This window comes from Embiotoca jacksoni, unplaced genomic scaffold (assembly GCF_022577435.1).
Source record: "Embiotoca jacksoni isolate LCO1_2020_lvr unplaced genomic scaffold, fEmbJac1.0.p SCAF_16, whole genome shotgun sequence".
In the NCBI taxonomy this organism is placed as follows: Eukaryota; Metazoa; Chordata; class Actinopteri; family Embiotocidae; genus Embiotoca; species Embiotoca jacksoni.
In genome coordinates this window covers 11,531,064-11,660,385 of record NW_027185296.1, presented here as the reverse complement: position 1 = coordinate 11,660,385, position 129,322 = coordinate 11,531,064, and the positions used below count along the sequence as shown (strand labels likewise).

Here is a 129,322-nt window from a genome sequence, read left to right as displayed (position 1 = left end):
TTGGGTAGGCAGCATGTAAAAAAAAGCCAGTTAAGATATTTTGGCAAAAATATATAGAAATGTATACAAATATAAGAAGAATGTAAAAGTCCCGTAAAACTGATTCCTCTGGTGTGAACGAGACATTGTCATGCTTTGCCCAAGTCTTCTATTCCCCAAATGGAAGTGCTGGCACAGCGCTAAAACCAGTTTATATAACAACTGGCAGATGAATACACACCTCGGTGAAACGACACATCAACATTTCTATTTGCATGTAATCACATGGGGAGGTTATGAATATGACACTAAAGAAAAATATTTGTTTTACAGAGGCGATGCAAGCTGCTGTGTCACTCAGCTCTGTTCTATATTTAACAGACCGTCCGCTGCTATTTCTGGTAAAAGCTTGAAGTGACTGTTCTGAGACAACACCGAACTCGCAGGGGGCATGAGGTTCTCTGCTGATAGCTTCAAACGCACCACTGTTATTATTAGGTATCTCAAGACAGGCTGGGGGAAATTTTTAAAGAGCAGCGTAGTCCAACAGCATTACACTTAATCAGTTTATTTATAAAATCAAAAGGTCTAGACCTGGCTCAGTGAATTTCAAAATGCAGTGTGTAGGAAGAGATACAAAATAGTACAATAGTCAACCACCACTGACATTTCTATACAGGAAGATCAACATAACAACATTCTCTACATTTGAGCAAATATCTTTGAGAAATAAATACAAAAAAAGAAAAACTCCTTTTGACAACACTACCTGATAAAGGGTTGTGGGAGAGTTTATGGCTCCCTATAAGAACTGTGCCCAAAGTAGAGTGGAGCGACCCAGTGAAAACATACAAGTATAGCACACAACGCCACATCCCAATCTCTCAAGACATCTTTACACTGTGACAACTCGAAAGTTAAAAGGCACCACACAATACAAGTCACAAGGAGATTTTGCCACACATTTGTAATGCTGTAACCAACAAACTTTAAGGCGGATGTCATGTGCAAAAAACATCTTGAATATGTGTCACGCGTATACTGCTCAGTGTCCTCTCCAGTGAAGTGTGCTTTGATTCTTTTCTTTTTCTGCTGAATTCTTTAAAAAATATCTGAAATGTGAAAGATTTAAAGAATGATTGCATTATCACTATGTTGCTTGGTTTCACAGGCATATTCCAGGCTTCCGGGAGTGGCAAGTGAGAGGGGACAGGGTGCTCGGGGAGGTCTTGCTGTAGATTTTAGTTCCTGTAGCCTTTACGTCCCTCTCCTTCCTTGAGGAAGGTCCATATGAGGGTGTTCACGATATCGGGCTGATCCTGCTGCAGCCAGTGGCTGGCTCCAGAGATGATGTTGAGACGGAAATGATTCCTGATGTAGAGGCGACAAGCCTCGGCCATTTCCTGCTCCAAGAATGCATCCCGCTCTCCCCACAGCAGCAGCACCGGAGACCTGACATGATTGTGGCTCAGGGGGAGGGAGCTGAGGAAGGAAAAAAGCAAAGTAAAAATTCTATTATGGGAGAGATTTGTAAGGGAAAAGACACAGTTCAGTATTAATGTAGCGTGTAGTCGATATCTACAAATAGAGAACAATGTGTCTCAGTTCTAAACTAAATTTGTGATCTCGTTATGTTTTCATGAAAAGACATATATCTCATATGTCTTGTCTTTTGCTGATTCCAACCAAAATGGCATCTTTGTTTTCTCTTAGTCTATGTCACAGTGAGTGCATGGCAGCATGAAAAGCAGAAAAAGCCAAATTATGACATCAAGGTCTATGTGAACACAAAGTTTTGGCCTGTATTGCATCTTCTCTTTTTGTTATTTGGCAACTTTTCTCCCTGAGCTGAGTATGGAAACAGATTTTTGGGACCCCAGATTTCTGATGTATCCACTTTGTGTTTTTCTACGACACAAAATGTTCTTTGTCTCTCTGCTGTTCAGCTGTTTCTTATTTGAAAAAACAACAACAACAAAAACTGTAATGTATGGATGGACGGACAGACGAATGGATGGATGGACGGATGGAGGGAAGGGCGGATGGATGGATGATGGACGGATGGAGGGACAGACGAATGGATGGATGGACGGACGGACGGACGGACGGATGGACAGATGGACGGGCGGAAGGATGGGCGGGCGGGCGGATGGATGGAAGGATGGATGGATGGATGTTGACTGTGTGTGTCCCCAGTGCTTTAAGGTACAGTCTGCGCTTGTGGAGAGACTAATTGGTCCTGGGTCAGTGAGATATCTTTTATGTAAGCACATAAAAGCTATCCTGAGATAACTCATTGCTTGTGCTGGGAGCAGATGGCGCGTTCAGCCATGCATGTACAGTTCACATGTCAGAAATGCATTCTCTGAGATTTTCTTTGATCTGATTTGTGCCATCACTGTCAGCCAGCTCAGCGGTCCTACATGTAAGAATGAAAATGGAAGTACATATAAATAATTTACATTGTGGTATTGACAGAGAGCTTTAGTTTTCTGTCCTTCACAGCTCTGACAGTAGGTGGCAGCACTAAATATGTGTAGAATTTTTACGACATTGTGTATATATGCATTATACTCAGTATATAACATTAAATTTGTGGAAAGCACACATCATAAAACATTAAAAGTGAATTTGTTATCACACTGTACATTTATCAACCATGAAATAAAAATTGAATTGAATTGAATTGAATTTGTTTATATCGTGCCAAACAACAACAAAGTTATTATTTTATTTCAGGGCACTAGATGTAGTAAAGTCATGACAACAGAATTTTACAGCTTTATACAAAAGAACCAAACAATTCAATAATTCTCACTAAGCAGTTGGAAAAACGTCCCTTTAACAGGAAGAAAAACCTCCAACAGTAGGAAGCAAAAACTCCCTTTTAACAGGGAGAAACCTCCGACAGAACCAAATTAATGTTGACTAAAAAGCATCTTAAAGTACTGCATTAACATTGAAGTTGTCTCCCAGGGCAACAGCAGGCCTCCTCGGATAGCTACTGTATGTTTTATACGACTGTTACTCTGTCGTGGACTGTACTGTTGGTCATACTTCTAGTTTTTATCAATATTTCCATTTCATGCAGCTTTATAGTACAGTACTATAATTCAAAGGGGAAACCTGAGTATGTTTTACTCCAATTCACAGAGGCTATTTTTCTCTACATTATGAGGTAGTCTACATACTTTTATTCAAGTCACATTTTTAATGCAGAACCTTTGGAGTTTTATCATAATGTAGAATCGAGTGCTTCTTCCGCTACTGCTATTTCTAAATCTCTATAAAATTCCTTAAAAATATTTTAGAAACATAATCTATGTTGGTGTGTGAATTTCCCACCTGAATATATTCCTGTAATAGTTGAGGGCTCCCGTTACAGCTCCCGGCTGCGATAGAGCGTACAGATAGGCCTCTAAGTCCTCTGCAGAGAGCCATCGGCCCTTCCTCCCAATCCCTGTGCTGCGGCTGATGAACAAATCCTTCAGAGCCTGCAGCAGAAAACAACAGCAAACACCGCGTGAGTTTGTGCGGCTGGTACCATTTGATCTAGAGAACATTTACAGAAGGACATGTCACTGTAAAGTGAGTCAGAAAAGGTACTTCAGTGGTGAAATCAGCTCTGATGACCTTCAGTCGCAGCTCTGGCACTCAGACTTACTGCTGGCTTGACAACATTACATTTGGTCCTTCTAATTCTGAAACTCCAACACAAGGCATTTGGCAATATTCTTATTTGCCAAAGCCTGAACTATTGGTCAACACTTCCAAGATGAAATAAACAAACAAACAAATAAACAAAAACAAAAAAATAAAAGAAGTAATTTTACAAGGACAGTTTGTGTCAAACAAATGAGATATTAGATAGTTAGTTGTTCAGACAAAGCCAGACTTCCTGGCTAGTCTGCTTCCAGTCTTCATGCTAAGAAAAAGCCAAACAGCTACAAGATGTTGCTTCATATTTAATAGAACAATAACTCTGAAAAATAAGCATATTCAGCTTTACCTTTAAAAATCAGTTATATTTATACCCAAAAGTTAAATAGCTATTAACTTAAACTGACCTCCTATTTCTAGATTTCTAAACTAAAACTTTGCATTTGTAAATCTGAACTGTGCATTTTTGACATGATTATAAAATAATATTAATGATCAACTTTCAGTATTGTTAATGATATTATCAAATTTAAATATAGATTAAGTATATCTATGTGTATATAATATATCTATGTATTATATATATGTTTAATATATGTATATATATATTGATATAGTTAAGAATATGGGGAGTTCAACATTATCATGTAATTATTGACAAAATAACCATGTCAGTACATGAGTTGGAAATAATCTACAATCTACACATTTCCCACAGGATTAATTGATCATTTTGTTTTCTGCAAAAATCTCTTTTTCCCAGCAGGCTATATTTAGAGTTTGTGCTGATGCAAACGCTAAAAATAGACTGACACTGTTATAACGTGCAATATACACCAATGCACATCCATATAAACCCCCATGCATGCTCACACAGTAAGACATGCTCACACAACCTTAACCTTAAAACCTCTTCAGGCACAAATAACAGACCACCTTGAAATCATTGATGGAGAGCATGAGCTCCGGGAAGCGGGGCAGCTGGAAGAAAAAGAAGTGACTGGATTTCAGCAGCTGGCTCGGGTGACGCAGAGCGTAGTCTGGAGGAGAAGAGAGGGGAGAGTCGTGATTAAAGGGCAGGTTTGAACACACTGCGAGATTGTGAATGTGATAACTCAGAGTGACTTGGCCTCTCCTGTCTGCACCAGTAAAACCAGCTGTTCCAGCTTCCCATTAGCCTTCTGTAATTAACCTCTCATCATCTTCCCTGGAAGGCAGAGGAGTATTTGCCAGATGGAGGCAAAACATACAATTGAGGAAATAATACTTCCTAATTAATGATAATAATTATGGTAAAAATCCAAGAGACAAACCAGAGCCTTAATTAGCATGAAGAAAATTGGTTTTCCTTCACAACATTAAGACGAATGTCTGAGTATCTGCTCATCTGCACGGAGGGAAATCATACCTGTGAACACAGAAGGATGGGGACAGTTTAGGACAATGAGTTTTGTCACCATCTCAGGGTAGTGAATAGCAAACAGCCACGCTATAGTCCCACCCCAGTCATGGCCAACAAGGCAACATCTGTTGTACCCTGGAAGAAAAGCAAATGCACATAAAACGGTTAATAGAAGACAGCACTTTCACAGCTCTAAGACAAGCTCGATGTCCATGCTGATGTTCTAAATCCTAAATAGTGGAATGAGCTCCCCAATGACATCAGCACAGCAGAAAGTCTATACGTCTTCCGCCGCAAACTAAAAACGCACCTCTTCCGACTTTACCTTGAATAAGAAAAAAAGTAGCACTTTAGTAGCACTTAAAATGGCACTTACTACTTTGTAGTTTGGCTTTCTTGAAGAAATTTGTACTTTTTTGATTCTTCTTGTTCTGGATTTGTACCCTCATGGTTGAAATGTACTTACTGTAAGTCGCTTTGGATAAAAGCGTCAGCTAAATGAAATGTAATGTAATGTTAAGACATGTCGCTGTCTGAAAATCAACACAGTTCTTGACTCTATATTGCTGGCTTTCTCCTTCAGAGGACATTTACAGTCATCAAATGGATGTATTCTATGACATACAGTCAAACACAGACCAAGGTCGGAGCATCAATCTAATCAGATTACTGTGCCAGTCACTCCAAACTAATCCCCTTACCTGTGGCCGCACCTTTTACATCAATTGATAAGAATTAACCCAAAACGCCTCATCTGAACTCTGACATCACATGACATCACAAGAGGAACAGTCATGAGTCTGGGAGACACTTTGAGAAAACGACAGAGAATCGAAGATGTTTCTGCCATCTGTCTTTTGGTTTGTTTGTTGTTTACTGAAATCACTGATATTCTTTTCTGGAATGGGAACTAGTTCAATTTGTTTAATATGTATGTGGACTGCAGTGGGGATCATGTGGGCTTCTGTAGTCCAGTCACAGATGAGAGTACATATGAGGCTGCATGAGAGGATCATGTGATCACTGCAAGCCTCCATCCATTTGTGCTGCCATGTCCATTATCAAGTGCTTACCTCCTAAAAGCTTGTGAAGTAATTAACAATGGCAGCTAGAACAATGAAGAAGTGACTATTATATATAATATATATATATATTATATTATATTATATTATATTATATTATATTATATTAACTATAGTTCTTTCTACAAAAAAGTAATTATTAAGAGAATGTAAATGTTTTGTGTTAAAAAAAAAAAAGGGAATGCATTAAAAAACATTTTTCAGAATATTAAGTATTTACAATGAAATCTTGTCTGGACTTTTACTGGTTAATTTTTGCACCTGTGCACATTTTTTAAATATCAATGGTGCTATTCACAATGTGCAACAAGAGAGAGGTCACTCATAGTGATAAACCCACAGAGAATAACTAACTGACTGCTTGCCTCACTTCCAACCTTTTCACCCAATGTTTTAGTGTTACAGTCTGCAACTTCACCGTTGTGGTTGAGTTTCAGTTCCTTCATTTACCTCATTAAACTCACTAACATCTGCAACTGAAAACTCTGATTAAACCCACTAACTGCCCAGAAAATATAACAAACCAGGTTTGAAACTAGAGCTGCTGAACATAGTGGAGAAATTGGCAGCTGAATATGCAGACATTTTATTCCCGATTATGAAAATATAACGTGCTTGTGTGCTAACATGTTCATTAAAACAAGTTTAAAAGGTTATAATATGTCAATATTGAACAAATCTGATCTGGATCTTGGAGATCGGGAAAAGTTGTCTAATCAACAAAAAAATGAATAGAAACACATGTGGTCTGATTTCAGACAGATTGACCAGATTGCATTAGCGCATTCAAAATGTTGATAACAATGCCTTTGTCTCAGTTTCTATCTTCTAAATAAATGAAGTTAACCTGGAGGTGTGCGATCATCTGACCACTCAGATTTCATGCCCACATGTGACTTTATTTCAACCGTGTGGCTGTGTTCCCAGATCTACACCCACAGTAAAATGTTATTATGAACAATCACAACTGAAAGATTAAGATCAGGGATGCAATAAGCCAATTATTTATACTGAACAAGTGAAGGCAGTGTGTTACAACTCCTCAGAGACAAAGTAGAAAAATCAAGACATGTCTATTCAAATTATTTCAGTTTTCTTAATTTTTAACACGTTTAAAAATGAGGTGATATGTTTGAAGAAAACAAATAAAGAGTTTGTACACATAGTCTACTGAGATTCATTTGAAAATCTTCACTGATGTTCCAACACTAATGCAGATTATCTCATAGAGCCTTTAAAGAGTGATGAAATGACAAGAAGAAACTGTGATATGATGACCACTGAAAGAGCAAAAAATGTCATCCTGGCCAGATAGTCATTAGAGGATGCTGGTATGTGCACACAGCCTCAGGTTATAGCTCTCTGCTAATGTTAGCAAGCAGTCAGCAGGTAGTGAGTTCTGTATCTGCACAATGTCCCGTGTTCACTAAGAATGACTCACAGGATGCTTGTCATGCTGTGTTGCAGGCCTGAGGGCTGTCTGCAGCTTAAGACTGATAAACAAGTTTATTTTTGACCCGAGACACTGTCAAAACACTGTCCACTCCTTGGACTTCATTTAAGATTACACAGACATGCAGTTCTCCTGCGTCCACTCACCCAGGTACTCCACGATATCTTTGACGTCGGTGACCAGATAATCAAAGCGGTAACTTTCAGTGGAGAGCGGCAGGTCAGACTCCCCGTAGCCCCGCATGTCGATGGCCACCACACGGAATTCACTTTTAAACTCACGCAGCTGGTAGCGCCAGGAGAACCTAAGGTACACAGACAAATGAACTGTAATTATTTCAGTGTTCCCATATAAAATTTAAGGAAATATTTTTAATACCACAGAATGTAATGTAATACCTGTTTCACAATCAAACCAGCAGGGACAGTTACTTGTTATCTAAATTATTTTGTTGGCATTTGTGTCACATTTTTATTTACACTTACAAGCTGTAAATAACAATAATTCATGGTTATGAAATAGATCAATTAACATTACCAGAATCATTGCGGGTTTTTGCTACAAATCAAACTTTTTTATTTTTATTTTTATTTTCCTTGCTACTGCAGCATCACAAGTGACATTGTTAAGCTGAAATGCAACAAAAAAGGAATGAACAGCCTCCTTCAAGCACAATCAAACTTTTGATTTAGAGTAGAACGTCTGCTGACAGCCACATTTAAGACTTATGCTCCTAAAAACAGCTCTTTATACTGTTCAACTGTTTGAATACTCCCCAAGATGATTAGGTTGAATTCAATGTGTACAATTGGCAGATTGCCCTTTTAAAAGTGCCTTTTAACATCCCTTTAAAGTCTGTAGAAATTTTAGATGGTTTCAGACTAACTTTAAAAACTTCTTTTAAAGCGAGCACACAGCTTTCTTTCCACCTCTAGGTAACACAAACTGTTTTAGATTCCAACCCGCCCACTGATCATGTGGACTGGGATGACTTCTGTCTTCTGAAGATCTTGTCTGCTGAGTACAGCCTGATCAAGCCTGAACCACACCCCTTTCCTGCTTCTCCTTCTCCTCAGCTAAGTGATTGGCAAAGCAAGATGTAGAGCCCTGCCTGGGATTCTGATGAGTCAGGATAAGATCCTGGTACTGAACCCTTAGATCTTAGAATATAAATGAGGTTTCAAGCACAGTAAGCCCCTTGGACCTTCTGACACATACATTATCTTTTTTTTTCTTTCTCATTTCTAAGAGGGAATTAGCACATTTTGAAATAGTATTAAGAGTTCTTTTGAACCACCTCGTTCTCAGCACGGTTCATCATTCCTGTGAAGAAAATACGGCAAGTGAAGCAGAAAGACCTCACGTCTACCGTTAATTAATCCCTGTCCTGTCCACAGCTTAGATAGTATGTTAGAGATATGGACAGGCTTACAGCTCTTGACAACCACTTTGGCCCCAATTCAGGCGCAATGCTACATCATTTTTCATTTCATATCGGGAGGCAGAGATCTTGAACGCTTTGGACCCATTTCCCCCGACGGCAGTTCATGTCTTTGAATGAGGACTCCTCTGCTGGCATGGATTTGTTTTTGCAGCCCTGGAGCCAGACCGCAGAGATTTAATAGTGCTGCTGAAACATTACAGTGGCGGAATTCTTATTGCCAAGAGAATCTTTACAGAGGTGACACATGCAACAAATAATAAACAACTGCATAGACACTAAATCTTATAGTCTGATTTATTTTTACCACAACCCTGATTTCCCCTTTGACTTACCAGAACTCAGGGAAGCCATGCAAAAACAGCATGAGCGGCTTTCCTCTCTCTCCAGCAGCAACATAGTGAAACCTAAGGCCAGACTCCTGGACAGAAAGAAGACACATAAACACATTTCTACACAAACACCAAGCTGTTTGTGTGAATCTGTTGCTGCCGCTTAAGTTCCAGCAAATTTAAAGACTTACAGAAATGTTTGCAGACATCTACGTTGTAAATATATTATCATTTTAACACACAAAAAAGTAAAAAAACAACAACAGTACATTTACATCTAATCCTTCTGAAGCAAAATTGATGAGGAGATTAATTGATAATTAAAAATAGTTAGTTGGTGCCCTAGAATAGCTGAAACAAAATATGATTTGAACACCTTCAAGGTAGTTAAACAAAAGATGTCTCCTACTTCACTGAAATGTTCATTATAGTGCATTTAAGGCTTCAATGCCCAACATTACACCTATGTTAAAGTTGCATATTGTACTGTGATTTACTTGCACAATGGTTGTGATCTCACAAAATCCAACTCATACCTACGAGTCTTTAACTGAGATTTAAGCGGTCTCAAGGTCAAAGTCTGCAGAGTAAAGGTCAGTCATGCAAGTAAATAGCAATAAAGAGCAAAATACATGTTTTGGGATGTTTGTGATTTGCAAAAAACAAAAGCATTCTGACAAGAAACATGCGTCGTCACTGATACTTTGATAATGCTTGTTCTGCTTTGTATATTTGGCTTCACAGCTAAATTTAACATTGCAGGTGTTAAAAAAAACCCCAATAATACCAGGAGTTACGAATACACTACATTCAAGATTTCAGAGGTGTGGGGAAGCTACCTGTATAAAGCTTAGCAAAAAAACAGCTGCATAATATGTAGAATATATATAATTTTCAGAGAACAGTGGCCCATGCTCCTGTTGTGGAATAACAGGTCTCTCATTCAATATAAAGCTGACAAAAACAAGAGGAACGTATCAGAAAAGAACATTTTTATGGATGAAGTCATTAGTTCTAACCTATAGTTTTGGTCTTGGGATTCTCTTGTTCAGTTTTTAAGCTAAATGTTTTTACTTCTCACTTTAACATGTTATCTTTCTGACCAGAATGCTTTGCAGATTCATATAAAAGAAGCACATTCTAGCATTATGAAGTGTATGCAAGTCTTTATTTAGAGAGGATTAAGTACTCCTGATCTGAAGCACGTTTTATTAAGATTTGGGATTCTATCAGAAAGCACCTCTGATCACTGGAGATAGCATAACTTATATGTGCAAACATTCATTGTATACTATATCAGTCTTTTTCTTTCCTTTTCCCTGTCTGGCTGCATGGTGGTGGGTGTGTTAGATTCAAAATTATTTTAACAAGGATATTCCTATTTACTTCACTTGCACCATCTTCAATCAAACATAAAGTCAACTTTGACCATTTCTTCATGCATCCTGTATGTTCAAGATCAGATTCACTTGGTTACACAAAACCTTTGATTTGAACTAATAAGCAACCAAATGACAACGTGCTGAATGTTCTGGCACTAAACCAATGTATTTAAACCAACACTGAGCAGCAGTCAGCTGTTACTGAGTCGGCTAGATATATTTGAAATGTTGTATTTTAGAGGCACTTGTACATTACTGGAGTATTTTCATTCTCAGCGATTATTTGACTGCCCCATATTTATCGAACAGCTGTGGTTTGTGGTTAATTTGTAGCTATTTGATCATCTTATTAAATATGATGCACTGCTGCAGATTAAACTGCCCAACAAATTATAAAGTGTCTCCACCTGTTTAGCATGCTTCTTATATATTAATGCATCAGTAATCATAGTCCAACAATATAAACGATCATATAATAACGAAGGGGACCGTCCGGCTGCACACTGAGTTCTCATACTTTAAGTGATACTTTTAATCAGATAGCTTTAAATGCATTGTAAGTATTGTAACTTATACTAAAGGGAAGGATGTGAATAATTCTCCCACTACTCACACTGGGGCTCTGGTTGAGGGAGGTTTTTTTTTTGACAGACCTGCCTCGGTATTTAATTACATAATCTTGAACACATACTGTAGGTTGGTAGTTCGAGGCTGGCAGCCCCGCTGCGTGCGGAGACGTGAGGCGGAGGAGCTGTTCTTTCAGCACCACCTGAGCTCAGCGCTCAGCGCCACCGACAACGTCTCATGAAGATGAATACAAATAAATAAATCAATGAACAAACAGACGCCTTCTGATTTTGCTCAAAGATCCGGCCCTGTTGGGCTTTTCACGACGCGACACGGCAGAAAGGTGTTGCAGCGTTTTACATGTTAACACCCTTAGCAAGCAAGAGATGCTCACACAATGCCCCCCCCCCCCCCCTCTCTCACAGGGACCAGACACCTTTCACGTCCAAGCGCATGTGTGTGTGCGTGTATGTGTCTTACCTTGATCCGAACATAACAGTGGGTTCCCAAGGACGTGTCATTCAGACAAGCGGGGGGAGTTTCACGAATCACCCATTGGAAGGTTGCTGTCGGCCTTAAGACGATGTTCCACCAAAGTTTCAGCAGGGCTACGATGGTGCAGAGAGCACAATAACCGTATATCAATGACCAATACCCCCAAACTCTGATTTTTAGCGCAAGTCTGATGAGAAATAACAGCAAGTTGTTGAGCACTCTCGCCATCTTTACATTGCCGCAGGAAATCAATCCAGATCACGTTACCTATTGATTGCTTTCTGTTAAGTGGTCGTTTCTGTTTAAATACTGCTCTGACGATGCCGTTGTTTCGTTACCAGCGTATACGCACGACTGTCTGAAGGGAGGATCCCACCAAACGGTTGAATGGGACGGTGGCGAGAGCATCACGTCAGATTTCACGCTTGCGTGTGACAGCGGTGGTTGTTCAGCTGGAGACGGTGTTGTTGACTATACAAGGCAAGTCCGAAATCGAGCAATAAGGAGCTCGGTGCAGAACATTCAGTTATTTCAGCGCAGTTAAGAGGCGCTGTGAGGTAGAGAGGACACCCCCCCCCCCCCCAAAAAAAAAAAAAAACAACAAAAAAAAACAACCACTGCAAAGCACCACGGCTGCACGCCGGCGTTATGGCAACAAGCACTGTGTGGGGGGGGGACAGCTTATATGTTGGATATTATTTCTGCTAACAGTAAAACAAGTATACTTATTTTGAATTATTTCACCACTTAATTAGCAGGTAAAACTGCGCACTGTAATGTTAATCAGCTGTAATGCGGTCACAGGTGACAGTCAGGTGCCGCAGAGAACACACAGCAGGAAAACATAACTAGAAGCAAGATGACACAAATAAACGTTTACTCATTTAAGATGATCTCAATTCCACACGTGACCGATGTAACGCAGCGTCGGGATAGTAACGCTTCTTCCCAGAATGCCTAGAGGTTGTTCAAATGTTCATAGTAGGCACCATAATTGACATGAGTTGGGCATTAATATAATTACCTGTGATTTGTGTGAGTTTGTGAGAGTTAACGGCATGTTCTTGAGCCAAATAAAGATCCAGTTCTGGAGTAGTACGATGTGCGGAACACAGGACCTGAGCAAAGAAAGAGTTCATCGATCTGCCTTTTCTCTCGGCTTCATAATCCCTGACTCGTCACAATATGTATTTTTTTTTTTTTTTTGTAAAAAGAAACAAATTAATCTAAACTTAAAACAGGTGTAACATTTGGTGATTGAAAAACAGTCAGGCTTAGTCTTCTTCTTTTTTTTCTTTTAAACTCAGTTATATAACCGACAACATTACTTAGTAATGTATTCAATAATCATTTTGACTTGTGTATGACCAGTCACAAAGGTTTGTCTGTTTTGGTGCTCCCACAGAAAGATCAGTCGGGTATTAGTAAATCCACTTGTAGTACAACAGAAGATACTCTGACTAGTGGGATGCTAGTTATGTAGTAGTTAAGCAGAGACGGAACAAACATTTCAAAATATAAAATAAAACACATTTTAAATAAAATATTTTTCATGTTTGTTGTTTATATGTGATGAATCAGGCAATTTTTTTTGCAAATGTATAATGTTAGTTAGATTACACTCATATCATCCATACATATTCTGAATATTGATCTATTATATTTGTATTATTATATTGTATTAGAGGGTGTGTTATTGCCTTGTATTATTTTATATTCATTTACTCCAGAATATGAGAAAAGTGAAAACCTGTTTATATTTTTTTTCAGGGATATTACAATAATGCACATAACAAAAAGCTTTAGATAGCTTTATATTTTCTATGTATTCATTATTCATATGCATTCATTTGTTTTTCTACTATCCTTTGTAATAAGCTCAGACAGAGAGGACAAAAATGCAGGAAACAGAAAGGGAAGAAGATACATGGTCATGTGTGGAGATGGAGGGTGAAGAAGAGGTGAGGGTTTGGCAGCCATGAGCAGAGGGCTGAGGGAGGCAGATGGCTGATGGTGCTGGTAGAGGCGGCAGTGGCAGGCAAAGAGCAGGTTCAGATTTAGGATTAGAGAGAGTGGATGCGCGGTAGGTAAGCAAGCAGACAGTCAGGTAGGCAGGCAAGAGGGTGAGGATCCTGGAAACAGAAGGACAAGGACAGGTAGATGTACAAAATGAGAATTAAACTCTAAGCAGCCAAGACCCAACACAAAAAACTGGCAGGGAATGGTTGCAGGACCAGTGTAGATTGGCAATCGGCTGATGAGTTGATGGGTTGGAGGAGATGAGTCTGTAAGCAACAGCCAGGCGGCCAGGAGAGCTGACAGGAGACAGGTGTGCTGGGGAGCAGGGAGCCAGGAGAGTGAGAGCCACGCCCATATCAACACACCGACACACACTCAGACACAGAGAGACATTGAGGGGATCACAGCAGACACAAGGAAAAGGACAACACAAGGAAATCACTGCGAACAACACAGGAGCCTGGCCACCTGGACTTGTTCTGTTTGCATATAGCTTTTAAAATGTGAATTAAACAGGACATCAGATGTTTTGCATCAGTTGTGATTATGTGTTTGCTCAATACTTGGAAAGAATAATTCAATTCTACTTCTTTTCACTCTCTCCTTTTCTATTTTTACTTTGCCATTTGCTGACTGATGCAGAGAATGTGATGTTCACACCAATTATGACAAAAAGGTTATCCAGCTGTATATAAAAATACCCATAACTCTACTGTAAATGTTGTATATATAAGGTTATTAATAGAATTGACTGATCTTGTCGATGAGGTGACATACAGAATGGGTCATATGGTTAAAATAGGCACACAAAAAAAAAAAAAAAAAAAAAAAAAAAAAAAAAAAAGTCCTAAAATCACTCCATATTCACAAACACAAGATCACTATCTCTGTGACATTGGACATCAGTTTTGCATTGGGGCAGGTTATGAATTTCAAATAGAATATTTTTGTGTAGAGGGAGCTGGTACCATTTCTGTGAATGTACAGCCTTATTAAGGGTATGGATTATCAATAATTGCATCATTACCAAAAAGACAATGAAAAATGGCAAAGGATATTTTTGGCAAGTTGGTAACACAAGGTTTCTTTTCTATTGTTTACAACTGATCTATGAAGATTTAGTAAGGGTTTATCATTTGTGAATGAAATCATTAATTAGAACGTATGAAGCCTAAATCAAGGGTGGCTTAACAGAAAGTGAAACCAACATTGGATATAATTTTACACTTATATTATGTATTTTAAATATGAACATTTTGCTTTTATTTTGTTCCCTATTTTTTTTTTTTTTTTTTTTTTAGGTATTGGGAATTTTCATCTAATTCCATCCTAACTTAAATCATTTTATATCTTTGTCATCTGTACAGAAGAACCTGCTTAGAGTTTTCAATTGTTTTAAGTAAATGACAACAGACCTACCAGTGGAAGTGTAAATTTCTGTCTGTCACAGTTTAACTTAAATGAACCATCACTGTCTGGACTGGTGACCCGTCCAGGTTGTTTCCTGCCTTCGCCCATAGTCAGCTGGAAAGGCTCCAACCGTCCTGTAACCCTATTCAGGATAAAGCGGGTATAGATAATGGGTGGATGATCATCATTGTACAGACAAATAATTAGCTTTAACAGTACAGAAAATAATACAAAAACTAAATCAACAGTTGAAACTGATGATATCACCACTATGAACATCATGAATGCAAGCCTGCCAATTGAATGTAATGTGTAGCTCTCGGCAGCTATATTTATTTTTATTTATTATTTAATATATAAAACACATTCCAAAAAGTATGTGACCTTTGCATATTCTGCTACTCCTGACCTGCCCTGGTTACATGTGCTTTTTTGTGACCAAGGGGGAAAACAAAAACTAGATTTTGTGATTCTGTAAAAACACGAACTGTACATTCTGTACATTTAGCTTAGCTAAATATCAAGCAGGATCTAAATTTGATAGTAATCAGTTTCGCTTAAACTGAAATTTTCTCCATAATACATTGCAATAAAGAACAATTTTGACTTTTAACAAAAGGTAAAAAAAAAAATACAAATAAAAGTGGCATGGTGTTCAACTACAGGATTAGTTTGAACACTCCACGCCCAGCATGTCCTCACCACCTGCGCAGGATTTATTATCATGTTCTGTTGCATGTTAATAGTCCTGCTAGATAAATACATGATCAGTGGAAATCTTTTGAACCGTTCAACGGATAAGAATCTATCGGCAGGGTGAAATGCAAAGTTACTCCATATCTTTAACATCTGTTATTAAAGCTTTTAAAATAAAACATGCAGGAGAAGAAAACGGTTTTGAATAGCCACTGGGAGTCAGTAGAGTGTGAGGTAAGAGTTGGAGCCAAGGGCAGTCAAGTAACACATATATAATGTAAATGGTCTGTACTTGTATAGCACTCTATCACCTTTTGGTCTCAAAGCGCTTTAACATAGTTTTTCCCATTCATGAGACAGATCACCGTGCAGGTGCTGCCATCAGGAGCACATTCACACAACAATGGTACAACATCAGGAGCAATTTAGGGTTCAGTGTCTTGCTCAAAGACACTTAGACATGTGGACAGGAGGAGCTGGGGATTGAACCACCAACCTTCCAATTAGTGTGCAACCCACTCTACCATCTGAGCCACAGCCTCCTGACTTCATGTGTCTGTTGAACAAGCTGCATTTTACATTGCACCCATCTGTTATGTGACGTACAGGGCAATTATCATTATAAAAGAATGTATAAGAAGAAACTTACCAACACTGTTTGTATATACTGCTACAATTCCTGCATCTGGGTGAGGAAACTGATAAGATCCACTGCAACTAGAACTTGATGTAATGACAAAGTGATGCAGATCCTTTGGTGAAAATAGGTTTATTATAGGTAAAAAAAAGAAAAGAAAAAAGAAAAACATTCATTTTCATTTTAACATATTCAAACTGTAACATACAGAATACGCTGATAATGCCCAAACACAACTTTGGAACAGCCAGAACTGTATGAACAACAAAGTGCAGTGCATGTACAGTTAACAAAGGTCCAGTATTTTCAAGTAGTCAAGCAAATAAGGAGCTGAGACGAAGTCAATCCCACACTGGAAAAAAAACTTGCATCTTTGTTCAAAATATTACATTTCTTTTATGCAAGAATGTTTTCCAAAGAAAAAACAAAAAGATGCACACGTGTAACTTTGACATATAAACCCGTGTTCTCTCTACATGTAGTGTAGCCTATTTCTGAGTTAGGATTAACTAAACTATGGTGGTAAGGATTCACTGAATGAGATAACTTAAACTCAAGGAACTGAACATTGCACATTTCAGAAAACAACACAACCAGGCGGTAATGTAACTGCAGTAGATGGATGCATTAATTAGCTCGTCATACATCACCATTTCACCCAAATGTGACAAGTACAGAAAAAAACATGCAGAAATGATTAGATTCAAGTTTGTTTTTATGACAGTGCTTCACCCCAATCATGCCAACTTCAAAAGTGCATTACTGCAGACATTCATCAAATGCTAATTAAAGGTTCGAACCATTTTGTGTTTTATTCATTGTTTTTTCTCCACAATTCAACATTCACTTTAGTTTTAAGTCTCAAGAACATACAGAAGGTTGACTTTTGTGCCCAGGAGAGAGCCAACAGCTCAGGTTGTTCACCGCAACGTCAAACAGAAGTCACTTTTGAGGGAAACCTCAGGCGACTCTTAGTCCAGGGTAAGCTCAAATGTAGTCATGATGTCCCGCTGCATAGTCATGTCAATGCCAGACATCTACATAAAGAGGAAAAAAAAGAAGACAAAACAGCCTCTAAAATAGCATTTACGCCAATATCTGAACAAATCATAATAATGTCTCACTAGGTACTCACAGCCTCTCGCCTGCGACGTTCTTGCTCTTTTTTGCGGGCCATCTCTCTTTGCCTATCCACAGACGACTGTGTGGTTACAGGTTGAGTTTCCTCGGGAGACTTTTGCTGCTCCGTGTGTTTGGGAGCATCCGAGGCCGTCTCCGTGCAAATGCTCTCTGACAAATCAGGATCCTCTTGAACAGGCTGCTGATTTTGTTCTGCTTTACATGGGCCCGGCAGGCTAGAGGGAGAATTGTTGTTGTTATTTGGAGGTTGCTCTCTTTAAATGAACAACTGGGCTTCAAGAAAGAGATTACTATTTTGCCGTAACAGCAGCCTCATATAACCAGATAAATCTCCACTGTACTAGAGAATGGTCTGGCTGCACCCAAAGATCATTCCGCTATAAGAGGGGAAAAAAATGCTCTGGTTTGTTTGGATTTATCTGAACTAATAACAATCGTGTTAAGTCCAGAGGGGTGTACTACGAAGCAAGTTCAACATACCCAGGCTTTCTTTGTCTGAGCTGACAATAATTACATTTGTATATCATTAAATAAATGTATTCTTATATCTGTTCTCATGACATGTATGACAGTTTGACTCTGGGGAGCAAATAAGAGACAAAATATAAAAACAATTAAAAGCGGTTGTTAGGTTTACTGTCATTTCTGAAAAGTACAACAAGTGCAATGCTTTTATGTTTCAGTTTTTCTCTGTTGTCGGATGATGTCAGTAAAAAAAAAACCACAATGAAATAGAATCTATATCTCATAAAAAGTGCTGGGGAGAGAGGACGGTCTCACGCCACAGAACACTATCTCACTCCCACTCCAAAGGAGACGGTCTCACTTCCACTTCATAAAGGACTATCTCACTCCACAGAGGACCGTCTCAGCCCTAAGAGGACCATTTCACTCAACAGAGGACCGTCTTACTCTGCAGAGGACCATCTCACTCCCACTTCACAGAGGACCGTCTCACTCCCCCTCTACAGAGGACCATCTCACTCCCACTTCACAGAGGACCGTCTCACTCCCCCTCTACAGAGGACCGTCTCACTCCCCCTCTACACAGGACCGTCTCACTCCACACAGGACCGTCTCACTCCCCCTCTACAGAGGACCGTCTCACTCCACAGAGGACCGTTTCACTCCGTGCATCGAGCTCCACCTGATCTTCAACATTTTTTCCGAGAGAACTTTGGATAGTAGGCGGTACTTTTGTACGTTTTGTTCCAATATCTCAAACATAACCTTAACAGGGTTAAGTTTGCAGCAAAGTTACCACGGTGATATACCCAGGTTAAAAGAGTCACCTTCGTGACACTGATTACCCTGGCTTTAGTCTCAACATACTTCGCCGACCAACAAATCTCGCTTCATAGTACACCGCTGTGGGTGCATTGATGGTGCTCTTGCAAAACAGTGTCAGGGGTAACTTCTTTTGGTGGAAGATGTGTACACGGGGAGGTGAGCCCCGTTATTAAAATGATCACTTTCCTGCAAAAGGCCGAATAGAACCAATCAGGCCTGCCTTTTTGCCAATTGATCCAAATCTCGGACAAAACTTGTAATTTTCAGTGTGCATCTTGCGAACTCTGAAGTTGCCATCATTTTTCTCATATTTAAGTAAATCAATGTATATTCAGAAACACATTTAGTGCATTTACTGTTTCTGTGTGAACACCTGCTCTTTTCAGGAGCCTCTCTCTCCTTGTTCTCATCCACTGGTTTCTTCTTCAGTGCTTTTTCACGTTCTTCCTTTTCTATGGCAACCTTACGGAAGTGCTGGAAGCTCTCTTTCGAAGACTTGATTGCAGCTGGGGTGACTGACTGTCTCACCAGTCTCGCCCAAGACTCAGCATTTTTCAGCACAACGTCCTAAGTGAACCAAATCACATTATTTATCTGCAATCTTTTAAAATCCATTTTAAAAGTAGGCAGTGTTCGTTTGCACCAACCACAATTCATTTTAAAGCTGCAATAAATGACTTCTGGCCACTACAGGGTAGAAATATATATAAATGAATATAATATATATAATTATATATATTTCAGGCAAGGTCTGGCAAGAAAGTGACAACAAATTTAACAGAAACTGACATAATCTTAGTCCTCAGTTCAAAATTATTTATTGTTGGTGCATTTCATCCTTTGCACCCTTATCATGTCAGGATGGAAATCAAATGGAAATCCAGTCACTTTTCTAAAATAGTAATTCAGTTAAACAACTCCAACCTTTTTAGAAATTTGGGTTTTTTCCTCTTCAGCAGATTTAATTGTAGTATTGGAGCAGGACACCTGACTGTCAGAACAATCCTCAGGATATCTGAAATCTGGAAAAATCAGTTTGAAAATAAGTGTTTTGTAAAATGATTCGTAGATTTTGAAGTGGTGATGTCAAAGTACATGTTTTTAATTGACTTACTGGACACCGTCTCCTCTTTGGACTGCAGAGGACTTGCTCTGAGAGGGGACAGCGCTGGGCCCTGCTGAAAGGTGAAGTTTAGTTTGAAAATCTTGAGGTTATTAATTCTTATCATATCCTGACACTTGTATATCATTTTATGGTGTAGTATAATATTGTATTGGGAACTGCTACTATTGGTCAGGTTGATTTTGGATTCTCTCAGTTCTGATGAACCTTGACTATAAATATGAGAAAGGTATTTAACAAAAAGGAAACAACTGTAAAATGAAAACATAACTAAACTGACAAGTCATGTTCTAATTTTATGCTGTTAGTTGGCATTTGGGCAATGAATACGTTCAGGCATTCATTTTGGTTCCGTTATGCTACTTAAGCAACCGGGTAAATGAACCAGAACAGTTCTGATTGAGACCATTTACAAAAATTTGTCAAAGAGTTGAAGTTGTCTTTAACGCAACTTAATTATGTTGTGCCTTATGCAGGCATTTTTGTTGCTGTTAGAGTATAGTCACAGGGGTCTGCCAAAAAAAAAGACTACTGAGAGGTCGGAGGATCCTATGTCTGTCGTTGCCAGAGACTTGTTTAGCTTTCTGATGGGCCAGAGGTGATAAATGAGAGACCTATGCTAGTTACTGGCAGCTAGGTATTTGCATTACTAAGAAACATGTAAATATAAAGTGTTTCGTGTAAATTTCAATGTTCCTGAATGTTTATTGGGAATGCAAATAATTAGCCTAGTGATGTTCATGACTAACCTAATAATGCTAGTCGCTAGCTGAAGGATGTTAGTGACTTGCAAAGTCAGTTACAGATTAAAGTAAGCTTGGTGAGTGGAGGCTTTGTCTCGTAGTTATAAAGAAGAGAACCTGCTGGCCTTTCATTTCCCACTCTCTCAAATACTGCAGCCAGCTTATTAGAAGATAAATCACTCTCCGGTTTTGACCTCCGGCCACTCAGTATTCATATCTTTGGCACACCCGAGCAAAATTGAGCCTCCTCTGTAAATGTAGCTCGACCTAAAGTGTGATAGAATGTACATGTGAATGTGTTCTCTTTTCTTTTAGGTTAATCAGATTGCAAAATGATACAGCAGTTCAGCAATGAGGCATTACTTACATATTCTTTAGAACCTTCACTGATAAATCTACTGTTTAATTTAAAACTTAGTGCTAGTACACATTTCAGAATAAGATTCTCAAGTGTGTGATAAAACAGCTTTCTTTGTAACAAGCTGACATTTATGGGGAGTACCTCAAATCTGGTGGCAGACCAGTCCAGCAAACCTCCAGGAGATACCATGGGGGACAAAAGGGCAGACAAATCTGTCAAAAAGTAAAAGGGAGAAATTGATCTTCAACAGCTCGCCACTATATGACATGTTAGGAGCGTCCATGCAATTATATAAACGTACAAGAATTACTGTAGAGCAAAACCAACAAAAGTCAAGACAAAGAAGCACAAGATAGGCGCAATGGGTCGTAATTGACTTGAACTTCTTTGTCAGTCCTATTAGGCTAACAGGTGGTGGTAAAGAAATGTCCATTTTGCACAATTTGTGGTGTGTGTGCTGAGGAGTTTGGAAAGTTGTGGAGAGATATTTGCCAAAGGGGCAAAACAAATCTGATCTGTAAGCATTTGTTAACATTTTTGGGAAGCGTTGCTGCTGTTCTGGAACTGGGTCTCAAAGGCTACTGGTTAGGTAAGGTCAGAAGAGAAGAGAAAATAATGCAGAGAATTACAAGGAAAATAAAAACATAAGCTTCCATTAAAACTGTTTCAAAGGTTTTCACTTTAGCATCATACGGAAAAACATACATTTGAGCTGTTATCAAGTTGAAGCACTGGGCTGCCAAGACTTACTGACCTCCAATTTCCAGTTCCTGTAAATTGCTGTTTGTGAAATTAATAGGCTTTTTTTTTGGACAGATCTCAATTCATTTGCGGATGCGAGACAACAAAGACAGATATAAGCATTACCTGGAGGTGGTAAAGTTGTCTCATCACAGGTCTGGTCGTTATTACAGCGTGTTGGGTAGACTTTACTTTGCTCTTCCAAGGGCTGGCCAGGAGGTAGAGGCTGACAAGTCTTGCCTGAGGCTTTTGTCAAATCTTTTATCTTCAATATCTGCTTGCTGTGGGTAGCATGTGTCACCTTTGACTTGAGGAGAATTTATATTGTTATTTTTTACGTTAGCCAGGTAACTTACAAGGATTTCTTGATTACAGAAATCAAATAATGAATGGACTTACCATTTTGTTAATCTTCTTGCCAGAGTCTTTAGATTTCTTCTTCTTTATTTTTGGCCCTGAAAAACATGAACATGAATAACTTACAGAGCACTACTGGAGTGAACCATAACACCTTCTATCCTGAAAACTGTTTACATCCAAAATAAAACATTTCACAAAGTTTCTCTTCAGTAATGTAGAGATACGTGACAGAAACATCCTATGCATTGCAGCATCCCTTAAAAAAGAGGAACCATGCAATTTTTAATGAACAGGTTTTTTACAGAAGTTCCAATAAGGCAACATAAGAATGTCCAAACAGGTAAATAAGCCAATAAAGCACCAATGCATGTTTAATTCAGATTTTTCCCCTAGACTTCTGGATTATTACATTTTCTATAAAATAATCATTATAATTATCATTCATGGTTCCTTCCCCGATGTGCAAGCTAGCCATACCATGTGCTAATCACCCCTGTACCATCACAGATGCTTGCATTTTAACGGAGCGCTGATAACAAGCTGCGTGGTCCCTCTCCTCTTTAGCCTGGAAGATGCAGTGTCCATGATTTCCAAAAAGAATCTCAAATTTGTATTTGTCAGACCACAGGACAGTTTTCCACTTCGCCTCAGTCCATTTTAAATGAGCTCCGGGCCCAGAGAAGGCGGCAGTGTTGCTGGATCATGTTTATTTATGGTTTCTTCTTTGCATGGTAGAGTTTTAACCAATTTGTGGATGCAGCAATGAACTGTGTTCATAGAAAATGTTTTTCAGAAGTGTTTCTTACCCCGGCCTATGTTTTCCATGACAAAATCATGTCCGTTTTTAATTCGTTGCCCACAGAAGACCCAAAGATCACAGCCATCCAATATTGATTTTCATCCTTATCCCTTGCGTACAGAGATTTCTCCAGATTCTCTGAATCTTTTAATGATATCGTAGATGATGAAATCCCCAAATTCTTTAAAATTTTTACATTGAGGAACATTATTCTTACATTGTTGCACTATTTTCCCACACAACTCTATCCACAGAGTGGTGAACCTCTCATCATCTTCACTGCTAACACATTTTCCCTCTCTGGAATGTTCTTTTTATACTCAATCATGTTACTGAATTTCTCCATTTCAACATTTGATATGTTATCTTTGGTCTATTTGCAATTAAATATGGGTTTATGGGATTTGCACATCGTAGCATTCGGTTTTTATTTACATTTTACAGTGTCCCAAATATTTTGGAAATGGGGTTGGACATTTTTTTGTCAATATAGACTATCTTTTGATCACATTTATTTTTTATTTTAGGAAAGTTTCTTGTTTTAACATCCTACCAATTTGTCATGATATAATGAGAAAAGTACGATTAAGTGATATGTTGGTATAAACAGAAAAGTTTCTTGTGAAAAGTAAAGAATCTGTTAACGAGTTATGATTTTTTTCTCATGATGGCAGAGATGCACTGTTGTCAGAGAGAGCATGCATCCAACCACACCAAACCACAACCATCAGTGATGCTGAGTAAAGCCAGATGTGCAACAAACTTTAAACCAGAGAGGGCAGGGAACTTTGGCTTTGACTGTACAGTAGTGTGCCACCACTGTTGTGCACTTCAGGAATACTTAAATGCCCAATACAATAAAACAACCACTCAGATTCTACTGCAGTAGTTCAAGATGTCATTGGCACACACCTCATCCATGTAGACAGAAGAGTGTGAAATAAAAACAAAGAGCAAACACCTCATGAATATGTGAAAATAGAAAACAATTTACTGTTTAGAGAGCAACCAAGAAAAACCAACCAGTGTGTGCAATGCAGCCAAAAGGCACCAAAGGGGGAAAAAAGCCAAAGGTAACAAAAAGGTGAGGGAGAGGAGGCTGAGGAGAGCAGCTAACCTGATTCAGAGTCACTGTTATCACAAGTGCTAGAATGACTACTAACACTGCTGCTGCCAGAGCTGGATGATGAGCTGCTGCTGCTGCTGCTGCTACTTTCGCTGAGGCCAGGAGAGGCCACAACTACAGCCATTAATACACAAAAAAAAGAAAATGGTGTCATTTTTTTTTTTTTTACCAGCAGTGCCTTGCATGTGGAGGCATAAGAGACAATTACACTGTTAATGAAATTCAGTTCTTACCTATTGGCTTTTTTTTCCTAATTAAGTGCTGCTCTTTGCTGACAACCTGAGTTTTCCATCCATCCTTGAATTTCCCAGCCTGCAATGCTCCTGTGGGCTTTGTCGTTTTTTTCCCTGAGGAATACACAATATAAGAAATGTGCTCTCTCATTGTAAAGAGAAGCTTATATTTTAGCTGATCTAATTTTTTTTTTTTTAAAAGCTGCATTTGCTGACAGAATAAAGCTGACTGAGCTGTACTTACTGCTTATGTTCTTGTTGCATTTCCGCAGACACTCTGCAACAAACCTCTGCAGGGCTCTCAGTGTGGAAGGCTGGAGCATTTCAATGTCAACTTCAATCTCCTCCAGCGGACAATCTCGCAGGCAAGACTCCCTGGTGTTAATGATGCTCACCAACTTGCCTAGTTTCTCACCAGGCAGCTTGTCGACGTCCGATTTTAACTGCTTCTTCTCCTGGTAAGTCATTGGTATTGATGATGCGTCTTCCTCACATTTTACGGGTACTCTGGGATTATCATCTCCACTGCCATACAGAGACATACATATCAAACATCTAATATTATGCTTAGCACAGATTGTAGCACACACAGTTCAACATTACAACTTGTTCCATGTATAAATGATATGACATATTAAACAATAAACTGGGGCTCACTTACAGAGAAGCGCTCTTGCTGTTTACAATCTTTTCGACAATAGGCTTGTATTTGAAGGATTTGTACTCCTTTTCTCTTGGTCTTTTTTCCTTTTTCAACTTCTCTTTCTTCTTTGACTTTATCCGGGGCTCTTCGGTAATTCTCTTCAGCTGATCACTGACAGCTTGTAACTGAAAAGCCAGCTATTAATAAGACAATCAAGTAAAATGCATTGAACCAATTAAATTCTCGCAAATATCTTGCATTGTCATTGTCATGTATAATACCAACCCGTTTCCCTAGACAGGCTAGCTGCATGGCCATCTCTTCTGGTGCACTCTCAGCCTCTGAGGAGCTTTCGCTTTCAGAACTTGCTGAGGTTGACAAACTTCCAACTCTTTTTCCTTTTCCCTTGTCAATTACCTGATGGGATGTGGAACAGTCCTCTGGTTCTTGGGGAACCTTCAGATAACGGGCCTCAAAAACTTCCTGCTGATACAAACACAAACGTTTTTGTAGTATTATTAGCAATTCAAATGTTAATTCTAATACTTCATTTTAGAAATGGCTTTGGTTAGTCTATATAATCAGAACAGGAGCCTGTTTATTAGTAATTGTTATGTAAAGCTCAATCCATTTGTTTGTCATAACCTTGTGTTTTCAGATATGTCCGCCATAAAAAAAAACTAATTTAAACATTGTAAACTATCACTATTGAACTGTGATCAATCAAACAAATAAACAGCAGTCATCACATTCACTTATTTATATCCATAATCATAGAATGTATAGAAAGGGAACATAGACTTTTCTCAAAAGAAGTATCACTATTTAGGCAACATTTTCCATGTGCTCCACACCTATACACATTTAAACTTCTATATTGTGCTCATGCTGGTGATACAGAGTCTGACCTTCCTATCTAACACTACCTGACAAAGGAAATCACAATTCAAATCCTCATACTGTAGTATGAATACAAATATCACAACGGAACTCTCCGTTAATGCTACAGCTGCTCATACAGAGGTGCATACAGTTTTCAACAGCAATAGTGAGAGAATTGCAGTTCTATTACATCACTCCAGCTAATTAACATAACCTAAGGTACAATGTGAAGTTTTAGAGCACTAGCAGCGCCGTGGAGCAAAGCTTTTAAACCCTATTTTCGTAAGCATCTTGTGCATGTGGGTGATGACGATACTGTCCTGGAGATGGTTTCACATTTTTGTACTAATAATAGGTATTGACTGTTGTGTTCCAAGACAAAGGAATGGAAGAAGTAGTTTTCAAACAAGCAAACATAGATGGAAACAATGTCGGCAAATTCTGTTTAAAAAAAAACAACAAAAAAAAAACATTTACCATGTTAACTGGGCCTTAACTGTAAGCACAATGCATTATGTTAAAAACATGGAATATGAACATAACTTTGTTCGCTAAAAACCTACACATTGCACCTTTAGGTAGTGCCATACTGACCTGACATAACAATGAATAACTAAAACTATACCTGAAGTTTTCTTGCCATGTAGACCACTTCATGTGAAGGTGGATTGTATTTGTAACAGTTGGAAAACATAAGTCGGACATCAGCGGCAAAGCCCTTTGCATTTGCATACTCTCGCTGATCCATTTTTTTCTGAGGAAAAAATAAATTGTGTCAGGAAAGCTGATCTTACATTAGAAATAATGTTTCTGCTCTGATTAATCAGCATCAACTCAAACATGTTACCCTGATGGTGCTCAAGTCCATAGGCTGTTTAATGATTTCATGGTAGTCGCGCAATCCCAAAGCGGCCGCATCAACTGGTGTATAAAAGGGCCATGCACACGTGGAGTGCCTCTTCGAGAGCATCTCCTTCAGGATATTGTTGCAGAACCCGAGCTGCTCAGACAGTCGAACCTTCTTTTCCTCAAAGACAGGCAATTCTTTATTAGGAGGTTTGATGGGCCTTGCACTGCCTCTCCGGGAGAACAACGGAGGTGCTGAATGCTCCTCAGCAGGGGATACCTCACTGCTGGGGATTGCTGAGGTGGAGGAGATTGTCGGGTCTGCTTTCCTTTTAAATCCCTTTTTAATCTGAACATGTGGAAAGCAGTGGGACACAGAATTAACGATTTGTTTTGCAATATGACTTTTAAAATTTGGGTACAGACATAGGCTAGGGAGTCGCTATTATGATTTGGCATTGCAATAAAGGATTTCAATTTCTTAGACAGAATCACTTTAATTTTGCGCAACTAAAAAAGTCTGTCTATCATGACGAAGCATTTTTTGTAGCATGATATGAAGGCACTGATTGATGACACCACCAGATGAGCTACTACTACAGCACCTGACTTTTTGCCCACTTCTTTTACCTTTTCATTCAACATAATCATTCATGACCAAACACATTTAAAACAAATAATATAGTCAAGTCATTTTCTTACTGAAATAATAGGCCAAGCAACAACCTGGACAAACAGCCAACCTCTTTTCTGTATGTTTGATTTCATCATTAATCCTCATCATGTACACAGGCTGCTTATAAACCATTTAAATGCTTACCGCTGCATCCGATTGTTCAGAGAGCTGTATAGGTGCGTTGAACTGAGGCACATCAGGAGGAATGACTGTCACTGTCTGTTGGAGAACAACTTCTGACATAAGGGACCTCTGCATTAATGCACCTGCAGCACAGGAGGGAAAGTGAATACATGCAGAAGACCTCGGTACCATTTTAAATGTTGGATAAATTAGTGCGAAGACAACCCTGATTCCAGAAAAAGTGGGGATGCTGTGTAAAATGTGAGTAAAAACAGAATGTGATGATTTGTAATCATGTGAACACATATCTAAAAGGAACTAGAACAGAGAAAACATATCAATTGTTGAAACTGAGAAATTGTATTGCATTATAAAAAATACATGCTCATTTTGAATTTGATGGCAGCAAAATGGTTTAAAAAAGTTGGGACAGGGAGCACGACGATTGGAAAATTGTGTAATGCTGAAATAAACACCTGGTTGAACATCTCACAACTAATTACAATAATTGGCAACAGGTCAGTAACATGATTGGGTGTAGAGCATTCCAGAGAGGCAGTCTCTCTCAGCAGTGAAGATGGGGGAAGGGTTCACCACTCAATGAAAGACTGTGTAGGCAAATACTACAACAGTTAAGAATAGTGTTAATCAACGTACAATTGCAAACAATTTGGGGATTTCATCATCTACGGTACAAAATTTCATTAAAGTCTGAGAATCTTGAGAAATCTCTGTATTCCAGGGACAAGGCAGAAAAACAATATTGTCTGGCCATGACCTTATGGCCCTCAGGTGGCACAGACCCAATTCTGTAGTGGAAATATTTGCATGGGCTGAGAAACACTTTCAAAAACCAATGTCATTAAACATAATTTGTCATTGCATCCACAAATGCAGGTTAAATTCTACCATGCCAAGAAGAAACCTGATTCAGAAACACCACCACCCTCTCTGGACCCAAGGACATTTAAGATGGACTAAAGCAAAGTGGAAAACTGTCCAGTGATCTGACGAATCATTTTTTAAATTATTTTTGGACATAATGGACGCTGCACCCTCCGTGTGAAAAGCAACCAAAAGTCCAGCAATTTATCTCCTCCGCTCCCAAACGGGTTGTTAAAGTAACTGGTAATGCAACACAGTAGTAAACATGCACCTGTCCCAACTTTTTTTTAAACATGTGACTTAAAATTAGTGTATATTTTTCATATAACGATAAGATTTCTCAGTTTCAACAGTTGATATGTTGTCTTTGTTGTATTGTCAATTACATTATTTTACATGATTTGCAAATCATCACATTCTGGTTTCATTTGCATTTTACAATGCGTCCAAACTTTTGGGAAATGGGGTTGTGATTTGCAATTTTTTTTTAAATATAGTTAATTTGTAAAAAAAAAAAAAAGGTTACTGAACTTCAAAAAATTAATATAGATAATTCACTACATCGAAAGGGACTATTGTGCAACATACCTGCATTTAACTGTATCCCTTTCACTGGTTCCTCTGTCGTGATTGTTGTAACCCACTCTTCCTTTGGCATTTGGGACAGTTTCTGCAAAAAAAGTTTTTCCAAGGTCTGTGCCATAAAAACAATGTCATCTCCAGGCTGTGGAAAGAAAATGAATACTTTTAAGAGCATTCAGTTTACACCAGAGATACAAGATTCTTTAGCACCCAAAACGATCTACCATTCTGGGGTGTGTGTGTGTGTGTGTGTGTGTGTGTGTGTGTGTGAATGTAAATGTCCATACTTACTGTACATGATGTCAGTTTACCAAACTACTTTTGCATTACAATACTTCCTCACAGTTTATTCCTGTGTGGGTGGTTTGAAATGCACTTTACAGTTGTATGTACATTTTGGTGTTGTACAGCACAATAAATCATATTGCCTTACCTTATTGTACACATAGCAGTTCTCAAACATAGAGTTGATGTCTTGTACACAATCAAGGGCTTGCCAGTAATATCTATTCTGAAGACGCTTCTTAATAGTGGTCAGATCCATAGGATTTGTAATAATTGCATAATAATCCTGAAAAAACAAGACACACTGGAATAAATACAAGTCGTTCCTTCACAAATTGCACAACAGAAACCAATTCACCCAAACAAAGTGCGTTGGATGCATTTGATTTTAAGTTCAATGTAAAATGCTTTGCTGTTGAGATGCCTCATGAGTTTTTAGCATTAGAGTCCAGCTGCGATGTTACAATTACAATTTTGTTACTTACTGGGAGACACAATGCCACAGCATCAACTGGCTGGCGAAAAGGCCACGAATATTGATGCCTCCACAAAGCTTTAATCACCACCTTCTCCAGATACTGCAGCTGATTGGTTACACGTCCAGGTTTCTTGGGATTTATGACCTCCGGTGGAGGGGGATTTCCACCCACAGTGGGACAGACTTTCACATTGGACATTGTCTTGTCCAAAGGCCGTGAAGGGTGAGACTTCCAGAGGTAGGCTTTGTTGCAACTTGGAGCTCATCACACGGTTTCCTAAATGAGGAATGAAGAGTGGTTTCCAGTGCTTCGGTAAACATGTTGACATTTTGAATAAACAATGGTGAAAGCTGTTTTGCCTGTTTTACATCCTTACAAATACAAGATATCATTTATGTTTAGCATGACTGCACTGGTATTGATATTGCTGCTGCAAAATTTTACCATAAACATAACATGCACTGACAATGTAAAGTTTTACAGGATAAGTCAGAAATTATATTCTTATTCTGAAAAAAAAAAAAAAAAAAAAAACCTCAAAGACCAAAACTCTTATCCTATCAAAAAGTATTCACTGATTAGCCCAAAATATGTACTGATCCACAGATAATGCTAGTCCTCAACAAATGCACCATTTACTCCTGTTCAAATAAAGTTTCCAAAATTTAAAAATTTAAAATTAACACACAACCACTTAAGGTAAATTTACTGACAACTTAAAAACGACACATTTCTTTTACAGATTTTCAGAAGAGGCCTAATGGTTAAGTACCAATAGGCGAGTCAGATGGTATTTTACTTCTGGTCTTTTCACAGGGTCTGTTGACAATAACAAAAATAACACCTGCTTTATCATTTAAACAATAGTTATGTGAGAGACTCTTTGTCGATTGCACTGAATGGAAACCATTTCGCAGCACAGGGAAGGATATAGTTTGACCCTCTTCAGGTTTATATTAAATATGACCTTGCAGGTGAGTTGTGATCACCTCTGCACATAACCTGTTGTAAGGCCTTTTATAACTGGGCCAGAACAACTAGTGGCATCTTTGTTCATCAAAATGACATGTTTAGAAGGCAAAAAAACAAAACCTTAATAACTTAAAGTTACTTAGATGAAACTCTAAACCTCTGCCTTCATTTTATAAATGTGGGTCTACGGATATGCAAACAGTAACCACCTCCACCTCCACTCACTTGCAGTAATGACAATGATCCAATTAAATCTAAAAAAAAATGTGTTGTGGGAAAGGCCTTAATTGTGTCTAGTTTTTAACCGCTATCTGTGTTAAACCATTGACAATGTGTGTTAAATGGATATCAACTCTTTTCGTGGATGGTCAAGAGAGGCTCTGTCCTACTACACAGAGGTAATACCGCCACCTATGGGATCTCAGAAATTGCACCAATGTACTCAGCACCTCAGCAAAAGTGTACAATGAGAGATTCATATTTCCAAACAACTTGCTGTCTTTTAAAGGGTTAAGTACAAAAACAGTAACAAATGAAATGTCATTCCTTACAAACTATGCATTCAAAACACTGCTGCATTACATAAAACCAGTATAGGCCATGAGGTATCCATGTAAGCTGGGTCATTGGAAACAGAGTTGCCATTCTTCCATCCAGTCATCCCAACCCAATAATTTACATTGCAAGTTCTGTTTATCCTTTTCGCATTTTATTTTTTTCTTAAATGACAAATGAAAACAGTATTTCCACACATGAATAGATCCAGTGAAGTCCAGCGCATCTCATTTTTGTCATTCTGTTGGACATATTGGTGTGAATGTCTGGTGACTTTGACGAAGTATTTGACCCACACTTGCAACAGAATGAAAAACTCATCATGAGGTCATTGTGATAGAAAGACACAGGAGACTGTTGCATTAAGTCCCTGAAGTTTGGGTAGTAAGTATTTTTTTTTTAGAAATATAGAGCACATATAGTATTAATGTTATTATGGGTATTAACAAAAGCATTCCATAACTAACACGAAACATACGAGTGTGATTTAAAGTTACATTTAGATGTTTTTTGCACACAAAAAAAAAATCATTCTACAGGAAAATCATAATGCATTTACAAGAAACAACTGGGGCTGCACGATTCTAAGATAAGCACAATTTTCTTGCTTTGAATTGAGAGATCAATTCTCTCTCGATTTTATTACAATTTAAATGTTTATTCTACTGATTACAGAAGGAAATGCAACAAAAATATCATTGTGCCTGATATAGCATCAGCACATCAACTTTGAATTTGTTTTTATGAATCTGACACGTAACATAAAAACAATCAACTTCACTCACTTGTCTTCTTTGACTAACACAAATATTTTCCAATGTTTTCTCTTTTCCGCAGCACGTCTCAAATGTTTTTTTTCCCTTACTGATGATTTCTGCTGCTCTGCATTTTGTCATTTAACATAGCACTGTCATTTGTTGAGAAAGAATGTAGAAGCACTTGTTTTGATGCAGTTGATGTCCCTGATAAAAATGCAGCAGAATTATTATTTAGAAACGAGATTGCATATGTACAAATCGAGATCGTTTTTGTTTTTTTATAAAATCGTGCAGCGCTAGAACCAGTTTGAACCAAAATCAGACTCTTACAGACTACAGAAATAAAAGTGAAATAAAAAGTGAACTGACAGACCATCAGTCAGGAAAGCTATTTGTCAAAAATGTGGGGTAATAACTGTAAAAGGCACAGACTAAATGATAAATAAGTTGCAAATAATGTTGTGTTGTAGGCCTTAAGAAGTATCAGACAAACATAGTTTGTCAAATCTATCCCTCCGGCCAGTCTGTAAAAGCATGGCATGCGTAGGAGATCACCAGTTGTTCTCTGTCTGACAAACACCTATACAGTGTTCAACTCCACTTTAAATCAAAGAATATTTTATACACACACACACACACATACATATATATATATATATACACACACACACACACACACACACGTGTATATAAATAAATACACTTTCTCAACCGTAATTAGATTGTATTTGCAAAAATACATTTTGACTGCTCAGGCAACCCAAAGAAAGACAGCCTGATGGAACAAGGTCACCACGCTAAGTACACATCAAGATGGATGCCACAAAATATTTGTTTTACACAAGAGTTTTATTAGATTTTGGAAAATGGAACATATCTCCGTTTACATTTTTTTGGTCATGACAAAGCAATTTTATTTAAAGAAAATCACAAAGTATACGACAGTCATATCAGATCAGTGATTTTAAAGATTGGAGAAAGGTAAATGAAAAACGCAAGTCTGATATTCATTGCAAACTTATGAACATTTTTGTGGCATCTGTCTTGAAGTGTACCAGGAGACAACCACTCCACTGAATTGATACTTAGTCATGGACAATTTAAAACCACAATCTACTTCTGTTGACTATTTAACACAAAAACAAAACATTAAAGTTGTGGTTTAAATGTTGATGTTTGTTATCACGAGCATAAACTGCTGACACAAACTGGTGTTCTACGTCAACACAAACCCAAATAGTCTGAGATTACACCTTCAAATCCCAAGATGGGATCAGATAGCCATTACGGCAAACTCACCGTTCCCTGACATTGTGTGACTGGTTGAGTGTCACGTCTATCCTGAAGAAATTTCAGTGAAATCATGTCAGTGCCTGGTAACGTTGCATGCCAGTTGAACCTGAACTTAATTTTCCCTGCTTTGATGGTTTGATTTTTAAACAGGCATTTCTTCAAAGAAAAACAAACAACCACAAAACGTTCATTTCTGATACCATTATCTGACGACTCTCTTCGTGTCACCCATTAATGCGTCACCTTTTAACGTTTCACCAGGTAATCAACACGTTAAAAAGCGGGGATGGCGGCTCGCTGTGTTGTTGACTGACGTCAGAGCACCACGTGACGCCTCCGTCACGCCCACCGGCAAGTATGGCAGCTAACGTTAAGCTAACTCCCACGCTGCTATTAGCACGACTGTATTATGAATAACAGGAGGTTTGGGATTTAAACAGCTTCACTGTCGCTCAATGAATTATGTAAATAGCGCCAAGGTAACCTCGGCTGTAGCTTTTTACGAGTACCAGTAGGTAACAATTCAGCATAATGCTAACGTTCCCCCAGAACTGTAGCCTGCATGCTCACTAAGCTAACTGGCTAAACCGCACTGCCACAACTCGTTTTAAATCCCCTCTTCCCCCCTTTGTGCGCGTTAATTTGATCAGTCACAGCACAAAACTTACACGTCTTTGAGTATCGATTTCTAATACGCGAGTCGCTTCACGCAAATCATCGAGCACAGCTAACCGACCAACGTCTAGCCGGCGTTATCGGAAGTTTGCTGTTGAAACGAAGCGGTTCGCAAATGGTCGACTCATTTACACAAACACACACCGAGTTACCTTAAAAGAAGATGACGTTTGTCAAACATGGCATTGGCTTCATCATTACCGTGCTAAATATTACCTTACGAGATATCCTGCGTTCAACTCTTCGGTGGCAGACGTCTCCACGGCAACCACCGCACATTTATACCCTTTGATCGAGGCCGCGGACTGATTGGTCGAAACACGTCCTACACGTGTTTCCCTCTGCGCTCCAAACATTTGCTTTCATGCAACAATAAGTCAAATGAAAATGACAGTCTTCAGAAAAATCTACGGCTAACTGGGTTTTTAAGCAGTACGTAAAGATTTATGTTTAGCATGTTTCCTCACAAAATGGCAACTCGCTGTCACAGGAGCAATTCTCACTTGATGACTCAAATACACACTAATGAATGTAAAAACCTCTTACTAATAATGTCACTCACTCGATTGTTTTGTTTTTTTTGCCAGCAAAAGAGGCTGGTGCAGTTATCATGCAAGTAGACTGCTAATGTGTCTGTGGGACGGAAAACTGGAGGCTGGGCGGAGCGGTGATTTCACGTGCACAGTCAGAAGCAGGAAAATACGGTTTCATTGGACAGGAAAAAAAAAAAAAAGCAAGCAACCAACTTGTCTCCACCAAGAATGTTTGTTAAGATGGAAAATATAAGCAGACAAAACATGTGACCAAGATGTAGAAATACGATAGCTTTATTAAGAGTGTCTGTCAGTTTAGAAAGAGAGAGTAGAGAGTATTTAAACGATTGAGGTAAAACTGACTTTCACCGGAGTCACTCGAAGTAGACATAAATTCACTTCCTGTGACCTGAAATTGCCCACAAATCTTTGACAAATCGTCCCGTCTTTGATGTCTGTGACCATTAAGTGTGGTAACTTTTGCTGTGCTCAAGATCGAAATCAACTTGAAAGCAGTTTCAGTTTTCACATCTTTAAAATAAATCCTTTCAATAATACTTACTGGCAATATAAAGAAAATTAAATTATAATAATATCTGTACAACTCAATAGTCACATTACAGAATCACAGCTTTGTTCCTTCCTTCTAAGAAGCTACTTCAACTGATGCAAAATACTGGTAATCAGTATTTTCTGAACCAAGAAATATTTTAAATCTAAATGCACATTACAAACACGAATGTCACTTTGGCACAGTATGGTAAGGATTTTTACTACCTTAGCAAATAAAATAACATTTCCAAACAATATATTCAACAACTTAAAACCAAAAGGGAAATATAAACTATATATATATATATAATTCAGTTTTTTATTCAAAACAAATCAGGTTTCAGCAAGAAAAAACTAAAAATCCTATTGCAGCAAAACATAATTTTTGGCAGAGTAGAGCAGTAAAGATACATTTTAACTGATGGGGAACATACAAATATGTAAAACGGTAGTCCTAAATTCAAGTAATAAAAGACCAAGTGCAGGGAAGTTGGGAAAGGGAAAGGAATGGGTGGCACGTCAGACCGTCGTGTAAAATGAGTTTTGAATGTGACCATAAATACTGAGTCAGTGTGTGCTCTCCCGACAATGACAGGAAGCTTGTTCAGAAGGGAGGAGGTAATAAAGGAAAAGGCTCTGTCCCCCGATGTTGCAAAAGTGAGGAGTAACAATGGATATTTGTTTTTGAAATATCAAAACAAGTGAGGGAAAGGGCTGCTGATCAGGAATTAAGAACATTTTTCTCAATTTACAAGTTTAAACCACTTCATTTTAATTATACTTCATACTTTGGAGATACTTTACATTTAACACAACTACATGCGTTTAATACCTATAGTTGTTAGTAAGCTTTTTCATACAAAGCATTTATTAAATTTGATGCATTCTTTTGAGACAAACCAAGCTAGCAGCAAATACAGTCAGCTGCAAATTAAAAGACACATGTAACAATTAGTACAGTGATAACATAGAACTGACTGGAGCCATTTCCATTTCACAAAAAGTACTTTTACTTTTTAAAGTACATTTTGCTGTTAATACTTCTGTTGTACTAACAACCTCATACAAAGGAGTCATTGAACACGAATGCTACCAAACCTGTTCAAAAAATTCTCAACAGCAACTTTACTAAATTTGATGCATCAGAAATGATTCTAATCACAGTCAAATATGTGGCCTCTTCATTGAACGTGTCGCAGTTGCCAACCTTTAAAAAATGGTGATAGGAGGTGTTTTAATAACAGATCCATACCTGGTCCACGAACAGCCTTGCTCTGTATCATCCATAAGAGGGCAATAGAGTCCAGATATTTGTGTTTTCCAAGTATTTATACTACACTGAATATGGTTTCAATGTATTTTTTTGTTACAAGGTTTCATCAGTTTATTAAGTAAGGCTGAACTATAATTACTCTCTTTACACACCCAAGATTTGTGAGCACATCCCATACACTTTCAGAAATTTCCCAACTGTGGGATTAACCCTTTAAAAACAAACCTATTTTTTAGGCTTCTGATTGAAAATTGCTAAAAGGATATATCTCTGCAACCACAACAACAATATATATATATATTTATTTTATTTATTTTTTTATTTTTTTTAATAATAAAGGGAACACTTGTGAGATTTGTTCAGATGTGTAAATATCAGTATATATGTCCATATTTTAATAATAGTTTAGTCCCTGGCCCCCAATTGGGGGCCTCTAGGGCTTAAAGGGTTAATAAAGTCAAATCTAATCTAACTGTACTGTATGTAAAAAAAAAAAAATCAGTATAGACAGTAGGTGGGAGAGGCGCAGACAACGATCCACCTGGTTGTTTAAGGTGAAATACAAGAAAATATTAACTATGCACACATTTCCTTTCAGACTTCACTATCTTGGAGAAAAAAAACATCCAGATGAAACAGAAAACACCCTTAATACATGGAGGAACCTGTGATTGACTGGCTTTTTACCTGGTGTGTGGTTATAATGTGCCTCATGATGTTGTTGGTAAAATATGGGAAATCTATTTGAGTAACTCAATGATGTTTGGACAGTATTGAAAATTAACTAAAAGGTAAGTCCAAGTTTAAATAGAAATCTGATTTGTTTCTGCAAGACACTAAACACAGTTTTATAATAAAAGCAATTCTGTACAATACTGACTATTATTTCATCTTCCCTACTACTGGTCAGGATTCAAAATCTAAGTCAGAACATGTGAGAGACTGTCCTACTCTGTTCAAAGTCACGGTGAAGTACCGAGAACCAGCTGGAGTGAAGCTTTTACACTGGCTTTGGCATTTTGTTTTACCTTCATGTGATTGAGAAAGTATGAGGAAGCAAATCCATCTTCACTCTGGCCTTCTTTTAACACCCTGCAACTCGAGTCAGCAGCAGTCCAATACCAATTGCTGCCCAAATCAAATATTAAGAGTGTCCCAAAGATGTTGCTGGACCAGCGACAAAGCAAAAGGGATTCTCACTGTAATGACAAGCTATTCTTTTCATTAACAAAAGATTACTGTAACCTGATTCAAAGTAAAGTAAGCATGCTGTCACAAATACACATACACACACACACACACACACACACACACACACACACACACACACACACACACACACACAGAAAGAGAGTCATCTGAATAAGTACGGTGTACATCCCATGAAAAGTGTTGTCTTTTTTAACGTATAGATACAAGCAAACATTTGATCCTTTTGATGCAGTGCCTACAGATAAAGGTGGTATCTTTGAATACAACCACAAGAAAAAAAATAATGTTTTCCATTATTTGTTCAACAAATATATCATGTCATACTCTTCTGTGGAAAAAGTAAGTTCACATCTGTCCCCATTTATCAGAAATAACTTCTTTTGCATAATTGAGCACCAGTCTGTGACATCAGCTTACTGATATGTTTGATCACTCTTGCATGCCAAATTTCTTCAACTGCAAGATATTTGAGGGTTTTCTTGTATTAAACACCTGCTTCAAATCCCCATATAACATTTTAATGGGATTCAAATTTGGGCTTTCTATTCCAAACATGCCACTCCATGGCCCTCTGGTTCTTCTTTTTGAGACACTCCATGGTGGATTTGCTAGCGTTCTTGATTATTATCCTGTTAAAAGGTTGACTTGTTCAACTTCATCTTTGGAACAGATGGCCTCACATTATCTTCAAAAGCTATTTGATATGATGCAGTATTCATAGTTAAATCAATGAATGCAAGCTGCCCAGTGCCTGAGGCAGTGAAGCAAAACCAAACCATAATATTTCCACCACCATGCTTCACAGATGGTATGAGGTTTATCTAAAAAGCTGTCATTGGTCTGCACCAAACATGTCTGCTGTTACTGTGGCCAAGAAACTCATCTTTGGTTCATCTGTCCAGAGCACATTACAAAAGGTCTGGTCTTTATATCGAGTTTTTTCTTGGAACAACTCTGATACAGATTAGACAGACAGACAGACAGACAGACAGACAGACAGAAAAGGTCTGGTCTTTATATCGAGTTTTTTCTTGGAACAACTCTGATACATACAGACAGACAGACAGACACTTTATTAATCCCGCAAGGGGACATTTTTTTGTGACTGTAGCATGTACAGGTACAGGGTAAAGCAATGAAAATGACAGAATAAATAAACAAAAAATATTGAATATAAAAAATGTAGAAATGCACATTATATACAAATAAAAACACAATAATATGAAATAAAACTAAACAACAGTGCAACGAATTAAACAAATAAACAAACAAACAAACAACCAAAAACACTATATACACTTTGACATATGTATATATATATATATATATATTAACTAGCAAGGGCAGATAGAAAATAAGATAAATCAACAAAAATTAACACATTTAAGCCTAAAAACGTGTTTTAAAATTTTGTTTTGCCTGTAATGTAACTCCTACTAAATACTGAGATTTATTTTATTTTATGCAGAAACACTTGGTGGCATTTGCACTGAGAGGAGCCTCTATGACAGAATGGTTGGACTTGACAGCTAGTACAATCAACTGGAGTTACATTAATGGCATGTGAAGCTGCTTCAGACTGCTCATATCTCTGATGCACTGTTACACTTTCTATTCCCCTTCATCTCAGCTGCATTCACAACCTTAACACACTGTAAATAAACAAAGTGGAACACTTTAACGAAGGCATGCATATGTATGAGATCTAAAATAATGTTATCCCTTTGAGCATTTCCTTGTCAACTCTCAAAAGCAGAACATCAGTGTTTTTGTGTGTTTTCCACAACAAAAGTTTCCTTCCCTCTTGTCACAGGTGCCATCTCATTAGCAGCGAATCACTAAGCTGACATATATGTTGTACAAAGTCATACGGCATCTCCTTTCCAGGGGAAATGTGATATCACAGCAAAGCTATTCAGTGTTTGTTTGAGGGTACAAGAGATTTCAGACACAGAAATCCTTCCGCACACAGTTTAGTGCTTGTGATTGGGGTTGTGGGGTGGTGAAATGAAAGGATGTGACAAATATGTCTTGTGAGAGCTGTAAAAATAAATTTTACGTCCTACTAGTAGAAACCACCCAAAATTTAAACATGAAAATGTTTGAGATGCCAAATACGAAACTGATAATAATATCTGTCCTCCTGCTGATATGATGACAATGAAAACCTTCTCGCCTAAAATCAATTTATATATCACATCGGAGGTGGAATGCACTTAATATGGGCCTTGGGGGGAAGGGAAGGGGGTACATCCTTTTTAACATTACCTACATATTATAACAACCACATTACCTATAACATAAGTTAAAAACATGGCTTTCCGGGATGTTAGTTCTTTCAATTCATAATGCTTAATGAACGGTGTTCCAGAAGTGATGCATCTTGTCTACTCTCCTCACAACCAAATGTTTTGCAAACTATGGTAAATTATTGTCTTTAGTGTCTTGTTGCCAAACAGAGGCCATCGAAATTTATACCGATATTATTTGAAATCACATCACGTAATCTTCCTCTTACATTTCAAAGGCATTCACATCAGGTAGATAATAGGTACCTTTAAAATTTCTCTATTTCAGCCTCTGTGATGGTTTTGGTGACTTTATACTCGACCATTATAGGTTGGCTTAAGTTCTCCCATTTGCCCTGAAAAAGAATAACTAGCTGAGGGACACTGAAATTGACATTTTCTATATCGATTTTTGTATATTCTGTTGAAAGACTATTTTTGAAACTATCATTATTTCTTTTGGACAATTTAATAATAATAATAAAAAAAAGAATTATAGAGGTTGTTTGTTTCTCATTTAGAATGCTTGAATGTGACTACAGCAGTGCAAACCAGTCTGCACTGCTGTCACTTTTGGCAATGTCTAGTTGTGGCCTCAAACTTGCAACAGCTTTATCTTTTGCATTGTACTTTCAGACTGTTTAGAAAAATAATAAAACCAATGCTAAAACTGAATGTATACGTTGGTTTCACAGCAGACATAGTGACCTTGTCATTGTAGCAAAGATGCACAGGTGGTAACATCAATGATAACTAATATTCAAGAGTCTCAGTAAACTGTGACAGTATAAGCCAGCATGAACATTACCATGATTTGACAACTGATGCAGCTGACTGGAATTCAGCGAGCATCAATTGCATTTTTTTTTTTTTTTTAACCTGGGAACATGGCCTTTTGGTCATTTTGTGACACATCAAGTTTCCCCATCGATTACTGCTTCATGTGGCGCTGTCATTTGTTATTGCATGTGGGCGAAAGGTTGGATTCAGCTTCAAGTATGAAGAAACAATTGATAGGAACAGAAATCAACACAACACAAACATTTGAGGTGGGTGATTAAATCAATAATACAGATCCAGATAAAGTCAGCGAGAGTTATTTCTTATGGTCTAATTACTAAAAGGGTTAAAGGTCACTCGCATACACACAAGTGTATATTAAATCATATTATCTAAAAAGCATGATTTTTAGAAAATATATAAAAATACTGATAGGCTTAAAAAACTGCATATTCCTAATGGCTTCTAATTCCAAGGATAATTGTTTTCATTGACAGTGTACGTTTTTGCTGGCACGCTGCAAGGACATCTGCCCAAATCTACCCAGTGACCACTCTGGTTTCCTCCCACAGCTGCAATGAGTTTGAATTCATGTCTGTTCATGTCTGTGTGCCCTGTGTGATGATGCACATTCCAAAGACATTTACATCAGGTAGGAGAAATACTTTAACATTATGTGAGTATGCTTGTACATCTGTTTAAGCCATTTGTGGATTTACAAAGGTTGGATGAGGTACAGCTGCCAAAAATAGTGGGAGGTAAAGTTCCCATCTTCAACCTAAAATGTATTTGATGCCTGCAGCCGTTGCAGGTCTTTTAACCTAAACCCAGGCAAGGCACTACACTGCCCTCACATGTGGTAAGAGTGCCTGTTAAAACCAGTAGTAAAAAAGTGTTTTTCATTTGAATAATTAATACCACAGTGTAAACTCACATAAGTAAAAGCATGCAAACTACATACAGTATGGCACCTTTTGAGAATATCATTTTATTAAACCTTACACTGTCCATAACAAGACTCTTGATTAGTCACATAAACTGGCATAAGGCCCCCACATACAGATCCCTCCATGGGCCCCTCATGTGATATAAGACTGTCCTAATGCAGCCCTACAACATGTTTTAATTTCTGTATGAGGTTCATCATCCGTCAAAGACATTGACGGGTACAGTTATGCATTTTCAGAACTGGACTTAAATGTATTTGATAAATAAGAATAAGTTACTGAGGGGACCCACTCTGACCCTCCTGCAGCGGCTCCTGAGGAGACCCACCGTACACGCCGCTCTGGGAAGAACTGCAGCAGCCCGTCTCGCGCACAGCTCAGCCCCCCTCCCTTCTAGCCCCGCCCCCAGATGAAGCCCTTCGTAAAAAAGGAGCTGCAGCAGATAGTGTAGTAAACTGTGTAGAACTTGGAGCGAGTATTCACACACGCTGCTAAAATACCACACCAACTTCGCCCACAGTGTTGTTTTGTTCTAAAACAGTGTGAATGTACAGCCGAGATAAGAACGACTTTGATACTCGCATCCACCGGAGCTACTTCAACTTCAACCAAGTTTACTCGGGCATTTTCTGAAGACTGCATGGTACGTCCGCTTGTTTTCAACGGCTGACGCTTTGACTTGTTACCGCTCAGCTTATCTCCAAACGAGTATGCTTTATTAAAAGACAGCCGACTCATGATGTGTCTGTGGATAGTGTAAAACTGCTCCTTTTCAGCTTGTTCTGTTTACTTAACCGCCCGTTAACTCCAGCTGAACATCTGTGTCATGAATCTGTTGACATGCAGATCTTCCTCTGTCTTGAAGCTATTGCCCTTACAGTTACTCTTGTTTATGTTTTGTTTTTTTCCCCCTGTTTTGGTCGCGTCTATCAAAAAAGGGGGAAAACATGAAACACAAACAAACAGTGTCTTTGCAGTAAGGAATTCCCTTCGAATAGATAACAGCATGACGTGTGTGTGTGTGTGTATGTATGTGTATGTATGTGTGTGTGTGTGTGTGTGTGTGTGTGTGTGTGTGTTTGCGCTCAGTCGTTGGCAGTCCACGCGCTCCTGTAAGGTGACAAGTAAATGACAGTGGAATAATGGCTGCCATATTTTGTGTGTTATTTAGGCAGAAGATGAGGTGATCATGTTTGGGATATTTTAATGCTTCTTTAGCTTACATTTTATTTTACACATTTTCTGTATTCACAGCAATTTCCTACATATTAATGACCAGTGCAGGGCTGTTGCTGAAAATAACTATTATTTTTTATATATTGGCAGATTTACTGATTACTCCCTCACCTAGTCTATTTGTTGTTTAGTAACCTGTGTAAAACATAAAAAAACAAACAATGAAAAACTGCCAGTTTGAAAGAGCCAAAATCCTAATGATGTCTTGCAAATTGTGTCCCATTCTGTCCCAAATCCAAAGCTATTCAGTTTTCAATGATTTAAAACAGAGAAAAACAGAACATGTTTGGAGTAATAGGAACAATAAATCAGTCATCAGTAATTGACAAAATTAGTGCAGATAAATACAAAAAAATTCCCTTTGGGGATTAATAAAGTATCTATCTATCTATCTATCTATCTATCTATCTATCTATCTATCTATCTATCTATCTATCTATCTATCTATCTATCAAGATGACGAAGTCTTACCATGTTTATGAAGTTTTGACATCTTTATAGATGACGTTTTATCGAGTCGTCAGGATCTTAAGTTATATCAAAATCTAATTATGACTACTAAAAAGTGTAGCCTAATGATTATTTGGCCTCTTATTGATCACAGAATGTGTGAACATTCTTAATCTGCGGTGACTCATTTAGCAAATGAGTGCAAGTATCAGGATCTTAGCTCAGTCCAGGATGTTTGCGGCAAGTCCCACCTCAATGTGTTTTTTTTTGTGTGTACAGACAGCGCCATGACTTTGTTTCAGAGCTGTGTTTGTGTGATGGAATGAGTGGAAGTTTGGTGGTTTATCAGCATTAGCCTGTATACATACACACTGAAAGTGCAGAAGGGCTCATTTAAGATCATTCACCAGGTCTTATGTTCACATGAACATTAAGATGAATTTATGAAGCTCATGTCAGATTAGTAAGTCTTACCATCTTACTCATACACCACAAAATGCACGCAAGATGCAGCATGTAACAGAGACATCTCAACCTTTTCTTGAGGCTCTTCACGTCATGTATGCTTTTGTGATGTCAGGAACATAGTGTATGCCCTCTGATCTTAACACTTAACTGCAGTGTATGCGTACGTGATGACACAGATATAAGCCAGCCCTTTAACGTTGATGTGACCACAAATATGAATGCACTGAGCAACACTGAAACCAAGCTTGGTTTCAGTGTTGCTCAGTGCGTTCAGTCCAGGGTCTGTATGTTCTGATGTACTTTCCAGATCTTCTTTGGGTGAAATAGTTGCTCGGCTTAGACGGTCAGGGTTGAACAGAAGTCACATGAGGTGATTTGAGTTGTTGCTGCAACAAAACCAGCACTGTGGCATTGAGCTTTTGGAGTGAAACCTTTACCTCAACCCAAAACAAATTCACAAAGTCTGTGTTTAAATTTTTCAATATAACATAAATGCCTTTCCACTAGCCCCGTTAATCATTTTACCCCAGTGCAGACTTGCTTCAGTATCTTGCTCTTCTGAGATGCATCAGAAGAGTAAGACACTAGTTTGTTTCAGTCATGAAACAGTCAATCTCCTTTGATTTGGTCTTGGCTTTTCATATGGTATTGCAGCACAGTTTACCTTTGTTTAGTCAGTGAGATGATGAAGGTCAAGGAGGGGCATAAATCAAACAGATGGCACTGGCTCTTCCTGATTACCTGAACGTGTAATATTTGTCATGATCTTCCAAAATGACTTGCCAGCCTCCCCAGCACCCACACTGTGAAAGGTCCTTTTGTTATGTGCAAGCTGCTTGCAGTGCAGAGCGATGCACCTTCGGTACTTTGTGTATCACTTCCCATGCACACTCTATGGTTGACCACAAGTCACACAGAAGCACATCTGTTTCTTCCACAATGCACTGTACTTGTCAAAGACGCTGCCTTTAAACTGTGCGCACACGGATCCTGTCATTGCACTTTCACCACATGGGTTTGACATCCAATGTGAGTTATATTTAGTTTGGTTGCCGTAAAGAATCTTCAATCACTCAGGAAAGTACTTTTTTTGTGTGTGGAGACCACATCTTTCTAGAAAGATGCCCGCACAACCTGCTCAGTAGCACGCTAGAATTACTCAGAGCCAACATGATTCTTCAGAATAAGTTGGTACCAATTTAGTCTTTCAATAATCCACTTGATAATTGATAGACTAAATTGGAGGTGTATTGAATTTGGTAAATATTAAACTTTGACTTAAATGAAGTTATAAATTAGCATCAAACTAGAATTTGAATTCTCTGTATTTTTTTTTAAAGGAAATAAAAACTTCAATGATTCTGCAGCTATTGTGAAATCTTTCTCCCTTTTTTTCAAAAGATTTGGACATATTTGTGGAAAGAGCAGCTAAATTGTAAGCCTCTCAGTGGTTTTTTTTCCATGGCAACAACTGAATGACATTTTAATGGGGCAGTGAGACACACTGATATCTTCCATGGTGCTCGTCTTACTATAGCTTGTCACAGCCTTATATAGTCTGTGAATGTTGAAAGACATTTCCCCCCCCCCCCCCCCCCCTTTCCTCTAACAAGCCTTGTTAGCCATTGACATGTAAACCATCTGTCTTTTCACAACATTCAACATTTGGGGTAAGCCATCATGTTTTTCAGTTTGTTGTAACCTAGTTAGCTCGTCTTTTGACTTATTCAAACAAAACATTATTTTTGCATTCATGTTCATTTCAAACCTTGCTGATTCATCGACAGCTCTCACTAACTCATTGTTGTGTTTGTTCCACTACCAAAGAAGGGGACTTTGGCAATGTGGTTAAATACTGTGCTGAGTTGTATACCAGTTCATCTGGTTAGCTGGTGTTTACTTCACAAATCATATGCATTTTCATACACTGCCATTGTGGTGCATAGCTGGAAAAACGGCCATGACTACTCATTGGGCTTATTCAATTTGTTTAAACTTTATTTACAAAGCCTCATATCAGAACATAAGTCACCTCCGGGCCCCCATATAGAGAGGCACCCAATAATTCATCATGTGAACTTCACAGATCTAATAGGTAACTATTATGTTGCTGTGAAAAGCTCTATATAGTAGCATGTGGAGTGTATGATGGAATACATATTAACCTATTACTAATTATACTTTTTTATACTGTTGAAAGGCATGCTGGGTACAGCTTGTTAGCTAGTCAGGGAGAATAACAGTCTCTTAACAGCTGCAAGGGCCTCCATTGCTACATTACATTCGAGAACAGAAAATGAAGAGAATGAAGAAAGAAACTGGAGATGCACCAGTGGGGAGGACATCACTTAAAGGGACATTTTGTTTTTTCTGGCCACTACATACGACAGGAAAAGCAAGCGTTCGAGCGACTTTACGAACACAATACAGACAGCCCTTTAGACATGGCTCATAATGTATAAAAAGTGGTTGCCCCCTTATGCTACAAAGGTAGTATACCCTTAAGTGGGTACTTCTGTTATAGTGCTTAAAAAAGGCTGGAGAGAAACACATAGCAATGTATTGCGATGTCTGTATTTTGCTGAATAGCAAACAAAGGAAGAACAGATAATTCACACAGAGTGCAATGGTGCAATATACATGATGACTTTCAAATGCTATTATAGTCTATGCTCGTCTGATAAAATAAACCAATATAAAGTTATATAAAGACCCCTTTTAGCTGATGTCACACTGTAAGTCACATCAAACATTACATTTCTTAATTTGAGTATTTCTTGTTACCAGGTCAGTTAAATGAAACTGTACAAAGTGTGTAAACGTTTGGATATATGTAGTGTGTAATAGTACATGCATTTTTATTTTTTTTACCCTGTCATGGCAGTGAGTGTTTGGGGTTAGATTACTGAAGTTAAAGCTTCAGGCAAGGTCATGCTGATCAGTGTAGTGGTACTAAGCTGCTTACTCAGGACCCCACTGGAGAGTCACAGTGTTTCCTGACGCTCTAAATTAAAGTGTGTTAATAAAGTATGGCATGTTCCAAAGTGCTTCACACCCAGCAAGTCAGTCATCCGTCCTACACTCCTTACACACTCTGACCGGCACCCCAGCTTGAGAAAGTGTGTGCAGCACCGTACTTTGAAGCATACATGACCCCTAATTAACCCTCCCAGATTAATCCCCTGGTCTCCAAACTGCTGCTCCTTGTCTTGTCTAATCTAATCGCTCCCTTAATGTATACTACAATCCCCCTGGAGTTTTTTGTAATTGTTGCGATCAAACATGTTCGATTTAATTGGTGGAACTTAATATGATTTCTTTGCAGTAAAGTTGTGGTAAGTGGCAAAAATTGCAAATCAATGAAAAAGATTGAGTTTTATTTTTGTTATTTTTACTACTTAATGAAGAAAGAGTCATTCAAGAAAAAGCTGGAAACATTTTGATTCTTGTCTTTTTTTTGTTTTCTGAACTTTCAGAACTATGGCTTTGAAAAAGTTATTAAAGTGACGTTGCTTTACAAAACTGTTTGCGACTGCAATATATAATACATAAACTACATTTTTGGTCAAAATAGGGGTTTTAATTGATTTATAAATAACATTAATTCAACACATTTAAGAAAGAACATTTTAAATGAAATGCAGACTCATGCAACTGTAATGGTGTATAAAAGTCATGTTATTTAACGTGTGATTAGACTCACCCACAAAAAGTGTCACTTCTGGTTTGGCAGTTCTTTTTCTGTCAGTGTCATGTGGTTTGTTTGTTTGTTGCTTTGCTGATTGTAAAGAAGGAGTTGCTGAGGCCTCAGCAAAGCTTCTATTTATAACCTTTACTGCATAGAAAAATTGTGTGAAATTTGTTAAATTGCAAGCTCCCGCAACTAATGCAGAGATTTGTTGAACATGCGATTTCCTAGAGACACCACAACTGTAATATTAGGCAGAGACCAGCTCCTTGCTGTTTGTCTTTGCTCCAATTTAACCTGCTTCTTTTGGCTGACGTCTTCTGTTTTCGTTCACTCTACAGCTGGAGTTTGAAGGTGACTTCCTGTGTATCCATTCACTGGGAGGAAAACCTTTGTGAAAAGCAGGAGAAAGGCCGCTTCACCCACCTTCATCACACTGGAAGCTGCAGGATAATAAAATGGCTCAAAGATCCCCAATTCCCTTGTTACTTCTTGCAATATGTTGCCTGGCATCTGCAGGTAAGTTTCTCTCACCACTTATGCGTTTGTGAAACTAATTATCAGATATACATGACTGTTGTTCGTTCATACAGATACAATGTAATTAAATAGGTCAGCGTCAAAGTCAAAGCCGTGCAGCTACGATGTCAGGACGGAGTCTTGTAGTGCTGTGTTGTCAGACAATCACAATTTTGACATGCTATGGGATTTTCCGCCCTTTCCATCAGCATGCCTTTCTAGACAGTGCTTGTCAGAGTCGTAAGGAGGATTTACATTCAAAAAAGTGCTGACAAGATCAATCTCAGAATACAAACACTCAGCAGGTCTACATGTACGTGTCAGATTGGTTGGAATGAGACTCAAATACTGCCAGATTCTCATTAATATAGAGAACTGAAACAAACAATCCAAAGACAGAGAAAAGCAGGGGAAAGCTACAACCTTCACGAGTAATGCTTGTAACTTACGCGCTGACGTTGATCAGGCGACGTGATTTGGAATACTCACACTCAAACACTGTGGTTGCGCTCTATTCGCAGGCAACAATAGAATTTGCAGAACTTGTGTGCCTTTGATCATCCCTGTATCTCTGACTCCCGAACATACACTTTAGTCAGTCACCACTATCTTTAGAGCAGGATGCAATGATGTCAGACGTGAAAACATAATAATTATAAGTATAATGTAAAATGTCCTCATATAAATAAATGCCATGTTTGTTACTTTACTTCTTAGTAATACCAAAATTCAGCATTGGTTTACTGTGCTTGGTAAGTTTACCAAAATATTTAATTTACTGACCTAAGCCTGACACTTGTGTCATTGTGATGAAAAATCTGTCAAGTCAGCTACCATCTGGCAAAAACCACATTAAGAATCAAGTGTGCTTTCTTCTTCTCTATCTTTCAGATTATAAAATGGTCTGTTTACAGAGATTGGTTTCACAATGTACGGCTCCGGGTTTGAACTCACTCCAGCTTTACGCTGCAACGTCCAGTGTTGTTTTTCTGTGGCAGCACACCAATAATTACCCAGAAGGTCCAATGTTACATTACATGCACTCCAAAAAAAGTGTGGTTTGCGTTTTTCATACTTTCAGTCCAAATGCTGCCATATGTTATTATTTCAAAAGTTCTTGTGTATTCTCTGGAGGTTTGAAGTGCACTCCAGAGAGTGGACTTCTGCTCAAACAATAGCAGTGTAGTCAGTCTATGCTGTGGGTAGAGCAAACATAATTTCTCCCACAATGCCAGGATCTCCAACACAATGAAGTCCCGTATGAAGTTTTCCTTTAAATTCTTCCTCATACGGCAAGACGCATTGTTATAGTGTGTCACGAGGGACCGATATTTACAGTCAGACATCTAAATGCCCTTTCCTCCAAAATGCACTGGCAATGAATGCACTTAATACTTTAATGATAAAGTTTCTGCTGATTACTTGAGGTATCCAGTCAGTTCATTTTTGAACGAAGAAAATACAGGTCAAAAAACACATTTTGGTCCATTTTCAGGGATAAGCAATCTGTCTACTTTTTTCCCAATTTCACCTTTTTTTTTTTTTTTTTTTTTTTTTTTTAACTGTCAATGGTAGACTCATCAGTTGTTTATTGATATTTTTGTACACCACCACGTCAGCCTCTCTTTTTCACCTCTCTTCGTCTTTTACTGTCTATTTCTCCTATCTTGCAGCATCTGTGTAAACAGTCACATCTGCCTTTAAAATTGTCAGGAGATCTCTTACGTAATGCTTAGATTAGTCTGCAATGAGTCTCCTCTCAGCGTAATGCAATCCAGGATCTTAGCCTCCCATAACTCTTAAAAATCAGACAAAGAGCACCTTGACGTCCATATTTCAATTCTCTGCTCTGCTGCTTCACTCTACTTTTTACTGTTTATAACTTTCATCACTGAAACTGTGTGGTTGCCTCTCCTCAACTTGCCATTATGGTAATTTTGTGAAGGATATATTGGGGACATTTGGTCTGAAATAAGGTCTTGCAGGAGTCATGCCATATATTAATTTGAGGCTCTTGCCAGAAACAACTCGAGCAGGATGCTGGTGATACTGAAGGCACAAGGCCAGGCTGGTAGCTCCCTGAAAAACAAACAGCACTATTGAGTGCAGAATTACTTTCTCCTACTCTTATTGTCTATCCTGATTCTGTGGGTTGATGAATGATGAGGCCATTGTTGTGAATTTGTCTTCAACTATTGATTGTAAAGCCACACTTAGTAGATTGTTACACAAAACAACTGGAAAGAGAATTTGAACTGTGCTCTTATTCACGGTCTGTATGTTCAACTTTCAGATTTACAGTAAAGTGAAGAACTTTCTGTCTGCATTTTTCTATGCTCTTGGCAGACAACAGTCACTATTAAGCCAAAAGTGGTTGTAACGTTTTTCTCCTCACAGTCGAGCAAAAGGTTTGTCTCTATATCCACGGTGCTTTCTTAAGGTCAGCAGTCATGACTGCCAAAAGGCATTGTGCAACCATTGTAATCTGAGAGATTGGGTAGGCAGGGGGAGGAGAGAAGCAGGCGCAGGCGTAGGTCGTCTGGTCCAAATCGACACACTCCACACACACACTATGTGCCAAACCGACGAAGTCCCTTCCAGCGTGCTAAACCAGATGTTGCCCTGTGATTCACGCAAGGAGCCAGAGAAGCACAGCACAGAGGCAGTGTGCTGCTAGGCAGAGTGGTTTGGATGTTTACATAGCAACGGGAGTTCTGAGTGTGTCTAATTACAGGTCTGCTCTCCCCCATGGTGAAGCCTTTATCTTAACAGTGCTGTCAAGAAGGAGGCAGTCATTGTGGCTCTGTGTCTGTTTACAGCTTTTGCTTGTTGAATGAAGGTATCCCCAGCATTACCCTGTTAAATTAACACTAGTTTGTAAATTGAATTGTGGAGTATTTACTTGGATTTACTTACTCACTGGCTTCACTCTTTTGTTCGCACAAACACACACAGTACAAGAAAGTGCACCAGAGTGAACTGCGGCAGACAGGTTTCTACAGATTGATCTTCCACGTTTGTCATATCTTGTCAGCCTCCGTTAGGAGGGCGCTTACGCAAATCTGCAGGAGTAAACCCAATTCCGCCCCTTTCTTTCTCTCTCTCTCCATAGTTCCAGTAAGCAGGCGTGTAAATAATTTTGGTCAGAGCCAGTAATGGGAGACAGCTGGGATGATCGTACGCTTTCCATTGTGTTTCACAGCTCTGTGAAAAAAAAAGCAGTGAAGCTGGGGAGAGTGAGAGTTAGAGAGTTATGCAGAGTGTGACTTCATTCAAGACAGAGTAGTAGTAAGAAATTTGACTCCCTCTGGTCAGATAACTTTCAGCAGCAGCTAGAAAGAATTATGTTTCACTATCACACTGTATTGGTTGAGGTCTAGTTTTTATTTCTTAAGTGTAGTTTTATCACTTTACAAAGAAGCCTGTTGGGTCTGTGACTCAGAAGGACCTGATATGGGATGCTTGCTGAAGGCCTCCAGGTGGTGTCTTTCATCAGACTAAGCCCCTCCTGGGGCCTCACCTTCCCCACTCCATTTCCACCACATGAGTATTGCTTTAAGACCTTGTCCCAGTTTTGGGAGCCTCCAAAGGCTTTTCCAAAAAATGACATTCTGTCCTTTTTCTGAGCTTAGATCACAAACACACCTGCTTGGAAATACTCAATTTTTCCACTTGTTTTTCAGAATTTGATTTCAGATACCTGATAGTGAAAGTAATTGTGTAGGCTGCTTTAAAACCCACTGGAATCAGCTGTTTTGGGAGCTGAAATATAGAATACTGTTATCTGAAGCATCAGCCCAAGAAAAAACACAATAAAAACTCATAGTTTGCAGCACATGTATTTGTCACAAGTTTAGCATTTTCTCAAAATCATGTGTATGATCGATGTATCTTAGTTATGTTTATGTTTTTTTTTTTGAGAGAGAAATTGCCTTCAAAGCTTATTTGTCCGGTGTCTGGTCTAACCAGCCTCGCACTTTCCGTTTGTTAACTGTCCAGTTAAGAGGCCCTCTCGGCATCAAGTCATTCTTCTTCTTTGCCCTCCCTTTCGTGAAGTTAAGAATCCCAGTGGAATGTAGCCTCTTCCACCGTGTGTGAACATACTGCCTTCCTTGCCCCTTCTCACCTCTCTGCCTCCTTCACTTGGGGCTCACTCACTGACACAAAGGCCCAGCATTGTTTAAGTCTTTGCTTTCTGTTGATGGCAACCTGCTAACAATCAATTGCCCCTCTAACACATGTGAGTGATGATGTTTGACAATATCACAGGAACCAAGACATTTTTGGGGCTGTTATTTGTTTGATGTAAAAATAAAGAAAATGTCCTCGTTATTGAGCTTGTGACAACTCTCGTCATTCCTCCAACTTATCGTATGATTTTTAAAGGGTATGGAAGGGTTTGTGTGTCTGTGTATGTCAGTTTAGATGTCTGTTGAGAACAGCCTAGATATGGCTCAACTTGGCACCTAGAGAGACTTTCATCTGGCTCCCAGGTAAATTACTTCCAGGGATCTATTTTAGTTCTTTTAAAAGAAAAGCTAACTAAAGTAAATCGGCCAGGCAATTTTGTATTAATAAATATATTTACCTATTTTAGTGTTTATTCTTGATAACAGCTGCATAATAGGCCAGCTGTGGTATGTTGTTGAGGTATATACATAGAATGTATATAAAAGAGGACATAGCTTCTGTCTCTGAAAAGAAAACCAATGTGAAAGTGCCTTAAAGCGCAATACCACCAAAGGTTGGCTAATCTAATTGTCTTTTTAGAATATTTCTTTTCCACAAGTCATAATGGTGTCATGTGCTAAAGTCAATCCTTCTTATTCGTTTTTTGGTTCTGAAAATAATCCCATCATTAATTAGATATTAGGCCTCAAAAAGCAGTGTGTTTGGGTAACATGTCTGATTGACTGACAAGCCTGTGGTACAGTCAGGTTTCTGTTATAAGTGGGCAGGCTTAGTGTTCTCAGGTTCCCATTCAGATAAAGTCAGATTGAGTGATCGCTCCTCCCCAGGTTGTTTGAATATGGTCGCTTCTAGGTCCAAAATAGCAAGATGGTGACAGCCAAAATACCGGACTTGAGGCTTCAGAGTGGCAGTTCACAAACCAATTGGTGACGTTACGGTTGGTTGTCGCTTGGTTATCGCTGGGTTATATCTGATATTTGGTTGGGGTTAAATGGAACAGTCTGAGGACTAGCTGTGTGAAATGGATATGGCATATGATAAAGACTGTTTATATGAAAACCGTTTTTTTTTATTATAGAAAATGTTACTTCTTTTTTTTTTTTTACAAAACCATCTTTGTGCACATGTGCAAAGAGCATATTTAACCATACAAAGGCCAAGACCTTCTTTTAACCAGCATTAATAAGCCACAGCCAATTACAGTCAAATTAAACATTTACTTGCTACAATGTAAAGCACTTAATTAAGTTACGATAAAAATCACAACTCTTGTGAGTTGAAAGCTCTGTCTCTGGTGGCTTCCGCAATATGTTTTTAATATAAAAAAGTAACTATTTTGCTTTAATTTACAGTATTGTGTAGACTACAACTCTACAACATGTTTTCTAACCTTTTAATATCACTTGGGCTATTACATGTTTGACTGAAAAACAGTAACTGAAATTCTAGCTTTCAATTTAACAGGGTCCTCAGTCCATCTACATGATTGGCTTTTCATTACATCAAGTGGGTGGATTGAATTAAACGCTGTACATATAGGAGCTCTGGAAAGGCAGATGATCTAATAACAATGAAATCAAGTGGGACAAGACAAATGACCCCAAGGTACTCCTCCCTGCTTCCCCTGCTGGGTCAAAATATTTGTGAATGTAGACAAACTGTCTATTCCCAAACCCCTACCAAGCTGCTGTCAAAGAACATGGCTTTTGGAGCAATCTGTGATTGATGAGAGAGATGGCCTTGGAGCAGCAGGACAGATATTTCTCTCCATTTCCCAGTGGGCTGCTCTGCTTGGGTACTTTTAGTATTCCATGTACACTTTGTTGGGTTAGATGATGGCTGTTGCACTCCACTTATGGTATCTCAATTTTCCTGCTACACCCAAGTTGAAACCATCTCACAGATAGGCTACGTGATATAATAATGCTCTGTAGTGCTGGGCGGTATACTGGTTCATCTGGTTAATTTCATGTACAGGTATTGTATGAATTTTTGACATGTATGATTGCATACACTGCCACACCATAGATGCAACAACTGCAGTAACTGTCCATTATGTAATGTATGTATTCATAGAACTTACATCTAGGTACGTACCTTTTTGCTGTAAGGACTGCTACAGAATTCTGTGTTGAGTGCATTGAGAGGAGACCCCTATTAACTGCATACCCTTGAAAAAAATGTGTCGAAAGCAGTAATTAAAACAATCTATTTGAGGTTAGCATTTTACCGCTCCTCACGTGTTTGTGCTCATTAACAGATTGATATATGATGATGACTATAAAAGTTAATAAGTGCATTTGTTATTTAAAGTCTATTGTTAAGTCTCTGTATTGGCTTAGTTGACTAATACTGTATCAGTCGGTGCAGATGGTTCTCAGCCTGTCTTACATTTACTACTTTTTCAATATATGAACAGTCAGTTCTTGTTTTGTGACTGTGCTGACAACTTTTTTTGCTCTTTGATATTATAGATCCAGACAGCACATGTCAGCACCCATCAGTAAAGACATACAGTGCTCGAACAGCCAGTAAAGTCTTTAGTCGCACACATGCTCGGTCTCTCCCAGCTGTCTCACTTTACACAGTGGCTCCTGTGTTCCTCTGGGAATTAGCCTTGTCATCCATCTCTTCAAAGCCCTCTGATTTATGTCTGCATTTAGACATAAATGTACCCACTTCTGTATTCTCCACTTGCCCATGGCTTGATCTAATGCTTGTAATTGGTCATGTATTTTTTTTTAACCACTGCCGGTGGTAAAGCAACAGGTGGCCACGACATCTTTCAGGACTGATGAATAAGAACCAGACTCACTGTTAGGAACACAAACATGTTTACCCACCTCTCATTTGCAAGATATATGAACTACTGAACAATTTTCAAACAAGGCTAATTAGTATTGTTTTAAATCAGTCCCTTACAATTAAATCTGACACTTACCATTACCAGCTGAAAGAACACCCCTGCCCTTTCCCCATTAATAGACCATTACACAGGTTCAGTTTAATTTATTAATTTAAATCTCTTCTGTGTTAGGTTAAAAGGAAAACATTTAGTCTGTTTTTCTTTCAGTCAATCAAATATTAACCAACTTCTGTGTATGTAATTAATATATAGCAGTGATATTGAATTACAGACAGATTTGAGGGATATCTGACTTTGGATTTCACACTTGGACGGGGGGAGTTTACGACTTCCCTAATGGAGCTCGGGCTCACCCCTGCCCTCCTCCCTTCATCCCATTCCAGCTTTCTCCTCTTATGCCTCCAGTTTTACAGTGCAGAGATTAATCCTTTCCATACGCAGGCCAGAGAAGTGAACTTACACTACCCTTATGAAAGGCTTTACTCACTTCCTGTAGTGCTGACTCAAGGTTCAGGGGTGAGTGGGCTGTGCTAATGTCAAAACTGCAGAGCTAGTGATTCTTTAGTCCAAAGCCCCTTAAGAAAACAAAAGAGGGTAGAATATTACGTTTATACATAAACTGGTTTGCTTGGTTCATGGTCCATGGGAATCATGCCCTGCAGCTAAAAGGAAAGAGACCAGAGGATTGATTTAATCCCGTACTTCATATTGGAATTGGCATATTTTAGGTCGGGAGCATATATATTGAAATGAACATGCTCCTCTGTGTTAGTTTGTATTTATTGTAATTAACTTGGCCTTATTATACCTTTGCAATATTGGAAAAGTATTTTCAAAATGCATTAAGGTCACTTGTTGTCTCTCTTGGCTTCATTGTTTTTTTATGAATTGATTGTGTGTTGACATAGGTGTAGTTATCGTCAGTGCTGCTGACTTTCCTTTACATCAGAAGAAACACAATCAGACTTGCTGAAGGAATACTGGGAATTGCATGTGAGGATGTGTATACGCATACAGAGGGAAGGTTCTGTTTGTTTATCTTCGGAAATGGCTTTGTGGGAATATCAGATTTGTCCCTAACTGGCACACAGACTGAAATCACTTCCTGTACCCAAGTTTTGGCTCAGTGCCACACTGTCAGAGCATACAAAGAAACAGAGGCGTTTATCTCTCGTATGATAGCAGAGGACTGCAGAGATAAATGCATCTACCATTAAGGGTTCTACTTTAGTCTTCCAGTTTGAAATGTAATATTGTTTACTTTCCAGTTTTACATTCAGATGTAAATGTTAAGTATTTTTAAACACGGAGCTGAGCTTGTTTGATCTTGAAAGTGGACCGAAGCTTTGATGAAACACTATGAGATGGATGATTTTTGTAGATATAAAAATGAAAAAATTAATTGGTCAATTAAAAAAAAGATAGGAATTGGGAAAAATCAACAACCAGCCAGCCCGAGGCTTATTTTGTCAGAGAAAGACATTTGAAGACTTTAGGCTGCAATACATTTTGGAATTTTGTTTTGTATTAGATGTGAAATTTTGTCAATATTTTTAGTATCTGATACTGAACACTCTTATTCTTCTGTTCTTTTTTTTTTTTTTTTTTTATCATTTAAGAGAAATACATTCTATTCAGTCCATTGTATTTGTGGGATGAACACAGATACCATGCAGCTAATATAAAATGTGCAATAATATGACTTCAGCCTGCATGAGAGCGTTAACTTCAAAGTATTAGTGCTCACATGAATATATTCAGTGCAAGTACAAACAGAACATTTCAGAGCAGTACAAACGAATTGCAGCATTGTTTCTGGCTCCAAGGGCCTTTCCTTTTTTTTTTTTTTTTTTAATGTTTTTGCCAAATTCTTGTAATTCTTCTCTCATCTAATGCCCTTGATGTTTTTTTCAGTTATTTTATGTACGTTGTATGTGGCTGCTTTTGCTAATTGAAAATAACTCGTTCAGACAGATCTATTTCAAGAACTTCAGGCCAGCCAGTATTCTCCATAATATCGATCTATATAGTGATTGTTTTTCTTTTCTTAAAAGATGACAAGGATGCCCTTTAATAAGCTTGAAGTCAAGGGAAATTTGTGAAAATAAATGCATGATTTTTAACTATTCATTATATCCATATTTTAATAGTTGGAAATAACATTCTGCTGGATGTGAATAATAGATTTGAAAATGATATTAGTGTTAAAATCCCAAAGGAAGTTATTGTCCAAAAGGAGCCTGCCAGGGACTGTGAAAAGTATCTAGTGACATCACTGCCTGGACCTTACACTGTTTTAATATATCAAAATTGAGTATTTACACAGTCTTTGTCTCATTAATATGGTTTCCTTCGCTTCCTGTCTTACCTCTAATGCTATCACCGTGAAGCCTAAATATATTTTAGGCAATGTCGAATGATATAAGAATATGATTAATATCTTTTTACAGAAAATACATTTTGTTTCCATTTGGTCTTCTAATGCCAATATCGAGTGTTTCTGTTAGAATCCTTGTCTGTATATATATATATATATATATGATACGAAAAACCCCCAAAAGGCATAACTGAAGAAACAAACATTTAACTGGGGGTGGTTAGGAGAAAAAGACGTAGGTTAAGGTGCATGTCAGTCAATAGTTTTAGTCTTTCCCATTCATATGTTTTACTCATTGTGTATACTCAGCCACTTTGCAGGCAACTCTGGTCATGGATTTAGAAATTGACCACCATTAAAACTAGGAAAACTGTTTCTGCCAATCACTCAACTTTCAGTTTACATCCATACCTGTTCAAACTCATGCAATAGTGAAGACTTTGAAGTAATCCTTATATGTATTTCTCATGCTTGGCCAGTAAAGCTGAGCAGGCAACTCTTCAAATATAGATATTACGGCAAAGAAGTTACACTTTCTGAAATGTGGATTATTCACACATATCTTCAGCCCGACAGCACAGAAGATTTATACAGTCACAACCATTTCAAGGTGGACACCCAAGATTAGTCTTCAATTGGATCACCAATTCAATATCTGGCCATAAGTTAAATATGGCCACACATTCCCTTTATGTTTCTGAGTTATGGTGGTAAATATTGTCCAGGAAAGTGTTGTTGCAGAACATTTTGATGTTACAATGAAGTTAAGCTTTGCCAATTTGGATACAAAATGTCATCACTTCACCATTTAATCCTGTTAGACACTTGTGTTAACTGTTGTCATAATTAGTAAATTCATTCTGCAGTGTTCACCAATAATGTGTTTTGTGAGGTCACCTCGGACCTCTGACCATCAAAATCAAATCAGTTTATCCTTGATTTCAAGTGAAAATTTGTGCCAAATTTGAAGAAACTCCCTCAAAGTTTTTATGACATATTGATACAGTTCATCTGCTTTCGTCTCCCACTCATCTGGGGACATTAACTCAACTTTTTACTTATGTCCGAAATTAAGCTTAAATGTGTTTTAGTGCTGCACTTCTACAGCTATATTTTGACTACCACTTCCATTTAAGACAGTACATACAGTACAGAACACATGTAGGACTACAGCTACACTTAGAACAAGCATAGCTGTAGTCCTTACTGAAAGAAAAAATAAATAATATGTGATTCAAAATGCAGGGCATATGTTTTAGCTATTTTCACCCTGATCATGGTAACCAGTAAGTTGAGTATCAAGCTTAAGTGGGCTTGGGCAAAATCCAGCTCAAGCTTTTGTAACTTCCTGTGTCTGTGCCCACGTACATCAAAAAGAAAAGAAGGGAAAGTTTATTGCATGTTATAAAGTGTCTGCCCTGTATTTTCTGCTCTTTTCAATTGCACAGCTGAAACCAAAAAAATTAGGTTTTTACACCTGTGACATTTGTCATAGTTTTTTTTTCGGTTTATACCGGTGGCATGCAGTGTGTAATGAAGAGTAATTTGAATATTTTTGGCACCTGATCGTGGCCATATTCAGATCTATAAGGTTGATCTACAGAATTCTGAGTAGCAGCAAATAACGAGCCTCCTTTGATGGATCCCATTAGCTTAATAAAGTCTGATCTTTTTCTGATCCTATGTTTGTTTGCTCCAGTAATGCCAGCTGCCCAAATCCTCCACTGAGCCTTGTTAACACAGGAACCTCTCCTACTACTGTGTTTTCTACGTGTAAAACCACAGGGCACAACAATCTGTTGGAGGTCAGTGGGTGGTGCCCAATCAGACTGTTGTCAGATTGAACTGGTTTCTTTTTTCAGATCCCTCCCCCACTAATAAAGTGTCAAAAATAATACTATCATGGGAAGCCAAAGGAGCAGATTGAACTCAAAGGAGTGTGTTAAATCTCTGCAAGGCATTTTCTGCCATATTTTTCACATTGCAAATATTACAAATAAAAAACAGATATAAAACACATTCACACTTTCAAATTTTGAAATCATATTTTAACTTTTTATACAACTGTTACAATCTTGCATTTAAAACAAATTTTCAGTTATTAGAATTTGTAATGTGACTTGACCTCACAGCTGGGCAGGGGGCAAGCATATAGAAGATTTTGCTGTCTTGACAATGTTAATTTTTAGTCCTAAAGCAATGTCATAGAACTAAGCTCTTTGTTTGTTAATATTAACAGAACAAATTGTCATAATTCAGAGTTACAAAATGGGTAGTAATAAATCATTTTCATTTATTTGCTGAGATTACTACTCATACTTGCCTTCGTATACCTGTATAGTAAGGTTACTACAATAACCTGGTACTGTGGTATGATCTCTAAGAGTTTAAAACATTTTTAGAGATTGCTGTTGCTATGGTATCAGATTTACCATGCAATTTTGCAGTATCTCTTGGGTTATGAAGGTATCTGTGATAGAGTCTGCAGAATGTCTGGTGTGCTCAGACTGGACTTGTTTTTTTGGCAGTGAACAACAGTTTCTCTCATTCCTCTGCTGTGGGTGTTTGGCCTGGCCAGCTAAAAGTCACTAGTAGCAGCTGGACAGGACACACTCTGTATTCCACCGTTGACCAAGGGAAAATAAAAAAGAAAGATGCAAAGGCGAGACAGAAGCGGGGGGAAACACCAGACAGAAAAGGTGACAGCAGATGCAAAACTATGGCAGGGCTAACAGATGCTGGCCTTATTTCCTCCATAATTTTGTCTATCCTCTGTGTTTGGAGGCTAATGGTAATGACATATGTTATAGGACTAAAACTCTTGATAAAAGAACTGAATTAGTTTGGCCTTTGTTTCATGAATGATTTGTGTTAGATTTAAAGATTTGATCAAATCAAGTTAAGACAAATGTTGCATTTGAAACTTTAAATGATTACTTCAAAAATGTACATTTTATAAAAATAAAAGTCTCTCAAAAGCTTTTCAAACAGCCTGCTGTCATAAGAGGTAGTTCGTTAGAGATTATGGCACATCTTCAAACAGCCGCTCATGGAGTCATTTATGATATTTCTTAAAAAAAAACAAAAAAACAGTTGTAATAAGACTGAAAAAAGTTCTCAAGAGAAAAATTCTAAATCTGACTTTCACACCATCCCCGTCATTGCGTGAACAGTTTTTGGATGTCGGGTTGTGGGTTTTCGACAGTAACAGGAATTGGATGAATTTCTGATGAAACCCCTTCAAATTCTACGTTATGGGAGAAATGGGTTTTAGATGCTGTTCACTTTTCCAACAAGCATTTCTGATGACGCCCTGAGCCCCCCAAGGGCCACTAGAGGCTGAAAAGCAGCACCAAACGCCATACACGCAGTACAAAGTAAGAAAATAGCTGGTGAACGTAAAGACGCATATTTAACACTTAAAAATCCTCTTCTTTTTTTCCTGAAAAGGTTAGGAGAGACTTAACTAGTGCTAGAAATAATGTGGATATTGAACTTAAATTAATAAAGTACCAGTAACACATGTATAAATGACTGCTAATAATGTTCAATTAATCAGTCAATGCAGGTTGAAGTAAAAATGTAAAATTGGTCCTGTGATTCATCATAACAATCATCGTTAAATCAGGGTTTTTTTTTCCCTCTTCGAGACAAAAACATGGTCAGTGATATTCTGCCTATCGGATTATGTATTACAATGGCATTTTAGTTGAGACAGCCCATGAGGTGTTCAGAAAGAGGAGGGCTCATCCTCTGAGGGGCAAACATATGCTCAGAAATTTTAATTTCAGTCTGCCTGTGAGATTTAAATATTTTCTGTGTACAAGTGGAAATTGGAGGAAGATCATCCAACACATTCCTCCTCCGGGGAGCATCACCACTGTATATTACTGAAAATCCAAAGACTAGTTGTGCCTATACCTTGAGAACATTTTGCCCAAAATAAAGGCTAGATGACAGGTAAACGATATCATCGAAATATATTCTGAGAATAATGAATGTCTTTGGTTATTTCCATAAAACCCTGGATGGTATATCTTGCTCGGGAGCAAACTACTGAACCTACAGCGGGTATTGACTTTCTTAGACTCAAAAAAGCATGCCACATTGAATGCCCTACTTTTCTACTTATGTGATACCTTTTCCTCCCATATGCCTGTCTGTTCTCGTCTTTTTTTAAAAATTAGAAAATCAGATCATTGCCCAACAAGTGTTGTAATCTTTTGGCAGTCTCTCAGAAAGGACTACGTTTTTCTTTGTTTGTCTGGCAATTGTTTGTTATTCTCCATGTGTGAGGGGAAAAAGTGAGTTGAAGTGCCCTCAGACGTGTTTGTGGGAGTGAGGCGTGATGATATGGTTAGGGAGGGAATAGGCTTCGGTCCTCTGGGAGGAAAAAGGAGGGGGGTTAGGCGGGGGTTGAAATACTGATGAACTACAGGTTTTTGCCATTAGGCACTGTGTTTTTATCACTATAGCAAGACCTCGCTGTATTTACTATGTGTGCTCAAGATAATCTCTGGTTTGCGAGTGAACTCACTAGAAATAAGAGACAGCACAAAGTCCAGGTTGAGAATGTCTGTCAAGGGTTTGGGATTTGTCTCAAGAGAGAAATATGGTAACAATAAAGCCTCTGTGAGTTTCTCACAACAAGTAGAAGGCAGCTATGCCATACATGATCTCTGGCTTTATGCTCATCTAACATAGGCTTATTGAATGGCACGGAAAGAAAAAAACAATAGCTATGTGTTCTGAACGAAAAATACTTTCCCCCCCAGCTGTACCCCACTGCTAGGCACTGTGTTTTTGGAGTCAGTCGGGAAGAATTTAACATTGTTATCTAAGTTTCTTTTGCTCAGACTTAAATTATTTCCAAATGCTTCTTCTGATTGCTATTGGCAGCCTTTGCGTGTTTAGTGTGATGCATTTCAAATGTGAACGGGCCTCGGCTGGCACAAGGTTGTGGGGTAAGATGCAAGGTCTGACCCCGAGAAAAACTAGGCCACATACTTTCTCATAGTATCATGACTTTTCTAATGAATAAAAGCTGTTTGGTACGTCACTCAAACCACAGCAGCTTGTTTTGTGTCACCCTGACTCCATGTGAGATGTGCGTATCTACAGTTGAAGTTATACTTTGAATGTGTTTAAGTGGGTCACACAGATATAACACATAATGGAAGTTTACATTATAGGAACCTCTCAGGCTGTTGTAAACATTGTTAACCACCTGAAAGCTTGTAGCTGACAAAAAAGAAGTTGCATATCATACTATTGGTGCAATCATTTTTTTACTACTCTGCTTGATTGACAGAACTCTGTAGAGAGATCATACATGTCCACCCAGATCCCCTTTTGCAAGTAATGTAATGATATATAATTTCATGGCTGATAAAGAACAACAGACCAATTACAGCTGACAGTGGTAATTGTCTGTTAGCGATATGAGAGGTGGTCTACTGTACATAGTGATAGTCCAAGCATTTGTTGTGGATATACTTAGTCATTGACTGAAGTGATTTACTCTGAAGCAAAGTATTGAATAGACAGATAGACTCATATTTCTACAGTATTCTTAGTTATTTAGAAAATCTCTTTCTTACTTATACATGATTTACATCATTTTGTCAACATCCTGTGAGACTTGATGGTTGAATCCTGTGCATCCGGTATTGTCCTATCACTCAGTCTTAAGTGGTAAAGTTACACCAGTGGCAGGCTGAATGCCGCATAACTGACAGATTAAGTCATCAGCTAAAAGCTGCAGCTTCCTGTATCCATTTCAAATAAAAAAAAACCATTTCAAATTAAAAATCCCTCTACTATTTCATACACAGTCCATCCATGTATTAAGTTTTTTGACCTTGCCATGTTTTTTTTTCCACTGCAGGACCTTTGTATCGTAGCCCCTGTGAGCTGCTGCCAGTGGGAAAGGGACACCCGGTGCAAGCCTTCCAGAAGAGCTTCACCGCCCTGTCAGGGTGTGCAAGCGGGGGCACCACCAGCCTGCCCCAGGAGGTCCACATCATCAACCTGAGAGGACATGCTCCAGAGGGACCGGACAACAGTTCAGCAAAAGTAAGTCATCTTTAGTAAAAGAAACTTTAATAAAGGAAAGTTGAGTTATATTTTCTATAACTACTATAACATCTCCTGAATAATTTGACCCGAAATAGTTCACAGAGAAACATTGCACAAAATCTCTAAATCCATATTCACTATCATAACAAATTGAAACTTCAAATGACAATGCAAATGGCAGATAGTTGTGAATAATTTTTTCAACATTAACAATACAGTCCACAGAGAAATTATGTGCCTTCCATCTCTTCTTCTGGTGATTATATTATTCAGCCTGATAAAGAATGTAAGATCTGCTCCCCTCGATGTTTCCAGTGGCCTCATTTATTTGCTCTATTTCATTCTGTGAATTCTGATAATGACTGCCAGTCTGTTTCCATTTTGTTGAGAGAAAATTTCTTTCCAAAGCTATGATATGAAAGCCCAGTCATGTTAACGTGCTACTCTAAAGTTCATTGGCACATCCACATGAAATAGGGAAGATTGCGAAATGACTGTAGCTGTTGAGCTTCCAGCTAACATGCTAGCCATATCAGGGTTTCTTCTTGGTTTCTAGGTGCTGTGCTAGCATTGGGGATGGAGGGAGGGAGGATGGGCATGGATGGACTAAAAACTATACATTTTCACATACATCTGTAATTTTGGACTATTATTATTGCAATATTTATTCAAAAAAATCTACTTTGTGCCATAAAAAAAGATCTGAAAACTTTTGTAAAGCTAGCTCTTTGTGAATGGTGAATGTTATCAGTTATTTTTTATTTACTAAAGAGTTGAATTATAAAAAAAAATGTATTTGTACATATGGCAAAATATTGTTTCTACAGCAGCAACAAAAATATTTACAACCGCAAAGTCGCCATGAACTCAATATCTCACTGGAAAGAAATACAACATGTCTAGAAAATAAAGGATATATCTAAAATCAAAATGTTGAGTGAAGAAAGAAAGAATTAACAGCACTAAAATTTGTCACTATCATTCATTCCTCCTCTTCACTTTTGAAGTTTGTCATTTAAAAATGTGCATCCTGGCTTTAACACATCACAATTATCTGATGGATATCATTGTTATTCCACTACTTCCACAAGTAAAATATACCTGTCCCAAACCTGATAATCAGCTGGGCTTACCTTACCTCACCTCACCACATCACCTTTAAGAGGTGAAAAAAAGAAGACAGTGTGAAGTTATTTAAATATGGGGTATTTTTCAACCACTTATTTGTTTTGAGCAGATCTTTTTAGCATACTCATTCAAACTGTCAGCACATCTCCTGATAGTGCTTTTAAAGTTGATGTTGGTTGAGAAACCACTCCCTTTCTTCAGGTGTTATACAGCTCATCTTCTGGCTGGACTCCTAACCATGAGCCATAGTTTGTATATGAATCACTAACCCACAGCCTTCAAAATGCTGCGTCTGGATTTTCAACTGGCCCACATATCATACTGCTCAGTCGCAGCAGTGTGAAAAGCAGCATGTTCAGACTCGCCATTGTAGTTTTGGACCTGATGTAAGCACTGCCAAGCCCAAATATACAGACACACTGTGTGTCAGTATGCTGCATCAGCAGCTAAATAAAAAAAAAAATCTCTCTGGCTTCATTGTCTGCACTTGTTCTGGAAGCTTTACTACATGGACTGTTATAGATAGAGATTTGTTTTTGTTGTACTTTGTCATGTTCACTTCACATGATTTACTGTAGAGGCGGTAAGGTGCGGTACTTCTTGAATTTTCTGAAACATTTGTAAGATTTCTTTCTTCGGTAAATGTTGATATAGGGCTGCACAATTAATCATAAAAATACTGGTTCAAAGGTTTAAATAAGAGACGACAAGAGACTAAAGCTGAATGTTTTTATGTTCAGTGATGCATTACGCTTAAACAGAACATTCCCTTTCTGTTGTACAAAATTGACATGCTGGTATAATGACAGTTATCATGCAGAATTCTGCCTGCTCGCTGAGAATTACATGCACCTCGCATGACCGCACAGCTGCAGGGAAAACTAGCAGATATTGTAATGATTGGCCTGCTGTTTAAATTTGATGTAATTTTCTCTGTCAGGTTCATCAATGATGATAAATGATCTGAAGTCTGTAGCTTTTGAAAAATTGGAGTCAACTGTGTTTTATTAGACTCAGTACTAGCATTTCATTGATACGACTGATCTGAACTTTACAATACTTCCTTGATCAATCTTAATATTTACATTATTTTTAATATTATACTAGAATATCTTTTGTCATATATCAGGCACCATGATATTTTTCAGCTGTCTTTTGTATCAGGTAAATGAAAACGCTAAACATTTCTACTGAAAAAAAATCAAGAGAAAAATTTGAACTCAATTCTAAGCAAAATTTGTCAAAGGTTCTCATGTTATCCAAAATCGTGCAGCCATATGTTGATAGGGCTGAGCTGTACACGTCAAAACATTCAATGAAAAAAATGAAAGTCTGTGAAATGTATCTAGTCTCATCAGTTTATCCAGCTTTTGGTAACCCATCCGTCCACGGTCAAGTGTGGAGGAGGCAGAAATCCAGCTGTCTGCTCCCCTTCCTGCAGAAGGTCACTCCGGCTCCAGTTAGGATTGGCTGGCCCTGCAGAAACTCGTTCTCTTACTGGAGGTTTGTGCTTATGATTAGATAAGATCCCCTAAAGGATACTCCGTCCATCTACCCACTCAGGTCCTTGATTGCTTTCCCACCTGAGACATGGGCACAGATTGGCCTGTTCGGACATAAGCAGCTCCTTCCTGAGCCTTCAACAGGACTGTGCTGAAGGGCAGACTCATTGACACACTCTGCCCCTGATCTTTCACGACAAGAGGAGGTAACAGTCTAGTGGAAAGATAAATCTTGAAATAAAGGAGATGCTAAGCATCCTTGAACACTGAAGGATGCTCTTCGTTAAAAGGCGTTTTGGTCTTTCTCTCTATTATCTATCTTTTACCACCACAAGTAAACTTGTGAGTAAAGAAGTTTGTCTCGTCCGGTACCAATTCCTGTGCTTACTTCCTCATAACAAACTGTACATTCCACACTCATAAATTGTGTCTATTTAAAGTTTGTTGCTTGCTCCTTTGCATAGGAAAAAGTAGCTTTGGTCAATTTAGATTCAAAGTTATTGTGGATTCCAACATCATCTTAGTTTGATGTTGGAATAGAACACCCACATAAACTTCTTAAACCACTTCTGCAGAATAAACCATTTCACCTTCATCCATCCGTGTGCACAATGTGTGCCCAACAGATTTTTGTAAAAGTAGTCTACATACACAGCTCTGTTTGTTGCCAGTGCAGTATTCTGCAACTCAGACCTGCAATATTTCATTTAAAGTTGCCATCAAAGTTCAAAGTTCTTCTTTTTTGTTGTAGGATTTGGAGGTATGCAAATTGATTTCACTCCCAATAATTGGTCTTTTCTTTCGTTTGCTTTGGCATGTGCATCCTTTACATATTTTCTAAGTCAGCACAGAGGTGCCTGGTCAGTGTGTAATTATGTCGATTTTCTCCTCAGCTTTGCTGAAGGGGGAGGAAGTGGTGTCTGGGCCACAGAACACACTGATGGTTCGAATGATAGCCTGCAGCACAAGTGATGCCTGTGGCTGAGCTTTGTCTTTTTGTATTGAGGGGCTTCTGGAGAACATGACGTGCCCCACTGACTCTGACTATGTGTCTGAAAGCTAAGCCTTGCAGGCAAGGGAAATAAATCTGCTTTTGCACATGGTGTGCATGGACTAATATGGACAAGGGAGATCACATGGTTAATTTCAGGCACTTTTACACACACACACACACACACACACACACACACACACACACACACACACACACACACACACACACACGCGCACATGCAACTGCAAGGTGTGTGGGCCTGGTTCACGTCTCTTTCACATCCATGTGTTAGAGTCATGGCTTGCAGTTTGTCCATATTTTTGTCCAGTAAAGACTTGGGAGCAATGAATTGTTTCCTGCCTGTACCAGTGAACTCATTCTGTATGGGAATTAACTAACGGGTATGAACTGTTATCCACAGAAAGAAATGCACAGCTGGACCTGACTCAGAATACACACTTTGGCTCCGGGTCAATTTTCCCACCAAAGCGAAGTTATTAAGTGCAACAGAATGCTTCAGTGGTGACTGTGTGTAGTACTTGGTCTGGAATAAGATTAAGTTTACAGGGTTGGAAGTGACCATATAATAACAGGGAGAAGTTGAAAATAGGCTTTTCATTCAGGTAGCCTAAATTTAGAAATAATGTTTACGTAAATTAAAAAAAATAAAATCATATTTTGGATAGTATTCTAGTGATGTACAAGTCTTGTGGTCAGACCTGATGAGAGCTTAGCAGCCTGTGCTCATTTAAAAGTATGTTGTGCTTCAGTGCAGTAGGATTGAAACTAAGAATATGAGCAATTCATGAATTTGTCAAATTCCCTCCTGTTGTTATTGATGCATCCAAAACAAAAGTAGAATCGTCAAAATCACTGGTATTACATACAGGCACTGCTGATTTAAATTAATAAGTAACAACAGCTGTTCGACTCTTGTGTCAACATATAAGTATTCATGAGGAAAGAGACATGTTCCCTCAAAGAAATCAAATGACTAAAATGAAGTACAGCTTCCTAACAACTGTGTTCAAGTACAATATTTAATTGCTGGTTCATTTCCATCATTTCCACAAACAAATGAATAATTTAATTAACCCTGATAAAATCTGAAATGTACATAATTATTTTGTAATTTTCATAATTGGTTCAGTCTCAGCTTGTATGGTAAACGTTTTCCCTCCACACTGTGAATAGGGCACATTATTTTAACTAATTAAAGGTCTCTTTTTTTTCTTTTTTATTAGCGCTAATGCACAGTATGTCTACGATGTACAACCTTTAAAGAAAGCTCCAAATCATTAATCTCAGCCAAAATCACAGCTTTGTTTTAGAGGGCATGATACAATTTGTAAAGACAGACGATGTGCAGCTCAGTTTTTGATAGACCTGAAAAACATCTGTAGATGTTGAATTCAGTCTGCCACATTGGTCCTGAATGGAATATCACATGTTTTGCATAGATTGGCATGACATTTTGCACAGATGTTCATGGTTCTCAAAAGATTGAAGCTTTGGGTAACCACTGACTTAAGTAAGGAGCTTCTCTTATTCAATGAAATATTTAAAAATCTACTTTACAAATTGCCACTTAACTTTGCACAAACATTAAGGATGCTTTTCACCACCTTGAGGTTGACATTTGTTGGTCTTAGCAATTGTCGCAACAAATTCTTGGAGAAGTTGCCATGAAATATTCTACACTCATTCTTGTCCTCTTCAGAATGCAAGCGAGTTTGCTATTTCAGACGAAAAAAATGTTTCATTTAATTTAATTTTTTTCATACCCTGGCTTTTGCATTCAGTGTTTCAACTGTCGGCTTATTGTTTCATACACTCTCAACTCCCCTTCTCCATAAAAGGACCACTTCTGACACTGGCTTGCAAGAACAGTATTTTCTTATTTTTTTACTTCTGAAGTGTTCCTCACATTTGTCTAAAATAAAGAGTGATGATTTCTTCAGTTTTAGTACTGATCAGAGAGCCCCTTCCTTTCTTTCACCTATGTGGGCCTCTGGCAAGAGAGATACAGGCCAGATTGGAAAGGCAGTATTCTTGGATCGGTCAAGTATAGTGACTGTTGGCTGGGCTGGCGAGTCATAGTAAATCCTGCCGTGCCAGGTCGAGGCTTTGTGTTTCAGAAGGGATTGATTTCCTTCAATAATGGTATAATGATTTTCATGAAATTGGACAGAACAAATAAGAGTCAGTCAGAGTGATCTGTGCTGCAGACCAGACTTGCTGCTCACATTTCCTTCAAGCTTTAAATCCCTTGAGATTTTGAGGCCAAATATCTTTTTGTAGGTTGACGATTGACCTGGAGGTGTTGGTGTTATGCCACTTAAGCTCTACCAAAACAATAACCTCAACGTGAAGTGTTCTATCCTCTTTCTCTGGTTCGAAGTTGTAGGTATCAAGTTTGATCATTTTTCCAGATGCTCCGTCTGTCATGTGCCATGCAAAGGCATTCTTTATGCACCTTGCTAACAAGCCATGACCACATGTGTGTTAATGCACACGAGCTTTACATTATTGTAGACATTTTGTTCTAAAGTTGGTGCGAACTGTAGAGCAGATAAAGCAACAAAAAACAGATGCCTGTCAGAGTGATAGGGTAAAAAAAAAATAAAAAAAAATCAACAAATGGAGCCGGTGATATCTCAAATCGCCCATCTTTTTCTAATCAGTTTACCAAAGGCAAACATCAAACACTGCCACTGGCTCTGAATCAGGGTGAGGCAGAGCGGTTGACTGTTTTATCAGCTGGAATTTGGGGATATCTTAGACTGTGAGTGACTAGCTGGAGGAGCTCACCAGGTGCAAACAGCTGGCGAGAACTTTGTCAGATATGAGTGGAGCTCACACAAGACCAACTGCACACACAAAGTCAGAAATGTTTTTATTAACACTTGCTTTGGGGCTTTTGTTTTTCCCTATACTGTTATCAATTACAGTTTTTGCTTGCTAGGACTAATTATTCCCTTAGGAGTTCCCCTGACGTGAATATCATTTATAATAAAGGGCTGGGGATGCATGGACCATATCCAGAGTCAATAAAATCTGTTGAAATGCAGTGTCAGTCTTTTTAAAAACAGTTACATAACTTGAAGAAGTTGTTCAAGTGTTTGAAAAAAATAAACATTTGAATATGTTTAAAAGCTTTTGTGATTCTATTTTAACAAAGTTTTTAATTTAAAAAAAAAATTGTCATTGCTTTCAATGTTTTGAATGTTTCAAAATTTCAAAAAGGTTGTTGCAATGTATTAAAAAGCTTTGTATTTAAATCTTATGCCTTGTGTCTTCCGCTTTCATAGTCCTCCACTGGTTTTCACATTATAATAGCATGCAAGGAGGTTGAGCACAAACTCACACACGCACATGTACATGTTGTATAATTAGTAGTTAATAAGGTCTACGTTACTTGAACATTTTCCTCTCTGCTCCTAAATTCCAGTGATAGCTCATCGTGTAACATCAGCACGCCGTACATTACCAGGGGAATCAAATCACATAAAGTAACATCCGAAGTGCTGAGAAGAAGAATGAAAGCAATGAGTCCCCAACTGACATACACTTCAAAAATTGTTTTGGATTTTAGTTTACCTTTTATCTATCAGTGTGATCTTGGTCTTTCCTCCTGACTTCGCCTCCCCCTGCCTCATTGTTGGGTTATTTTCTACAGCGTGCCCCTGCTTTTCTGCCATATCACTTCGAGATTGCTATCCAGACATCCCGTCTCACTTTGTCGTCCTTTCAGGTTTTTCTTTTTTTGCAGCTTGGCGTTTAGCTGAGTGCAGACTGATTACCATCACATTGCAGGGGAAAGGCTCCAGGTAGCATCCCCATCGCGCTCAAATATGTGGGTGGCACTGATAAGAGCGGTCAACAGGTTTTGATCCGCCTCCCCTCCATCACTGAGCTCCTTTGCCCCAGCTCCCCTTCCTTCTGTACACCCTCAGTGATCCAGAAAGAACCAAGATCCAGACAGACAAGACACATGCACATACACACGCATCAGATAACACTATGATTGGTTCCAGGCTGTTCTTAGCTGAGTTCCTTGCCAGCCCTCCGTGTTTTAAACCATCAGTGCTTTAGGGTTTAACATTCATCAGTTTGTCTATGAAGTTTAGTGTCTTAACTTGTTTTTCTGTAATACTCTTGGGTGTCAATCTGCTTAAACCCTTACTGATTCCTTTTTAAAACATGCAAGCCAGTCATCCTGGGTCACTGTCATGGGATACATTTTGCTTTCTTTCGTTCTCAAGTTGATTATTATTTCCTGGGAGGGAGAGTGTGTTCCTAGATTAGTCAAAGTTTTTGGCTAATTAAAGGATGTTTTGGGTTTTCTCCGAATCACTGGGACTCATCAGACACTTAATTAGCTCTGTCAATAAAGGAAACTCCCTTTTCCTGCAAGGACACTGAGCTGTGCTGATACTGAGCTCGGACTGCAGGGTGGCTGCTGTTTACACTGCTGAGCACAATATTTGACTGTGAAAGTATCACATTACAATGCTGATGCAGGCTTTCTGAGCACATTTGAAACGTAGTGCAATTTAGTTGCTTGAAAGGTCATGAAATTGCAACCACATGCTAAAGAGAAATCACCCAATACAATTACAGTGTCACGGCCATCAGTAGGACCTATAGCTATGTGGCTGGGTTTAAAAAAAAAAAAAAAAGAAAAAAAAAGGCTTATGTATGAATTATCTATTCGGTTTTTGCTGCAGTTTGTTGCTGGAGCTGATTTACAGCTTAAAGTTGACGCTGTATTGTTTTTGTTCAAACGTTTCAATTGTTTACACATGCTACCACCACTAATGGTGTGCTGTGTGACGAGCCTTACTTATTCTGCTACAGCTGTCGTCCCCAGTGTGGGGTTTAATTTCAGTAATGTGATAGGCCTAGACAAGCCTCCATCCATGGCTGCTGGCAAATGCGCCCCTTAACTGTAATGGACCCTGCACCCCTAAATCCCTTTGCCAGCCTTCTGATAATCAATCAGGCGTGGCCTCCCATCCCCAGCAGACCCTGCTGGGTTCGCTGAAGGTAGCTGTCTGCACCAAGGACAACTCAGTGCCACCTGATCCTCGCAAAAACTAAAAGAGGTACTTTGATGCCTGGTGTTTCTGTACCTCTTCTCTCCACACTCTGGCTGTATGACAAGGTCTGTTGCTATGCCCACCAGCCTCACCAGAACTCATGATGCACACCAGCTGCTGTTCAGTTCTTATCATCACTTACACTGTGCAACCCAGTTAGATTGGTAGTATCCCTATTAAACTTGACAGTTAACCTTGGATTTTTTTATTTTTATAAATTACCACAGTTTTCACCCTTTTTGACCCTCATCGCCATTTGGCACTTTCACTTCTCAGAGCTCTGTTTATGACTGTGTTTGCAGGTGACTCACGTCTTCTGGAAATGTTTCTGTCTGGGTTTAAAATTCCTCATCTTTTACAACTCTCTCCTTCACTCTTATTCTCCTGCTACCTCCCTCTTCCATCTTTCAAAGCCAGGGCCTCAAAGCCAAGCCAGGTATGATTATATCTTGGTTGTTGTTATTCTCTGAGGACTGATGCACTCGCTTTTTCCAGTGTCTGGATTAAGGAGAGGAAAAAATTGTGTAAAAAAAGGGAAAGAGAGAGCGAGCAGTAAGTCTCTAATCTGTTTGTTTGGATCATCATCCAGATTGTCTCATAGACAAGTGTTTAGTAATTTCTTCCATTTTCTTGTCTCAGAGGGACATTTTTATGATTTTTGCAGCACTTTCATGGACCACAAACACTGCGGTTTGTGTTGCTTGAGGCTTACATCTGTTGAGGACTGATAATGCTTTATATGGGCTTTGATGATTCATGTTCACTGTTTATTCTATCGGTGTCTCTTGCAAAATGACTTCATGCAGTATCACTGCGACAAGCCTGCCAGAACATAAAAAACTTTCTTTTCTGGGTAGAATTGCATCTTTGTGGAGGTTGCTTAGTCTAGCTTGCCGAATGTTTCCAATTTCAGATTTTATTTGACAATAATTGCACTTAAAATTGTAATGATGGTCTACAAATTAAACTTAATATTTAATGATCTTCAGCAACTGATTGAAATGTGTGTGTGGTAGCTGCAAGGAGGCTTCAAAAAACTGGAACATCCACAAAACAAAGGGAAAGCAACGTATTCACACACTGCATTCCTCAGAGTAAAACACAACAGCCACCTAACTGGCATTTATCCCAACTGGGGCAGGTGTTACAAATCAGGGCAGTCAAATTATGATGTTATTCAATGGGAAGCCTGAGACCAAACACAAGTCTACATTATCAATAATAAATAAACAATAGATAAACCAGTGGTTGGTATAAATACCAGTACTCTTAAGAATGCAGTTTATAGAAACACTGATATTTATTTGTTGAAATAAATGCATCAGAGTTAGGGATTTATTAAAAGATGTTTGCTTTGAGCACAATGAAAAACTTATTTTGTTTCTACGAGAAAGAATTCTGATAAAATTATACAGCTACTTGTAGTTTATGTCTTCTCAGGATTCCTTGATAAGATCCATTTGAAAAGGGTGATATTTCAAATTGCAGCCCCACTCACAGCATATAGAAATATCAATGCTGCAGATGTGAACAGATGAAAGCAGATATTTTACGTCATCCAGTATTTAGTCTGGTTCAGAACCCATAGCAGACTGTTTATAGTTCAATTTGTCCATATACAAATCCATCTAAAAGAGCACAGTATTGTTTGTCTCAATGATTTATAGTAACTGAAATAAAAAGCACATCATTGCAGCCTACCAGAAAAATGTTACATATTTTCATTCACTATGTAGATCTCTGTCTTGATAATATGCACAACATAAACACATCCAAACAATTTATTGCTATGAGTTTTTTTTCCAGCTGTTAACTCTTTCAAACACTCCTAATACTAACCTCTCAACTCATTTTTACAGTCCCCATCATTGTAATTGCAGGTTGTTTGTTCTGTTATTAGTTTCAGTGGAAGTACAAAGGTTGTATTTTTGGGTGAACTGCAACTGATTAAGGTACTGTAGAGGCCGTTACATCATATAATGTGAATCCGTGTGGGTTGAATTAATGATTTACAGGCTTTTACTGCTGACACGGGATGGAGCTAATTTAATTAGTCTGAGAAAAGACAGGGAATGATGCTCAAAGAAGTGTCAGATAGACTATCAAACCCTCCAGACTGTCAGTTCTCATCAAAGCATGAGAGAACAATTGAGAAAGTTGATCAGCTCCTAAGTAAGCATTGGTAATGACGGTGCTTGCATACTATGGGGTGGAATTTAAAAGTACAAAAAATAAAATAATGCTTGCTTGAGATGGGTTTTGCTTCAGTAAACACTCAGGCCCTGAACCACCTGACTTGAATTGGTCCAAATGATCCAGACAAGTTTAACACTGGAAACAAGAAAACAACAGTTTAAGTCCCCAAACATGCAGGTTTGTTTTCGTCTCACTAACTAAATCTATTTTAATGGCAGCCTGAGAACCAAAGGCATAGTTACACGCTCTAGAGATGGTAACAGAGACCCGCCACTTACTATTTTTTTTCCCTCTGTTAACAAAGACTCCAGTGTGTGAAAGTTCAGATCCCGCTGAGGGTACATATCAGAGTGTAGCAAGTGCCTTTTAGGGAGAACACAGCATGCCGCCTTTGTGAGTTTATCAGCAAAGTGAGTACATAAACAACCACAAAGCCTGATAAAGAAGAACAATCTACAACATAGCAGAGCTGCATTTACACCAGCATGGTGGCTGTGTACCGCCTGACGTTTCTGTTTTTACATAAGTGCGCATGAGAAAATCAAAGCTTGGGTTCATGTTATGGACTGTGACTGATGTTGTTGTGAATTGTCTGTGTTTTTCCTAGTATCTCAGTATGATGACAGAGTTTTATGAGTTTGTTTGTTCTGGACTCTAATTGCTCCTTCTTCTTCTTTTACTTTACCAGATTGCGCTGCATCTGAAGCCCATCCAGTCCATGCTGCACCACCAGAAGGCCCTGGTCTTTGTGCTGAACTCCCCTCAGCCACTGATCTGGAATGTCAAGGCGGAGAACCTGGCACTGTTCTTCAAACATACCTTTCATGTGAGTCCAGCATCACTAAAAGCCCTTAAATCCTTCTTCCTAAAACCATGTATTCATTTCCTCACAGGCTAAACTGTATTCCTGTTTCAGTAGCTTTCTTCTATGAGTAAAATATGTGAAGTGATGTAAATTTTGCAGAGGAGGCCTTTCTGCACTTCAAAAATGTTTTCTCGTGTTAAGGGTTGGATCTGGATGGCATGCATGCACAGTCATTGTGGTGAAGTATTATTCTTTATAAACCCATAGGTCATATATTTATGATACTTTGTTAGCTTGATTCACACTCTACAGGTCATATTCCCAACCTTCTCTTAACAGTTGTGTTGATACGTTGACTGTTGGTCAAATCAGACTGCGTGTATCCGTGTACCACGGAAACCCGAACAACGAGGAAGGTGTGGTACTGAAAAATAATGCCCTAAAGCTTTACTGAGGAAGATATGATCTGTCCTCTCAACCACTGATTTTTGTTGCAGTAATGTAGGAAGTGTGTTTCTAATTGGTTTGTAAACTGTCTTAATCTTAATTGTGAGATTGGTGTGCCAACAAAGAAAAAGACAAAATAATCTTTACACAGCATCTAAAAGTTTGCTAACATTAGCCACAGTAGGACCACCACCGGTTATATCAGACCAAGAAAGGTTGTGGTTGGAAAACCTGAGTGTACTGAATTTAGAAATGTTTTGTTTTTGTCTATAAATTCTGCTTTCATGTGTTTTCAAGGCAAATCCGCCTCTTGCTTTAAAATTGCTGCTATATCAAAATAACAGGATACAGGTTTTTGTCAGGACCAGGGTACAAATGGAGGAGGATGGTTTAGTGAGGGATATCTCGGTGTAGCTGGACTCAGGCCCCCTGGGGAGCCAGCCATATTTAGTGAAGGTACCAGGGGGCCTCTCTGGGAAACTTAATAAAAAATATAAAAATGGACTGCTTCAGTGCTCATGTTTAAAGCCTGTGTATCACATGAGAAAATCATAGCAAAGAGAGCCAGAAGCCTCAGCTGTAGCTTCATTATGGTACATTGCTATGGAAGCTCTTTCTTTGCCTCTGTGTTCTCTGAAGACTTTCCCCAAAGTAATATTTTTCAATTGTATGTTAACACTACGGCATTGTGCAAGAATGCAGCATCAGGTACACAAATTATTTCCATACGTGGTTGAATCTTTTCTTGCTTACTTTTCAAACACAGGACATCCTGCTGGGAAAGTCGATATGACATGAAGAAGAATATGCACTTATTGGGATATGCTTGTGTTATGTGCAGGCTCATCTAGACAAGACATATAGTATATTAAGAACTACTATGTGTTTCACTTACTTATTCTGTGTGTTCCAGCATATTTGACATTTAGAGCAATGTATTAATATGCTTCTAGACTTTTTTAGGCTTATCTGACAGTGACTTTCATCACACTGTCATATTAGCAATCATCACCTCTGCATATAGACAGGTATTGTTTCCTCCTCATCTAGCATTCAAATAAAGTTGTTTTGTAAAATAATCTGTTGTTCTAAACAAAACTTCTCCAAAATTGACTAACCAATAAGTGAGGTGAACTGGAATGCACCAAAAATATTTTCTTAATATTCTTGTGCGTAAGTAAGATCATCGTGAGGCTTGAGTGCCAAATGCTCCTTTTATTTATTATTTCCTGTAGTAATGGAAATGTGCTCATGTCAAAAGAAACTGTTGCTTTTTATACAGATGGATGTGCATCTGGCCTGCTGGTGTTTTCTTAAGCTGTGATCATGTGCGGCCAGTGAGTTGGGTGTTTCTGTAAAGACCAGCAGGTCAGCATCACCATAAACGTCTTCCCCTTGTCAGTGGTGGCAGACAGAAGACAGCTGAAAACCATCATTAAAACATAGAGTCAGGGAGAGCTGCTGCTGTGTGTCAAATGATGTTGAACATCAGTGCTTTTGCAGAGTTTTTACTTCCACTTAATCTCAAATGAAACAGATGCAACTCTGGATTTACTTTTTAAATTCTAAGACACATTTATGTATTAAATCAATGTTCATCTTCAGATTAATTTGCAATAACTACACATGCAGCTATTAATTTTACTGGAGCAAAAATAAAAAAAAATTGAGACAAAACTGAGGTGTCAGTTTTCTCTGTCTTGGCCCTTCGGTATGATATTATTCTGACACACGACAGATTTTCAAGTGGTGGGAGAAGAAATAAAGGGAATATTAACAGTGAAGAAGGAGGCTCCTGCAGTCAGACAAAGTTGAGCTAATGGCTCTGACCGACTACAGGGTCCCTGCTGAATTAAGTGTTAAGTATTTTGTGTTTGAGTGACAGCACGGCGCACTCTTGACAGTGCAAGCTGTTGGTATCTTACCCACCAGCCTGACTGCTGCATATGGCCATAACCCAGAGGAGTCCCAGACGCTGTTCCTCCACAGTGACACCTCATTAATGTGCCACAAAATAGAAATACCAGACAATATCTTGCTGGAGGAACGATCACCAGCTTTCTTTTCAATGTTAATGAAGACTAAATCTTTTCATCACTAATAAATTACAACTGACCATTCACTAAGCATTTCTTACTTACAGTTGCTACAGTTATCACGCTTTCTGTTCCTGCTTTGCACATACACTGCTTACAATTATAATAATTACAAATTTACCATTGAAAAGGCATTGTAACGTTTTTTTCTCTTAATTTTATGACAGAGATAAAGCTCAAAACTAGCTGATGACTGCTGACTTTTTCAGATTTAACAGCTGTAAGTGGCTGGCTCATTAAGTTAACGTCAGATCCACACGTTTGTTGAAAATTACCGACTTTTAAATGTTTCTTCCTGAGTCTTTAAAAACAAGAACAGTCTTAAAGGTGTGATGAATTTTCTCTTGATGGCAATTTATCAAGGCGGCACAGTCGTGCAGTGGTTAGCACTGTCACCTCACAGCAAGAAGGTTCTGGGTTTGAACCTTTCTGTGTGGAGTTTGCATGTTCTCCCCGTGCCTGCCTCTCCGGGTACTCCGGCTTGCTCCTCCTGTCCAAAGACATGCATGTCAGGTTATTTGGTAATTCTACAAATTGCCCTTAAGTGTGAATGAGAGCGAGAATGGGCTTTGTTTCTGTCTCTATGTGTTGGCCCTGTGATAGACTGTTCTTGCATCTATCCCAGGGTGTACCCTGCCTTTGCCCATAGTGACCCTCTTCAGGATAAAGTGGGTATAGATAATGGATGAATGAATGGCTATTCATCATAGGATTTTGTGCTCAAAGACTGGAGCTGAATGCCAGGCTGTGTCTCAGGCAAAAAAAATCTGCATACTTCTCAGTGGATATAGAATCTTAAATGACAAAAAAACAAAATGATCCTGTTTTATAGTGTGGAGCCAGTTTGTGCTAATATGCTAATATTTGATCATATTTTTTAGGAGTTGAGCAAACAGTCAGTTGAATTAAAAACATAAAATACATAATTACCATGACGCAAATATAAATGCAAAGTCAATCATTGGAGACCTCGACCATTCCCACACTTGCTGATCTCTGCTTAACTATGGAAATTAGATGTTGCTGTGGTGAGAGCACAGAGCAACAGAGTCAAGAGGAGGTGGTTTTGGCTTTACACTTCAGAACAGAAACTCACTGCCAGACCTCCCTCATTCTGCCTTTCCACTGGAGAGGCTGTTTCCTGGGGCTAATAGAACTTTGAATCAGGCCTGCCAGTCCTTGTTTCCTGGTCCCAGTGCTCTGGGCTCCGTGGACACAGATGGGCTGCCTGGAAAAGCTTCAGAGATGTTGAGCACACTGTTGCTGTTGGCCACTGGACCCTGCCGGCTTTTAAAATGCCAAAATCCAGACTTTTGTTGTAAAACATGCTCTCTGCAGTAAGACTTGTCAATCAGTAGCAGGCAGCAATCATCGTGGGTCTAAAATGACATGAAATATGAATTTGTATGAAGGCCATATTGCTTTTTAAAAGGGGACACCAGGATTTAAAGTGAGAAACATGCAGAGAGGTTGTCTTTGTAACCAAATGTATACATTTCTTTTTTGGGGTTTGAGGCGGAGAGCTGTGCTGAATCCCTGCTTGAAAAGCTTGATCTGCAAATGTTTCATGATTCTTGATGGAACAACTCTGTTAAGTTTCACTGTTGGCTTGTGGTTGCTATTGTTTGTTTGCCAAGCTTTGCTGTTTCACTCCTGTATTTTTTTCATTAGCTGAAGACTTGCAGTATGAGCTCTCACACGCATGCTCCCCTAACTGTAATTGTTAATGGAAACCACGAGTAGCCACTATTGGTTTTTATTCAGAGACAGGAACGGCAGAGGAATGCTCCAGAGTGGCGCTGAGACATATGGTATTGTTTTCTCCACAGCGAAGCCTGCCAGTTCTCAGGAACACACGCACATATGCAGCGAGCAGTGTGATTAGCTCCCTGTATCTCATCAAGAGAGAGAAGATCAAATCAGCCATAAACGCATTTATCACATTTCTATCACCAGAGTTATTACATGCGCACATTATCTATCAACCCTTTCTGCACTTTCCATCACCCCGCTATGTTTGCAACACCTTGTTTTACAAACAGCTTTTTGCGATTTTCCCAGGCGAAGGGTGTTGATCGGTGAGAATGCAGCAGAGGATTCCAGCTCCATGATAATTGATCTCAAACATTTGGCATGCCTTCTCCTTTTTACTGCACATATGGCCATAAAATGTCGATGCTAATAAGCAGAAAGGGCAGGAAATATACAGTTAAATGTTTTGGATAACGCACGATACTCAGCACTGGCAGATGTGCTTTTATCACGCGAGATAATGAAAAAATGTTATCTTACAAAAGAGGGCATCAAAGTAATCATGTAGAATACTCAGCCTACAATTTAGACTGAAGTCAACAGTGACACGACTTTCAGTCTAAATTGTACGCAGCTAACTTCTCTATATTCTTTGTTTGTACTGCCAAGACTGAGGAATTCCTATAAAAGCGGAGTAATATCAATTTTTTTTTTTACAATTTTCTACTCCAGAACACATCACAAAGTCTTAACTATGGAATTCTACATTCAAGACAGTTTCAATAGTAATAGCAATAGATTGCTTAAGAAGAGCTGCGTTCCATTTTCATACAGTGAAGTTTTATGCTTCACTTAGCCACGGGCTGCTGCCTGCCCCTCAGAAGAGCACTGGATAGAGCTTTGTGAGCCCTTTGCTGCTGGCAAGGTTGGTCATGAGGCAAACACCAATCCAAAACAAAGTATTTTTAATTCTTTTTCTAGTTTTCCAATGTTAGAATAAATAAAACGGATTACATGGAGTGCCTTATGCTCTGCCACTGCAACAGTTTGAATTTAATAAGGCAAAAAAAAAAAAAATGCTTTATGTTAGTACCATGGCAACAAAAGTAACATTAGAGTATTGAATGGCAGCTTATATAAATAATATGCAGTGCAGAGTATTTATATTTATATATTCTATTTAAGCCAATGACAGAAATTGGTTTTGGTTTCCAGCACTTTTTGGTCTGTCAGCTGGGGTGAGAGAGAGAACGGGGAGAGAGAGAGAGCGAGTGAGCGTGGGGGAGAGAGAGTTTGTTAAAGCCCAGATTGGGTCCCTCACTTCCCTGTTTCAAATTCCTGAGGTTTTCAGCTCTCTGGAAGGCCTGGAGCTAATTTGGCTTTCAGGCTTTCCCCTCTAATTCTTTGTGACTAATTATGGTTGTATTCCCGCAATTAAACTGATAAAGTCTGCTGAGCTTGGCAAGTTTAGCAAAGAAACCCCGGCCGCTCCTTGGCTGTTCAGGGCGCCGCCTCTCTCCTCTTTCTTTCTGTTATTTCTTATTGTAGTAAACACACTAAAAATAAAGTCAACCTGAATTCTTCGACAGAATCTGTCTGTACCCAGAATTTATGGCCTCTAGTGACAATACCAGGAACATCGAAAGGAGCGTCCAGAGGTCAGACAGATGTTGCCCATGAGGGGATTTGAAAAGTTATGTCTAAGGAACCTAAACTCTTGAAGGGATATTATTCCGGTATCATTAAAGCATGATTTTAATTTAGGGACAACTTCGTAACATCATAGTCTCACGTCTTCCTCTCGGATTCAAAAGGATTTCACGTTTTAATTGGGCCTGCCAGCACTGTCTCAGCTCAGGCATACAGATAGGATACCTCGGAAGAAAGAAAAACAAGCAGGGACATCAAATGAGGTAGGCTGTCTAGACCATGCACTTGGACTCATTTGGTTGTTCGGTAGGTTTTCAGCACATGCGAATGTTTATGTCTTTGAAATGAGGCACGTGGGCTGAGCTCCATTTAATGCCAAAGATGGTCCCTCCTAAAAAAACAGCAAGGCCAGTCTTCCTGTCTCGTCTCCCTAATTTGTATGTTTTTTTTTTTTTTTTTTTTGTGACTGTTAACATCTCACAGTTAGATTCAGTGTTGCAACCGCCATTTATATCACTGTAATATTCAGTGATGTGTCAGATGCAAGAAGTTTAACCATTTATTTTACCTGTTTTCTGTATGTCTTGGCCTTTATGTCAGTTTATCTGTCTGTCTCTGTCAAGTATTTGTGTCTTCTCTGTTACCCCTTGTGGCCAATTTGAAGGACACCTGCACATTTGTGATGACACACTACTCCACACAGCACCTTATAAACACTGGCAACCAGACACCATTTGTGTAGAGGAACATGTGTAAAAATATGCAGAGCATATTTGTAGAAGCTTTGCAGTAACGGCTGGGATGAAGTGTGAATAATTGGGTTTCACCAGTGCTTAAATTGCTGGTTTAATTTTGGAAAGGATCAGCTCTTTTTTTCATCTGCCTGCAGGTTTTTCATTTTACAATAAAAAAAAAAATTGTGGAAAAATAAGGATGAGCAAAGCTAAAATCAACAAATCACTCTAAATATTTTTTTCTTTTGCAAATAACTTAACTGAAATGGATGTTGGACCCAAGTAAAGCTGAACGAACTGAAGAAAGCACATTGCATAGAACTGGTAAGAGCTTATCCCAGCAGTTCCTTTGTCCTCTAACACTCCTGCCTTTTCTCCTCCTCAAGGTATCTGAGGGCTCAGAGGTCTACTTCAAGCCGGGAAACTTCTCCCTCTTCACCCAGATCCAGGAGGAGACCCTTCCCCACGGCAATGAGCACCTCCTCAACTGGGCCCAGAAAAAGTACAGGGCCGTCACCTCTTTCTCTGAGCTCAGGATGACTCAAGCCATCTACATCAAAGTTGGAGAAGGTGTGCACCAGATTCTCAAAGTTCCCAAACATAGCTCAAGGCCCCAAGGCACCCTCGCTTTTATAACTTTACTTAGCTTTTGTGTTTTAGCCCAGACTAGAGGTGTACATGCACTACTCTTGGAAAGTAATTTCCTTCCTTCAATAGACAGTCACCCTTTCAGACTATTTAACAAGATGCTTGTGGTATTTCTGGGTTTTGGCTGCTTACTGCCTTAAGACTTATTAGACCCCAGAATAATTATGATTGTATTTTGGCAAAACTTTAAAGTTTTTACATGCAGAATAAATACACTGATACTTTTTAAATGTATAAATAAATGAGGGCGCCCCCTGATTTAAGATTCTCTTTGTAGACTAGCAATCACTGGTTCAAGCCAATAGTCGACTAGTCATTTATTACATTAATTTAATTACTTAAATACTATTTTTGTTGCATCAGAAATGGTTTGAGTTTTATGGCTGAGAAATAATGTTATAAGTCACATTGTTAACACTGTGCTAAATTACAGAGATATGTGAAATGGCAATAATAAAGCCCTTAAGATGTATATTTTACAAGGGCATGCACAAAGTGAGCTGCCTGTTAATAACAATGCTAACGGTAATGATTCTGAATGTGTTGGAACAACCAGCAAGGACACTGAACACTTTATTCATTCATTTTAGCATTTTAGCATAGTATATTGTAGCTTGTCTAATAGTGTCTGTGCCTAAATTACTGCATAATGGGACCTGCACCCACCTTTAACTGAATCATTTTTGTGAACACATTGGAACACAACTTCATACTTATACCACATGTTAGCAACAAATTTGCCCTTTGTTTGAGGCTATTATAGTTTTTCCGGCTGACTACATTTTAAGTTTGTTTGCACGTATGTCAGTGTCTGAAAATATGCAGGTGAGGAGGAAATTAAGTTGTTAGAAGTTAGAGAAAGTAAAATATAAAGTCAGAATACTTAATCACTGACATGGGCAACTTAATATTTAAAGTTTTAAACTTGAGTTTAGTTGTGGTTAATTTTATGACACCCATGATTACTGATGGTAAAACCAAGACAGTACTACAAGTCACAGAATTTTAGGACCAACAAACACTCTCGGAGCAACTACTTTGTTAAAAATACAACTGAAGTGCAAATGATGTATCTGTTTAAAGTGTGAACAAACAAACACAAATTATATTACCAATAGATTCAAAACTTAAAAAACATCCAATAATTGTCTCTTCTGCAAATTGGTGTTGGATAATTTGATAATAAAGGATTGCTCTAATATGTAAAAATAAAAAAGTAGTGTAATGTCTATGTGGGGGGCTACAGACTGTGGGTTGGCAGATAAGATGCGGGTCGGAGGAAAAAAGACGGTACGCAAAAGACAATTCACACCTTTCCAATTTTTCCAATAATTAAGGTGAGGGAGGTGTATGTATAAAGTGAAGAAGCACTGAGGGACTATTAGGGAAGGCATTATCTTCAACATGTTGACTTCCAATTGTTAATTTTCTGTAGGCTGGTTCATACAGTGAACAGACTGCACATCCAGCTTCCCAATTCATCAGCTCTCAGATAGAATATCTTGTTTTAAATGAGAATCTTTCACTACAAGGAAACAAAGCAAAGCTTGTGTCTGGACAGAAATAATGGCTCAACTACTACTGGTGATAAGTAAGTTCTCTATGTTGTTAGTTGCAATAGAGAGCAGAGTGGTTGCTCAGCCTTCAAGCGCTTGGCTCTTGTGACTGGGGGCTGTGGTTTGGCAAAACCCCAGAGTACCATGATGTTTACTTCAAGTAATGAGCAGTAGATTTCCACTCCTCCACATCTTCAGTTTCATGAAGATGGACGGATCCTGACTTTGCTTCCTAACTGGCTCCATACTTACGATCTCTCCTCAGCTCTTTAAAGTGCCACAAGAGTTCCGGCGTGGAAGGTGCCAACCTTCAGTTTACGCTTTGTCCAAATTTCTGTTTGCCAAATAAGGAAGCATCTGTCTTGTGTTTTCTCTGTGTGCTGAGAAGAAGCCTAATTTTTTGTGTTCATGAATTTTTTGAGGAAAGTGGAGGAAAAAACACAAGATTTGATATAATATGTCTCTTAATATTATTGTCCTGTTATTATGAAGGAACTCTGGTAAAAGTCTTTGCTTAGTCTTCCCACATACAATCTAAGACATTTCCCTGTTGATAGAAAGACAGGTCATGCCAACCACACTACACCCAACTTTGTTGAGAACACATGCCTGGGCTTTGTTAGTGCTGCATTTAGGAGGGAATCAATGGGAATACTAGCTGTAAGGCTCCAAGGAAACTGTTTGTCAATTTCGAACAGCTGGGTCAAAGCAAACATTCACCCCAGCAAAGTCTTCTTGAGCAAGACATTGAATACCTCAGAGGTAGGGGTTGCTGTTCTGTCGCTGACCTCGGGCTCTGACCTCTCAGTGGTGGAGAGGTAACAGAAAGCTGTAATTTTCCTTTGGGAGATGAAGATAGCCTCACAGATCGCCCGACTAGTAACACAAACACCTCTTCACTTTCAGATCCGGTACTTTCTGACACCTGCAAGATTGATACCAAGTTCCTCTCTTTGAACTACCTGGGCAGCTACGAGGAGCCACAGACATCAAAGGGATGCGTTCTATCTGTTCCCAACAAAGACCGAGAAGTCCACATCATTGAGCTCCAAGCCCCCAACTCCAGCAGGTGACCTGCTCAAGCAGCTGAAGCCAAGAATACATGTTGTCATAGTTTATTTTAGAGGTTGGGATCCTCTCACTAATCTCTGTGGAGATTGTTTTTGATGGGAACTAACATAACAGCAAGGAGGGAGGGTTAGGGGTGTTGAGTGTCTGTGTCTGTTCACTTAGTGGTGTTCTTTGGAGGAAGATATTTCAAAACTGGGTCTCTTATGCACAAGTTGCCAGATAATGTCCTCACTTCCCAATGGAGTGATTATTTTGTGCACCCAAAAGAACACAAATCTTGGAATGTGTTGTAGCTGTGCTTTATCTCACTGCTGTATCTCACTCTGGTGCTATCTGGTCTGTAGAGCAAATGTCTGGGAATGCGTCCAGATTTTTAATTAGTTGGCTAGACACAGAAAGCACACATGTAGACCTAAACATCCAAAATAATGTTTTTCTCTTTCTCTTATCCTGCAGTGCTTTCCAGGTGGATGTCGTAGTGGATCTACAGCCTCTGAAGGATAATGCCCCGCTGATCCGTGACATTGTCTTGCTGCTCAAGTGCGCTAAGTCTGTTAACTGGGTCGTCAAAGCCCACAATGTCATTGGCAGGCTGGATGTCGTGGTAAGCTGGCAGCATAACAATAGACAAAAGCTCTACATCTTTTTCTTTTTTTTTGCTCCACAGACATCACAGGAGATCTTATAAAGTTGTATCACACGTCACAGCTGCTCACAAGTCATGTCACAGACAGAAACGTCAACACTTTTCACCACTGGCCAAAGAATTTGTCACACTGTGATGTGTGTTGAACTGGCGCCTGCTCCACGCTGCAGGACAGGGTGGGGATAACAGGTTAGAGGGAACTGTGAAATTTCATTGTGGCAGCTCCAGGGATTGTCATTGCTTTCAGAGAGCCAGGGGCTGGAGTGGCAGGGGCATCACATATTTTCAGAGCCAAGGCTACTGCTGTACATGAACTGCACAGAGCCAGAGCTGCTTCCCATCAGTCATAATGTGAATTTTGAATAGCACTTGCTTCAGGCACTTTTCTAAGCTGCGAGCTGTTAGGAGCCTCTCAACACATACAAAAGACAAATACTGGCTAATTACTACAATATATGGAAATATAGTCTTGTACATATGAGCACTAAGCTGAATATTTAGTTTTGAAATGAAGTTTTCATTAGTGCTACACAAGCCTCTCTGGACCCTCAGGAAACATAAGAATATGACACCTGTGCACATGTTGGAAGAATATTTTAACTGTAAATCATGTTGATGCAAAACTGGCAGTGATCCAAACTCCATATTTGCTTCAGGGTTGGAATGTTATACCTTGTATTTCTCTCGAGTAAAAAAAAAAAAAAACAGTGCTGTAGGAGACTCACCAATATTCTTCAAAAGGGTTCATATATCTGGGGACTTTGGTTTTTACAAAATGATGGACGCTCATTGACCATCAGTTTGCTATTGTTCTGTATGTACCTCTGCTCTCTTAGCCCTGTACTCAGTGGAGCTGTGCAGGGGTTCCGTGTGTGTGTGTGTGTGTAATGCAGTAGGTGTACTGTGCTGCTGCAGCCATGACACTGCACTTTTGCCAGGCGCAGTGTTTGTACAGCTGCATGGCCACTGCTGTAGAGTAAGTCAGTGAGGTTGGTAGAGTGTAATGTCAGGTCAAAACCTGTGAAAGAAACAGCACAAATTAATGGCCATGCATCATGTGCCCAATAAATATACTGAAACATTTAGTTTGTTTCTTTTAGATTATATGCAGTAAAGTACAGAACTGGTCGCTAGTTAAATTTTTTTATCTAACAGAATGATATAAAGTCCAGAAAATTCTAACATTTTAGAAGATGGAGCCATTAAACATTTTGAGTCATGCTAGTAGAATAGTTCATGCGACAGCAATGTCGGTTGGTCTGTTGCTCCAGCACTTTGGCCTAAACTGAAATATCTCAAACACAGCTAAATGGATTACCATCAAATTCAAAACACACATTCATTCCCTTTGAACACAGTGTAATAACGTTGGTGACTTTTTGTGACCAAACTTTCCATTTTGAGCATATTTTGGTTCATGGCCCAATATGTGATATTCCAATCAGTATTTGTGTTGCATGCTAATTAAAGCTGTTGATATATAACCGTGCTCATATTTTTCTGTACAACCTAAACCACACCCTTTTTATTACAGAGATTTTTCAACATTCAATACATGCGCATGTTCGCAGGATAGTAAAATACATGGAGCGTTTGCGTTCAAATGGTTACCATGACTGTGAAAGTCTTGTAACATGTATCAGTAGGCATGGACCAATAGGTGCCATGTGCTATTGCACAGATACGTGTCCCTTAGTACACACACATGCAAACACACGCAGAAAGTGAAAAAATGAAGGCAGATTAGTAGGAATCAAGACATCTCAAGTTTTTGTGCTTATTATAAACCAGAAACGGCAACAAACAGGTGTCAATGCCATTTCTCATTATTGTCAACTCAATGTTAAACCCCTGAAGGGCCAGTCTAAAAACAAGGTTGTTTTTTAGTTTCCCAGCAGCTGACATTTTGACTTTTACAAGTGGTACATAGGATGCTTGTGCAACCAGTGTTTGGGAGATCGTCAGCTATGCAAGTGATATGATGGCCTCATAAAACAGAGGCCTTACTTCTGTCAGAAACCGTGTTCTCCTCAGTGTTGCTCAAGAGGCTTGAATGTGTGGGAAATGGCTGTGAGAAAGAATGAGTCTTCCCTCAGAGGGAGCAGCAGGGCAGGAGACACATTTTAGGAGCAAACTGACATGTTGGTTTCTCAGCAATAATCGAGCTGCAACAGGCCCATTACCTCACACTCATTCATATGATTCACACTTGACACAGAATAAGTGCAGGACTATACTTGAAGTTGAATATCTGTGATAACAACTGTATAATAAATCATGTCTTTTGTGTCTGAAGATCTTCAAGACATTACATTTAAATTGACTTGAATGCATGCTCTTCCAGGGCTCTACATTGTGTGAATTTCACTTGTAAATGTAACTTATTGGACAAAAAATAGATAACTGTGCCGAATGTGAAGTGGTAACGTATCCTACAGCCACTTACTGCTTGTTGCAGATACACTGACCACCGGTCTGCTTTGAGCGGCCCAAGTATCCTCTGTTTTTACCCGCATTCAAACATGTAGCCCTTTTCTGTTTCACAATAAAAGTGTCAGGCTGGTTTGCTGATGGAAAGCTTTTAGCTGAACAACGGAGTCAGTCATACAAATATGAATGGCTGACACTGACTGAGTGAGTGATAAACTTAGTGGGCCATTTGTCACGTGACTGACCGTTGAAGTCATCATTGGTCAGCCGAAGGTGACAACTTTTTGTAATCATTTGAAATTAAAAGCAATTTTAAAAATGCTTTTCACACACAGTCCAGCTATACACACAATTTTTAACTGGTCTTGTAATATGTATCAGTAGGCATGGACCAATAGGTGCCATGTGCTATTTCACAGATATGTGACCCTTACGCGTACACACGCAAACACACACAGAAAGTGAAAAAATGAAGTGTAGGCAACTGCAGAACCGGTAGAACTGTTCAATTACAGTCTCAACATGATCAAAAACAGAGTTTTAAGACCAATCCTAGTGTCTTGTATACTAGGTTTCCACTTCCATTGTCCCCCACTGGTTTTCACATTATAACTGCACACAAGGAGAGGGATAACGATCATGCACACGGTATGAATATATACAGTATGTCATACTTTTTTTTTAATGTTAATTCATCAACTTTGTTGCTTGAACATTTTTGAGTGTGCTTCTGAATGAAAAAAAAAAATATGTGTACTCCACATGTACTCTTTGAGAAATAAGTTTGTGTCAAACACACCTCTTCTACAAACAACATTTTCTTCTCCACAGGCCTCTGATACCGTGAGTGTTAACTCACAAATGTCAGTGTCCAAATCCCCCAAGCAGCACTTACCATCAGGATCACAAGCCTTGATCAAGTGGGCACAGGAGCATGGCTACAGTCCGGTCACATCTTACACCAGCACTCCTGTGGCTAACCATTTCAATGTCCATTTTAGAGAGCCAGGTAATCTGAAGAAAAATCCTCTAAACTCGCTCTGGTTGAAATGATCTGTTTGCGGAAATAGAAACTGTGTGCTTGTTTAAATTATAGCTAAAATATGGCATGCAAAATTTTAACAGATGCTCCAATGTTGTTGATAACCAATATTTCACATTATCCAGGCTGTATTGAGAAACTAGCATGAAATTGGCCTCATGAGGTTCTGTGTGACTTCCAGATGTGGTGGATCCTCTGGAGAGCATGTTGCCTCCTGAACTCTCCATCCTGCGTGATTCCAGTCTTCATCCTGGTGGTGGAACTGCTTCGCGACGCTCTAGTCTGCCTTTTCCATTTCCCCCACACTTGTCTGATGGCCTTCCCCACCTGCCGCTGCCCTCCGCCCTCGACGACCGGCCCGGGGAGAACAGAGAGCCTGAGGAGCATCAGGGCGTTCTGACTGTCGGCCTAAATGTGCAGTGTGAGGACAAAAGGATGGTGGTCAGCATCGACAAAGATAGCCTAGAAGTGAGTGGACAGCTGGATGTTGTTCATCATAGATACCTAGAAGCTCACAGGGCTACTAGTGAGGATAATTTTAAATAGTTTGGATATATATTTTTCTTTTAAATGGCGTATATAAGGTGATGAGGCAGTATGTGTAGCATTACAAATTAAATACATCTTTTTGTTTGCACAAACGCCACAAAAATGACCAAACTATTACATTTAAATGACTCAGATACAGTTTTTTCTCATATTGGATACTCAATAACAGTCTTTTCCTTAATCTGAACTTCAGAAAATGGAACAAATTACAGTAATTTTATTCTTAATCAGACTTAATTTTGTGTCCTTAATGATTTGAAATTAACTTAAAGTGCACATCTGAAAATTGCTAGTTGGCATAAACACGAAGTTTGGGTATTTTGTTCTTACAACTCTGCTCATGCAACACAGACTTGATGTGACAAGAATGGAAAACAAGAAAAATAGAGGACATCCAAACAGATTAGGAGTGACTGGACCAATTAAAAAGCTGAATGAATGTTTTCTGCACAGTGATTAGAAAAGGCCAGCACAAACCTTCATGTTGCTGTGGTCTAGATTTTTTAAAAGCAAACATTGTCTCAGGACATTTGAGGTACTAACATGTTAGCAAATGCTAAAGTTATCTAAATACACACACCTAAGTTTGTTTTACTCATTGCCACGACCCCTCCTGTTCACAAAGAGAGGAGGCATGTTTCAGTCCTACAAAAGTGAAATAGGAAAATGAAAGACGCATATCATCCCCGCACATGCTGAAATTGAAGCAAACAGGACTGTTCCAGGCATTTGGCCTCTGAACATTGGGACAGCTCAATCAGTCCACATCACAGAATGGAAACTGGTGGAGACTGCAATTACTGTAGGAGCTGGAGTTAGACCACCTTGTGGGATTTGTTTATTCCTGAGAACTCAAAGTTTCACACAGGCAAGCTTTTTCTTCTTTTTTTTTAAGATTCTGAAAATAAATTAATAAATTATTTTTGATCTTTATCCAGTTCTGCCATTTTTTGATGTTTCCTCAGGCAAAGGGGATTACTCTTGCCAACCTCACGCTCCAAGATCCAGAATGCAAAGCAACAGTCAATGCCACCCACTACACACTGGAAACTCCTCTGACTGGCTGTGAGACGGCCATATATCCCATGCAGGATAGTCCAATGGCCCTCCACATCAACTCTGTGAGTATAATACTTGGTATTGCATTTTTGTTTAAACAAACCTACCTGCTCTACCTGGAGCATGAAAAATGGCCTCTCACTGCATTTGACTGCTAGATATTAATGTTGTCTCATGTACTGTAGTGATAGCGGTGATAGTATCCCTGACAGAAGTGATCTGCAGGGGGTTGTGATGTTTTAGGTCCCACTGACAGTCGTTATTGGCATTAAGCATTGTTCATATTATTTCACAAGTAACAGTTACCTAGGGTGGCACAGTGGTGCAGTGATTAGCATTGTTGCCTCACAGCAAAAAGGTTCCGGGTTCAAATCCAAGCTTGGGCCTTTCTGTCTGGAGTTTGCATGTTCTCCCTGTGCCTGCGTGGGTTCTCACCGGGTACTCCAGCTTCCTCCCACCATCCAAAAGACATGCGTCTCAGGTTAATTGGTGGTTCTACAAATGGCCCTTAGGTGTGAATGAGAGCATGAATGGTCTTTGTTTCCGTCTGTCTCTATTTGTTGGCCCTGTGACAGACTGACAACCTGTCCAGGGTGTACTCTGCCTTCGCCCAAAGTGAGCTGGGATAGGCTCCAGCCCCCCCGTGACCCTGTTCAGGATAAAGTGGGTATATATAATGGATGGATAGTTACCTAGTTTGGGCATTGTTGACTGTTGCTTATGCTTCCAGGTTAAAAAAAATGTTACTTAAAAAATGATGATGGAACAGCTTTTTTAAAGTTGAGACTGCGACCTGAAAACAAACAATTTCACACACCCCGACTCCACAAAGAACCAGATAGTTCAATGTCCCTTAGATGTTGAAATTACAAGAATGAAAACGAACATCCAGCAGGAGTCATTGCTAATGTTAGCTTACTAGCTTACGCTTTTCATTCGGACAATGGACTAATTTTAGCCTCGCTTCTTAACTTCCATTTTCTGAGTGTAATGCTAACCAACAAATCCTAAAAATTCTGATGACATATAACCAATGTTTTGTGGGGCTTGTCAAAAAAAGGGGAAAAAATAAGTTTACTTCACATTCACCAGTCAGTAACTCACCACAAGGTTTATTATGTATCTTCATGCAGCCCTACAGTTGTAAAATGTCAATCCTGCCTTTTAATGCTAATTCAGACGCCTGGCATCTAGATTCTGCTCATTCAAATATGTCTATAAAACTGTTGTCTCTAATATGTACAAATTAAAAAAAAGACTGACAATACATGCAGTACGATTGTCATTTATATTCCCTCACACAAAAAGTGAGAAGATAATATATTTCTGTTTGACTTAAGGTAGTTGTAAGCATTTGTTTGTATGGGACTCAACATTCACATTTGACATCCCTAGTTATCTTCAAAATAAAGGAATGCATTCATTCAGTGTATTTGTTCTAACAAGCAGCAAGAAAAAAAACAAGAAATCACTTCCCCCCAGACCTTTTGAAATCTTTTGGAGAGGGAACAACACTTTTTCTGTCCAATACAGATGGAAAACCTGGGCATATGTCCAAGGTCATCTTTTGTGTTAGTACTTGGATGCAAGGACAACCTCTGACCTCTGATCAAAAAAGATAAATCTTCATTGTCTGGGCCCCCACACATCAAAGATAATCTGTTTTGGCTGTTGTCACCACTGTGTTGTGATATGTTGATGTAACTCAGCAGTGGTCAGTGGGCAGGGCAGCTAACAATTGGAGCCGACTTCAAAAAAGCCCCGTTAGTGTCATTGTCCTCTCTCTTCATTTAATCAAATTCTCTTAAAGCAGCATGGTCATCTGAGACCCCTGACATACCTCTGCCCTACTGAGAAATTAAAAATATATTTTATGTTTTATCCTGCTGAAGCCACAGGACATTCCCACATTTCCAGCAAGAATGTTTTGCTGACCCCTCTCCAAGATTCAAATCTCTGCATGCATTGGGCAACATTACTCACAAATGCATGTGTTAATAAAAAGTCTGGAAGTTATTTTTGTGAAAGTGTTGTGGATTAGATATTGTGTATAAGCAACTTCTCTGTGGATTGCAGGTCGTGATAAGTCATGCAGAGAATAAGGATGAGAGTGGTGGGCTGGTGGATTTGGATCTGGAATCTGGAGAAGTGCTGTTCCCAAAGCACCCAGAGAGAATTTTTCCAGGACACAGACAGCACCAGTCCATCATTGTGGTAAGACAGTGGACTCATTGTGATTTTTTTTTTCTCTGTGTGAGCTGCACATTGTTGCAAGGTGAAAGTTGACGACTCAGGACCATTGATAAACTATATGTCTGTATTCAGTAAATAATGCACAGCTTAAAAGACACTCCATTTCCCAGCGACGTTTGGTTCTAGTAAAGACTCATCTTTTCCTGCAATCGTCCCATCTTTCCATGTTGTCCGTTGAATGAACTTGACCTGATTTTAAATTTTGAAGTTTCTCCATCTTCTCTGACTTATTTTCCGTTGTCTCATCCGTTTCTCATCTGACACTCATTGTTTTATGTTTTTTTTTTTTTTATACAGTATCTTTTATGTTCCCTTCCTTTTTTCTGGTCCATCTTGATGTGGTTAAACAATGACACACAGTCTTGTAGAGTGATGGTGATTAGCAGTAAAAATCTGATGTCAGGTCCCTGCTGATGTTTGTGCTGGCTTTGTTTTATTTTCCTCTTAGTTTAATTGTACATACAGAAAGAACCAGGAAACCTCAGAAACACTTCCCAGGATTGTACCAGGACCAGCCAGGCAACCGGTCAACAACATAACGTTTAATATGGAGTTGTACAACATGCTACCATTCAACAATCCTTCACGCCAGGCCTTCTACACTGTTTCACAAAATCAGAAAGTGTTTGTGGAGGTATGATTTCCATGTATAACACATCACTTCTCATTTCAGAGTACATGTTGTGTATTTTATTCCTTAAATGTAAACTTTTGTATGAAAACTACCCTGTCTGTGCTCTCTGTCTGGTGCTTTCCTTCTTTGATTTCTTGTGTGGCATCCTTCAGGGTCTGTTTGTATCTCTAGTTGAGATTAAAAAGCTAACACTTAGTTTCACCCCTGACATTCATTGTATCTCCTCTGTGCATGTTTCTATATCCTGTCCGTCTGGCTGCAAATATTTGTTTTGCAGCAGTAGTTATGTTGCTCGTCCTATAAGAGATGACAAAGACTCATACTCTGAGCTCCTTTGAAGAGATGATTTATGATGATATCGGCAGGAGATGCTTCAGTGACAGTGTGGATTCAAAGCCAGTGGGTTACAAAGAGTTGTCTGTGTGAGGTGCTATGGCATAACCCTCTCAGAACTCACACTATGCTGAGACCTGACCCGAGGCAATGGCCAAAAGGTGCACAAGTGCACTTTGATGCTCACAGAGTGGCTTTTTGTTTGTTCAGAACTCCTTTCACTGATTCTGGCCGTATGATACATTGTTGTAAATCTATGTATATCCAAACTTAAGTTCTATTTGACAGTATAAGCCTTAAACCATGCCATTTAGATACTGTTTTTATGTGTCTGTGTCTGTTCTTTTACTCTGGCCAAGACCTTTCTAATGAGGATACCATCACTGACAATCCAAGAGGAGGAAAGAGGAGGAATAATAACTCAGTGGACTGTCTTGTGGTTATGGATGGAAAGATATTACTGCCATTTTAGCTGGTAGTGAAATATTGAATATTTGAATAAATTAGTTTGAGTTTCTGTCTTGTGTCAATAAGGGTCCTCCCTTTGGTTTGCACATTGCAAGCTTGATTCTAAAAAAAAAAAAAAAAAAAAAAAAAAAAAAAAAAAAAAAAAAAAAGATGTTCAGGGGTGAATACAATACAATCAATTTTAGTTGAAATCAGTCATCATTTTTAATGTTTCGGGTTTATTCGTGACCCAAAGTTTTCTGACCCACAAAAATGTGCAGTTTAAATTGCACATTAAGGCGTTTTAATAGATTGTATTGGCCACATGGGAGCAGTTAACATAGTGAATGGGTTCACACATTCAGCAGAAAGAGCAACATTAACATTCATCTTGAATATTATTTTTGGTCCACTTGATGTATAACAGTCTAATATTCACCGTCCTCTCTCATCTAGCTCTTTCCACCAATGTGTTTAACCAGCCATGTGCTAACTTTGTCTTCTGTTTGGTGCATGGTAATTGTATATAGTGTGTAAATTTGTTTGGTTGCATGGTTTTTTTCTGACAGCTAAAAGAAACCAGACGCTCAATGGAGAACTGGGTTTGTCACTGGAAATGACACCTTGCATCATTTGATCTAAAGCTAATATGAAAATCTTGATTATTTGAGCTTTGCGTAAATAATTCAAACTGTAAGGGTTAGTGAATAAATTCTTATACCTTCTTTTTTTTATCTGTGAAAAAGAAAGCTCATCTCAAACAATTTCACTCATCATTCACTGACTTTAGTCTTATGAAGAGGATTGTTGTAACAAATGGTACAAGGATAAAATCTTCTTTTTCCTTTTTTCTCTCTCTCCAGGTTACATCAACTGCATCAGATCCCGAGTTGGGCTTCACCATAATATCATGCTTCATCTCTCCCAACTCCAACCCCAGCGTGGCCTCAGACTACAGACTTATTGAGACAGTTTGCCCCACAGATGACTCCGTCAAATACTATCCTCAGAGGGACTTCCCTGTGCCTCATGCAAAGATCGATAAGAAAAGTTTCAGCTTCACCTTCAAATCAAAGTTCAACATGTGTCTTCTCTTCCTGCACTGTGAGATGTCTCTGTGTTCCAAAAGATCTCAGGGGATCCAAGAACTTCCAGCGGTATGCAGTATCATCTTCTCCAAGTTACTTTTATTTTTTTGCATATTTATTATTTTAAAATTATTGTACAAGCCCTCACGGTTGTTTTAGTCTTTCCAGAGCCATATAGCAGCGTTTGTTTAAGAAGGTTTCAAGCCGGTCTTGTTGTGCACTGTCTTTACTCTGGCTGACTGAAACCATTCAGTGTCAGGTCTGCAGCCCAAAGCTCAGCAGGAAATATGAATTGATGCAAAGTTTGCCAGGCGTCCAGCTGCATCAGTCATATTCATAATTTTTTATTTTTCTAATTGTCCAAATTATATTGTCTCTTGCCAGCAGAGTAAAGCAGAGTTTTGGCCTGAGGCTAACTTGTCATTTTAAAGCTGACTGTTATATTCTGATCATGATCAGAGTCAGGTGAGGCTTATGAATTTGTCATGTTTGATTTCTAAGCTAATACAATTTGTTATGTATGACACAAGGCATTTACATGAGTTTAAACATCGGAATGTTTGCTTTTGCCTTAGCATAACATTTTCGCTGTCAATTTTCAAATTTTCAAGTAATTAAATCTCTTATTTCATTTTAATTTTTTCTGGACAGTGCTTAAAACCCAGCAACACCTGTGATTCTTTTACTGCGGACAATATCATGTCCATGATGATGGGCACCAAGGTGTCTACTAAAACGCTGGTTGTGGTGGATCGTTCGGATAAAATCGACATAACAGGTAGGAGGAAGAAAAAAACACAATTTACACCTACTTAGACCTTATGCCACAAGTTCAGTCATTCTTTGAGCTGGGATGTCCGCAATCGCCACGGTCTTGAAGCGATGGATCCAGAGAAAGCTCGGAGCGGTATTTGGAGATTAGACCAAACCACAAAATACTGCACATCATGTCCCCACATCTGGCCATCATTAAGTACAGTGTGTGTGTGTGTGTGTGTGTGTGTGTGTGTGTGTGTGTGTGTGTGTGTGTGTGTGTGTGTGTGTGTGCGTGCGTGCGTGTGTGCGCATGTGAATATGATTATGCAATTGTGTATACAGGTGCATATGTATGCACATTTGGTGTGTGCGAGCATGTCTCCATTTATATTGATATCTGAACGCAGGATTGTATTTTTTGTGTGTCTCTACATACTAGCGTATACTTGACTGGAGTACAAGGGGAGTGTGCTGAAGCTGTGTTCTGCTGCTCTGGACCAGTCCACGTTGAGAGAGATGTGGAAAAAGAGGAGTCATACAGCACTGAACTCCAGTTGTTTTCACTTAGACCCTTCGCTGTGGCCTCCCTTTTCAACTAGAGCAGGGGAGAGAGGGGAGTGGTGGTCCTGTCATTGGCTATGGGAGCCCAGCCTGGGCCCCAAGGGCATCACTTGTTTAGTCACCCATTCATTCACTCAATGTATTGCTGAGTGTGTATTGCTGTATGTGTGATGAGAGGGACGGAGCAGCCTGCAGGGGGTGGGGGTCTGAGTCAACCACCATCACATTTGACTGATTATGACCTAAACAGAGATGGGCTGATCTCATGAGTGTCCATTCTCCAGTGGACTGCCAGAGTTTTTCAAATTAGCCTTCCCTCTCGGCAATGACTTCAATAAGAGTCAACTTTATTGGCTCATGATTTGATATGGTGACATCATTTTAATCAGTGTGAGCTACAGCCAGACATTATAGCAACATGGCTGATGGCCAGTTGAAGATTATTGTGGATATATTGTATCACTGTGTATGTCAGTTGGGCAGCACAGTGTCAGTTCTGTGATGGAACCTGCTGGCCACCACAGTCATTTCTGTGTGGAGTTTGCCAGTTTTCTGTGACTGTGTGGGTTTTCTCCAAAGACATGCATGTTAGGTTCATTTGTGACTAAGTAGGCCGTTGGTGTTAATGGTTTTCTGTATTTTTGTGATTAAGCAGGTATGGGTAATGGTATGGTGTATATGTGAGCTGAAGTAACATTGTATTTGCAGTTGAGAATTGACAATAATTGCAGTTTATACAATTATATATTGTACAAGAACAATTTATCAGTAAATTTATTTATTTGTTGATAATTGGTTAAATTACCTGTCATCCAAAACTAGAACCTGATGATTTGCCAGAAATTTGAGGGTGGTATCTGGGATGGCCCCTTGGATCCACAAGTTTATCTTGTCAGGTGTGCTAAAAATGTTTCACTATTTCCTGACACTTCATCGGCCAAACTGATTAATTGTTTTATCAGAAAAAGGATTTATATAGTATTTGATAATGAAAAAGTAATCGTTAGTTGCATCCATTTCCAGAGAGTTGCTGTACACGTGAGGGTTTTCAGTTGTATTTAAATGTTTTAATCTTAAACGTCAATGTTGGTAGTAGCCTTAAAAAATATTTTATCAATCAGGGTCTAGAGTGACTCAGAGTTTCACAGGAAACCTTTCATCACAAGTGGGTGGATTTACTACATTAAAATTGGGCATTGTGTTTCATTGCTGGGCAAAGATACTATATAGATGCAGTAACTTTTTAGCACAGACATACCAGTGTTGATGTTGAAGATATTGGTGATGCGGGACTATATAACATGAAGTAATGGCGGTGTGAGTAAGCTAAGCTAATCCACAGTGGGCAGCAGGGTGCAGTGTCCACACCACCGTGCCCCTGCGGCAGGTTTATTTTCCATGGAGTCGAATAAGTAAACACAGATATGCCATAAACACAGTGAAAAAAAACTAAATTTCAAAGACCATGTTCTCCAACACAAAGGCATCTCTCATACTAGGATGGCAAACAAAACAAGCAGCCTTTTCAAGGGCCACAGTTCTGCACTGGACATGATTCCAAAGAGCTGAACTTGATCCTCTAATCAAAGAGGGCCATTTGGGGCCAACTTGGTGCGTGGAAAAAACAGCCTCAAAGCCCTGTCATCAAAAGTAGATTTACTGCTTCACAACATCAATAAATGTCATCCCTGTTTTATGGATTTGGTAACGTTCTGAAAAAAGTTGAAAAGTATAGTTTGTCTGAGAGGTTGGTTGTGTTGATTGTATCATAACACCAGTAAAAGTAGTATTCATTTAGTTCAAGTCTGCAATAAGTAAAGGAAGGAGAAAACTTTTAACATCAGGTTTATTATACTAAACATAATGGAGAGACTGGAACTGCAGTGAGTAGAATATAAATGAGTCGACCCTTCAGATTGCTTATCTTTCTTTGTAGCTCATTTCTCTGATAAATATCTGTGGTGATGTATCACCTTAAATCCTGCTGAGTGAGGTATTTTTGCTCCTCTCCACTCGCCAGATGTCAAATAGCTTACTTTATCATTAAAATGACCATAAAACTCAAAACTTATCATTTTAACACTCAAAATCAAAGGATGTTTGTACTTATGCATGAGTTAGGATTCATGCCTTGTCGCCACTAAAAAAAAGTCAAAATTTATGACAAATATTCTTCCATGCTTTTCAACAGCACAGATCCTTTTCCTTTGTCTTTCTACTGAAGTTTCAGCGCCTTATGGAGCTGAGTTGGTTTCAGTAACAAGCCTTGAACTATCAAGTTTAAAAGGACAGCCCCCCTGTGTCGAGAGTCTTGGAGAGGTGACATCAGGGGTTTCAGCTCTCCATGAGGAAAGGTCAAAATTGAACAAAAACAAGTCATTACGCAGGAGTGCCTTTTCATTCCATCGCACACACACTTACATAAACAAATGACGTTCATAGGGATATCAGTGCTGTTCTAACGTTGGCTGCCATTTAAAGCTGCAAACATAAGTCATGAGTTTAACTGAGGCTGCTGTCTGGTTAAAGAAGTGAACAACAGTTGAGACGAGTGACCCGTCCTGCAGCGTATTGTTCCCCAGAGACATCAAGGCATTCTTTGAAAAGGTGCATTCATTTTTCAGCTTGATCCAACACATAATAGTAAGAAGGGATGAAGAAGAAGAAGAAGAACAATGGAAGTTGACAAGAAAACATTAGACACTGCAGTCTTTTGCTGGCTGCAGTTTGCATGCCGTTCTTTTCTGCTCTGCTTGTGAGGCTGCAAGTGTTGATGGCCTCTCTCTACATTCTTAGCATAACAAGTCAGTTGGGACAGATAACACCGGAGCGATGGGATGGGGTGGAGGGTGGCAGAGAGGACGTCCTCTGGCCATCGTCCCCTCTGAAATTAAAGTCTTCCCTGATGACCTGTCAACATCCATTATGCGAGATGAAAACTTAAAGGTGTTCTTTCCAAGAATAGCACCCATTGTGATGGAATCTTGGACGTGTACCAGGTTTGCCTCTTGAGTTCACCACCACACAAGCGCCTTTGTATTGTTTGTTAAGACATCATTACAGCTAATTTCACTTTTGAAAGGCTTCCAGATGGATGGAAATAAATGGGTGAGCAGAACTGGCTGGAGTCAGAAGGTTCATCCAATAGGACTCCGTCAGTTTACAAAATACCTGCTCTTTCAGCGTTTTTCTGGTTCAGGTTTCTGTATCACATTCCACAGAGAATTGCTTATCAACGCAGTGCCATATCAGCAATCTTCTGCTCCTCTGGTGTGTGGCTGACAGGCTGTCTCAGCATGTATTGTGTTATTTTTAATGTCTCATAAGTCATAATGTATACAGTGCATCTTCATACATAAAAGTCAATGCACACTGAAATGTTATTTTTTTGGTATTTTGCAGATTATCCGACAAACATTGCACCAGTAAGCCCACAGGAACCTGACAATGAAAGTAAGAGGAAAATAGCATTGTATTTTACTCCTCTTTTACATTGTTTTATGTATACCTATGTAAATTATATGGAGCCTGAAAGTGGCCCCAAAAACAATTATTCAATTCAATTTAATTCAATTTTATTTATATAACGTCAAATCACAACACAGGTTATTTCATGGCACTTAACACATTAAAGTCCTTACAACAAGACTTTACAATGTTATACAAAGAAACCCAACAATTCAACAATTCAACAATTCCCACATAAGCTAGGAGGGAAATAAACTCCTCTTTAAGGGAGAAAAACCTCCAACAGAGGGAAGGAAAAACTCCCTCTTAACAGGAAGAAACCTCCGACAGAACCAGGCTCAGGGGTGGACGGCTATCTGCCTCGACCGGTTGGGGTGAGAGGAGAGCAGAGAGAGAAAAGGACAGCATAGAGATAGAAGAGAAGAACTGTTGGTGGAGACGACAAGCGCAGGGCAGAGACATGCAGCTCCATGACGGGACACCTGCAAAAGAAAGAACAGAAACTACGCGAGCGAGGGAACTGAATGGAGACAACAGACAATAAGAAACAACTATGGTAGAGAAAAAGATGGTGAGGTATGAGTCTATAGAGAATTAAAGAGTAGGAGGAAAGAAAAGAAGCTCAGCGTGTAACGAGGTCCCCCAGCAGCCTCGGCCTATGACAGCATAACTAAGGGTTGGTTCAGGTCTACCTGAGCCAGCCCTAACAATAAGCTTTATCAAAAAGGAACGTTTTGAGTTTAATCTTAAAGCTAGAGAAGGTTTCTGCCCCGCGAACACAATTCATTTTACAATTATTGTGAAAATAAAAATGATACATAAATTCCTTAATTGGTATTGTTTGTTTATTTATCTGACATAATTCCTAAATGTAATTTTTGTTTGATCATATTGTAAATGTCCATAGAACTTTTATTTGAAAAGTTTCAATTATTTCCCTGCCTTCATGTCAACATTTATGAACTATGTGCTGTTGTGTTTCCCGTGCAGACACATATGTGCTGGACACTCCAACAGTGGTGGGGATTGCCTTTGCAGCCTTTGTGATTGGGGCTCTGTTGACCGGAGCCCTGTGGTTTATCTACTCCCGCACAGGTAAGTCCTTTACCTGCTGCTCCACAGCCCCGACTCACCTCTCTGCTTTAATGAAAAGATAAGATGCAAAGGAATGTCCGAGGGTCTCTGTGCCAGAAATGTACCGCTGCGATTGCCAAACATCCTGCTGCTGACACAGGCTGGTCCACAATAACATACTGACTCCTCTACTGTAAATATATCCTGTTGGTCAGCAGCAAGAGCTCCTCTCTTTCCTGCCTTTGAATGTTTTGGAGGCTGCGTGATGGTCAGCAAATATTCTCAGTACAATGGCTGGAGACAAGTTGGAAATTCCCCTTGTTGGGTTTAGTGGGCGCTCGCAGGAAAAGACTCACAATCTGTCCAATAGATGCCAAGACCTTCCCCATCGTCCCCGGCCTGCTGACCTCAGCTGACCCCTTAGAGCAATTGTTCTCCCAGCAGCCCACTTACTTCACCATTGCATAGAGCTGCCCTGTTCTCGTTGAACTTACTGTTTAGATGGTGATCCTTTATGCCACTGACCTGTTCCCTGTGGCTGATGTGTTCTCCGTGGATGTCTTTCATAAACAGAGTTAGGATGTTTCAGTTTAGAATTTATGGTTTTCAGAAAATACAATATTAGTTATGAAGTTTAAGATAAGTTTACAGTAAATCATCCTCCTTGTTAGGTGTAAATGAAGCAAAAACACTGACAAAGTTTGTCACATTTATGTTTTGTAGTGTTTACTAAAATTGATTTCTATTGGCAGTAAACATCAGCTGTCAGATCACAGGGGCCTTACCTTAATAACAATATTGCTGTTTGCTTCTCCTTACAAAGTTACTTTATTTCAGCTATTGAGTGACTAACTGGCTGGTTTTCCAAAGACAGTAAATGTCAAAAGTGAGCATGGATACACAACAGGTGAAAATATAGTAGTAGAACAAAATGTGTGGCCAGGACTTTGGGCTAAAGGCACATGTTCCTCCTGATGTTATTAAAATAGGCCTGAGGTCACTTTTGATGGGTGTTATAAGCTGTTTTGGCTGAAATGGCCTTATATGGCAACATTTGTGGTCCTATGTAATCCCCAAGACCGTCAGTTTCCCAAAAGAACCGCCCAGAATATCACTTCAGAGGGCGTTTTAAACCATAGAGTACAGAGTGATGAAACATGAAAACAAATCTGAGTCTTTCACCTCAGGGTCCGAGGGGAAAATTAGATATGGTAATTAGATCTAGTAATTGGAAATATATTTGGAGTTTTGTATCCTTTACTCTTTAATTCCTTGTAAGGCAGTTAGGATTATAAAGGTTTTAAACAGCAACCTCATAATATATCATTTTACATTTTGCTCATTGTCTTGGCACACTAATGTGTATTGTGCCAGGGCTGTAATGTCCTTGGCAAAACAAAAATCTGTTCTCCACCTTTGTTCAATTGGTGAAATAACACACACATGAAAAACTGTTATCATTTGTGAAAACAGGCTCATTCACTCACATGAGGAGAAATTTCACACATTATCTTCTCCGAAATCCAAACAGCCACTGAAGACCCGAAACATTATGACCCCCACTGCTATATCATGTATGCTGTTGGTCCTGGACTCCACAAGACCTCGAAAGGTACCCTGTGTTATCTGGTACCAGCAGCAGATCCTTTAAGTCCTGTAAGTTGTGAGTTGGAGCCGTTGCAGATCAGACTTGCCCCAGCACATCCCCCAACACAGTTGCTGGCTCATGTTCTGTCCCTCCGAGAGCACCCTGCAAGCACTAGATGCTCCAAGATCCCAGTTGTCAGGCCATAACGGTTCCTCCTGGCAAAGTGGCTCAGATCTTTACGTCTGCACATTTCTCCCAAATCCAACACATTACGTTAGCACGAAAACCTGACCACTTACCATCTAATATATCCAGACGCTGACATATGACCCACTCCACACCAGCTTTCTTAAGCTCCGTTAGATGAATGGCGCTGGAGATAGAAGTGTTGGTCTGTTGTGTGGACAGCTCTTGCATGGATTGAAGGAGATTTTGTTTTGATATTCATAGTATCTAGAGGATAGATCCTAATAGTTTTGGTGACCCCTGACTTTTCCACCAGTGCCTGACATTTGTAGTTCGGAGTGAAATTCCATGACAACTGTTTCCACGAAAGTTGATTCACATCCCCCCTCAGACTGATTTTAATTAAGTGCCATCATCAGGTCAAAATTTGAATGTGTCCGATATTTCTGTGACTAATGCTATTCCCATCAGCTGGACTTTATGTTTAGTGCTAATCAGCAAATGTTAGTATGGTAAACAGCTAAACTAACATGGTAAGCAAGGAAAACATTTTACCTGCTGTGCATCAGCATATTAGCCTTGTCATATTAGCATTTAGCAGTGCTGTGTCTAAACGCAGCTTTTTCAGAGCCCCAAGCATGCCTGTACAATGTAACTCTAAAAACCGAGGAACATAATTGAAAATGTTTCTATAGTTCATTTTAGAGTTCAGATTTTTGGTATTGCATTCCTCGAGCGTTTGTGCGACAGTCTGAGGCTGCTTGTCCACACATGAGAAAAGTGTCAGCAGTATTTCTTACCTATCTAGGGTTAATAAAGTAATTGATGAAACTCACACTCATATACACAGACGCAGAAGAAATAGAATTAGTAAGTATAAGAAATGTCAGGTCTTTATATCCCTAGACACATGACATTGTCAGTTTGGATTATTAAGTGCTTTTGTCCAAGACATACTGAGAGTGTGCTACTCTTGTGATTACTAAACCAAAGGTTAAGGCAAATTATCAGAGTTGACATATTTCAACAACTTCATGCAGAGTTTTCATACACAGTATGTTTCTGTGACATAAAAGAAGCCTTTATCTCGCCTATCGAGAAAGATAATATTGGATTTGATCATTTAAATTTCCTCAGACAGATGAGGTAAATCCCAGTCCCTTTGTTTTGTAAAGCTCTCGGTCCTGGGAGGGAACGACTGCTGGCAGCTCGGCTCTGGTAAACATTAGCAGAACTGGGGCCTGAAAGAGGGAGCGGGATACAATATTGCCTGTGGATACATATGCATGTTCTACATGCAAGCACTTGTACAAACACACACAACTTCTAGCACTAAGCTATCGATAGACAAATCAAGGAGAGAATGTGCACTCTTTACTTTTCTGTGAGGAAAGAAGCAAGGGACAGATTGAAGTAATAACTGTGCCGAATACTCAAATTAAACTCAGGCTTGGCTTTATTTCAAAAGCTGTTCATTGTCTGTCAGAGATGTTTGTTTTGTAAACAAACTTCAGCACTGTTTTTTGCCCTTCATTTAAGTGTTGGAATCTGAGAGTCTACAAAATGAAATGCTTATTTAGACATAGAACAATAAACCGGTCAGTGGTTTGAGCTCCAGCCACCAGGTCCTGTGTTGTGTTTGTTCTGCTTTATCTTCTAAAGCAAGGCTAATTGATTCCAGATAACATGAGGAATAACTCCATGAGTTCTTCTCTTTGTGTTTAAAATGTCATCCGTCAAATAGGATGTGGCCGTTTACTTGCGGGCTCTGTGAGGTGACATCTTTTGGGGCCTAGCCATTGAAATCACTGTGAATCTGGGGCAGATTGTGCTTGAAGATGATAAGAGTTAGGGAAGATGATGTCCACAATTCTTTTTTAATTCTATACATTTAGTAAGTGCCTTGTACTGAAAAGTATACTACTACTACTTGCTTGAATACAATGAAATCCTCCACATAGGACTGTGCAAAAAACACTGCAATTTCTTTTCAGCAACAGTGTAAGGTTTTTGTCAGGAGGTGACAGTCATAGTAAACAGTTGGAGATTAACACATGATACAATTTTTTTCTTGGTACAGACTTACAACGGAGGCCGCAGAGTCTTAGAGGAGTTCAATTTGTCGCTTTAACCAAATCAGTTTGTCTTGTAACTCTAGCTCTTTCTAAATGATATCCATTTTTTTCTCTCTCCCTTTGGTCCATTTCCCTACTCCCTGTGCTCCTGCGCTATGTCTAGGTGAGACAGCTGGCACACAGCCGGTCCAGAAGTCGCAGCCCGCCTCCGAGAACAGCAGTGCTGCCCACAGTATTGGCAGCACGCAAAGCACACCGTGCTCCAGCAGCAGCACAGCGTAGCCCAGGACTCCACCCAGCAGGATGCACAGCCGTGCAGCGGAACAGGAAGGGCCTGGCGGTTCACAGGGACCGCAGTGTTTATCTCCTTCCATGAAAGGACATTTTGGGGGATGCGATAGAAAGGAAAAAGCACGATTTTAAAAGAAAAAAAGAGGGAAAAAAACATGTAATATTGGTGCCACTTCCAGCGTGTGTATACAAATGTACATCCTGATGTTCTGTGTGTGTAACAGTTCTGAGACAGAACCGTCACCCGCGCCTCGTGTCTAAAAGAAAGCTTCAAGAAATAGTTTATTCCAGGCATTTCTTTCTAATACAAGGGCTGCTTTTTTTTCTGACAACCACACAGCCTGTTGTTTTGACCTTAAATGGTTTGATTGAGACTTTTTGTAACCAAGCAGGTGTTTTCCAAGAGCGAACAAACGCAATAAGGCTGCAGTGATGTCAGTGTTCAATTGCGCAATGTTGATGGCTGGATCATAACCAGTTAGTTTATGACATGCAAAGCAGAAAATGGCAAAGAAGCAAAACAACCACTATTAACATAGTCATCATCCTGATGCAGAGCGATAATGGCTTTTGAAACACAGTGTTGGTATTGAATGTATACAGAAGAGTGAACACCAAAAACTGTGAAAGACAAATGTGAAAGACATTCTGATAAAATTCCACAACATATAATCATTTTATAATCATAAGCATTTTTTCCTTAATAATGGATTCAGTTACACAGATTGGTAAAGGTTATAGGTATAGTAATATGTTTGAGTGGATCTACGTCGAAGCTTAGGTCTGAGACTCAATTTAATTTGTGTTACACAGCTTCATCGGGGCATTATGGGTTCCCTTTTTAGTAGCTGGTGTTAAGAAAACAGTTTAGCATTTAGCATCAAGGGATATATGCTAATTTTCTTTTTGTTTAAAAGTTAAATGAGAAGATTGATACCTCTCTCAGATCTGCATGTTATATGGAGGTGGATCCAGGAGGTGAATAGCCTAGCTTAGCATAATAGGTGGAAACGGGTCATTTAGAGGAATAGCTCAACATTTTTAGGAAAAAACAGTCAGAGCACAAAACACCAAATTGTCATTCTTCTTCAGTGTCTCTTTACTTGTGATCTTTAGATGTGGTTGTAGGTGTGTTTTAGAGCTATTGTCAAAGCCAAGCACGAGGCAATTTTCCTAACTTAGCATAAAGACCATCTGTAAGGTCAGAAAAACAGCTCCGAAAATATTTGAAAATCATCTTGTCTGCTTAACCCGTATATATATTTGATTAATCAAATATATAAAAACAACAATTCTGCATTGTAAGGGCAGTTTCATGCTGCAAGTCTTTTTCGAATGTTGTGCTCCTCCTCAATCCTAGCTGTTCCCCCTCTATGCTAAACTACGCCAATCCCCTCCCATCTCCAGCAGCATATTGCTGCGTACAGACATGACAGTGATATCGATTATCTGTTCTAACTCTTGGAAAGAAAGTGAATAAGGGTATTTCTCAACATGTTGAATTATTCCTTCTAGACGTGTATATTTTTGTGAATATTGTAAATACTTAAAAAAATGCTACGTGGCAGCGTGTGAGTGCAAATTCAGTTTTTATTCTCCTGGAATTGACAGGATTATCGGTTTGAGGTCCATTAATGACATTTCTCATTTTAAGAAGTAAAATATGAATCATAGTGCTGAACGATTAAATACATGTAGGGGATAATTCACGGGCATAAACTGGTAATCAGTGTTAAGGGTAGTTGACATAGTTTGTGTCCTGCTGTCTGCCCCTTTACGTGAGACTTGACTTAACACAATTTTCACTATTGAATAACCTGTGGATAATCACTTCATCATTTATTCTATAAATTGTCAGAATAAATAGAAAAGCTGTCTGTCCAACAGCCCAAAATCCCCAAAATAGTGGAAAGCAGTGAAGTAGTTGCGAAATACTGATTTGGCATGTTCTGGTGATGAAACGATGATTTGCTTTCTGTCAGTTGGCTGGTCCATTATTCAGCTGATTGTCCACCTATCAAGCAGACCAAGACAGAGCTTGGTTTTCTGTCATTATAAAAAGTCAAACATGCAGTGTTTGGACTTTCTTATCCCGATTGTTTTTGTATAAATCTTGGCACTGACAGTGTTTTGAATAAGCTTTAGCTGAAGCTCATTGTTATCGACATATATTTTCTGCAACGCCACGATTACCCCACCGTCTCAGAAGAATATGAATGTTTGCTGTAGTGTGCGTGTGTTTATCAGACTGAGTGGGGCCTTTGAATCCACGAAGGGAAGTTTCCCTGCAACAATTCATTCGTGTCTCTGGTCAAACAGAATGTATATTCTCTCAGTGTTAGATTTATTTTTCTTTTCTTATGTAAACATGTATAAAGCCTTCTACAAAGAGTATAAATATATATATTTGTGTATAAAATTATATTTTGGAAGATATTTACCAAGAGAAATTTATTGTCCTTTATGTAAGTACTGTGAATGTGGAGGTCCTCGTATGCGTAACACGTTTGTGAGAGAATTTATTTAGAATACTCACAAAGGCCATGTTTTATGACACTTTGATTAAAATGAAATATGATTATTTATAATACAAAATGTTCAGAAAGAGGCTCATTTTCCTGTCAAAATTTAAAAAAAAAAAAAAAAAAGAATATCCCATTTATCTACTATTCAAACTTCTGTCCTTTTTTATTAAATAAGGAACCATAAATTATGTAATGAATTTAAAATGAATATTAAACACTTTATAAATGCTTTTTCAATCGGAGCATCTGTACATGGATTACAACTCATGATGTTTTCTTCAACAATTATTATATGTCATCATCTTAGACTTGGGTATAATTTGAATTTCCCCACTTGGCAATTAAGTATGCATATTTTCATATGAAGTAAAGAAATTGATGTTACATAATATTGTAAAATTAATATACCTTCAATGCAAATTTTATATCATCGATGATAGAATGTAGCTAAATATTGGACTATATTTGTTTGTTTTTGACGTGAGATTAGTAAAGAATGGATCCCCTTCAGTTACTGTTGTGCCATATAATAAAACTCCCCAACTGGTATTGATTTTTTTGGTTGTCACAACAATGATGTACAATTTATAACCTTTAAATAATCATCCCTAAACCCCCCAATGTCCAAAGTTGAACTATATTTTGAATAAGAAACTGGACTTTGTAATACGTTTGTATGTGAGAATGGAGGGTGGAGAAAGTCCAGCTATCGGTTGTTTGGAAAATTCAACTGTTCTCAATAACAGTTGAGAAAATCATTTTTATTGAGTTGTATTAGAACCACTTGGTTTTGGAGCAACATTTAGAACATGTTTGTTTTATTGGGCCTTGGGCCACGTGTGTCCACCGCCAAAATCCAGCTGAGTTATGCAGTAATATGTTGCATTAGCATGATAATGAACAACATTGCAGTATCCCAGTGTTCGGTATACTAAATATCCTTACTGACAGATCCATGTGCTACAGAGCAGTCATGCTGGGATTAAGGCTTTCTGACGTTCTTGTAGTTTCGCAATGACTCTTTTCAAATGCAGTAAATGTATTTCCCAATGTAGTTATCGCCCTCTCCTCTCATTTAAGAACATGTGGATATTCTCTCACTAAAACTAATATTTCAATACAATTTGTGAAATTCGCTCTTTAACTACCAACATTCCTCCCCACCTTTTGCCCCGGTGCATGCTGGGAGAAGCTATGCCGCTTCCCCAATCATGACAAGTATAGATAATGTTATGCTGTTATCAATATAAATGAATGCTGTACTCCACACAAAATCGTGTTACAGTATGTGTAGTGAAGAAGTAAAAGATGGAGTTCCACTATTTGACTCACAGTTAATGCTGAACAGTTGTAATTGGAGCACAAATCCATTCTAGTTATTGATTGTATTTTTTAACCATTTGACTACCTCTTGTTTTTCTGTGAATGTGTACTTTGTGTCTCTGTAAGTATGTACGTGAGTGTATTCTGTATGCTATATTATACTGCAGATATGTTTTTTTTGCAGTCTCACATTTAATTTTAAAATTTTAAAGCAAACAATGACGAGCTAAAGCTTCTCCATGATGCCAAGATTGCCTTTTTTAGACTTTGGAAATGTGTCAAACTCAAGTTAGCCGATATTGTTGCTTTTAGTTATTGAAACTTTTTTATATGCTGTAAATACGCATGACATTTGTATACCCGATATGACCAATACATTTCCATGATAATTCACAAGATTCGTGGCTGTTTGATGATTCCTCTGCCATTTTTGGAGTTTTCGCACCAGGCGAGTCGAGTGTTTAAGTGTACACACGTGTGGATGCCTCCTGTATGGATTGAGTTTACAACAGTCAGCCGCAGTAATGATGTGTTAAGCTTGGCTCTGCGGTGGTGAAGTCATGACTTGTTTCTGGTGAGCTCATAACATGATATAGACCATGTGGACCTCTGGCTGGAGGTTTTCAGAGGAGGGTTGGGGGGATGGGGGCACTGGGATGAGTGTTTACCCCTCACCCCTCCCACCGGCCTCTTTGCTTTTGATTAGAGCTCCTTGGAGACGGCTGAAAGCAGTTTGCCTCAGAGTAGACTGGAGAAAGAAAGAGGCCATGGGCGAAAAATAAAGCAGCCTCTCGTTATGCCAGCTCAGATTTGAGTAGAAAGGTCCACTTGTCCCAAAATCCTGCGAACCCATTTCAGGCCTTTGTGATGCACATATCTATATCTCTTTGTTTATTTTTCCCAGACTGGCCTCACTGAGGCAGTCCTCACGCTGTGAGGCTCTCATCCAAAATAGTGACTAATTTATTGAATTTTTCAGCAAATGTTCATATGCCTCATCAGTTCGCAGATTGTGATGTAGTTGTTTTTATTTCCAGCTTTCCCTTCTGGGTACCTGGAACACAGTTGTGTTGTTCTGCAGATAATCCATTTAGTCACTGATTGCATGTGTCCCAGACAATAGTGCATGACAAACGCAGGATTTTTTTCCAAGCTGACAAGACTCCAAACACACGCTGGAGAGGCTCGACTAATTTAGACCAGACCTTTGCTCCTAAACTTGATTACTTGAATTAAGTTAAGTGAGTTGTTTTGGAATTTTTTTTGGCTGGTGTGCAACATCAGAGGGGGATGAGACCAGATTAACAGTCTGTGTGTACCCACCCTATCAGCACCTCTTCCTGTCCCATGGACCATAACTAAAGTGTGGCTGGAAGAATAACAGCACAGACATAGTGCAGTGAGCAGAGATTAAAATCACACCACAGAGTCATTCCTTTGTATTTCTGTTAGCAGTTTACTCTAAAAATATATTTAACAAACCATCAACAGGACAATAAGAAAGCAAATCATTCATATGTTGCTGAGACACTAAACCCATTGGCCACAAGGGGATGAACAAGAACAAACAACTAGAAGAGGCGTTAAATTGCTTTAAAGAGATTAAACATGAAAAATCACAAGGAGATATGAAACAACCGCCGAGAGACCAACGTGACCACGAAGAGACTCCAAATGAATAGAAACACTCCTGCTTCCAGTTTGGGTGTTGCACTCCTGTGAGGTCAATGAGGGGCCTTCAACACATTTGTGCCCGGGGACCTATTGTCTCATAATCTCTTCATGAGGATTACTTTTTAACATCAGCCAAAGGATTCCTCCCACACACTTCACTAACAGTAATATACACAGTGTACTGTACTAAAATCTGCACAGACACACATCTCCCCTGCTGGTCACTGCTGAGATATCCCTTAAATTTGAGCTTCAACAAGTTGAGCTTATTGAGCAATGAAAGCGCTCTTCTGGTCCAGTTAACTATTCCTGTTGGGGGGATTCTTTTTGCAGCCGCCCTGAAACTGTAGCCCCTGACTGAGGTATGCTAACTTTAGTTTCACAGCACAGCTGGTTCATGCTGCACAAAAATATGGTTAAACTATGTTTTATATTGCTGCCAGAATCCATGAAACAGGTTTCATTTTGCTGAATTGCAAACTCTGTTTTGATTATGGCACATGGGTACTGCATGTGCATAGTTTTTTGTTGTTGTTGTTTTTTTTAGATTTGAGGCCCTCGTACTTATTGGTGGAAAGTACTAGAGTGATTCCAGTTGGAAGAAGAAAAAAAACAAAAAACTGCAGCCTAAAATTACACTCCTCATAATGAAAAAGCTCTCATAACTAGCTTAATACCACAAACATCTCCCAGTCAATTAATGTCAATTTTTTTTTTACTGGGCTCTTTTTCTTCGTCTCCAAACTAGACCTCTCCTTGCACATATGCGATGTGCGTGTCCATGTACACACACACTTACACGCATTAAACAGAGTAATTCCCCCCTGCACTTAATGTAACTGACTGATTTTCTGCCCAAGCCACAAATCCAAATTGAAAACAAAAACAAACTGGAAAAAAAAAAAAGAGTCAGCAAGAAGTGCTGGCTCTTTTTTTTTTTTCCAGTTCATGAGTCTGTAATGTTTGGACAAACTGTCTTATTTGACAAAGCTGCTTATATGTCAGTTTTCAAACAGAAAAGTCCTGGTGGCAAAAATAAAAATGTAGACAAGTTCCAATGATCCCATCGATTATTCACTGTTAGACTCCTCATCTGCTGCTCATTTCATCCCATTCTGCGTGTAGTCGCCTCGTGTTGACACCTGGCCACATCTCCCCTCACACAGCAGAAGTGTGATTGCATCGACTCAACAGTTTCCTTGTGAAAATGAGTCGTTTTCTCATTTGAGTTTGGGAGTTTATGTTTCCACTGGTGTGGTTGAAGTCGTAACTTTTTAAGAGGAGCATAGCGGCGCACGTGGCTTCAGCAGACACATCATTCATTTATATCGAACCAACTTGTGACCTCAATCCCAAAGTGACTCGAACCACTCTGGGAGGTGGTTTTTAATATGTGTAACACATAAACAGATTAGAATCCTTAACCAATGTGTCTTGGTTGCATTCATACTTGGTATTTCTATCTAAGAGGAGGCTGCATAAATGAACTAATAGATCTAATCTGCTTTTTGTTTTTGTTTTTGGAAAACACTGATCCATAGACAAAAACTTCCATGAGGATTTGAAACTGTTTAAAAGACTTTTTCTGCTCTAAACGTCAAAGACCGCTGTTTATTTTTAATAGAAGGAACTTTTGCTGTGCTCATTTGGATTTGTGCCAACACAAGCATATCATCTGTGGTGCAGATGACATTTATGAAGCAGATGGGGCCTGCTGATATATTTGCTGATGTGTCTTTAAAATGCCTTTTTTTGTTGTTTTGAATTTATAGAGGATGAGATGTTAAATAGGAGCTGAAGGCACTTCCATGATATCAACCACACCGCTAAGACATGCATGGAGTTAATGAATGTATCTAAGTTCATGAAGTTCAATGTAGCACACAGGATAATTGTTTTGTATTAATTATCGTTATCATTCAAATGATTTTTTATTTTTACAAACATGATTAATTCTGCTTTAAGAAGAATGTAAGTCAGTCGTCTTTGTTTTGTGGAAATGAAACTCAGATGAAAACATGCTGTTAAAGCCTACAAACAAACATTTGAATCATATGTTACAACTTGTTCATCCAGAATCCAAAGATTTTAATTTAAGAAGACTACCGTTCTTTCTCAGGGTGCAAATGAAATGGAAAGTGATGTTCTGTTGCACTGAACAAATGTCCGTAAAATGGGAAAAAAAACAAACGAAAAACCAAAAGAAAACAAGAAAGAAACAAAATAACACCCTGAATTATTCTGAGGTAGGGATGATTCAACCTGGGATAGCTGTTTCATTTTACAGTTAATGTCACAATTAGTTTGCTAGTTTTATATGTAAAAGTCTGGATGAGATGGAAAGGTGGAATGTTTATTTAGTTCTAATTATGATTTTTCCACCATCACATATCGTAGTAAATTAATTGTTTGTGATTTATGTATTTTGTTGTTAACGGGTAAGGTCTGGAGTTTTGTTTGTGAAAATTATTTTAGTTGCTTCTCTGTTTTGTGATTTTATTACGTTTCTCATTGTTGTCCAGGAGTAGCGGAAACATTCAAGACCGTCCTCATCAAAAAACCCAACCACGAGTCGAGACAGTTTTCGAAAACCATTTACTGAAACTGTTCACTGTTGCCAAAACAACAAAGGTTGCATAACGTATGGCCTAAGAAAGTAGCAACTTAAACACAAAACATGGTTTAAGTCATCATTTTAAATATTTACCAAAACCTAACAAGGGACGCTAATTTAGGAAACACTGGTGGGTCATATTGGAGGTTGGGAATAAACAACCTATATGGTTGTGTGGTTTGGAGTAATCGTTGAAACATTCAGATGAAATGCATCCATGCCTCAAATTTCATATCGTCACAAGAAAGTCAAATCAACAGTGGTTTGAGATGGGATGCAGGATGTAAACTTTGGGAAGTTCCGTCCACCTTTCAAATAAAATAATTTCATTTCATTGGTCTTGACTCTGGATCTTTTAATCTTGATTAATCTTTTAATTTGACTGAGACTTGTTGGTCTTGACTTGCAGACTTTTGGTCTTAACTTCGGTACTAAGTAGGAACCTCATTGTCAATACTTGATATTTAAAGAGATGCAAGAGCTATAATTTGAGAAGTTCCATCCCTCTTTGAGATAAAGCAATTTGAACATTAAGATGATGAATGCTTGCAAAGAATACAAATATAAGCCTTTCTACATAGGGGACATACATCCTCTGAGTATCTTTTCCATGTAACCACATATAATCCACAGTTTTCCTTTGACTTTCTTCATCACTGCCAAGAGAGAGCCAAACTTCATTAAGGATTGTTTCTCTATCCAAGTTCCTGGGCAGAGAAATGCTGCTTTAGGAGTTCAAATCTCTGCTGCAACCAAATCAAATAAGCTGGGTCCAAGTACCCGCTCCTAAGTACAACCAGCTGTCTGCCCTGTTACCAATAATCAGAGAAAATATACACCCTTCCTACGATTGGTCCAGTGGAAGCCCCCAGCTGATCAGTGGCAGCTGTCATCCAGAAAACAGATGTGCGTAGGAACCATGCTCGCAGCCTGAGGCAGCACTGAAAGGTGAATGGAGCAGAGGTGTAGTTTAAGAAAATAATGAACAATTGCGTGGAAAAGAAAGCTGCTTTGCAGACCTCTGCAGCTCATACTGTCACTGAGAAGAGAGGACACGAACATTCAGTGGTGAGGACAGGTTTAGAATCAGAACACTGATTATCTCATTTCATGCATTATATGTCCATGTGAGTATAATTGCATTCTGAAGATTTTTTTTTTTCTGTTTAATAACAAAAGATTTTCTGGATAATTTTCTTTCTTTTTTTTAAATGGCTAATAATTGGAAATACAGCCTTCCACTTACTGTTGCTGGTATACAGAATTCAACAAGATTTAAATAGCCTCAATATAAACAAATTCATTGATCATCAAAAGGTTCTCAGTGACTGAATCTGTTACTCTGATTGTCAGTCTGACATGACAGAGGCGAGTAACAACCTCACAGTGGATTAGGTCGGAGTCTCCAAATCGAAGCCCACGAAGCCAGAAGCAGCCTTGAGGCTGATAGACACGGCCTCACACAAAGACCATAATGTGTGTTTACTTCAACTCTCTTCCCCAGATTCCACACAGAATACCTGAGTGCAAACAATTAAGTTTTAATCATTTCATTTAATGCGGTAGCAGAGCCTCACATATTATGCATAAATTAGATGGTTCATAGATATTTTATCATACGTTAGAATGCGGTATCTTAAGTATCAGATACTGGCAAATCTTCACAATCCACACAGAGAGAAGACATTCTTGTGGAAAGACACAGCCATTGAACTTGTAAACGTCCCTTTTTAGTAGAGACTTCCCTGAACCCAACAATTGTACAAATGTAGTCATAGAAAATTATGCAGCAAATCATCTCTTCACTTTCCTAACATTGGAAATACTTTGAATCTGTGTAACAACAACTTACCACCATCATGAGCAGCTGGGAGAGATGTGCTTCGATACCAGCATACTACAGATAATAAAATATGTTACATTATAACATTCAAGTGTTATAGACTTTCGACTTTATTAATCCCACAGTGTGGAAATGTAGTCATCACAGCAGCATAGAAACACAGTTAGGAAAAAAAAAAAGGTGCACACAATAAGAACAAATTACAAATATGTATACAATAAAATAAGATAAATAAAAAAAAAAATTTTTTTTTTTTTTTTAAAGTAAGACCAATGAATAAATACACACGCACAAACAAACTATATACATAATAATAATACCACATGGAAACATTTTGGCTCAGGTATAAACAATTTGAATCATTAATTCTGTAAATTTGCAAAAGAACTTACATTAAATTTACTTCACAGCTAACAACTATTTGTTTAAAACTTCAAACACAACATTTTGGTCTTGGACCTGACTTGTTGGTCTTGACTTGGGAATTACTGGTCTTCACTCAGCAATTATTGCTCCTGATTTAAGACTTTGTCGAGTGGCCGTGACATACTTTGATTTGTTGGTCTTGACTTGGGATTTATGGGTCTTGACTTGGGACCTGTTTGTCTTGACTTGATGGAACCTGTTTGTCTTCACCTGAGACTTTCAGGTTTTGATTTATGGGTCTTTTGGTTTTGACTTGGGACCTGTTTTATCTTGACTTGACAGAACTTCTGACTCAAGACTTGTTTTGACTTGGGCCAACTGTTTCTTGACTGCTTGTTGGAACTTGTTGGTCGTGACTTGGGACTGGTTAGTCTGACTTGTGGGGACTTGTTATTGACATATCGGACCTTATTATTCTTGACTTCTGACTTGTTGGTCTCAACTAACAACCTGTTGGTATTGACCACAAACATGTTGGTCTTGACTGAGGACATGTAAGTCTTGACTTGGGATTCCTATCTAGATTTACTTGTAATCTGAGTAATAATAATAATAATAAAAATTAAAAAAAAAAAAAAAAAAAAGCAGTTGCTGAAGGAAAGGTCTTTGCTGTGTTATTTTCCAAAAAAATAGAGAAACAATTTCTTGTGTCATCAGAGCCCGTTGGTGGTAGCTAGTAGTCTCAGAAATTTACAGCGAATGGTACTAATCAGCTTCAAAGAGGACATCTGTTTTTATGATAGCTCTCAGACAAATATGGAAAAACAAATTCTAATCTTGGTCACGTGACTGGCAAGGAAAAATATCAGAATACAATTGTGAAGGTATCCCTTAAAGAGGCCCTCTATGTTGGCTGGACTGAGCTAAATTCCACAGACACATCACCATAAAGACTCCCTGAGGAGATCTCATCTCCATTTACAATCTCAGTACCAGACTCTTCCATACAGCCCCGTCAGAGTTAGACCTGGCTATGGTTTGTCTGTTCTTCTTCACTCCTCCCGATGTCACATGCCCTCCCCCTCTTTTACCAAATAGCACATTTCTGTTAATCTATCCTGCATCTACTCGTCCTCCAGCACAGGGACAAATATTCCTGGTGTTTTGAAGTGAATCACACCATTTAAAGTTTGAGCTTCTGATTACAAATCCACTGGTTTATACATTCCTACAACCAGGCTGGACTTGCTCTTGAGTTCACCTACAAATCAATAATTTCCTGCAGACAGCATTGATTACTTAAACAGCTCATAAACAGATGTGGGCCCTACACAACAGCCTCACAACTGTGCCGATTTTGAGACGCAGCCCCTTTCACAGTGACAGTTTCTTTTACTGTGGAGGCTGTCAGGAGTAGATGGGCAGCAGGCATGCTAATTTAATAAGAGAAACCCACTGATACTTGTAAAAGTCCTGCTGGTCTGATTGCTCTGGTGTAAACAGTGCTGTCCCTGCTCTGCAGATCCAGCTGTGCTCTGTTGCCCCGCAGAGAATCTACACCCTATATGGTCAGCATAGTAAAAACACTCAGGGTTGGGACCCAAAACATATTATTCACAGGGACCTCTGTTTATGGAAGTGTCACCATCTCTAGGTTTCACATTTTTGTGAAGGTTCCTTTCCTTCGCTGGAGTCCAGCTGCAATTTCACTCTCAAAACATGTGAACATTAAATCTGAAACATTAAGCCCTGCAGTTAGAGTGCATTTAGCATTCAGATTGAACAGTACATCTCAATGTTAAAAATCCCTCATGCTCAGTATGTCACATACAAAGATTAAAGCTGACATCCATGAAAACGCCACGCGTTCTTCTGCACCTGTGAGACCTCCTCCGGCCAGCAGATGTTGCTCACCATCAGTTTACATCAGCTGTTCGTTTTATTTAGCATGCACGTGTTTCATTTGATCAGCATTATCCAGTAATGAGAGGAATTTACTGGCGTACTAACACCTCAGCGCGGATATAAATCAGACGTGGATGTGATGCAGAGCAGAGCACAGCACTGTGACCTCGCCGGGCAGCGGTGAAACTCACTAGACACACAGACGGTGTTTGGGTTGATCTGCTGATGCTTTACCCAGATGACCCCCTCCACACACACACACACACACACACACACACACACACACACACACACACACACACACACACACACACACACACACACACACACACACACACACACACACACTTACTTTTATTTTGGAGGCTCTGACTGTGTGCTCCTGCAAGGTTGGGAAGTTTCATAATAATTATTAATTTAAGTATAGATGAGTAGACACCCAGACTGCAGGCTGCCCATAACAAACCACTATTTATCATCCAGATGAGCTAATATTTCAGAATTGACTGAATAATTGTATTATAAAGAGATTATAGTTTTACCACCAGTCATAACATTTTATTCAGTATCACACAGTGTGGCTATACATAAGATATCTTGCAAGCCTTCCTAAAAATGAATAAATAAATAAAAATAAGTAAGTTATTGTGGTCTCAGCAGCTGTACATTTGAAGCTTAATATTCATAAATCATCCAAACATATATAAATTGAAGACAATCCATGACTATAAGCAAAATACAATTTTTTAAATCTCTACCCACCATTGACTGGCCTAGTCTAAAAACACTGTATATATATATATATATATATATATATATATATATTTCACTATGCTGCAGCTCTTATTATTATCAGATCCATGAGTAAACCATTCTTGCTGCCTGAAGGCAGAAGGTTCACCTGGTTGTTAGCCTCTGTAGAGACAACAGACCATGATCATATTCCCTCAGCCTCCATAACCGGCAGGCACAGCTCTTCCTCTCCCAGTTCCGCCGGTGACCCTGTATTGTCAAAGAAACATCCTTCACACACCCTGATCCTTCCTCCTAACAATTCATTTACTCTCCAACCATGGCAGGGTGTTCTCACCGTACGAAGGCTGCTGTAACTCTTCCCTTCTTTCCTGCTGCCCTTCATTTGTTATATCCCTACTCTTCCTGCTGTGAGTGCTGACTGACCAGGCCTCTTCAGTTCCATTTTTGCCTCACTGCTATTGAAGGCTCTGCACTCATCAAGGTCAGCTCTCTTGACTCTGTCAGCATCGTATCCAGCTGTTCTTTTGCACAGCTAGTCGTATTTACCATGAGCACTGACGTGAAGGGTTTTAACTCTGTCTTCCTGTTGGCCGGTAAGTATGGGTTTCTTTTTGTGGTTCTTTTTTTTGGCATTTGTTTTTATAACGATTCATGATTTGTCATTACTTGACAGTGAAAGTAAACTGCAGCAGCACCAAATCGTTTTTTTCCCAAATGTTTCTCTGTTGGTGCTGCCCAAGATTTAAATATAACGGTGAGGATGAGACGGCTACTTGGACTCTTAAATCAAACATTTTTATGTGACCTTTGAATTGTTGGTAGGTTGGTATGGATCCGATACACTAATGCCATCAGAATAATTTGAAATGATACTATAATTTTACATGTTTGCTTTCTATGTTGGTAATGACAGCTTTTTTTTACTAACACTAACTGGATTGAGACGGACCTGTATACAAATTATAAAATAAAATTCCTTCATTCGTATTTGTTTAATCAATTATTATATCAAAATGTTATTTTATCTTTTTAATGCAACAAATATCTGTCAATCAAACAACTGACAACATAAAGAGTAAAATCAAAAGCTTAAAAAACGTGCCCAGCATGTGACCTTTTCTTGGTAGTGTGTGCCTCAGCATTGATGTATGCATGATATGTACTTGAGAATTCAAAGCAACCCTTTGAGGCAGCACACTGAACTGCAAATGGGGAACTGTAGCGCAGTGGGTTCTGTAGTCTGTGTCACTGGAGACACGGATGGTCAACTTTGATTTGACAGATTCACTGCTGCTCCATTGGGGTGTCTGCAGTCCTTCAAGAGCTCCATCAATACCCTCCAGGACCTGAATGTATCACTCCTGCTCTTCATCTCTCTCCCCGCTGTTGATCCAGAGGCTTCGGTGGTCACTTGCTAAGAGATGGAAAGCCTCTTTCATGGACAGCATCAAACATTCAGCCAATACTCCCTCAAATCCGTGTGACCATTCTGACACTTTGTTGTTAATCCTATAGGCCACTGTATAAGTAAGTGTCTCCTAAAGTTCTTTACACAGTCTAGTTACAGACAAAAATACATAATAATTTGCCGACAGTCTGCCAACCCCTAATGATTCACCCTAATGACCAAAAAAATTCTGCTGAGATGAATAGGGATTTTGTTTCTTTCTTTTTTTTTGGATAATAATTCTAGTTGTGCCAGCTTTCAGGACCATTTATACATGCCTGCGGGGTACTGAGCCAAGAAAAGAAACTAGTGGAGCGATTCTATCTGTACAGAGCGGTTAGATTCAGAAATAAACAGTATTTAAGACAGACTGATACTGACAAAATATTTTTATGACTATGAACTCAGAGGATTTGGAGTAAAAACACCCACATTACGCCAGTTTAGCCTGGGTCTGCATCACAGACTGCATCCTGATTACAGCATCTGATACACTGTGGTGCCGAGGAAATGTAGTATAAAAATGCAGACCACATGCTTATGGCGCCTCAAAGCAGATAGAGACCTTCTTTACGATAAACTGCATGGTTAATGACGCCAGCGGAGCTCGTGCGGTAGCTGGGCCGCGCTAAATCTCCGTTCCCAGGGGAAAACGTAATCACATGGGCAATCATTAAGATTCAGGCTCTGTTGTGATCAAAACTGCGGTGTACACACAACCCCCCCCCCCCCTCGCATATTTAGACCATTAGATTAGCCACAACTGACAATTAGGCTGTTGGCTGGCTCCCACACACATTTTCTCTGAGCGCTGCTTGAATTTTCCACACAATCTGTACACAGAGCGAGAAAACGTGCTCACTTATCAAACACAGTTAAAAGTGTAGTCTGATGTCTATCTTTGCAGGGAATTCATCTTTTTACACAGCAGATTGTGCTGCTGTTATTCAGTTGCTTTGTGTGCTGATATTTGAATGTGCATGCGCAGCCCATCTTATCTGAGCCAGATGTTTCCAGGTTGAGGGCATTTCACTGCATGTGACTTCAAGGGTGTTAAGCGAAGGAAATTACATCAGCTGTCTTCAGTTTCACAGACTACTGTCACATGTATCCTCACATTCAGCCCAGTAAACAGGAAATGGCTTAAGAGAGCGACACATTTAAATGAGCTCCATGAGCTGCAGAAAGCTGAACAGAGGAGGGATTGTGTGCGGCTGCATCGCAACAGTCAGGACAGCCCTTTGAAATGTGCATGCCTGTTACTGAGTGAGAGATAAAGTTATACCAGTGGTCAGCTGAATGCTGCAACTTCCTGTATCCATTTCACATTAAAAGCCCTGTTTCATACACATTCCAGCCATATACAAAATTTTGACCAAATCTTGCTTATTTTTACATTAAAGATGAGTAAACTGAAAAAAAAAAAAAAAAAAAAAACTTCCCAAAGAAAACCACTGCAAAAACGTTTCTGAGTTTAAGTTTACATGCGATATTTGTGAATGTGGCATCTGTTCCCTGCTGAGATCTTCCATGGCGTTGAAGCAGTACATGGCATCCTCCCAGACTTCTCCTCTTCAGGAAGGTGCAGTCTACCTGCTGTCCGGCAGCCACGTGCTCCTCCACACAGAGCAGCAAACACATCTGTGACCTCTCAAGACTTGGCTGCCTGGTGTAAGCCCACTGAGCCGGCAGCAAATCAGAGGTGAGAGAGGGAGAGAGAATATGGAGAAATAAAAGAGGGACTCACAGATGTTGTATTGTAGATGAATGCTAATAATCCAAGAACAAGGACAGGAGGGGAAAATGCCCAGTGATCCAGATGTGTGGAGGAAGTGACTCCCTCGGGGAAACTCCTGGCAGAGGAGCAGTGTCTCCTCCAGACGGGACAGAAAGGAATAATTCATCCTCACATGAATGGTGCCGGCTCCTGCCTGCATTGTGTTTGGGCCAAAGGGTCGCTGTGGATGTCCGTTGATCAGCCTCAGATAAACCTGGCTGTCCACCTCCATCCTTCCACACCTTATTTAGAAAAGGTGGGGACAGATAGAAGGAAACAATTGCCATTCTAACTGCCAATATAAGTTTTGCCTTTCCAAACCCCAAATTATAAAGACAAAACTGTAAGGAATTGATTAAACTGTGTACTTCTCTGCTGCAAATGATACTGAAGAAAGCAAGATGTTACTTGAGTTCCATGTTTTCTACAGGATTAGCTGGTGAGGATGAACACCAGCAGGGCTAGCCTCAGTTAGCCCTGCAGCTCGACTGACAGGAGGCAGAATGAACTTTTAGAGCTTTAGAGAATGCATATCATGGCTAAAGCGAAATTAAACCAAATCACAATGCCAAGTTTCGAGATGCCAGCTCTGCTTTTCTTGCCTAGAACCCATAGCACCAAATGAGTATCCTCTGCGGGGCGACTGGGCCCATCCTTAGAGATGTAAGAGTGAGGAGCGTAGACATCAGAGGGAGCTTGGAGTAGAGCCTCTGTTCTTTTGCGTGAAAGATCGGACATCTGGTAACAGGGGGCCCTTATCTACACCCACAACAGGAGAGATTACATATATCATGGGGTCTGCTAATGCCTCAGGATCCCCAAAGAGGACCCAGGAAACATTGCCGTTAAAAGGGATCTCTAGCTGCGCATGTGGCCAGCAGAATTTTGGATAACCAAAAATGCTGCGGAGTCCTCACAAACCACCTGCAACATAAGAAAAAGTCAGCCAAAGACAGTTAGACAGTGTTTTCTCTCAATTTATGAAACTATGGTTGACTCATTCGTTGAGCTGGTGACATTGGATAATGTCAGACACCGACAGTTGATTCCACAAAACCAACAGCTGTCAGCTTCAAATGACAAACTTATATACAGTCCTGTTGTACCAAAAATACCAAAGACTTCATATGCTTAATCTGACACCATTATCAACAAAAAAATACATGTGTCTCCTGTGACAATGGAACGTTTAGCTAACTATTACTAACCCACCATCTCAACAGCAAATGTAAGAAGAACAGAGTTTATTTCTTCAGAAGAGTTGCAGAGATGTGGAGAGTCTTTGTTAAGGAGCATTATGTTATGAAGGCTTTTGTGGTAACCTTCTTACAAGACTCACTTTGTCAGTTTTTCCTTTAATTTGTCATGCATCTATATCCAGGTTGGCTTACACAAGAAAAAAAACAAAAAACATCCTCAGCTTCAACTGCCTCCAGTTCTCCCAGCAACATGCTGGGAAATGTAGTCCGTCCACCGAGCCCTGGCTCAGCACCAGTGTTTCCATAAAGTCAGTTGTACTTTGTTCATCTTCAAAAGGAGGAGTGGCATCACTGAGCAACTCAAATGATCTGATAATTCTTCATAAAAATCCAGCTGGCAATAACTATTCTGCAGCGCAATAAAAGGTCGGGGAGGAGCATGGCTTCAGTTCCAACACAAACAAATGTAAATGCTGTTTATTGATCATTTAAATCGGTTCATTACAAGAGGGCAGTGAAGCCATCGCTTGTTCAGAGAAAGCTCGCCGGGATTACACATGGCACAGAGTGTAGTTTCTGCTGCTTCCTGGGATGTGTTCGTTGGCACCACAGAGAGTCGTGGTAACACGCTGTAGAGGGAGAAAACGTTTGTGTTGGATATGCACCAACAGAGAGGGTTGCGCAACATTAGGCTTACCTCACTCTGTGTAATATCTGGTGTGGAGGAGGAGGAGGGGGAGGAGGACGGGGGGGGGGGGGGGGGGGGCAGCAGTCAAACCATCAGATTGAAGACGCTTTCCCAGAGGACGACTGGTCTAAATCCTCCTCTAATGAAAGGTGATGAGCGAAATTTAAGTCAGACTTCGTCACAGAGACAAAGAGAAGGGGCTCCAAGTGTGTTTGCATGTGTCCGAGTGTATGAAGAGACAGAGAGATTATCAGGAGGTGGAACTGTAACATGAGTTCATGTTTGACTCTGTCAGGACAAACTGTGAGATGAGATGAGATAAGGCACAACATCATATTTCTCTCTGAGGCTGATGTGCAAGGGTCAGTGCAGTTACTATACGAGTGTGTCATCGCTAAAATAATCCGATGACCGCACGCACACAGACACACACAAACACATGCACACACACACACTGGCAGGGACCCAGTGCTTTGGTGGTGCACACACATGCTCACCAGATGCATATACACTTCGCCAAAAATCATACATTTGAGGATGCATGCAAACATTGAGCCAACACATACACATAATCTGCACAGGCATGCCCACACAAACACACACAGATAATTTGGTGAAATTGTTGAATGTTATTCACTGTCTGAACAATTTTATGGCATACATTTGTCATTTTGAAGCTGTTTAAGCACTCAGGTTTTAAATTATATTAACATGTTGAAGTATATAAGACGGAAATAACAGTGTCTCATTTTGCTTCAGGATATCCAACTGTATTATTGCTGAGGTAACCATTAAATGCAGGGCAGCTACAGTTAGTTAAGTCTCCAACGTGCATTTACTCATCTGCAGCACCCTCTGGTGGAAAATAAATGCCATTAGAAAATGCCTCCATGCAGTGCTGAATAAAGCACAATGTATCATTATCAGAATCATTTCAATATTAAATCTGTGATATTCGTATAGTTTATTATAATTTTACATTCACTAATGAAGAAAAGAACGTGTTTAGGTAGATAGTGTACAGTATACACAGTTCTTCTCTTCTATCTCTATGCTGTCCTTTTCTCTCTCTGCTCTCCTCTCACTCCAACCGGTGGAGGCAGATAGCCGTCCACCCCTGAGCCTGTTTTCTGTCGGAGGTTTCTTCCTGTTAAGAGGGAGTATTTCCTTCCCTCTGTTGGAGGTTTTTCTCCCTTAAAGAGGAGTTTTTTCCCTCCTAGCTTATGTGGGAATTGTTGAATTGTTGGGTTTCTCTGTATAATATTGTAAAGTCTTGTTGTAAGGACTTTAATGTGTTAAGTGCCATGAAATAACCTGTGTTGTAATTTGATGTTATATAAATACAATTGAATTGAATAATTGTTTTTGGGGCCACTTTCAGGCTCCATATAATTTACATAGGTATACATAAAACAATGTAAAAGAGGAGTAAAATACAATGCTATTTTCCTCTTGTGTGGAGAGATTATGTTGTGACTTGGCACTATATAAATAAAGTTGAATTGAATTGAATTGAATTATACTGTATGAGGGAGTGTGCTCTTACTAATTTTTATAATATCTGTTTGGAAGGGCAGGAGGAAATTATAATGAAGTGCGAATTATAGATTTGTATGGGTAATTGCACCCACTGCTTAAAATTGTATCATTGTGTCTTATCTTAAGACACAACATATAATTGTGGGTTCAGTTAGATGAGGGAGTGACAATATCAATACAGAAAAGGATTAGAAATTAAAGGGCTTGCATTCATCCGGACATTTGTCTTATGGTACCTCTATTCCCCCTTGCCCACCTTCCTCATTTTTTTAATTTTCTTAAGATTTCATATGCATATACTTGCTCTTAAATGTAGGCTATCATCACATTGGGCATACTTCTCCACTACCGAGGCAGAGAGCAGTAACAACTCTGCCTTTTGAATAACCTTCTGCTGTATCTAACTAACTCTTCTCTCAGATTTTTAGAACTTTACTATTTACAGTCCATTGCTTATTGGACTTAAGTGTTTATGTGTTTGGCAAAGTTATATCTCCCCCTGCAATCTATTATCAATATTTACAATTAATTCCGTGTAATACATACATTTACATTTGAAAACATTTCCGTTCGTGAGTTAAAGATTTCTCAAATCATGTGAAATTCACGAGAGTCAAAAACGTAGATGTCAGGTAGTGAGATTAGTTTAAAAAAGATAACTGTCAGGGCAAGAATACACAACATTTTAGAAATCTGAGGAAACTGTTGGAGGATTGAGGGCAGACTGGATGCCTCACTGGCTTACTATCATCTAACCTTCCTGATGGTAAGTGGTATTACAAGTTGTGACCTAAATCATGCAAATTGCGCTTTTATCATTCTACTTTTTCTGTGCCGTTTTGATCCATCTACTATATAGATGATCGTTTTTTTATTTTCCTCTTTTTTTACATACTGTACACATACATCCACATGTTTCGCTTGAAGCGCAAGTTTGATAAGAAAAATCAGAAAGCATATTTCAGTGATCCAGCAAAGACAGACACTTCTGCAGTAATAGAGATGAGTGTGTGGAGGAGTGCAGACTGAAACCTGGAGCCAGAGTCTGCACACAGTACAGTCCACAGTACTGTAGCACATTTATAAGAGCAGCTGGATGTACAGGAAGCTGCTTGGCCTGTTGTGCGCTCATCGTGCCAAAGTTTGGAGGAATAACAGGCAGAGGCCTCTGAGCAAAAAAAGTACGTATGCCGCCACACTCCCACTGAAAAGAAGCAAAACTCCTGCACTGCTACTGTCTGGAAAACAAAAGAATTAATTTGTGATATTGAAACTGACACAGAGCGGCCAGCTGGATGCTAACATGTACATATACATATATTCAACTGGAATGGGATTTCACAGTACAGATGATCACTATCAACAATAAAATCCCTCATAGTGTACTGTCATTGTGAGATCAAAGTGCAGAGAGACTCAGTTGACTGTGGATCTAACTTTTCTGGCAGGGGAATCATTAAAACAGTCCCATCTCTTGATTTCCCCCCACGGCTATGTTGCCCTTATACCCAATTGTTTCTCAATTAAATTGAAAGAGTTTGCAGCATGCAAGTGCAGCAGTGAATAACACAGCTGCATGAAGGCTCAAAGACTGTCAATCAATTATCCCATTAGTTGAAAACTTTACAGAAGAGTGTTGTTTGTCTTGTGTGATTACTAACTCAAGCATGTTCCAAGGGGCCACAATCTGTGGCGGGCTCATTGAGTCCATTTGAGGCAGTGGTCCCAATAACAAGGCAGACAGGGGGTCCCACCGTAACCTCGCTGTTATTCAACCAGCATCTGTTATTCTTTTGAGCAAAAGCATTAACTTAACAACAGAGCCGAGGTCATCCACTATTCTCTTTATAGAGCAATCACAAGAGGCAAAATGGGCTTTATTGAAATAATGAGCATGCACATACAACATCTGACACAGACTCACAATATTTCTCTGTGCTTTGAAGAGAACAAACACATCGGTGAAACTTTAAGCATTCTCTTTATTTATCTTCCTCAGATATGTTGTGAAAAGAAAACAAATATCATCGCAGACTCCAAAGCGCTTCTCGTCTCCAGTGTACAAAACTAATCAGCCTGTGTTACTCGCCCAAGGTCTTCCCATTTTTTATTAGCAACATTCAGCCCCCAAAGTGAGGCAACATGAAAGGGAAAGCAGAGCGCTCAAAAGATGGCTTCGTCTGTGCAATTTATGTCAATCTCGCTTGCTTTAGCGTGTTTACAGAGAGATCAATTCCCAAACTCCGAGGGCCAACATTGTCAAAAATGAATAATTTAATAATGATAACCTTAAACTTTGTTTTGCCATAATTGCCCCTGTAATATTCTTCCTGATTTTTTTTTCTGTGCCTACTAGACATGACCGGAATCACAGAAAGGCTGCTTGTTTATGTCACAGTGGTGACAAAAAAATAATCACTCTGACCTTCAGCTGTAAACAGATTTAGAAAAGAAGCTTGCAAAGCTTTTGTGTGTGACGCTTTGATCTCGTCTAATTTATCCCAATGTCTCACAGATTTTAAACGACTTTGCTGGCTTATTATTAAACATTTTAAATTATTACAAAATTAACAACCACTACTGAGCCCTTTAAAGCAGTGTGAGGCCAGGAGCTCAGCACCACACCACCGTAACATCCATTTCACAACCGAGAACTGTTTAAGATCTTGCATAAGCATGAAGATGTGAATATCTGTGCTCCACACATGGCTCATCAATGAATTATGGCCCAATGCTTTCCTAAAGATACCACTGTGTGAGATCTGCTTAGCCGATGAAAAATTACATCAACATCAAAGAAGTCCTCTTAAAAGAGCAAGTTTAGAAGAATTAATATTTGATAATGCTCAAACCCTGCATAAGCACACAGGCAATGAGTGTGATAATCTCTTAAGAATATTAAAAGCCCTAATATGCCGTATTTACTGATATTAAGGATTAAAACAGCATATAATATGCGTTTAAAAATCGTTTTGCATATCAAAATACAATTTGTGAGCAGTGATTTAATGGTAGTTAATAAGAGTCTTTTCAAAAGGCATACTAGAGATGGACACAGCAGGTTTCTCTCTGCCACCTTGTGGTCATTTTCTCTTACTGCAGAAATGAAAGGGAGGAATGGTGTTCAAAACAAGTATGATATTATAATATACCTGAGGTTTTTGAACCTAAAATGCACAAATGAGAGGTATACCAAACCATGAACATCATCATGACCACTTTATATTTGGGCTTGAAGACTACAGATTTATACCAGACAGACTGTGTTAGACTGGGGATATAGAGTTTGAAAACCATAACCATTTAAACTAGACACAAACTTTGCTACTTGGAATTTGAATAAATACTCAGAATACCAAGCTTGTTCAATATTATTTTGGCAAATTTGGCAATGGTTGAATCTAACTATTTCCTTATGCACACCTTTGAGGTACTTGTACTCCACTACAATTTATTTGACAGTTACAGTACCGTACAATACTGACAGGGGCCATTGTACTGTGTAAAGAATACTTTTATTTAGTAAGTAATACGTTTCAACACTTGCTATTAAAACATGTTAACATGTGTCTGTTAACGGAGGTGTTACAGACTGATATAGTACAAGATGATGCATGGGTTGTGTTACTCAACAAAACTGAACCACATTTTCCCCTCAGTGTCCTCTGAGTTTAATAAGTGTTTCTCTAAAGGGTCACCAGCAGATCTCTTTTTTTTTGGACTACATTTTTCCAATGTCTCTCACAAAGGTCTATTATAGAAACATCCGGCCCAACCATGACCGGGCCATCTTTGGCTTTGCACAACTTCGAGTTGATGTGCTAATTGCCCTGCACCCAGGAATGGTGGCTCTTCTTGTATTGGTCTATAAAACTTTTCAAAATACAATATCACTGTCAAATTTAAAAACAGAATTAAAACC

At 39.0% G+C, this 129,322-nt stretch overlaps 3 protein-coding genes across 12 annotated transcripts; 1 reads left to right on the top strand and 2 right to left on the bottom strand.

The window, feature by feature from the left end:
- Positions 1–531: 531 nt before the first annotated feature.
- On the bottom strand, positions 532–12,313 carry ephx4 (epoxide hydrolase 4). The gene is made up of 7 exons (XM_069150940.1): positions 11,779–12,313; positions 9,353–9,438; positions 7,723–7,880; positions 5,048–5,176; positions 4,576–4,679; positions 3,325–3,473; positions 532–1,461 (listed from the first exon to the last, which is right to left on the bottom strand). Exons 1-7 carry the CDS (start codon positions 12,019–12,021, stop codon positions 1,221–1,223), a joined length of 1,110 nt encoding a protein of 369 aa, XP_069007041.1. The 5' UTR covers positions 12,022–12,313; the 3' UTR covers positions 532–1,220.
- A 4,364-nt stretch (positions 12,314–16,677) lies between these two features.
- On the bottom strand, positions 16,678–34,761 carry brdt (bromodomain, testis-specific). Of its 9 annotated transcripts, none has more exons than XR_011178308.1 (20): positions 34,342–34,734; positions 29,879–30,148; positions 29,542–29,679; positions 29,115–29,250; positions 27,663–27,784; positions 26,844–27,191; positions 26,622–26,750; positions 25,400–25,600; positions 25,133–25,311; positions 24,716–24,996; positions 24,472–24,585; positions 24,230–24,352; positions 22,353–22,408; positions 22,080–22,260; positions 21,354–21,424; positions 20,100–20,163; positions 19,910–20,007; positions 19,342–19,552; positions 17,691–17,910; positions 16,678–17,592 (listed from the first exon to the last, which is right to left on the bottom strand). XR_011178308.1 is itself a non-coding variant. In XM_069150932.1 (20 exons), exons 2-20 carry the CDS (start codon positions 30,068–30,070, stop codon positions 17,527–17,529), a joined length of 2,913 nt encoding a protein of 970 aa, XP_069007033.1. In that variant the 5' UTR covers positions 30,071–30,148; positions 34,688–34,761; the 3' UTR covers positions 16,678–17,526. The 9 variants fall into 9 exon arrangements, 8 of the variants coding, with proteins under 8 accessions (XP_069007033.1, XP_069007032.1, XP_069007031.1 ...); XM_069150932.1 differs by having other exon boundaries at positions 19,359–19,552; positions 34,688–34,761; XM_069150931.1 differs by having other exon boundaries at positions 19,359–19,552; positions 34,278–34,734.
- Positions 34,762–42,137: 7,376 nt separating this feature from the next.
- On the top strand, positions 42,138–109,988 carry tgfbr3 (transforming growth factor, beta receptor III). Of its 2 annotated transcripts, none has more exons than XM_069150928.1 (17): positions 42,138–42,353; positions 47,894–48,071; positions 63,393–63,580; positions 75,194–75,331; positions 82,376–82,559; positions 85,100–85,262; positions 85,721–85,868; positions 89,172–89,349; positions 89,564–89,850; positions 90,897–91,052; positions 93,067–93,204; positions 93,692–93,877; positions 95,521–95,814; positions 96,397–96,523; positions 100,465–100,515; positions 101,521–101,625; positions 105,617–109,988. In XM_069150928.1, exons 2-17 carry the CDS (start codon positions 48,011–48,013, stop codon positions 105,733–105,735), a joined length of 2,523 nt encoding a protein of 840 aa, XP_069007029.1. In that variant the 5' UTR covers positions 42,138–42,353; positions 47,894–48,010; the 3' UTR covers positions 105,736–109,988. The 2 variants fall into 2 exon arrangements, with proteins under 2 accessions (XP_069007029.1, XP_069007030.1); XM_069150929.1 differs by lacking the exon at positions 42,138–42,353 and adding an exon at positions 47,142–47,199.
- Positions 109,989–129,322: the final 19,334 nt, after the last annotated feature.

Bases quoted from the DNA above. Each gene is read 5' to 3' on its own strand.
- ephx4 (XM_069150940.1), bottom strand. From the start codon at position 12,021: ATGGCGAGAGTGCTCAACAACTTGCTGTTATTTCTCATCAGACTTGCG. The intron at 7,881-9,352 runs GTAAGTCAAAGG...TGTGTACCTTAG, and splicing joins CATGGCTTCCCTGAGTTCTG to GTTCTCCTGGCGCTACCAGC. The intron at 1,462-3,324 runs GTGGGAAATTCA...TTCCTTCCTCAG, and splicing joins TATTACAGGAATATATTCAG to CTCCCTCCCCCTGAGCCACA.
- brdt (XM_069150932.1), bottom strand. From the start codon at position 30,070: ATGTCCAATGTGAAAGTCTGTCCCACTGTGGGTGGAAATCCCCCTCCA. The intron at 26,751-26,843 runs GTAACATGTTTG...TTTTTTCCTCAG, and splicing joins TGGACTTGAGCACCATCAGG to AAAAAAATGGATCAGCGAGA. The intron at 24,353-24,471 runs GTAAGAACTGAA...TAATGGCTGTAG, and splicing joins TAGGAAAAAAAAGCCAATAG to TTGTGGCCTCTCCTGGCCTC.
- tgfbr3 (XM_069150928.1), top strand. From the start codon at position 48,011: ATGGCTCAAAGATCCCCAATTCCCTTGTTACTTCTTGCAATATGTTGC. The intron at 63,581-75,193 runs GTAAGTCATCTT...TTACTTTACCAG, and splicing joins CGGACAACAGTTCAGCAAAA to ATTGCGCTGCATCTGAAGCC. The intron at 95,815-96,396 runs GTATGCAGTATC...TTTTCTGGACAG, and splicing joins GGATCCAAGAACTTCCAGCG to TGCTTAAAACCCAGCAACAC.